This window comes from Falco cherrug, chromosome 2 (genome assembly GCF_023634085.1).
Source record: "Falco cherrug isolate bFalChe1 chromosome 2, bFalChe1.pri, whole genome shotgun sequence".
In the NCBI taxonomy this organism is placed as follows: domain Eukaryota; kingdom Metazoa; phylum Chordata; class Aves; order Falconiformes; family Falconidae; genus Falco; species Falco cherrug.
In genome coordinates, this window is record NC_073698.1 from 69368098 (window position 1) to 69489993 (window position 121896).

General features: G+C 42.3%; 4 protein-coding genes, 1 long non-coding RNA gene and 1 other non-coding gene across 9 annotated transcripts; 5 read left to right on the forward strand and 1 right to left on the reverse strand.

The window, feature by feature from the left end:
• Window positions 1-9627: 9627 nt before the first annotated feature.
• Window positions 9628-39028, forward strand: RFX8 (regulatory factor X8). Its single transcript, XM_055702735.1, has 15 exons — window positions 9628-9677; window positions 13580-13703; window positions 16435-16496; window positions 17972-18058; window positions 22738-22748; window positions 23607-23701; window positions 24702-24836; window positions 24915-24992; window positions 25510-25623; window positions 26281-26431; window positions 27840-27898; window positions 32189-32345; window positions 33915-34009; window positions 35168-35282; window positions 38746-39028. The coding sequence occupies exons 1-15, from the start codon at window positions 9628-9630 to the stop codon at window positions 39000-39002; spliced, it is 1590 nt and encodes a 529-aa protein (XP_055558710.1). The 3' UTR covers window positions 39003-39028.
• A 4686-nt stretch (window positions 39029-43714) lies between these two features.
• On the forward strand, window positions 43715-64597 carry CREG2 (cellular repressor of E1A stimulated genes 2). 3 transcript variants are annotated; one of them, XR_008731009.1, is made up of 5 exons: window positions 44470-45592; window positions 47797-47966; window positions 49797-49933; window positions 51875-51958; window positions 59104-59218. XR_008731009.1 is itself a non-coding variant. In XM_055702813.1 (4 exons), exons 1-4 carry the CDS (start codon window positions 45191-45193, stop codon window positions 61156-61158), a joined length of 846 nt encoding a protein of 281 aa, XP_055558788.1. In that variant the 5' UTR covers window positions 43715-45190; the 3' UTR covers window positions 61159-64597. The 3 variants fall into 3 exon arrangements, 2 of the variants coding, with proteins under 2 accessions (XP_055558788.1, XP_055558786.1); XM_055702813.1 differs by lacking the exons at window positions 49797-49933; window positions 51875-51958 and adding an exon at window positions 60999-64597 and having other exon boundaries at window positions 43715-45592; window positions 59104-59217; XM_055702811.1 differs by lacking the exon at window positions 59104-59218 and having other exon boundaries at window positions 51875-55518.
• A 2388-nt stretch (window positions 64598-66985) lies between these two features.
• Window positions 66986-89733, forward strand: RNF149 (ring finger protein 149). Its single transcript, XM_055701292.1, has 9 exons — window positions 66986-67596; window positions 73942-74192; window positions 77055-77123; window positions 79985-80067; window positions 80537-80633; window positions 81142-81171; window positions 83283-83478; window positions 83858-85945; window positions 89122-89733. Exons 1-8 carry the CDS (start codon window positions 67137-67139, stop codon window positions 83914-83916), a joined length of 1245 nt encoding a protein of 414 aa, XP_055557267.1. The 5' UTR covers window positions 66986-67136; the 3' UTR covers window positions 83917-85945; window positions 89122-89733.
• On the forward strand, window positions 86261-86376 carry LOC114017427 (small nucleolar RNA SNORD89). Its single transcript, XR_003562485.1, has one exon. It is a non-coding gene; the product is annotated as a small nucleolar RNA SNORD89 (small nucleolar RNA).
• Window positions 89734-92026: 2293 nt separating the features above from the next.
• On the reverse strand, window positions 92027-105493 carry CNOT11 (CCR4-NOT transcription complex subunit 11). The gene is made up of 7 exons (XM_055701291.1): window positions 104806-105493; window positions 103980-104144; window positions 99727-99879; window positions 98955-99157; window positions 98000-98202; window positions 94999-95095; window positions 92027-92373 (listed from the first exon to the last, which is right to left on the reverse strand). Exons 1-7 carry the CDS (start codon window positions 105476-105478, stop codon window positions 92176-92178), a joined length of 1692 nt encoding a protein of 563 aa, XP_055557266.1. The 5' UTR covers window positions 105479-105493; the 3' UTR covers window positions 92027-92175.
• Window positions 105494-105617: 124 nt separating this feature from the next.
• LOC114017426 (uncharacterized) lies at window positions 105618-121352 on the forward strand. 2 transcript variants are annotated; one of them, XR_008730761.1, is made up of 4 exons: window positions 105618-110608; window positions 116129-116240; window positions 117136-117358; window positions 118266-121352. It is a non-coding gene; the product is annotated as an uncharacterized LOC114017426 (long non-coding RNA). The 2 variants fall into 2 exon arrangements; XR_008730760.1 differs by lacking the exon at window positions 118266-121352 and having other exon boundaries at window positions 105619-110608; window positions 117136-117811.
• Window positions 121353-121896: the final 544 nt, after the last annotated feature.

Consider the following 121896-nt stretch of genomic DNA (forward strand, 5'->3'; position numbering starts at 1 on the left):
ACCACAAAACTTTGCCAGTGGCTCCTAGTGTGTTGTAATGCAATGTTTCAGTGTCTTGCCCACCGTTTATAGGAGTCACTCTGGAGAGCCCTTACTGGAGGTTCAGCAACCTGCAGGAAAGGAGGCTTCATCTTGACGTGCTTTTGTTGTTATGATGCTGCTTGTGTGCTAGGAACGGGTAACGAAGGAGGGCAGCTGAAGGAAGCCCCAAGATGGAATTGGAAAGAGGGGAGAAGAAAGTAATTTGAATGGCAAGGGGTGGTGGAGGGTTTCAGAGATGGGAGATTCCTTCAGAAAAAGTGGGGTGGATATCCCCCTTCACAGTGGCCTCCAATCAAAATGAAAATTTAAGAAGCCATGAGAGCAAGCCAAAGGTCAGAGAAGAAAAACGTGATTATTCACCCCTCTGGAGCAGCTAAGGCTCATCTTAAGGGACTTGGTGGTCTGTTAATCATTCAGCTACCAGAGCACACCACTCCTGGACAGCCTCTGCCTGCTCTTCCTCCCCATGGAGTGAGGAAGAAAACAAGGGGATGCTCATCCATCCCTCCAGGTCTTGTGCCAGTAGGGAGTCAGACTATAGCTGAAGGTCCTTCCCATGCGTTTCACATTAGCTTTGTGGAAAATAGTATCTGAGTTTTAGGTATGAAATGGATGTTGCCTAGGCAAGTAACACAGTTAGGTTGGCTCTACATATTATTTATGTATTTTTCACTTGGTCAAGCTACATCTCTACACAGACTGTGGCCATAACTGTGATGGTAACCTGCCATTAAGATGCAACCTCTAAAAAAAAGATGTTCTGTACCTTCTAGAATGTGTTAAGGAATGACTGTGCATAGATCAATACAATACTTACTGCAGCTTATGCAGAAGTCTTTTAACTACTTGAATCCTTAAACACACTAATGCATATAAATGGTGAGAGTGATAAAACAATTCCAGAGTAACTTCTACAAACAGTGCTTGAAATCTGTTTTGTAGCTAGAAATATGAAAATTAGAATAAGACAAGATGACAACTGCAGAAAAATAAAAAAGTATGCTATAAGATTATCTGAAGACATTCACATATATCACTTGACTGGGTTGGCAAATACACGTGCTGTTTTCCAAGAGTCACTTACTGTTAAAATTGTGTACCTTTCAAAGCAAAAGCTTTGTACATTCCCAACAATATGTAAGCATCTCTTTAAATTAAGAAAACAATTAAAGATTTGACCTAAAAATATTTTTGTCGTAGCCTCTAAGGCTTCAAATGATAGAAAATATTTCTAAGTTATTGTCGCAGAGTTGAAAGGGGAATAACCCATTGTCTTCTTGACTATTTTCAAGAGAGCAGTGAAAACACTTTATAAATATTTGAAAATTAAAAGATATCCTGAAATTGAACATTTGAGTTTTAAAAATGTAGCATAGTTTATGTATCTTAATTTGGAGGCTATGCTATCCGATAATAGGAAGCTCTGATGGATGATTAATTACCCAACTTACTGCGTAACATAAAAAAGAATTTACAGATAAATTATCATTTCACCAGGAAAGTTTCATAGCTGAGCTGAGGTTTTCCATTGGATTTCCTCATCTGTCAAAAGCATTTCAGAATTATGAGAGAGTTTTTATTTTACCATATTTGAATGCACTGAGATTGTGAGGCATGTATCCACAAGATACTGGTCCCTGTACCTTAAAAGGGAAAAAATCTTTACGTTGACCAGGTTTTCTTTTTTTATACAGGCCATTTGGAAAAAGAAGTTTCTTTTGTACAGCAAGTCAGGACTCCGCATTTAAGCTTTTTAAAGCTGACAAATATGAGGATAACAAAGAGGCATGACTTCTCTTGCACTGTATCATAATTTGTTATAATCAGTTCTAAAAGTTTCAAAACAAAAAAAATTGAATTCAGAACCAAATTATTTTGTATGGATTGATGTTTACAACATTTCTATATTCATTAAAAGGTAACTTATGACAAGTAATGAGAGAAATTATTTGGTCATAAGTGTAGTTGTGTAAAAACTCATTTTGGCAAAAGAGAAAAAAATTAACCAGTGGTACGTGTTTGCTGTTAATTATTTATCTCCACAGCTTTATTTCAGCAAACGTGATTCCATTATTTTTTTAAAAGAAAAAGGCTGCCGTTTGAGGAGACAGTAAGCTTTACTGCAGGTTTGAAACATGCTGCAAGGCTGAACCTCTGTCACTTGCAAGAGGAATACTGTAGACTGAGAAATTCTGAAGGGCCAGCTCACATTCCCAGAAAGACTTTATTAAGATTCGTGGGACATTCCATCCTCACATCCTACCTTTTTCCCATTTTCACATTTTCTGGAAGTTACTAAGCCTGGTCTGAACTCAAAAAAATCAGTAGAAAGTATATTTTCTTTTATAAAAATATTTTGGCAAATTGCAGAAACTTGTTAAATACTGTTTCTGTCAAGACAGAACGTCAAAGGAAAATGGATTTCAGCTACTACAGCTTAACAATTTTATATATTTTTTTAATTTTAAAAAGTTATAAAATTATTTTTAAAAAAATAATCCAAGGATATATTGAAAATATTAGAACAGATAACAAAGCACTGTGAACTGTCTATCGGAGGGCAGTAGGAGTGCATTTGAGAGAAAAGTATGTAAGGTACATTCTCTAAATGCCTCTTAAAATGAAGTTTTGTCTCTTATTTTTCCTATGGTTCTATCCTCCATGATGGAAGGATGGTCACTTTACCAGTGGCTGCAGTTGCAATGAGGCTGCCAGAGCAGAGTGACCATTCGTTACAGTTGCCTGGTTCCATGTTTTAGATTTTAGCATTCAGCGGTGATGCCATTCAAAAGTAAAGGGCAAAACCCATCCCCATACTCCGAAGTGCAGAGGCACCCTGCTCTCCAGGTGGAAACTTGCTTAGTAACTAAGCAACCACATCCTGCATGTCTAACTCACCTGTGCTGATTTACCAGAGGATTTTCTTTTGCAGATTTTACCTAGAATCACTTGTAGATCTGCAGTTCATGTCTGAAATGTGCTCGTTATAAAGTTGTAAATTAATTCAGGGAATAATTGTAGGTCTGCAGATCCTCTTATGTATGAATATTTTTAATTCAGACTGAAATTTTCAACTGGCAATGTGTCTTCTGCAATAAATCAAGTAATGTTAATTTATGCCCCATAAAGCTTTTGATCTATATTGATAGTTTTTTAAATTAACAAGTAAAGTGTGAATGTTAATTGTTCCACTGACTGTAATATTGCTGAGTTTTGTTTTGCTTTATCCACAAGGATCATAACTTTTAATTTGAACAAGTAATCAAAACAAAGTCAACAGAAAATTCTGAACTGCCTTTTGGTGACCCAACATTTAAATTAAATGCTTGCTTCCCATGAGTAAGCCACATGGGAATTCTCACAGACAAGTATTATGCTAGTAAAGCTTGCATGTTCATATATTCATAGAAAATAAATATGAAAGGATTACAGCCACAGCTAAATAGAAGTTCCCTTTTGAATGCAAATGAATACTTAGGGTATGTATTCACTCAGCCCTAGTCCTTGCTCTTGCAAACAGTACCAACCAGAGGGCCAGTGCCATGTTGCAAATAGCACACAGTCAAAATAAGAAGTTTGCAGTAGTGGAAATGTTTTATATAAGTCATCTGAGGAATGCTTAACAGTAAGGAATGTATTTGTGTCAGGAATGATGGACTGTTGTTCCAGATCATGATCACAAATCAGGACCATAAATCAAGGATGATGACTGGCCCGGAGACCCACCACAGCTGCTCATACTCCAACCCCCTCCAAGCTCCTTCATGTTGATGCAAAGCTATGGGGTCAGAGTATAAGCACACGAGCCCCTCAAATGGGGATTTCGCATCAAATGTTTCACAAAGGTTGATTTTGTAATTTATTCCAGCGGAAACAGAGAGGAAAAAATAATATAAAAGACCTCTTTTCATCCTAAATCACATCAATCTAATTTAATTTGCTAATCTGGGAAAAAGAGACACACTCTCATTCTACCAGAGCAGTTGTTCCCGAACTCTCTTCAGCCTCATGTTCGCTGCTTGCTTCAGATCCAACACAACCTGTGTGGGCCCACAATATCTGTATCTATTCTAGCTGCCTAAGAAAAATATACTATTTCTCTTTACAAAGTTTGCCTTGGCTATATATTTACACTGCTGCAGCTACAGCGATGCTACTGCTAGCAATGTAAATGAATGTTCAACTTAGTTGAACAAAAGCCAAACACAGACAAGTCACAAGTGCTTCAAATGCAATTGAGACCGTGCAGCAATCATGGACTAAACTAGGTTGCCAAGGATGTCTGGAGTTTGTCTAGTCCACCTCACTGCTCAAAGTGAGGTCCTGATGGATCTAAATAACTCAGATGGGTCCTGGGACTTTCAGGTTTTGTTAATCCAACAGTGGTTATGTGGTAATGCTTATTAAGTCTGTTAGAGTGTTTTTTCTCTCTCTCTTAAATGTATTGATAGTCTTAGATACAAGTATTAAAAGACAATATCATTTACGTAACTATATGCAAGGCATACATTATGCTATATTCTGCTACATTTTCTAGTCTGAAGAATAAAACAAGTTTTGTAAAAGAATAATAAGAATATAGGGCTTGCAACTATGACATCTGGAGAACAGTTATACAACCATATACAGTTTTAATCATATGACCTGACACTACATGCACACAATATTTCTTTGATGTGCCACTTTGGTCTAAGACACTCAAAAGGTGGGAAGATAAAACTACATCACTCATGTAATACATGCTTTACCTTCAAAGAACTATTGAGGCAGGATTTTTATTTGTTATAATAAAAGTCATTCTCAGAGGAGATTAACTGTTAACTGCATCATCATTTAATTATGTCAAACCTATTATGCTGAAGCTTTCAACAAACACTTTCAAGAAAATTATTGCTTAATCTAGCTATTTAAGTGAAACACTTTTACTTGTCATTTTTAATAAAAAAAAAAAAAAAGCAAGCACCTCTTTTCACAGTCAAGTCTGTATTTATTCTGGTGGAGGAGGGAGATGTTTTCTCTCTTTTCAAAACTTCTGTAGCTGGGCTTTACCTTGAGTGTATTTCAAAGCTGCTCTTAATGCCATTCCTTCCTTCAAAACTAACTGATTCAAAGGGTAAACATTCCTGATGCACAAACACAGTGAGGGTCGTTTGCATGCAGCCTGCAAATCAGGCACAGGAGCTAATGTCAGCTGCTGTTTGATCCACTGGACTCTGAGATAGATCAAGTTTTTCTGTATGACTCACCGCTTCTTTTATTGTAAAGAAAAAAAATATTTTCTGTTCAAATTACTGTAACAGGCAAAACCAGCATCACTATTTCAGAGTCTATAGCACAGCCATTAGTAATACATTGTCCTATTGAACAGAAAGTTAACACCAGTATACCTCCAAGATGTAGAAAACAAAACAAAAAGCACAAACAAGGAACGAATGGGGGGAAGCACAATAAAATACCACTTAGACTTGGAGGAGCAAACTCAGCATCTTCTGCCAAGCAGAAATGAAGCAGCTGCTTTCTCCTGCAAGCATTACCTCAGCCACTTCTGGACAGACAGGCTTTCATCCATATCTCCATCTTCGTGAGTCACTGTATAAATTGGTTGGCTGCCCTGAGCGTGTCTAAAAAGGGAGAAATATAAAGAGCAGGTGCCATCAGCACATGGTGGAAACCACAGTCCTCAGCTCCACAGTCACCTTCCTGGAACATACAGGGAGCACAAAGGGCGACAAGCAGAGCCCTGTGGGAAGTGTTCATCAGAGTCCCTCAGGACCAGAGGGACAAGCTGCTCAGATAGACCCTGCTACCATTTGTGGCAGGACCAAAAGCAGTCAAAGAACATGGGGACACCTGGAAATGCTGTCATGGTACCCTCATTCTTCATCCTAGTTAAAAGGAGATCAGTAGCCTACACTGCCCTGGGCAACATCTAGGATTAATGTTGTACCAACAGAGACTGAAGTGCTTTAGTTATTGTGTGGAAGAGATTTCTACCCTGTCTCCCATCTCCCAAACACTCCAAAACCAGGTGATTTGAGATCGTGTGAGGACTGGAACAACTATCAGTGATTGTCCCCCACCTCAAGTCACCAGACCCTATGCCTTTCTAATGGCTTCACGCCTTTCAAGAGATCTTAATCGTGTAATGATTGCATTGTTTGAATCAGTTCATTCTAGTCTCGACACATCCCAATTTACATAGTATTTTGTGTTCCCAGCTCTGTCATTTAATGTTTAATGCCTTAATTCAGCCATCAATCCCCACTCTGCAAAACGATTCAGTTAAGTACATATTTAAAGTTAAGCGCGTTCTCAAACATTTTGCTGAAATGAAGCAGTCCTGCACACAGCCTGACATGCTTTGCCAAACTGGGTTTTCATGCACAGAAGAGTTCATTTGCCATAGGCACTTAGGAGAGAAGCCTTCTTCTTCCTCATGTGTATTCATGTTGAAGTGTGTGGCTTGTGAAGGACACAGAGTTTTCTATAACATCAAAGCATTATATTCCAGGAGAAGGTGGTTGCAATCTTGTTTTGATGTTTGTGCTGCTCCAAATGCCATGACACAACCAGATACAATCTTCCGTATTTTCTGGATTCTGTCAAGTGATTTCTTGTAAACTGAAGTTTCAAAGATAGCTTTGACTCTGAAGATCTCTGTTCACAGTAAACTGGTCAGATTGAGGTAATGCCTGATCATTGACATTATTCAGATCTCAAAGGAAAAATAGGAGACCTTTGCACAGATGTAATTCCATCCCTGGTAGGTCAACAAGTAGAGATTTAAAAAAAAAACACCACCAAAACCCCCTAGCAAAATGTACTGATTAATTTCTCAAAGCAGGATATTTACCTTTGTCCACCAGGACTCCTACTCCAACACTGACCACATTCTTTTAACTTTTCATATTGAAAATCTGATAGCATGTTTCTCCGTGGCCTTGGTTTGGTGGGTGGTAGGGAGGGATTTGGGGTTTTGTTTTTACTTTTCAGCCTCTTTTACCCATTTCTTTCTGCATAAAAATGAACAAAATAAATACCATAAAGGCTTTCTCATCTCTAGGGGAACATACAATTTATTATAGTCACTGTAATTTTCATTGCTACTGGTATTGGTGGAAGCAGTAATGGATTCACTTGCTGTAATGACTGCTTTATACATACTTCACCTTAAATGCTTAAAAATCTTATTTTAAATATTTTAAGTATTTGAGAGATATTAGCGCTTTATTGTTCCTTTACAAGACAGCTGTCACCAGCAGTAACTCTTACATGGTCTTTTTACCTCACAGGGTATCCAAATCTCACAAGGTATTCAAATCTTGTCTTGAATATGGGGGTGGGCTGGGGTGGGTGGCTGAGGGGAGACAGTAATCTGAAGGGGCAATTTTGTGCTAAAGACACTCATTGCAACATTTTGGAGATGCCTGTTACCTCAAAATTTAATTTAAATTTGTCCTAGTTATGGGTGGAAGTCAAAGGAAAGGAGCTTCTTTAGCATGTCCTTCAACCAGTTCAACCGTACTCCTAATCTGAGGTCAAAATCTTGCTCAGTGAAAGTGCATGTTCATTAAATACTCTTCCATTTTACTCAAGGAGGATATCCATGACAGTAATAAAGAGCTCTGCAACTTTCAGCTTATGCAAGAATAAAGACTTACTACAGCTTGACCTAGTGTACCTCCACCCAGTCCTATCTGACAGGATTAAATTGAAGAAGCAGGTTTCAGGTTTTCAATCAAATTCTACTAGCAGCCTAGTATTTAAAATCAGAATCCCCTTTCCTCCCACTCCTACCCAAAGGTATTAGATTGATTTGAAATGTTAAAGAGGCATTTTTGGAAAAATTGGAAAAACCCTAGTCAAACAATAGTAGTGTCAAGATTTGAAGAGCACACGGATCCATCTGCCTTATTATTGTGATCTGGAAATTGGGCAAGAGAAATTCCATGACCTAAAAGCCATGGACAGTAACCGGACAGTTTCTTTGCGCAGCATTTTCTTCCTGTTGTCAAAACCTTTCTGAGTATTAGGTGTTGTTCAGAGACTTTCTGATCTGTGTGATTGATCTGTCACCACAGAAACAGTCCATTTATCATTTTTCAGTTTTAGATAAGTTGTAAATGTTGGGCTTTTTTTTTTTTTCCTTCTAAAGGCATCTTTGGGCCTAGGCTGCTTCACAAACTTTGTGGAGTCTCAGATAGTCCCAAAAAAGTTGGTTGTTGGTCATAACTTTTGAGAACCATGACCAGGACTCAGAAGCACATGCAAACATGTAAGCAAGCCAGTTGTTGGAAACTGGAGATGAGGCTTCTTCTTCCTCAGGCACATTCAGTGGAAGGCACTGCAGTGACTGCGATGTGGACGTGCATGCCTGGATCAGCAGTGAGCGTCCCAGGCAGCATCTACTGCAAAACCCACCTCAGAAGCTCTGTGAGTACTTACACGGCAAAATCACACAAGTCCTACGGTTGCTGCAGTATCACTGCTGCTGGTTCTTACAACAGCTAGTTTAAAACACCTTGAGAAAACTTCCACGCTACAGTATTTGCAAGAGGGTTTGCTGTGTCAGCTGAACGTCCCACAGAGAAGCTCAGTAGACTGTGGACATACAAAATCAAGCTCAAGAACTGTAACTACCGAGGGAAGCTTCCACAACAGCTTATTAAGTACAATTATTGATGATAGGTTATTAAGGCCAATTATTGATTGTACTGGTTACAATGTGTACTCTAACCTGTGTTTTGGGCAGACATTGTTTTCAAGGCTTTGGTTTGGGAGCCTGTGAGTGAATATAGTGTCTTCCCATGGGGTTCTTAACACAGCACGAGGCTTCACAGATTAAAAGTGACCTGTATTATACATGACGTCTGCGTGCACTGCTCCTCAAAAGTGAGCTATATTGAGGGACTAGAAAAGCAGCAACCTTCCACCACCATTTCCCCTTTCCTGTTCCCCTGGCACCCCACCTGCAGTATTGCTGTCTGCTGACACGGTTGGCTTTGGTCATCTTGTCCCGTCTGTGCCATAGGAGGGCTTTCAGCAGCTAATGACCATGAGGAAGCCACGGGAGTTCCTGAGCAGCTGAGCCCTGATGTAACCCAATGCCATCCACTAGGAAGCTTTTAGATGCTCCAGCCATATATAATTTATTTTCGCCAGTCATATGGCAGTAAAGCTCATTTTGCATAATGGATACTTGCAGTGGAAAAGTGCTTACAGGGTTTCAGTGGAGCAGACAGCCCTGTCATCCGCCTGAGAAATGAAGCAATTATGGGAGTTTACAGCATTCTTGTAGAAAACTCTGGAAATAGTGTTTCAAAGGCGTGCAAAACCCGCCGAGGCAGCACCGAAGCCGCCGCGCCGTGGCTCATTCACGCCTCGTTGCGGTACCCGTGCACCTGCAGGCTTACATTCGGCTCCTTTTCCCGCCCGTGCTCCCCAAGAACGCCCTGCGCGCCCCCGCCGCTCGGCTGCGCGCTCACGCGTGAGCGCGCAGGACCGGCGCCGCCGTGCGCCGCGCCCGTGCGGCGAGGAAGGGCCCCAGCGGCCGGTACCCAACGGGCCGGGCCGGCACCGGCCGCCATGGCGGAGGGAGGCCCCGACTGCCCCCCGTACCTCCCTGTCGTCCGCTGGTGCGTGCTGCCCTGTCCCCGCCGCCGGGACCGGTGGAGCGGGGCGGGCGGGGGGCGGCGCGGCTGGTGTCCCCCTGCGCGGGGGGGCCCCGCAGGTCCTGCCGTTGGGGCTCGCTGGGGGTGGGGGGGGGGCGGGAGCAGGAGCGCCACTTGTAGCACTTGTCGTCGTTCCGTAGGACGACGGTCTGTCTGGCTGTAACGGCCGCAGAGTAAACGGTGCCGTGAAAGCAGGGAAGCTTCCCGGGAGTCCGCCTCCTGCCGCGGGTCTTACTGGTGTGGAGCTGGTTTGGCGTGGGGGGCGCGGGGTTTCACCTCAGCCCCGCCACCCGTCGGGGCCCGGCCCCTGGGCTGCCGAGGCTGCGGGCAGCGGGCCAGCCTGACCCCGGCTGGACCACGGGTGGCTGGCCCGCTCCTACAGGCACCGCGGGCCACGCTGGCGTGCAGGGATGCCGAGTGGCCGGTGTCCTCCGTGGTGGTGTTTCCTCGAGGTGAGGGTAACGGTTCAGCTCCTCAGTGAGATACTTTCTGTGCTGGAGGAAGGTCGTCACCATCATCAGCACTGGTGAGGCCGTGTCCTGAATACTGCCTTCAGGTTTGGGCCCCTCACTGCAAGACAGACAGGGAGGTCCTGGAGCATGTCCAGAGACGGGCAATGGAGCTGGTGAAGGGTCTAGGGAGCAAGCCCTATCAGGAGGGGCTGAGAGAACCGGGGGTGTTTAGCCTGGAGCAAAGGAGGCTCAGGGGGACCTGCCTGAGAGGAGGCTGTGGGCAGGTGGGGGTCGGTCTCTTCTCCCAGGTAACAAGTGACAGGACAAGAGGAAACAGCCTCAGGTTGCTCCAGGGGAGGTTTAGATCGGATATTAGGAAAAATTTCTTCACTGAGAGGGTGGTCAAGTGTTGGAACAGGCTGCCCAGGGAGGTGGTGGAATCACCATCCCTGAAGGTGTTCAAAAAACATGTAGATGTGGTGCTTAGGGACATGGTTTAGTGGTGGACTTGGCAGTCCTGGGTTAACGGTTGGACTCCATGATCTTAAAGGTCTTTTCCAGCCTAAATGATTCTATGATTCCATGACCATTTTCCTGTGCTTTGGGAAGAGCATCATCTGCCATAGGACAGCCAAAGAGAAACTGGGGTTACTTTCCTTCTTTCCCCAGGCACAGATGAGTCCAGCTAGTAAACAGTGTGGAAGCTTTGTGTGAAACAGTAACAACGCATACAAGCGAACTTTCAACTTGACAAGAAGTGTCAATCTTTTTATTCCCCCTCTCAGCAATACCTGAGCAGCGGGAGGTAGATCTGTGCTTTTGCTGTGATAGAAATACCCACTACTCCCATTTTAAAAGGACTGAGAGAAGATGCTCATCCAAGGTCATCCAACAAGTTTGAGACAGTGCATAAAACTGAATCATAAACAACCCCTGAAACAATGAGCATCAGTTTTCTCATCACAACAACCTTCTGAATCACCTTTTCATGTTCTGAAAATGTTTAAATACTCAGCTTCATTTTACAGTTTGTGCATTGACAATAGCAAACCAGATTTTGACCCAGAAATGGTTTAACAGCAGACTTGCAAAGCTGCGTAATGGCCTGGCTGCCAAGGGTTCACATGTAACAAACAGGTGGCAACCCCCCACAATCTGGAGTCCACGTGAGGTCCTGGAGCCAACCAGATAACGAACCCCACAGAAAATGTGGATAGAAAGTAGTAAATGAAGGAGATCTTCATTTACATCTTCAAGGAGATTCCCCCCATGTGCTTTTTCTTTAAACTCCATCTTCCTCCCTTAGCACTCTTTCCTTTTGATTTTGTTGTCTTTATGAACAGTTTTGTTTTGATGCATGCCATAAACAAGTTTTGAGAACTTCAGGGCTAATAGGCAAGAAGATGAGCACTGTGCTCTTTTCTGTGTGGATTTTTTTTCCCTGATAGACAGTATTTTTTTATTATGTGTCAGTGCTAAGAATGTGTTTGATTTGTTATTTGAAAAAGGCTGGCAGTTTAACAGATGCTAAATTAACAAAATTAAATTCTCAAATATTTTGTCACTAAATAGTTAAATGATGAGGAAAAACTACTGGCAGAAACCAACTACTGAAGGATGAATTAATTTCTGCTGCGCTTCCAGTGATTCTTGTGGTGTTATATTAAGGATGAATTCGGACTTCAGTTTAATCTCCTCTGGGGCTTTGAGATGGTTGCTCTGGAGGAAACAAGCATTTCTGCCTGCTGTGATGCTCAGCTGAGTCAGGACTCTTATCTAGAATAAATTTCATTTACCTTTCAACCCCAAGATGGGAAATACCCCATCAGCAGAGCAGCTCCCCTACCGCTGGTGCAGGTTCCTGCTCACGTCTAGCCGTGAAGCCTTGGCTGTCGGGTGGTGGGGTCAGAGGTGGCCGGGATCTGGCAGGGAGCCCAGCACAGCTCAGCACTGGCGCTTGACTCTTGGGCTGGTGGCTAAGACGATGGGCTCGGAGGGGGTAAAAGCGAAGCATTCGGGGGCCTTTTGCTACGGAAAGGGAAAGCTGGGGGAGGCAGTCAGACTTCTTCCCTGGATAAGAGGGAGGAGGCATGAATAAAAGGTGAGGTAGACGTTGTCAGGCTGCACAGCGATCATCTTGCTCAGTCTGTCCTAGCAATCCATTTTGCTGAAGACCTTATCCATTACCTACTGCCAATACAGCTAATATAGAAAGATAAACACTGGGTTGCCTGAAATCAGGCTACTACAAAAAGAGAGGATGCTGATCTAAAATGCAACTTGCTTATCTCACCTGGTGATTATGAAGTGTGCTTTCCCAGCCAACTCGATTATCAGTAAAGACACAGTGAGTAACTGGCACTGTGCTGCACTAGCGTTCAGCTGATAAATTAATTAAATATGCATAAATAATTTGGTATAACAGAAGCAGAGTCAGAGTAAGAAAACACTGTCATACGATCAGTGTGTCATGCTTTGAAAATTAATCTCTCTGCTTCTTTGCTCCAGCTTTGCTCCTGTATTTGTACTGCAGGAGGCTGTTATCTTTTGACATCGAAACCATTCATGTTATCTCATAATTAAAGGTCTTTTTTGGGGGGGTGAAGGTAATACCTTAGGCTAATAAGTAGCTAAATTTATGTCTACCTCACTGTATTCACACAAGTAGTTGCATTTACTTGGCTACAGCCATTCTGATAAGTAGGATGAGTAAGGGATTTAGGCAAAGGATGAGTGTTTAAACAACTGAACCAGTTTCAATCCTGGCAGTTCTGTTACATAGTTACCATAAATTAAAACTGTTCTCTTATTAAACTTGTGCTAAAATCAGTGAAGTTATATGAAAACAGAATTTGGTCCTTCATAGTTTGTGCACCCTCTGTCCCAAAACAGCACATTATACATTTTAGATGGAAATATATATGATATATTATTTTATATATATTATTATCTTTGGTATAGTGGAAACCTTTCTAATTAGAAGATCAAAGTCACATCCTTTGATGCAACAACAGTTATCATATGAGAGATGCTAATACTGTCTGTATTGCTGTTAATGTGATACTGGTATTTGTAAGTTGTAATTTTTTAGTAAAAATGATGTTACCTAGTTTTAGCAGAGTCTCATATGACCTCTCTTACAGTTTGGAAGCAAGAAAAGTAGAACTTTAAAAGTTGAAAACAAACACAGAATGTGTGTGTGTGTATCTGTGTATATAAAAATGGTTCAGTTTATTTCCCTGCCCGCCACCCCCGAATACAGAGTAACATAAAATCAGTAGCTCTCTTTTTGATTCAATGCTCCTGTAAAATCAGAGTAACTATTACATGGTCACAGTAAATCTGATGAGCTATTAAAATCACAAGCTAACAATCCTTCCTTCTAATGCCAACGTTTGTGTTTTTGTTTTAAAGGGTAGCTGATAATTTCTGTGTGAGTGAAGGATGCACTGTTCCCCATCGGCTAGTATATGAATTATATCTGGAAAGCTGCAGTCCAGATTCCAAGTACCAAGTAAATTCAGCCACCTTTGGAAAGGTAGAGTAGAGAGGATGTATAACGTATGAAGCAGAGATACCTAAATAGAAACTATGATGATCAAATATACACATTGAATATTAAAAGAGATTAAATAACAGTGAAGAATGAATATGTAATGTATTATGCTTGTGTGTTTTCTAATCTATTTCTGGTAAGACCTCATGAAGTCACAGTTATACTAGAGAAAAGAGTATTGTCTCTGACGGAGTTTATTTTCAGGGAACTGGTGTATGTTACGCCAGCAAAGATTTCTTTTGCCAATGTATTTTAGCAAGCTTTACCAGGGTAAACAGCACAAACTTAATAGACTTGTCCTGAGGACCTCATTTTTCTGTTTTTGAAAGACCCCTTTGTTGTTACATAATTTTATACTTTCCTTTTTAAGTATACTTGGGGAGATTTTGCTCCAAACGCACCCTAAAAAAGTTGTTACAGAATCATCCAAGCAAAACAAATGCAGATGTAAAACCCAATCTCCTTTGAACAGTTCCACACTTCTGATACATGGAGGTTGATACAACCCACAGAGCAATTACCACTTAGAAATCCCAATTGCAACAAACACTCATAGATATTCAACTTTATTTAATAAATTAAGGAAGATAGAATGCCTAGTGATTATTTGTTGCACAAGACTTTTTGGTCAGGATTTCCTGGTTTTACTGCTATTGTCCTCCTATTACTGCCCATGGTAAGACCTACTATGCATTGTTTTAACACAAAACCAAAATAATTTCAGTAAAAGTTGTACCAGAAATCAATTTCATTTCTGTGGATAACCTCATTTTAGGAATCATTTATCTCAGTTCAGTTGCATCTAATTTTTTTACTAAGTTAAATCACTCTTACTTAAAATTGAGATTTGAGTAAGTGATCCAATGTGATTTATTACCATCGCTTAATGGATCACCACCCATCAACCGAGCCCATGGGTAGGGTTTGCTTGGCTCAATGTAGATGTCTGCCATGAAGCTAGTCACTTTAAAATCTTTTGGTAGCCAATGGACATAAATAAGTAGTTGCATATGATTCCTCTCACGCTAAATCAGTCATCTTAGGCAGCTCAGATAAAACGTGCCTCAGAAGTGCCTGTTTTTCTCCCTTGACTACAGAGTCTGCTGTGACTAGCTTAGACATCCCTACCTTGTAGCCACATAGGTAAGATTAATTCCATCCTGTCTGTACACTTCCAGGTGCTCCAGCATGACCAAGTTACCACCTGTAAGCTAAGCCTTCTTGTGGTTTAAATTAATGCATTTTACTTTTAAGTTGGGACATGCATAGATGAAGCATGGGTCTGGTCACGCAGAAGAGCTTAGCTGATGAGCCATAGCTGCTATAGGTTGGTGCTTGCAACTGTTTGCTCACAGCCTTAACCAACTCAGTGCACTGCTGTGCAAGTTAACCCATCCCAAGTGAGTGAGCTGGGGTGCAGCTCCCCAGCGGCTGGAAATTGTCTGTCCTTCTGCAACAGGAGGTGGGACCACACAGCAAGAGGCTGCAGAGGGCAGGACCTGCAGCAACCCTGCTTTAAACTAAAGGTGCACATGTAATCAGTTACCACAGCCTAGCTAATGGGCGGAGCTGTTAATAATTCATCAAGCTGTAGTAACCTGACTGCATTACATGCATGTAGGCTGTAAGGACTTTTGCAGTCGAGCCCTGTGTGAATCAAACTGTGGTGACTTAAGACACTACTAACCTCATCTGCCCTACCCAAATGCACCACTGTCTCTGTAGAAGAGGCAGCGGGCACAAGTATGTGTCTCAAGCCACAGACGCTCCAGTTTTATAGGCTGCCCTTTTAGGAAAATGATATTATGCTGAAATACCAGCTTGAGAAAGGGAACACTTGGGGTGGGTGCATGCAGAAATGTGCAAAGAACAGGACAGCTCCCACACCATTAAAACTGGAGGTGCATGTTGATGTGAGTTGGGGAAATTTGTCCTTCAGCAGGCCTTTGCACCAGCACAGTGCACTTTGCACAGTGTGCTGCTGCGTGTACACTCTCCTCGCTAAGGCTGAGCACTCGGTCCTCTGTTCCTGCTATATAGGAAATGTTAGCTCCAGCTGTCCTGAGTTAGTCTCTGTCTTCACAGGACAGCTCATGCAGAATAATCATAGTGAAGTGGATTATTTTCCTGACAGTATCTTATTACCCTGTAGGGTCTAAGCTTGACGGATGCTGCGTGACCTCAGTTCACACTTACCACTGCGGTGGTCAAAAGGTTGCTTTGCAGCTTGATGGTTCACGTCCTTTTGAAACAGATAAGCCAGGCCCTATCTTGCAAGTCCTCCTTGCAAGAGCGAGTGGGTAGGCAAAGTCCCTTGTGTGAGTAAGTCCTACTCAAATGAGTAAGGCTTGCAGGTTTGGCAGAGTAGTGGAGAATCACAGCATCTTCGAGTTCCCCTAGCTGATATACCCCCCCCGAGTGTGGGTGGTCTCCTGGTGTGTGCACTGTGTCTCCGTGCAAGGTAAAACAGACTAGCCTAAAAAATTTCCCACCTGAGGGAGGTAATCTCTTAAATTACTCAGCTTTTGATCCACAAAAGCTTGATTGAGTTCAGTTCAACTGTTACCATTTCAGAGGTGTGTTATGAACGGGGTATTAGCCTGCAAATGATGGAAAGAAGAAGTGATTAAGGAGAAAAAAATGCAACAGATATGTTTTTGCATTTTAGAATGAATTTGCCAAGTACCTCTAATTTTCCGTTTGTTTTTTTCAGCTTATTCGGTTAGTTTTCCCAGGCCTGAGGTCAAAAAGGCTGGGCCCAAGAGGGAGTACCAGGTATTGGTTTTGCATCCTTTGTTTAAAATTGTTTAAAAATGTTAGGTTTAACTGTTCCAATAACATTTTTAAATGGCTGAATTTTCAGCTCCAGCACTGTAATATAGCAGCTGAATTGTTGGCTGCAAGTCTGTTAATACCTCACAAGATCCAGAGTGATTCATGATGTCACCAAGTATATTAAAATAGAGTTAATTCATGAAAATCACCACATCAGAGCTGCTTTGACAGGGCATGAATTCCAGGTGAGACTGTTTTTTTAAAAATTAGCTCTCCAGTTTGCATTGGCTATTACAGCATGCCTTGCATGAGGCATCTGCCCGACATCACAACCTTACTCAGAGCTCTTGAGCCACTGGGTCAGGAAAGCCCAGCTCTGGGATGTACAGGGTTGGGAGCCGTGATTAATGTCTGTGTTGTGCTTTTCATCCTTGCACATATCCGTGGAGTGACCCAGCATGTCCTGGTGGTCAACGGAAGTGTTGTAAACAGTTTAAAACCATTTAAAATCAGACCACCTCAGGTCCTACTCCTGTGTGGCCTTTCATTTCCCTTCCCTCTCTTCTAGAGCACAGAGTTCAATGCTTTGTCATTGATTCCTATGTCCAAACTTACAGTCACATGCTGAACATCCAGACTGGAAAAAGGGATATTTTAAGGGCAGAGACTGCCACTACACAAATAATTTTACAAGCGTTTTGAGTAGCTGTCAAGTACTGGCTTTGGGAATGACATGCCCTTACTTGATCTGCGACTTTTCTCCACTAGTCTGGACTTGCTATCAGCTTGATCAAGCAAGATCCTTTATTTTGGGAGTGCCTCACCACAGACACTCCCAAGCTTCTCCTCATAGCTGGCAGGATTTGGGATGGTGTGTGATACCCCCCAGTCTCCATGCTCTCTCTTCCCATCAGCAGAAGGTTACCCACTGCTGGCTGCTGGTGGCCCAAAACCACAGCACTGCTCCCCTGGCTTCCCAGGGACCCAGCCTGGGAAGAGCCAGCTGGTAGGACCTCAGTAGCAGGGAAGGCAACTCCACTGCTCACCGAGGTCAGAATAAACCTTAGAGAAGGTCTGGAGTTTAGCTTGCCATGACCACTCACTGATGGGCCATCCAGTCCCTTCAACTTCTACGAGATACAGGGAACACTGTCAGCTAAGACTCTGGTCCCTGACTTTGCTGACTGCTAATCCATTGCACCCCATTTAGTGGCTTCAGTTTTTTCATTTACAAGAGGGTATTATTCCAGGGCAAAACCTGTTCAAAACAGTTTGTAAAGAGTTTGTACAATTATCTTCTGTTGGGGAAAATTAACTCTCAGCAGAATTTAAAAAACAAATGTAGCTTTATTTACTTGGTCTCTTCTTGTTTAAATGGAATGACCATCTGCTTTCAGAGGAGGAATATGAAATATTTGCTGACTTGTTGAAAATCATATGGTTGTCAGTTCATCATTTTTCTGTTTTTTGTCTAGGTATCATTATATTGGAATAACTATCAAGAAGAACTCTTCCTTTTATGCACGTTATTGCTGTCTTCTGTATGAAAATAATGACCACAGGTTCGTTTTTTAAAATGGTTCAGTTTTTAAAATGTTTTAATCATAAAATGTCACATGACAGTCTATATATTGTCTGTACGTCAAAGTCTGTAATTCATCTGTTGAACATTGACAACAGTATTATATTTTTATTATTATTATACACACTATAAAAGTGCTGTGCCATTAAGTGCTGTGCCCTTATTCAGAAGCTCCATTTTGAAAATATGCTCTGCCTAATCAGACTTCCTTGAGTTGGACATGTTAGCCTTGTAGATCTCAAGAGCAGCAGCTCATGCTAAAAGAACAGCTTAATATATTGAGACTCTAAATGGGAGCTCCAAAAACCCATTGAAATCGCTTCATGACATTGTAGCACCTTCCTTACTAAAACAGTAGGCTGAAGAAACATGTATTAAAGTATAAATGGCTGCACTCTTTTGAAGTCCTACATGCAATCATGTTATCTGGGGGTTTCTTACTACCTGAAACAATGAAGCATATTACTTTCAAAATACTGCCTTCACATTGGTTTAAAATTTCAGATTTTAAAATCACCTCTTGTAAGGGAACAATAAGAAAATTTATAAGAAGGGTATAGATTGATTGCAAAAATTAAAAGTCTAAAAATAACATGAATGCAAGATACTTTGGCAGACTAAAGTGTAGACGTGAGCATGGTCCAGTTGTGGGCAGGTGAGGAAGAGTTCTCACAGTTAAGCTCATGGTTGAGATAAACAAACCACAGGCTTGTGTTTCTCCACAGAAAAAAAGGAAGGGAAATGCTGCCATCCCTAACAGTTTTACACTCCTTTTAAATGCACAGGAGAAGAAAAATAGGTGCAGCCTATGCCTTGGACTTTGGGGACCAGGCTCATTTCCTCACTCTCATACAGACTTACACATTACTTTAATGTGTATGTGGATAAATTCTGTACCGTGGTTTCCATTCTTTAATATGGAGATACAACATTTTTCTCTAGCATGAATATTAGAGGGATACAAGTCAGCCTATTAAGCACCCAGATATTCTGGTGATGATGAAACAGTTCCAGCATTTGTGATATTTTATATTAGTTACTTAATTGAGTGCATGCTCTGCAAGAGCATGGAAAAATTATACCCATAGGTTTGTTGCCTTTCTCCACGGGTGTTAGAGTAATGTTACAGAAGTGCATAGTGTGACATCAGTAAAGAATGGGACACGGCAGAGGATCAGGTTCTGCAGATGATCAAGTGGCAGTTGGTTGTTGTGAGACCAAACAAATTATTCATAGGTAACTTGAGGCTTATTTCCCATGGGACCCTTATTGGAGTGGTATCCCTCACTACCCATCACCCAGTAAAACCAGAACAGGCCTAAAATTTGACATCTGTAATGAGGAAAGGTCTTGGCCTCTGTTCAAGGAACATTGCAAATCTCTGGCTGAGTCTCTGCTGGTCTTTCTTCTTCAGGGAAAGAAAGGTGGTTCCCCACAACGTCACTTGGAAACAGCAATCTTGTTGGGCACAGTTAGAGAGGTGCAAGTTCTGGTTGTGGAGGAGATGAGAGAGAGAACAGAAAAATTTGAATTGTTGCTCTTTTTCCTCCCAGTGTAGAAACATGAGGAAAAATTACAAAATGTAGGAGGAACCAAAGAAGCAATGTTGGCGCAGCCCAGGCCAGGTGGAGAAACAAGGACTTTAGCCACTGGTGGGAGCGTGAAGCACCGTGTATGCCAGCAGAGCTTTTGTCCTTGTCCCTCCTCATGGAAACGAGCCATGTTCTTTGATGGGCTGGGGAACATGCTATAGCCCATGAGTAATTGTAGGGGAGCCACTGCACTGGCTGCAGACCTCCCTCTCCTTCTCCACCAGCTGCCAGAGGTGCCTGCCTGGACACTTACTCCTAAAAAAAACTACTTATGATTTGGTCAAACAAAGGAAAATGAGGTGTATTCCAGGGAAAGGGCTGACATCAACCAGCCATTTAGTGATCTTTATATAGTCCCTTGGGATAACTTTTCAGATCTAAAAAATATATAAAAAGATGAGATCATGTTCAAACAAAGAACATCTTACTAGTTGCAATAGAAAAGTCTCTTAACTACAAAATTACCTTGTCTGATGCTTCCTTCATTTAAGATGGTTATAAGAAGTCACTAAGCTGTTGTGTGAAGCCAGACAGCTGAAATCAGAACAGCTTCCAGTCCAAATGCAGCCACACAGCCCTGTCCCAAGCCAACGTGCAGGCCTGCAACACCTGGGCAAGTGGGTGTCACAATTACTTCTTAGTGTCTGATAAAGGACAGCAGGAAAAGAAAGGAGGGAAAGCAGTAAAAAATCACAAAACACAGCCAGAGAAGCACAAGCAGCACAACTCCAAAACAAATAATTAGGTCACATAGCAAATAAGCAGTACCTTCAACCAAATAAGTCAGTTTATTTTCATCTGTATTGAGCTTTGTACATTCTTTGCAAATAAACAAGAACATGTATAGGAAATACCTGACCTTTACTGTCCTCTCAGTAGGGTTCAGTACGTTTTGAAATCAGAATTAATTTTTCATGATCCAATGAAGTTCATAAATCTTAACAATGGCAAAATCTAGACTTTTTTTTTTTCAATTAGGAAATGGAAATTTAGAAAAAGAGTAGTGAAAACTTGAAGACTTTTCTACCTGCAAGAACAAATTTTGTGGGTTTTTTTGTTCTTGCAGAGGTAATCATGTAATTGCAGCAGGGGTATTTGACCTATAACATCTCAATTTTTGAGAGTGTGTTGGTGTGGAAATTTCCAAATTATAGTGAAGAAGATTTTTAATACGCCATTTCAGTGCAGTCCAAATGCAGGTCCAGACCTTGCTAATGGGATATACTTCTCTGGCTCGTTGCCATTTCCTTCTGGCAGAGACAGGGGATGTCTGTTTGAGTGTGTTGTTGTGTCCTAAATAACTGTTGCTCCCTCCCATGCCTGAATAGAGTCCAACACATCAACGCTTTTTCTGTTGAACCTTCCTGAGGGGAAGGTAGAGCTGGAAGCCCACCTGAGAGACCAAGGCATCCACCCAGCCTGCAGGTCTGTGAAAAAAGGGACGGTTTCAAAACTATGGTCCACTCTTTCTATTTATGGAAAATAATATTTCTGGGCCATATTGAGATAGTTGTCAATGGACATGGTGCTGGTGGTGAGGAACTAGGCCTGTCAAGGATCTAGCAGGCTGGGAGCTGTGCTTGTTGACGTTATAGAAATGGCAGTGAGAAGGCATTTGCCTTCTCATAGGCTGCGTTGGAACGTGTTCACACAAGGAGCGATGAGGATGCTTTTACACAGCACCTGTAAGTTGGTTCGTTTAGAAATCTTGGATTTTTTGAAGACATGTGTACCACAGCTCTGATGATGATGTGATGAAAGAAGTGATAATAAACACAACTGTCATCAATGAGGTCTCTAAATGTATTACAGAGATTTAAAGGAGCATGTTATTTACCGATTTGTGTTACAATAGGGGGCCCTCTAGGAATGGGAGCTTTGAGGACAAGTTCTCCCTAAAATGGTACTTGCTGTGGCTCAGAGTACAGCAGTGTTAAAAAGACGCCAGTGAATTTTGTTTTCGTAAGAGTTACTTTAGGATTCTTATAATAGGGAAGGTTTGGGCTTCTGACTTTCCAGTGAAGCAAACCCATGATTTTTTAATAAAAAAACCCTGATATGAATCTACCAAATTAGCTTTTCTAATCTCATTGTAATCTGACAGTCAACAGCATGCACATTCACCACCCTCCCTCTTTTCATTTTTCCTTTGTCCTTCCCGGCCGCCTCCTCTGTTAGTCTTTTTGTCATCCCCACCATTGTATTTCCCATTTTAGCTCTAGTTCCCACCCCATAGCATCATCCAAACTCTGCAAGCGATACAGTGAAACTCCTTGTGATTCTGCTGTCACCCATTTTCCCCTTCTCCCACCCACCTTCTCTTTTGTGTGTCCTGTCTTTACCCAGGTACTTGTCTGCAGGGGAAGCCAGCAGCTCTGCCTGCCAGCCCAGTACCTCTGTGGGCACCGGGTGAGTCCAAACCCCCTTTGCTAACAGCAGCAGCACACAGACGTTGGTTTTCTGTAGGTATTTGCACTAAATCAGCACTGAGCTCCTGAGTGCCTGCTGGGGCGCGGGACCCACGCAGCACCCCTTCTTGTACCTCACCATCCCCGTGGGGGGGAGCAGGGAGCCAGCCTGCCGCGGGAGCCAGCCCACTGGAGGAGAGCGATGCTGATACGTGTTGCCATAGTAGCAGCAGCAGAAGATACAGCTGGCCGCCTTCGTGGGGAAAGCAGGAGCTGGAAAATATTAATTTTGTTTCACAGGCTTTAGAAATCTGCAGGAAGGACCATTTGAAAGAAAATGAATTTATAATTTATGTTACGAAACATCTCTACTCACACATTCTTCCCTTTGTCCAGCCACTAACTCTAAAATACCTGCGAGAAAGAGTCAATAGCATCACCAAATGTACCCAACATGAATGTTGTGCCCTGTCGTGGGCAGCCAGTTTGGTTATTTCGCTGGAGCATCGCCTTCATGGCAGAGTGGTGGCAGAGGGAAAGGTAATTTTTCAGGTGACAAGGTTCAGTCCTGTGGGCAGCAGAGAAACCAGAGGAGGCATTTTCAGCGGCTTGAGTTTCCAGGCAGACAAGCTGTTACATTTTGCCCTCTGTCCCTTCAGGATGTATGGTGGTACCCTGGTTTATAATACATCACAGCAGTGAAACCCTGCAGCCAGGATCTGATTAGATAGTCTGAGTGTTTGCACTCACCAGTAGAAGCACATTTTCTACAAATCCCCTGCCTGCCACCTTTCAAAACAGCCGAGTCCAAAAGGACCCTGGAGTTTGAAATGCCTTCACAGACAGTGAGCAGGTGTCAGCAGCAGATGGGGGCTTGACTGGAGGAATCCAGCTCTCACAGCATGTCCCTTTTACCAGCCACATTGCCTCTCCCTCCTGTAGGATTAGCCTCAGATACACAGGCAGGGAGAGAGGCAGGGGATGGTAAAGCAAGGAAGCAGCCTGTTGTGCCTGCACCCCTGGCTTCTCAGCCAAAAGCCAGTGGTCAAGCCTTTGCAGGTCCAGGGGAATTCTGACCACGGGGAACAGCACTGCAGGCTTGCAAAGTAAATGGGGGAAAGTCAGAAACAAAATGCCATCTAAACTGACAGAGGGTGCAAAAATGTAATTACTGTGAAATCAAAGCACAAGGATGATTATGCTTTCCTTATTTGCATGTTTATAATTATTAATATAATTCTAAACAAACTGCAACCACAAATACAAACCCACAATTTTTGTGCAAGAAGTTGGAAGGCATTGCACTGCTAAATGGCTGATACCTTGCCATCTTTATAATGAATGGTTCAGTTTTATCTTAAAATTAAGAAATTGGTCTTCAGACTTTTTAGAATATCACAGGGCTGCTGAATGACAGGAAAGAGAGCAGCATTTGTTTCCCAAACACAGTGCTCCAACCTAGTGCACTCTATGCAGTTTGAGCTAATTTTCTTACTAAATACAGAATAAATTGGTGAGCTTTTAAAAGGTTTTTTTCTCTGTCATATATTTTACCACAATGGAAATGCCTGCAGTTATGGAGATGCAGCTGGTCGCAAGAGCAACAGCAAAAAAACCCGAACGGTGAGTTTCAGATACTTTAGGCTTATAGCAAAATGTCTATCTGTGTGTTTAATTATAACTGCTAATATATGTTCTGATGAAACTCATTTAACCCAGCATATTCTTCAAAATAATCTTTGTCTGCATAATCTCACTAAATGCTTACTTCCCCCTCTCCTATTTCACCTGGTAGCTAAATATTTTTGTTGTCTTAACGTCAGCTCAAATATATTTATCTGTGCTGAGAGGGGAAATTGTGGCTGACAGCTCGTGTTTTGGATATTAGGGGAGCTAGTGGGGCACAGCCTTCCTTGTCTGAGGCCCACTGCAACAGACCCTCACATCTTTCCAATGTGCTCAGGGTTTATTGGCACGTTAGGTGTTTAAATACTAGGAAATGATTAAGAAAAAAAGAGCACAACCCCTGCTCATGGAAAAGGGAGATGTGAGGCTGACCTGTGGCAGCTCTCACACAAGCGTGCTGTCACAGAATGGCTTGACACTAGGGCTGCTGGAAGTCAGCCAGCAGAGCAAGAGCAACAAAGTTATGTGGACCAAAGTAAGGAAAAAAGGGGAGACTGGATGTCTGTCTTATTTTTACAGAGCACTCAGGCGCAGTCATGAGTGCTCTGAAGTGGATATAATGACAGCTGATGAGAAATGTGCTGTCAGCCTGACAGCAGAGCCAGCTATCTGCAGCCTTATTTAGGTTACAACTGTGACATGAGTGCTATAGAAAATATATGTGGAAGATATGTATAGCATTAAATATTCACTGGTTTTGAAAAGAAATTCATGTACTGTTTGGGATTTAAATATTTAGTCAGCCATGCTTGTTTCTTTCATCCACCCCTACTTTCTAAAAAAAAAAAAAAAGACAAGCAATCCTCTGAAGAAATACATCTTATTAAAAAATCATGTTATACAATTTCAAGGAAGTACTTAATACCTTTAACAGAACTGACAAGATAATTGTGATCTTTTTGTTGTTGTTGTTCAAAATAAATTATGATGCACTGAGAGCAAGAATTTGCACTGTTCTCCATCTGTCATTTATCTGAAGAGTAAACGGAAGAGATTTCAGTACCTGTGGGCTGAATTCAGCAGATCCTGTCTTAGGGAGCAAGACCTAGGGAAGACATACCCCTACGAAATGGTACGTTCAAGTATTCAGTCATGAAGCAAGTTAGCTCTTTGCCTGTGAGATCTTTTTGTACCTTCTCTTTGGTCACAGGTTGTACTGCTTGCCCATGAGTACTGCAGCCATTGCCAACATCTTTTACACATGGTGAGGAACAGCAAGTTCAACAAGGTATGCCTTTGCTTTAATAACATTCTGATGACAGCAAACGATAGTAAGGATAAAATTATTTCTGTTTAGCTTATTTACGTGATGGTTTGATCTAAGGTAGATGATCTTTTATAGAGAAAAGGCACATTCAGCCAAATCGTTTGGGAATTCTTCATTAACACATCATGCTCCAAGAATCTGAGTCTGTAGGCTTATCCTGAGTGCTCCTGGCACATCAACAGGTCTGAGCCCAGCACAAAACATGAGGCCATGGACATATATCTTTCACTGTATCCACATATCCATGGCACAATGCTTTGTTTCTTTCCTCTTTGTTATGCTGCCTTGCAAAGTTCAGCTTGCTGCCCCAGGATGCTTCCACTTGCGCTGGAGCCCAGTCAGGATGGGGCCAGGCAAAGAGTCCAGGTCCACAGTCATTCTTTCACTTCTGTGCTTATGTGTGTCATTTAACTGAATCATGCTTCACATTTCACAAGTGTCAAACCAGTGAAAATACATAAAGGACTTTGTGCGACAGGTGGAAGGCTGTATCATGTCATTCTGGAAGTCTCTGCGGCCTGAAATAATACCACTGATGTCCTTGCCAGATGTATGCCAGATGTTGAAAAGCTATGATAGGCAGCTATTCAAGGTACTGTAGACATGTTTGTTTGTTGCAATTATGTTATTATGTGTTTGTGTCTTTTCAGTAATGCTACCTGAGGAGAAAGGCCAGCTGTTTCTTTTGTGCTGTACAATGGGATTTTTGTTCATACCTCAAGTCTGTTCCTTGGTTTCTTCTGGAACAGCACAGTACAGATTTTGAAAGGAACCTTTCTTTTCTTCTTCCATCTTGCTGCTATATATACCTTTGAAAGTCTCTTAATATCAATGGAGTATACTGTCATAAATGTGGTCTGTGTTCTGGCATGAGGTTATGTGACTGAAATGTTGACTAATACCTCTTCTTCCAAATCACAGGAGTTATTTTTTCCTTTGAGATTACTACTGCATTTCTCAGTGACGTTCTACATAGAAATATGATGTTTTCTGATCAAAATAATTTGCTTCATATTTGCAGCAGGTGATTAATTAGTGTCTACTAATAAATTAATGAAACCATGTTTATTGTTAGGATCTTTTCCCTTTTGCTAATAAATGTAACTTAGCTATTGCTTCATTGGAAGGCAAAAAACCCCAGGCTTCTTTACATTTACATTTAAACTATCAATGTACGAGTTCTGTTTCATGCTGCTGTAAATATGTGTAGTACACCTGTCACGTGCAGCTCTACGAACTTGTATTCTAGGAAATGGAGAAGATCCTACTTGATGATTTCCTGGAGGAGGTGCCTATACAACACATGAGGTCAATCAGATTGTTCAGTAAAAATGTTAAACTTTGGCTGCTTAATGCTTTGGTAGATTTTCCATTACCACTCCAAACATCTAAATCTGAAGGTATGTTTGAGAAATAGATTTTCATAAAATAATGTTATCTTAAACTGCAGAGGAGATTGTGTTACAAGACTCACAGGGAAAGTATTGTAGAAACATTTTAAGCTGACGTAGCTTCAATCCTAGTGAGGACTAGAATTAGTTGGTATACAGTTAAAAATAAAGTCTCAGATAATGTGTGAGAACAAATTTAAGCCAAAATTATCCCAATTCATGGTAAATTAGAGTGTATTTGAATCTTTTTAAAGATCTGACTCTTGCCATAATCACTTTGGTTGTGTAGATGATTGAATAATATGCAGTCTGCCCTCTGAAATTTAGGTATTGTTCTGTCTTTTCACCTTGCAAGGGGGTTTGTGCAGATAAATTAATTAACAGCTATAGTGCAGTTCAATCTAAAGGGAAAAAAAAGCCATAGTCCCATAGGGAAACTATGACTGTCATTAGAGGAGGAATTGAAAAATCTTTACTCTACAAAGGTGTGTGTATATGTGTGTGTTTGTAAATATGTATATACATACATATAAATAGCTGAAGATTCTGACTAAAACAATGTTGTGCAGTTTCTCATTGAGTGAAGACCAGCTTCTCAGTGGCAAAGCAGGGCTCCTGTGTAGACAAAAGATTGTATTAGTATTCATATGCTCAAGGAAGACTTGCAGACAGTCTTAATTCCAGCATTTCTTACATGTGAATGCTTGACAGAGCAAACTTAGTAATGCGTTTTGAACATGTGTGTGCATGGAAGTACACGTAATTAATCAGCTGCGACCCTTTGTATATACATCCTGATCTTTCTGGTTTGTACAAACTTTAAAGAAGCAGAAATTTTCACTTGAAAACCATTCCCTGTCTACAGAAGTTTGTAAGTAGCTTTATAGTTGGTTTTCCTGTAACTAAGAGTCAGTTACTTTATATTTTATTCTTAAAAAGGATATTCTTTAACTGTGCTTGTCATAATTACAACACATGAACAGGAGAAAAAGAAACCAACTCCTATTAGCAGTACTGCAGAATTATAGATGCATAAAGGTTGAGATGTAAGCGCTCAAAAAAACCCCCAGGAGGTTCAGAAGTAACGTTGCACTCATTCACCTTAAACCATACACATAAAACAGTATTAGTCTTGATTAAGAAGTGCTTAATGTAAAAAAAGATTGGCAGTATTTTTCCTGTCTGTCATGGGTTAACAGATTTGCAGTGAAGGAAGAAGAGTGGTGGCCTGGGCAGCTTCTGACTGCGAGGGTCCCAGCCCAGCCCCTAATGCCAGCTCAGCACCCCCGCTGTGCCTGCTCTTAGCCTCCATAGCCCTCCTAGGGATCGACTTTATAACTTAAAAGATCTGGCTTAATTAATGTATTTTAGACTGTAAAATGTTAATGATATGAAACATCTGCCTCTTCTTTGACAGAAGTTACAGTGTTTATAAAAAGACTGAGGAGAAAGACAGACCTTTCTAACTTGGCCAAGGTATGTTCCAGAATCCGTGAAACAGAAAAGCTGGGCATCTCATTTGCTCAGGCAGTTTGGACTGTGTATGAGATGCTCCATTGTAGGACAAGAGCAGCAACACAGGTGTTCCTAGCTGCATACAGACCACGGTCCAAATCATGCCCACCCTCCTACCTATCTCCTCCCACACCCTAAGTATGCTGAAGGGGCCTCTTCCTCCCTCAGGATCCTGTGAGAGCCCCTGAGATATAGTCAGTGGTCCCCCATGGAGAGGAGAACACAGTAGCTGGAAGGGTCAGATGACAGTTTCCAGTATCTCCACCCAGCCACACCAAAGCCAGTCAGCACATGGCTGGAGTTATTCTAAAACTGGTTTTATGCACTGTCCCAGCCACTCTCTGACGAGTGCAGCAGCAGCCTGCACGAAGGGAAATCACAAATGTACTGGCTGCTGTGTACACTGAAGTGAGAGAACCTTTTGAATGGATCGCAGAGATCAGCCAGCAAAATCTTCTCCATCCTCTAGCCAAGCAGCGCTGGAAGGAGCGCCGCAGAGTGGCACCCTCTGAACTTTCCTCCTCAGGGTCATCACTCAGATTGGCTTTTTTCCTTGGGAAGAAAGAGACAAAAATCTCTCTAACAATTAATATCTCTGCCTGCTTTTTGCTCTACAGTATCATTCTTCTCAGCTATGGATGTACATCCAGGAGCTGAATTTTTAACCCTTTGAACACTGCAAAGTAAATTGTTTCATTCAGTGCTGCATTATTATGAGGGGCTGTACCTTCCCTGCAGCATTCTTTCCATTGGTGTGATCCATTTCCATTTGGATACTTCCAAAACCTTGGGCTTTGAGCTGGTCTGGGCCACAACAGAAGAGATAGATCATGAACACAGAAGAAAGCAAAAGAGAACAGATGGTATATTCTCTCCTCTCCTTCAAACAGCAAGTACAAGATTGTCCCAACATGCTGCCTGGCTTAAGTCACTGCACTCTGTCCCCACACCAAAGGGCAGGAAGGAATGGAAATGTGGCTTCTTGGACTGCACACAGGAGGGTCACATTCTTCCTTAATAAACATAGCTTTTCTTTATAGGAAAACTTTATTACCAGCAGCATGCAAAACATACACTTCAGTTTAAAGAAGTTTTTAAAAATAAAAATAATAGGTGCAAACATTGCACCAAACATGTATAGGTATGCTAACACAGGCAAACAGTTCAGTGAAGTGCTGAGCACTCACAGTTCTCATTTACTGCAGCAGCCCATGGAGATACTAAATAGTTGAAAAGCTCAGCTTCATGTGCTTCCAAACAGTGCTGGTTATGCATTGAAGAACGTGATCCAGCAAGACTGCAAGTGCCAATTCCATTTGCACGCTCAGACTTTACGTCACCCTTCTTGTGCTCAAGCCGTTATCTCAAGGGACTGGTTGTGGCTTTGTGATTCTTCCCTGCTTATTCCTAATGGGTGGAAAAGCTGCAGAGAGTCAACATTGAATTTACACCCACAAGATCTACAGCAAGAGAATTGCAGCCTAGTTGGAGGGCATTCTCTGGCAGCAGCCTCTGGCTGCACTACATCCCCGTTACTTGTTGTTTAACCAGCATGAAGGGAACCCAGCAGACCTGAGAATCGGGGTCAAATCTATACTTACAGCTGAGCACATCCTGGTTCTTGTTCATGTTAACAAGCTCTTGGCACTGTTCTCACAAGTAAATGATGTTTGTACCTTCTGTAGAGCCTCTTTAAAATACAAGGGAAGGGCAAAGGCGTTCCAGTGTACCTGAGGATTAACCCCACTGGCCATTTAAAAACAGTAGTTTCAATAAGTGAAATTATGTAAGTCTTCTAAACGAGCATCCCGATAGCCTTTCAGCAGTCGCACAGTCTCTGTTACGGCTTCCATTAGAGATCCTGCCAAAGCCGTGGATATTGGGCTCCAGTGAAACAGGGCAAGAAACAAATACCAGCCAAACGTTCTCCTGTAAATGCATCCCCCAGTCCAGCACACACCAGAAGGTGGTTAGCTGAGTACCACAGGTGTTTAAAAGTTTCAGCTTGTGAGAAACACACAGATGCTTCATGGGGAGGTGGACATCCCTCAGAAAGAACTGCTGAGGGTTTTAGTCAGTCAGACCTGATCCTAGACTTGTGTGGATTTGTATCCCATTTCACCTGGTGGCCCTCATCAGACGCTCATGCAAAGTGGGTATGAGCAGAACAAGTGATACCTCACTCCTCCATTGTACTCTCCTGGCTTCCAGCAATCTGAGATGAAGGTTATATCTACATCTTGGTGTTTAATAGTTTGATTTTGACATCCACAACATCTTGGGGTAGTGAGTTCCATGGTTGGATTATTTGTTACATGAAAAAATACTACTATAATCTTTAAGTAATATTTAAAAACCCTTCTTGATGTAATTCTCCCTGCAAGTCTCCATTACATCCTTCCTCAGTTACTTCTATCCAAAGCTGAATTTTATCTTATCTTCTCATATTTTGGAGTAATTTGATATTTCTAATCACCTTCTCAGTTTTCTGTGTCTAAAATGCACCTGGAATTTCAAATAGAGACTGATGGTCAAAGCAGGTGAGAGTGCTCCTAATGAGAAGTACTATGGAGGAGCTGTGCAGCTGCAGCCTCTGAAGGGTGTAATAACACCATCCCTTGTAGAGTACTTTGCAATAATTTAGCCACCTGGTGAGAAAATAGGAACAATTTTGGCAGGGTCATATTCAAAAGGAAAAAAAAGTTTCTTTCCTATCATGTGTAGATAAAGCAGGCTGACAGCTGCTACTACCTGGACATGCAGAAGTAATTAGAGCATAAAAAGGTGCAAATTCTCTGTGAGAAAGGAATGCGAATATGATGCTTGTTGTTTCCTGGGGCTGATTCCTGCCTCTGGTAAGCTGTATTTAAGTGTTGTCAGAGCTGACTCTCAGTCATTTAGAGAATTATATTTAGTATATTGAAGTGCAATGGCTAAGGGGAGCACTCTCGAATATTGGGGCATAGAGTCATGTGCTAGCAGTGTACTGAAGATACATCATTCCCAGCCCCTAGTCATTCCCAGCCTTTGGGTCATGTGTTGCAAGCAGCAGCTCTTCTTCTGACACTGGAAATTCCAAGTAGCATAAGAAAAAAGCAACATAAGAAAAAACATAAGAAAAAGAAAACATAAAGAAAAAAAAAGCAACATAAGAAAAAACATAAAGAAAACATTGTCTTCAACTTGGCTGAAGGGGATTACTGAGTGAGAATTAGAGTGCTTTTGGTATTTCAGTAAAGCTAGAAGAATGACGAAAAAGAAAAATGGCTAGATTGGAAATTATGTTTGCAAACAAATGGTCAGCTGCATTCACTGCTGCTCGTGGGGTCATGGTAAGCACCTGGTGAATGGGATTTGTTTGAATATCTATGCATCCTGAAGTTTTTCTGAATTTTACAAAACATATTTTTCCTTTGGAAGGCCCAGCTGGATGTGGACTATTCATATAAAAGCCCAAAATTCAACAAAGGCTTTAGGATCTCACTGATTTCAGTACAGAAGTGTGAGACTACATGCATGGCTTAGTGATTTTTTAAAAGAATCATGTTTATTTTCTAATTTCCTTCACTGTTCTCATAATTTCATCAAGAACCTGAAGAAATACTGTGTGATGTTAGCAATTAATTAAAAACAAATAAATAAATGAAGAGATGAGGATTAAATGTTAGGCTGAAAATTGTTTGCACTATCTGTGTGAGTAGTACTTTTTGGGACAAATATGAAGCCAGATTCATTCACAAATGACTCATAAGCAGATAAATGGGGATAAAATCCTGAGTAATATTATTTCAACTAATACGTTATTTTTACTTTCTCAAAGGTTTGGGCAACTTGAGAAAATTTGCCTTTGAATTTAATTGAAACATGTACTAAGGACAGGTAACATGGAGGGAAGGTCAGCCCTGATACCCCATTCCATGTTTTAGACCAAACACCGGTATTTGGCGTAACTGTAATAACTCTAACCAAAACCAAATGCCCAGGCAATTGCCCAGATACTTCAGGCATGTTAGCCTTGTCTGCTCCATCAGAGGCAACAACACAGTCATTGAAAAGAGTATCTCCCAGAACAAAGAAAAACCCCTTAAAGAGAACTTAAGATTAATTTCCTTTGATTCTGCACCACCCACCCCCACCCCCCCAGTTTGGAGACTGGTTATATAAAGTCTAGTATTGAATAAGGGAAGCTTTTTGCCTGACTTAAGGGCTTGAGAAAATTAAAGGCATTAACCATTTCCTTATTCTCTATAGACAATGAGAACAGTCTTGGAGAACAACAGCAAAGTCACTGTTCTGCGATCAGGCTTGCATGTTGTCATCGATCAGGGATTTCTGGATGTGCCTGGAATCCTCTTTCAAAACAAGCTTAGGAATCTGGAGGAGCTGCAGAACAACATAGAACTGAAATGTAATGGTTTTTTTGCTATATTTTGTCTTATCCACTTAAGCCCTTGCTTGCCATTGTTAAAGCTCCAGCATTTCCGCTTGTTTATTCATGGCATCGGCCCTAATGGGAATTACAGTCTTGCTGTAACCCGAAGTGCTGGAAAAGAGCCAAAAAATTGAGAATGGAGCATGTAACACTATCATTCTAACTTTAAAGGTTAAGAATGAAAGGCTTTCCGTTCTGACTCTTAAAGCTTTCTGCAGGAAAGGAGTTGGGTTCGTGTTACTAAATTATATATCTTCTAGAAGAAGGTTGACAAGCAGACATATTAATTTTTTATCATTTTCTTTGACAAAAAAAAAGAAGTTTCCAAGTGTTACATTTTTATATTTTCCTCTCTCATTAATCAAAGTACACAAAATCATTTCTTGTGGCCAGGTTTTAAAATATTGTACGCTGGACGAGGACTATTGGCTTTTCAGCTTTCGTGTCCTTTTGCTGTATTGTGACCTTTGGGATTGATGTTGTGCTGTAAACAATAAAATATACAGTTTGTATGCAGCCATGACATAATGCATTTGCCAGCTTAATGAAAAGGGATGGGAGCATAATGGCAAGTTAATTTTTAGATTAATGGGCTGCCATTTAAATTATTAGTAAGAGACGAGCAAGTTGGACTAGGCTGTGCACAGAACTGACGGAGGGAAACCTCAGGTTTTTGCTTCTGGCCTGCCACCAGCTTGCTCGCTGACAAGGGGTGTGCCACAGCCTTTCTGTGACTGCTTTTGGTAGGAATAATAATTTGCCTTCTTCACAGAACCATCAAGAGAACCATTTAAAAAATATTTATGTACATCTTAAAATCAAAACCACTGTGCAGAATGCTTTTATTACATCTGCTCATTATATTAATGAAGATCTCGCTCTTTCCAAGGTGGTATTATTGCATTTTTTGTTTTCGTTGTTTTTCCAAACTGTAATTTATAATAAGCAAGGTTTCACCAACCCTATCCATATGCCTTCTTGAAGGAAGATGTCTCAGTTACAAGGGTATAAATTCAGAGAGCTGCCATAGTGATGCACCTTTTGGTACTGGGTGATAGGTTCCAGTCTTCTGGGGGAACAGCTGCAATGATATGTGGCAATATCATCTATATTTCTGTTGGTCTACAGAATATTCTGCATTTTCTGTTATTGTTTTAAGACTCTTCTCTCCCTCTCAACAGATTTTAAAAAAAAGTGTTGGGTTTTTTTTTCTCAACCACATAAAATCTCAGATAAGTAAGTTGGTATTGCATATAACCAAATTTCAGCTTTCACATTGGAAGTGTTTATTCTTGCCACCTTTGCCACGATGACTAGGTCAGTGCAGATATGGTGGAAATGGACATAAACATGAATTCTGACTGACTTCAGAGTAGGGTACTATTCCTCACTAACGCAATGGTATGATTATATTAATCAAAATGCTAAGAACAGATGTCTGAATATATTTTAAGCTAAAGATAAAAGGAAAAAAAAAGCTAAAACTGTAGAAACAAAAAGCAAGCCAATCACTCTAAGTAATGATCTCCCTTCTATATTTCATAGGTTTGAAGGACTTGGTGTCTTTGCTGTCACGTTTCACAGATATTCAGCTTCTCCTGGAATGTGTGGCTTCAAATCTTCAAGCTTTTTTCACTGAGGTATAAAATCAATCATTTCAAAAGAGAAAGAGTGATCACATCATTTATCCTGCTATATGTTGACTGTCACTAGTTTGCAGAAGCTACTTTGTACACTAGCAACCTGACCAAAATGCAGATTTGCATAAATACAATTTATGCATGCTGCAGAAAAAGGGAGAATTAATTGGCACACAAAAATTCCATCTGTCCAAACCACTACAAGCAAATTTCTGCGCATGTATCCACTTGGGCAGTTTCAATATCTACTCTCATTTCATAGATACACTTTATAACAGTCCCCAGTAAATTAAAATTCGGAAGAAAAATGTTAGTAAAAATGAAGAGAAAACTTAATGTTTCCTGAAATAATTGATTCATGAAACTGTTGACTTTTAGCAGGTGGTAGGAGTGTGAGAATTTCTAGTAAATGTCTCTAGCTCTTGTGGAAGATTCAAGTATGATCATCCTTGGATATGTACCTTTCCAGAGGCTACCAGCTCTACCATCCCTGGTCCATCACTGTTACAGAATTAGTGATATCTTGATGGTACTGCTGCATTCAATTGGTTGCCAAACCAATTAACATGGGTCTAGGTGGTGGTTAAAGTTTGGGTTTGGTGTGGTTTTTTTCCCCTTTCTGAAGAAGCAGGGTAAACTGTACTTCTTTAGCTTGATTATTTCCTAATTTTTTTTTTAATTTAGAATAGTACTTCACAGTTCTGTGGTGCCTTCATCTCAGAGAACCCTCAGCTACTTCATGGGATGGTGTAGAGAAGATGGAGTGGGACTTTTCCTGGGGATTCACAGTTATAGAGCATAAGGCAATAGACACAAGTTGCAGCAAAAAAAATTTCCAATAAATAAAAAGAATAAAAAATACCATGGGAGTTGTTAAGCATAGAAAGAGGTTACCTGGAAAGGCTGTGGAACCTGCATCCTGAAGGTATTCAGAACTTGGCTGGGCAAGGCCTGAACTACAAAGCTGGCCATGCTTTGGACAAGAGGTGGGATTAGATGATGTCCAAATTCCCTCTCAGCCTAAGCTATTTTAGGATTCTAACAAAAAAACTCCTTGTTCCCTTTTGTATGCAGTTCGTACAGGGAAATAGTCTGCAACACAATAAGGAATTCTTTCAACAAACTTTATCGTAAAGCAGTTTTTTTCCTTATCTGCAGCCAAGCAGGAGTAAAGAGGAGTTTAGAGAAGCGGCATCAGCTTTTCAGTTGAGATGGAGCTTCCTGCTGAGTGGAGTAAGCAAGGCTATGACCCTCAACTGCTCAGGCAGTTTTGGTACGTAGGGTCTTTATACATGTATATACATATATTTATGTATATTAACTCTCGCCTGATGCCCCTATCTGACCTGAGACAGCTGAGGCAACAGATCTTTTTAACCGGCATAAATTCATGCTACAGTCCGTAGGGGCATCACTTCTCCCTAATCCCTTCCTTGCATCAGGCAGCACCACTCGCCTGGCGATGTGGTTAGACAGGTCAGGGAAATGAAACGAGTAGTTCGCGATGGGATGACTTCTCTGACCCAAACCCTGGGATGAGCAGAAGGGAGAGCAGGAGCGTGCCGGCGGCCCTGGCGGGAAGGGCAGGACTCCCTCTTTCGGCAGAAGCCATCATTTCTCCGTGGGGAAATGGGGAACGGCAGCCCCAAGGGTGAGCCGCTGCTCTCTCTCCCTAAAAGGCCTGCACACCCCCGCTGGGGCCACTGATAGCCCAAACCATAAAAATTCCAAATCTCTCAACTGATGGCTCCAAGTCCTTCAGGTCCTTCCTATGTAATGCAGCCCAAGCAGAGCCACCGCAATAACTGCTTGCCAAAAAGGCAGTTAGCTCTTCTGACAAACGGCTATACGCTCCTTTTCCTTAGGCCTTACACTGACATAAGGGCTTGCCTACCACCAGCAAGCCTGTTTAAGGTGTTACACTAACCGAAAACTAGACACTCCTTTAGCTGGGTTAGTTTTCTGCCCATTTTAGGGCTCCAAGCTGTCAAGCAGCAAATCCATCATGCACCAGAGCAAGGCAGGAGAAGCAAAGGGACTGTGCAGTCACATTCACTTGAACTGGCTTGAAGTGGTACAACCATGTCTTAAATCCGTTCAGTCTCTTCCATTTCTATATTGCATCAACCCTACCTGTCTTTCTCTTCATTTGTAAAACCTTTCAGAGGCTCGCTCTCTATTATTCATTGTGCAGAAATGCACCATCTCCTTTGAGCAACATCTGATCCCAAACTGTATGAACCGCTTTTTAGATTTTTCAAAGGAGCACCTTCATATTTTTTCCTCTTCTGTTGGATGGGGCTTCACACAGATAGCCAAAGAAAACCTCATTATCTTCTTCGAAATTCCCCTTCAAAACCATACTTTCATGTGCTTCCTACAAAGACATAACAAAGGGGTATGTTACGGTTGTCGCCTTTTGTATTCCTCCCCTATTACTGCCTGTGTTTGTGCAGGTATGTGCGCACCCCTTTTCTGCATCTACCCACTATCTTTTGCCTTGTATCTAGATCGCAAACTGTCTGCAGCAGGATCAGAGTTTTGTTCTGTGTCTGCAGGGAACATAGCACAGCAGGGTCCCTTGTCCATCAGCTGCTGCATTCCTGTAATAATAAAATAACCATTCCTTTCTCTCTCTCCAGAGGAGTTCTGCACCACACTCTTAAATGTTACATGTAATATTTTGGGCAATGAGGAAACTGGGAATGAATTCCAAGAACAGCACTGGAAGCATAATGTTTATTGAAATTCCCCATGGTGGTGAAATCCTCTTCCCTCTTTCCACAATAAGAATTGATTAATGAATTGCCTCCCTGTTCTGCAGTTGTCAGTGGTTGGGAACACAACACTGTTACCAACAACTAGCTTTCCTTAAACTAGTCACAAATTATATTTTCATCCCACTTATGACAGTCTTCCTACTATACTTCAGTAACACTAAGGCTGAATTTATTCTCACGTATAAGAGAGTTTTAAAATGTTTTTTAATCTTTTGCTGAGATGCTCCAATTAATTTGGTCATTATTCTCTTTTTTCTCAACACCCTTCGTTCTTTAAGATGTTGGATTATATGAGCTAACAATGTCCCTTCTCTCCCATCTTTCTGTTATGGTAAGATACTGAGTTTTAGTGGACAAGGCTGAAACAGTTATGTTAACAAGCCATCTGGTGTAAAAGTTCTGTACTACGGGTTATTGCTTTTCAGAAAAACCTTAAGTCTCAGCATTTCTTGCAGGAATGGTGGGCATCTTGCAAGTCAAAATATGTAGCATCCACACTGAAGAAACAGAATTACTTAGGGAAATGTGTGAGTGTCATGTTAATGCAGTGTGCCTCCCCCAAAAATAAATCACATACCAGTAACCAAAACCAAACTTACTTCTGTCTGGGGCTTTTACTTTGGAGCTTGGCACATCTGGCACACATAATATACTGGCATACTCACACCTCAGAATTTAGGATTGACTTTTACGCTTTTCCAGCCCAGCCTCCATGTGGTGATGCTCAAGTGTGATGGGAGGAACCATGCAGTTCCCTTCACTGTAAGGCAGCAAGGAACAAGTGCGCTACAGCAGTCAGGGCTAGTGAGACCTCTACAGCTCTTTCAGCTGTACCTCCTCTCCACCAAATGTGCCTCTGCCTATGTCCATCACCGAGCTTCATGTCAGCTGGTACACCTGCCCTTCCTTACGGGTCTGCCTTCTGAGGCATTCAGGGATGTATTGATGAGCCACACTGGCTGGACAGTGACCTGTACGTTCCTCTTTTGCAAGCAAGCTGCTTCAACCTACTCCCTTTTCAAAACTGTGTCCCTCTGTATTATTCCAAGGGACAACTAGAGTTTAGCTTTTGTGTCACGCTTACTCCTCTTGAATACAATGAAAACACTGGTGAGACTTAGAAACACGCACGGACTACTAGTGTCAGGTCTGTATAGCTGGAACTCCAAATATAAAAGTCCCTTTCCTTGTCCCATAGATAAACAAGTACTTCTACTTCCTTTGCTGGAATGTAGGACAAAAGGACAAAGAGCAGCTTCTCAGGCACGTATAACATCAAAAGAGGCAGTATTTTCCATTTTTAAAGCTCTGTAAACCTTGGTCAGTCATATAAATTGTGGTATCTCCTTGTTGATGTCCATATAAACATATCTATGAGATGCAGAGGTTATGAATCGCTTGATGAATCCCTGTGCAGGTTGACGGCATGGAAGAAGACCTACTTTTTACTGTAAGGGCTTTCAACCAAGGTATGATTCAAAAGTCAGTGGCCTCAGTCTCTCTTGGCTTTTAGCAGTTATGTCCCAAGCTGCAAGGTAGACCATTTAATGTCATAGGTACAAGACACCCAGACGACTGTAGGAGGGTTTGCTTGGGAAGAGATGGGATGATTTATCTGTCCAAGGGAAGAGTGAAAGTGACGTGGTTGTTGCATAAGCCTGGTAGTAGCAGTGAATGTGGGGGAAGAACCTGAACAGGAAAGCAAATGAACACCAGTACACTTTCCTCTCTAGTTAAAATAAGGGGGAAAGGCTTTTGCTTATGTTTAAAATCTGCAGTTGGTGCCTGTTTTGCTGTGATATTTTGAAGTACTTAATTTTGTCAGTACTATTTGATGACTGTTAGTCTGCTACTTTGCCTAGCCCATTACTATAATGAAGCCCTTCAAAAAAGTACATATGAAGATAAGTAAATGAAGAGATTGCTAAAATTATTTTTGTTTTTCTTTAAACCTAGGATCCTGGCATTTGCTTAGTATGCTACTCATGGATTTTGTGGCTCACGTTTTCCTGTCCTATCTAGAGAAGGGAGAAGAAGACCTCTGGGTCCCAGTGCAGAATGAATCAGCTGTTCTTTGTGTTTATGACCCCAGCCACCTTGGGGGCTATTTTTCAGAGCAGTGGCCTCAAGCCAGTGCTCCACAGGCAGCTCTCATAACTTCGATGGAGAACCAGAGTAACTCTGGAATAAGCAAAACTTTTCCAGATTTCTGAGTTGTTTGGTGTACACAGCCACAGGCAGTAAGGTGAAATAAACTTTAACTTTACAGAAAATTAGCCCCCCCCAAAAGTTATAAATTGGAAAAATCAGGAGGGATGGGGAGGGGTGTGGTTGGTTGGGGTTTTTTATGTGTGGAAAGTAGAACTAATGAAATCTAAGTTTGCATGGAGCTGTGTCCAACGTCACACAAACCTCAGGCCACAAAGCATCCTCCACATCCCATCCCCACCCCACAATCCCATCGAGGCATCATAAACCGCACCTCCCCATCTTTCCAGATCCCTGATTCTTTCCTTAGGTTTCCAGCAGACCTTTGGCATCCTTCAGATTCCCCAAGCATTGCCTAAGAAAGAGCAGCACTGCGCTGGTGGGTTGGGAGCAGCTGAGAAACAGGCTGCATGTTATTTATTGATCAGAAGAGAGAGCACATGGTGCAGTCTTTCCTTGCTGTTGGAAGCCCTGAGAGGCTCTGTTTCCTCCAGCTACCTGTTAATTTTATCAAAAGATGTAGAAGTATGAAATCCTTGAGACCTTTCTGCTCCACCAGACTTTCTTGCAGTCAGTCCACTGCTTCAAACTTACTAGCATAAGGGATAACATACAGGCAGAAAACAAGATAGACTCTAATATTCCTAGGATACAAGGCTAAAAAGAAGGACATACAGGAACATGGATCAAGCCTCTGTGCTTAATACAAGCGATGAATTTGACATACAGCTGCTTTCAGATTTTTCTTCCATGCGGTAACAGGACTTGTCTTAAATCTCAGAGAACATTGTGTTTTCCAGAAAACTGCCAGACACACGTTACTGGCACCAAGACTTCCAAAGAAAATTACATTTTTGGGGTGATCCTGCTGTAGTTACTTTACTCCCAAGATGTATTCAACTTCCATGAGCTAGGACCAAGACTGGAAATGGACTTCTTTAAAAACATCTTTATTAGTTATAAAGACCCTTGGTGGACCCTTGTTTTTTAAATAGAACATATACTAAAACTAGCTCAGCAGTGAAAATTGGAGGGGAGAAAGAAGGCACAAAGGGGACAAACCAAGAACAATTTATACTTGTAATAGGCATGTTTGACAGCATTTGTTATTTTTCAAATGTAATATAATGGCCCACCCTGCCATACCACCTTAATGTCAAAACCCAAACTGAGCTGGGTGCAGGCTATGAGCAAGGAATCTCTAAACCACCGATGGTCAGAAATTAGGAGGTAAACCCACAGAAATCTTACGCAGTACCTGCCCTGCTTCCTATGCTCTTTCACTAGGCTGCCCATATGGGCTTTTGTATGGCCCACACTGCCCACTGCAATGCTCTCCAGCAAGTGGCCGCAGACCAGGGTCTGCCACAGGTTGTGTCTCTGTCAGTGATGTGCCTATAAATATGCCTATCAATTTTGCTTGTTTTGTACATGATCTCAAGAGCAGAGAAAGGGTGATTAGAGTGAGGTGTGAGAGTAAGAGAGGAAAGGTGTAGAAATATGACAGCTTGAGAGAAGGTATGGAAGAGGGAAGGAGACAATGAAGGATTGGAAGAGTGCAGAAGGAGCTTAGAGATTAAAGACCCCACCAGCTGATGGATTCTACCAGTCCATGTGCAAGATGCTGATAAAGGTGAGATGAGAAAGAGATTCCAGTAACAGCCTGCTGATGCTGTGGTTCAAGTGTTTGCAGTTTGTGAGGGAGCTGAAAAACTTGACCCTGCAGCTCAAAAGGGTTTCAGGAGCTGTGACAGAGTCAGCGCGCACGTCTGCCTACTTGTGTCCTTCAGATGGGTGGCAGCTCTCACTTCAACCATTGCGGGCTCCTTCTTTTTGGTATCGATACTAATTCCACAGGTTGCTGAAAAGACAGCTGCCGGAAGCATCTCCATCACCCACCATTTTGTATCGCCATCTCTGTAGATCGTCTGAATAGGTTCCCATTGCGTAAGGATTTGTGTTCTGTGACTTTTGATCACCAAAACTCATCACCATCATGCTCCCAAGCAACCATCTGTCCCTGCTCCTGACTAATCCCCCTTCAGCTACAACCCGTCCTGCAGGGTATCTAAACCCTCGGCAGCCCTAGCAGCAGCCAGCAGCCACGCTGCTGTCTCCTGGACTGTGCTTCTGCTGCCTGACATACCGCTCTGTGCATCACGGGTGTATTTCATATTTTTCCTTTTAACTCCTTTAACTCGTGCAGCCTCTGCAGCTCTCCGTGACCCAGTGTCTTTCGTCAGTTCCCATCCTCCACTCTGTCCACTGCCAACACCACCAACGTCCTTATCTTTTTAACCTTGTCCCACAGGGTATTTCTATGCCTTCTCTACAGCCTGTCACACTTGGGAAAAAAATCTGTTCATCACACCTCCACCCTCATCTCATTGAAATTAGTACTAAAAGCTCAGTTTTGCTATGAAACCCTGGAAAAATGAGAGGGAGGACTGGTAACAGAAGTCAGAAAAGAATCTCCCAACCCTGCTCTGATATCAGCAGCATCAGTACATGTCTGTGGCTTAGCAGATCCCTTCGTGATCTTTTAGTTGTCACCTTCATTCTTCCTCTTCCTTCCCCATCTGTTTTTGGTCCTCCATTCCTAGTTCATGCTGAATATAAATTACATTCCTTGGCAGAGAGACCATGTTTTTCCATTTATTTTGAACAGCGCAGCACATTTCTGAATCTTTTTTTTAAATATATATATATAATTTGAAACATGAAAATAATTGTTAATAATCTCGAGAACAGAACACATTCCAAGTTGGTGACATCTCTGGAGGAAAACGTTATTTTTATATGAAAAAATGTAAAGGGCGGCGAGTGAGACAATACAAGATTTGAACATATTGGCTTAACGGGGAGTGTGGCAGATGAGACGCTATATAGCCAAATGCATGTAGTATGAACTAAGAACTGTTGAAACTGGTGGCAGTAATGAAGATCCTCCGAGTAAGCCATAACCTACAAAAGTGAGAGAGCATTGGCCCAGTCTTTATTCCTCATCACAGAGCTTGCAGTTGCTTTCTCTCAGCACGAATAGCATTTTTTCATCTAGAAAATCCCATTCCAGGCTCCCTCTCTTTGTTCACTTGTTACCAAATAAAAATCCTATTAAACTGCACACCTGCAGCGGGTTTATCTGCAGAGCACTGTGCTGTAGCTTTTAATCCAATTCCACACCTTCGGAACATACAATATACTGCAAATCAGGACGTGGAGAGACTGAGGTTATGCTGTTCATAGCTCTGTTGGCAGAGAGCAAATCAAACACTTTGATTTCTTAAAAAGGGAGAAAAAATAAGGACATGGTTAACTACTTCACTTAAAGGAACGGTAAGTGTTCATCTGAGTGGTCTGTATAATCCAGGATATGGAGATCAAGTGAAATCATTAACTAAAATGATCAAAAACTGAGAGCAAAATCTTGACCCTGCTTAAATTCAGTGGCAAAACTTCTGCTGACTTCAAGAAAGCCAGGATTTCAGCATGAAAAACCAGTCCCCATCAGGGGACAGACAGGCTGAGACTATTTGTTTTTAAAAAGAATAGAAGGGCTTATAGCAGATATATAAAGTATGCATAAAGGATGTGCCCTTGTAGCAGACCTTTGCCACCCTATGAGGAAACCCAACTTGTATCTCCTCTTGTTGGGTTAATTGATGTAAAATAAGGTTGGCTATCTGTAAAATACCTCTGGTTCAGCAGGAAAGAACAGAGGAGACTGTTATTCAGTGAAGGGAGGAACAGTTTTTACAGTTGTCACAAATTTTTTTACAAATTTACAGTTCTTACAGTCAAAGCATTTCCATGTTTCTTTTCTGATTTTCAGCTCATCCAGGTCATTTTGGAAGAGAGAATTACTGAAACTTTTACTAAGTTGGAAAAAGGTGGACAGACACTTTTTTTGCCTCTGATGAACAGCAAATTTTCAGAGAAAACTAGCCTGACTTGAAGATTCTTTATGCTAGACCATTCTTACTTTTTGATAAAACTTTAAGAAATACTGGTTTTGTTCTTAAATTTAAATTTAAGACCTTTTTCTGGAAATACTACCACATGCAAAACCGTGCTAGCAACGCAGTTATTTGAATTTGTCACGGGATTCAGTTGTTTGACTGTGTTTGAATAACACTTCAGAAGAGAAAGGTGAAGTATTTATGGTTCGGTTTTATCTATTTCTTCTGCTTTTTGTTGTCAGTAAAGCTGAAGGCCTACCTGAAGTCATCGTGGTAAATTTATCTGGAAGCTGCAGAAGATACGAACGACTCTGTGCCAACGCTCCTTTGTGTCCACTGTACGTAATTTAAAATGTGTATTTACTGCATATAGAACTTGTCACTAACTCCTATGTCTTGAGAAATTCCTGCTTTGTTTCCCATTTCTGCGGGACACAAAATTTCACATATAATTCTATTAACTGATATAAACCAGGTTGTATATAAAGTTACTGATTTGTTTATGTTAGAAACTAGGTTGTTTGAACTTGTTCTATAAGCAAAGAACAAGCACAGACTCTTCTAAAGAGAAACCCTGGAATGAATTTGCATGAAATAGTAAATACGGAGTATGAAATTTGTATCTTGTGTGCATCAGACTCTATGAGGAAACTCCCTGAAATGCCTGAAATGCCAGGGAAATTGGGGTTTAAAATCTTTTTGAAAAGCATGTCTGCAGGGAGCTGACTGGGCCTCATCATTAATTCAAGAAGGGAGAAGTGCTTCGTTATTTTAAGAAGGGACATTTCCTGAACTAGAGAAAAGCACTTGTCAGGAGCTTAGCAAGCTTTCACTCATTTTGGTTTTGGAAATCCTCATTTATTTTCCACTTGCATCTACGTTCTTCTGTCTCAGCTCAAGCACTGAAGTGGGAATCAATATTCAAAAGGGTGGTATTACAGCAGATGTAGACAAGGCAACGTGCTAAAGGAAACGGTAGTCACGTATTCAATTTTGCTGAGAAGATTAAGAGTTTGGTAGCAAAATTACATACTCTGGTGACGTATCTTCATAGTCAGAAAAATGTATTTGCGCCTTAAGGCCCATTATACCCATTATCACTATCCTTCAGGTTTTTGTGGTGAAGATAAAAAACGAGTCAGGGGGGTCTAGGAAAAAACATAAGCTAAAAACATTCAATATTTCCCAGCCCACTTCTATTTATAGAAGTTTATATTCTAGATTAGATATGCAGCATATTCTCATGCAGCAATTAAGGCGAAGCTGTTAACAGCAGACCGACCTCGCGGTCTGTCCCTCACAGCTATCGGAAAGGCAAGGTCAGTTAGATGTACCGCAGCGGCAAAGGCTCCTGTGAGATTCATCCCGCCCCGTCTCCCATCAAAACCTGTATTCCTTAAATAATTTGCACGAATGCAGTGGAAGTTTACAAGCATATAATTTTCAAGAATTGCACGTTTGCGCAGGCACACTGAAGGGGCGTAGCTGCCAAGGACGGAAAAGGCGCAGGATGCAAAAGCGCCTTTACTAATAGGGCCATTGATATTGACTCACATACACGTTCAGATCTTTGCCGAATTATAAAGCCTCGCCTGGGAAACGTGTCATTGCCCAGCAGCTCCGTGCACCTGCACGCCCAAGGGAATGCCACCAGCACCGCAGCCCATGACGCCCGCCCGCCTCCTGGGGCTCGGGGTCCTGCCCCGGTGCCCAGCAGAAGCTCTCCCCGCGGCGGGCGGGCTCGCTCCCTCCCGGCCTCTCCCTCTCCGTACGGGCGGAGATCCCGCCCCGCAGTGCCCGGCCGCTTTCCCTGCCCGGCGCCGCGGCAGCACACGCAGAGCGCAGCCCCCCGCCCGGCGGAGGGGACCCCGGCCAGGCCGGGCCCGCAGCCCCACACGTCGCCAGCAAACGACGGGCTGCCGCGGGGCGAACCCGCCGCGCTGCCGGGCTCTGCCCTGCCGTGGCCGGGAGCCCAGACGGGCCGAGTTCCGCCCTCCGCCCGCCCAGGCCGCGGGTGGCCGGCCCGCGGGTGTCCCCGGCCGGCGTGGGCGGCGGAGCCAGCGCTACGGTTCGCCCAGCCGCACGGGGCTGGGGAGGGGGCCCTGCCGCCCGGCCGAACGGGGGCGGGGGGCTGCCGCCGGGGTGTGGGACGGCCGGGGGCGGGCTGCGGGCGCGGCGGCCGCGGGAGGGTGCTGCCGGAGCGGCGCGGCGCGGCGCGGGCGCTGCCGCAGAAGATGTCGGCGGGGCGGTGGCTGCCGGCGTGGTGCTGGCTGCCGGCGCTGCTGTGGGGCGGCGCGGGGGGCTACGTGGTGGTCAGCTCGGTGTCCTGGCCGCTGCCCGACGGGGGGGCGGCGGCGGACGAGCTGCACAGCTCCTCCACCGAGGAGGCGCTCCCCGCGCTGCTGGAGGAGGCGGGCGGCCTCTGGAAGCAGAGCTACCCGGCCTCGGCTTACCGGGAGGACGCGGCCCTGGGCTCCGGGCCGGCGGCGCGGCGGCCGGAGCAGGGGGCCGCCCCCTCCAGGATGTTCTCCTACCGACGGGAGGGCGGCGGGGCGCCGGGCCGCGCCGGGACCGCCCGCTTCCTCGCCCGCTACAACACCTGGGGCTTCGTGGCGACGCGGGCGGCGCACGGAAAGGTACGGAGCGCCCGGCGCCACGGCCGCGCTCACGCGTTACCGGCGCACCGGCCCCGGCCCCCGCGGCCGCCCGGCGCTGCGGCCCGATCCGCCGCCAGCGCTGCCCGGCTCAGCAGCCAGCACGGGCGCGGAGAAAACAGCGCAAACTCTTTTTTTGGGAAGAGAAGCCGCGTTTGGAGTGCAGCCGGGGAGGCACGTTAGAAAAAATCCCAGCAGAGGGGCCCGGGAAAAGCCGAATTTTTGAAGCCGGAGCCACGGCGGCCGCGGCGGTGGTGGCCGGAGCAGCCTTGGCACCGGGCAGCCCCCCCGGCCCCCTCGGCCTCCCCCGGGCTGCCCCTGACAGCGGGGGGGGGCGGGGAGGGAGGAGGAGGAGGAGGCGACCTGCTGGGCTACCACATGTGCATGTGCCCGGCCCGCAGCCGTCCCGCTGCACCAGCTTGAAACGATTTGTCTGTCGGAAGCGTTAAGAGAAATGGCTGGGCTGGCCTGGAGAATTGGGGTCATTGGTTTGTTCTCCGCTTTAAAATATTTCCCTTTGTAAAACGAAAGGTTGGAAGGAGACACAGCATCGAATGCCATTCAGACAAAAGTAAAGAAAGAAGCACAAAACCCCCCAATCTTTAACTTTCTCTTGAAAGTATTCACGCAGTAACTAACTCACAATTTTTAAAAAAATAGACTAAGTCAGAAGCATGTTAATCGTCAGAAAGCTTGGCTGAGGTAGCGGCAGTTTACCTTACTGTGAAATACAAAGCAACAGGTTAAAAAAAGGTACCATTAAATAAATATATGTGCACACACAAAGGGCCTGTAATTCTACACCAGATTGTTGGAAATCCTGTTAAATCATATGCTCTTAACTCTTCTGCTTTATGCTCTCGCCAGAAACCCTTGGTGGAATTACAGCCATAATATAGTCTCCAGTTACGACACAGAAGAAAATCTGATTTGTAATAAAATTTGGAATAGATGGAGGGGTGCTGCTGCTCTGAGTGCTGAGTTGTGCTGCCTGTGGTTGCAGTTCTTTTTGAGAATCCGCTGTAATATTAACCATGCATGACAGACCGGGCATTTTAGGCAACAGAAACATGTCCTGCAATATTCCTGACAGATACTATTTTTTTTTTTTCATTGTAACTTAATAATACACAAGTATTAAAGTATTCCTTCTAAGGAATGCTAACAAGCACTATAAGCATTACAATTTTAGAGGCATATAAACATCAGAAAGCATGCAATCCAGGTCATAACATCATCCAGGGTTTTCTTATTAATCGTTCATACTAATTTGATTTTGCTGTAAAGGATTTAGCAGTTACATTGAACTAATGTAGTGACTGATGATTTTACTATTTAACATCTAATTGACCATGAGGAAAGAAATATCTGAAGACATCAAAAAATAGTAATTCATTAAGTATCTGTCATTGCGATTTATAATGGGATGAAAAGCATAGTAGGAATATAAATTACTATGGAGAATATTAATGTGTGTCACTACTGGGCAGGGACATTTTTGCACGTGTTGTATCCACTGTGTGTACACAGATCAGTATACAGGAGGGATCTTGGCTCCTCAGGGTGCCTCCTCTGACATGGGAGGAAGGTTTGCTCTGCTGGCTTGGTGGTTGAGACACCCTTGCCCCGTAGCTGAAGTTGCTGCCCAGGCAGCTAGGATGATGTCCTGTTTGACTTCAAACACAGCTCTGACTAAAATGCTTTCCTCTTGGCAAACTGATGCAATCACATTGCAAATCAAGGCTAAAAGGGGAGGCAAGTGTAAAAAGCAGGCTGAATCAAGGCTAAATTAGGCTTGTGGGTTTGAGAAAAGGTGTCAGCACTGTTTCAGAGTAAACATTTCTTGACGCTGATGGCATTGATTTTAATGCAGTTAAACATTTTTAATTTGGTAGTTCCTTTAAGCTCAGTGGAAGAGAAAATGTTCTCTAGTCATGGACATGGAAGTGCCATGGACAGGACTGGAAAGAAGAAGTAAAGGAAGGATCTGTTTTTGTAGAAGCATGATGGATCTAATTTAGAAGGAGGTCTGTCTCGCAATGACAACAGAAAGTGGGAGCACAAATTCCCAGTAGCAGAGGGGGCAACCCGTGCTGTCCTGTCTGCTAGAGCCCTTGAGGGAATCCCTGACGTTGTAAAGTGTCTGCGTGCAAAGATGTAACCAGTTGCTTCATTGGATTTTGCAGATCCAAGGTATGCCCTATGGGAACTGTTTACTTCTCAGCGATGGTCCTGTCAATAACAGCACTGGAATCCCCTTCTTTTACGTGACGCTGAAGGATAACACTGTGGCAGATCTCCTGAAGAATCCCATGGCTTCTCTGACCCTGCCAGAGACAGATGGAAATTTCTGCAGGTAATGGAGTTTTTATCTGCCTACTACCCTTGCCAGTGAGAACAGGGTCCTCAGAACAAAATGCTGAGTTCCCACCTTCAGTGTCCTTCAGTGCCCTTCAGTGCCAATTTTTGGCTGTCACCATCAGCCACACTGCCCCTCCTTAGGCTTATTTTGCAGTAGGTTGCCCCAGTAAAGCACTTCTTCAGAAAAGCAGAAGTGTCACTGAAGTACATTGTAGCATCAACAGCTGGAGTGGCTTTCAGCTTGCACATTGACGTACCTAAATTTAATCTCTTCTTGGAGGTGCCTGCATAAAATCTAGGTGTTCAAGATCCTATTATAGGCCATGGTGATCTAGTCAATAAAGTCCATAGAGTTTTGAGGGCTATTCAAGTCATGGTAAAGCAGACACCTTTGCTCTGGAGGGAGGCCCTGCTGATTGTCTTGACAGGGCTTTAAGCTCTCTGGGGTCTAAAAGGGGATCTCAGGCTCTCAGTTCACAATATACACGCGGGACCGTGCCGCTCAGTCTAATTTCCACCTCTTTAGAGGGTATGATCGAATACGGTATCACAAATTTTTGACACCTTGTATATCATAAACAGTCCGTGAATGATCCCCTGTATAAAGGAAGCTGGGTCTGAGATTTGCTGATCTACGGCCAGCCCCAGGTTCGTCTCTCTAGAGACAGCAGTGAGTTGACTTCTTCCAAATCATATGTACAGTGAATAACTCCAGATCACTGAAGCTTTATGTAAAATGTACGTATGTAAACTCAAAGATGTTTCAATTTTCCCCTCCATTCTGTCTCCTTGTAAAAGATGTATCTCTGCCATATGTTTGTTTACAGTTAAACATGTGGCAAACTTGGCTGGGTCAACCTTATGTGAAGTGTTATTTCCAAAGGCCTCTTTACGTGACGAGGTACATGACACCGAAACTGTGTCAGACAGGACTCCATTACCAAAGCAGATCTTAGCTGATATCCAAGGAGAGAGGGAGAAGAACTGGAAATTACAGGCTGCTTCAGAAAGAAATGGCACTGAAAGTTTTTAACCCAATTTAAGTTCCTCTTTGGGGGAGGAAAGGTTTATCTTAAGAACTGGGTCCCTGATTCCCTCAGCTGGGGATTGCCTCGGGTATCATCCCGCCTCTCAAGCCTGCTAGCTGTGAACAATGCTGGAAAAAGCAGCAAGTGGCAAATATAAGGCACATTACTGTTACACTCATCTGTATTTATCTCCAGAATATGCTGTTTTCTTAAGAGTTATATGGTGGGAAAATGAAATGGTTTTCATTTTCACGTTTTTCATGAAAGAAAGCAGTACAAGGGATTTCAGGCTGACATCCCATTCCCAAGGAATGGAAATCTTGGCTTCCTCTCACAATGTCTAACACTTAATAGGAACCTTTTATCGCAACTTTTGTTAAGGTAGTTCAGCTTTGAATGCTTGAGAAGGTCAACAGAGTGGTGAAGTTAACACCACAATGGTTCCGCTTGCTCCTTAGAATTCTATCATTAAATAATTTGTATTGATCATTTAATAAATAAATGTATCAGTTCTTTTGTAACAGGCTAATGGAGCTTATTCTTGCTTTCTAAACTTTTTCATTCCATCAAATAGTAAGCTGAATATCTAGACCAAGTACTTAAAAATTTATGTTGGCCTATGTCCTAGCACCTACCCAATGCCCTGTTTTCAGATGCTCAAGAATCAGAACATCTATTGATAACTGCTGGTATTGAGCAATTCTGAAAATTATGCACCTATTTAGGCACTTAAGTGTGGTCTTTCATCCCTGACTTTAAACAGCCACTCTTGAAAGTCTTTGCCTTTTATATTTTAGCAATGCCACTGCCCGATTTACCTGTTTGAAAAGTGCCAATTCACCAACAAAAGAGAAGCGCTGCATGATCTGTGGAAACATGAAATTCATATACATCACAACCCTTCGAGAATATTTATTCGCTGTCTTTCTATTAGGTAACTATTAATTTCCAAACCACTACCCTTTTGTTCCATGTGCCAGATATTTGCTGCTGTTTGCCTTGCAGCCAGGGCAACCTGGATTCTGCCACCCAACTCTCTAGTCCCCTCCGCAGCCTGAGACCACACTCTCTGGTAAGAAAAGCTCTCTGGGCACTGCTGAGGAGCTAAACCTGGATTTCCAAGACAGCTTGGGCTGAACTAATTACCAGTTGCCTTATCCCTACTCTCCCTCCTTAACATCGGTCATGTAGTGTGTGTGGGCCCCAGCCCCCCTTCTCATATCAATTCTGGGCTTTGCCCAACCCTGAGTTGAAACATAAAGCTGAAGAAAATGAACCCAGAGATGAGAATAAGGTTTTCTTCCAGTCCCTCTTCCTTTCTTGGCTGCTGCTGCTCCTGGGCATGTAATCCCATCCCCTTCTTTCAGCTGACCATATGGTGGGTCTATTTTAGCTCAGTAACCCAGCAGAAACCTCGTCTCTTTCTTTTTTTTTTTTTTTCCCTTTCTTTCCTGGATGAGATTTCTACTGGGTTAGTAACTTGAATCAGCACCCCAAGAGCCAGAGGAGTGCAAAGGAGAGGGGAAAGGAGAAGGTGGAGGAAAATAGGACATCCTCATTTTAGCATGAAACCACACTCTAAATATTGAGCTTACTACTGAACATACAGATTCAGAGTATGATCAGTGCTCCTTCCATTATTTATGCTGTTCTTACATTGAGTTTGTTTTTCATTATTTCTGGAGTTCTCATCTGGAACAGATGTTTGCTGGCATTAGTGCAAAGAACAAGCATACAAAGAATGAAGAACTGGGACATTTGTTGAGCTGCAGTTTGTGTTTTTGATGATAGCTGGGAAAATGTGAGCAAGCCTTGGGGCTGTCTCCAGCCAGGAAGCATGTGGGCACTGGGACTTCTAACTTTTTTCTTTCCCTTCCCCCTGTAACCAGGGTCAGAAATGAATTTACATTTTATATTAGCAACCTGTGAGTGATTTTTACATTTGAAACTGGCAAGATCTTAAACTGCAGCCCTGCATACCACCCTACTGCTACCCTACAGAAAGGGCTTCTGTGGGCACCACCACAGTGAAGAAAACAAGCAGCGTGTCTGGGCCCTGCTGTCAGTGCTTGGGGTGACCCATCCCCAGCACTGCCTGCAGTACTGGGTCCACCACTGGCAACACAGCCAGCTTGCTACCTCTGCCACTGGCAGCCCAGGCATCCCTTCGGGGTGTGCTCTACCTGCTGAGATAGCTAGGCTGTGCCGTGCAAACAGCACATAGCATCCTTAGTGCAGAGCTTTGTGTGGTGGCTCAGGTTTTGTATAGCAATTTTCTTCCTCTTCTTTGTATGACAGGCAAGACGTTTTACTCAGAGAGACCTCAGGTTCTGCTAGTATTAAAAAAGTATCTGTGAAGTTTTCTTCACAAAGGGAAGTGTCATTTATAGATGGTTTAAATACCAGAAGTTCTCTTGGTCAAGAGCATCATTAATTGTTTTGGCTTTAGAATAATGACACAAAATAGCTAAATGAATAATGTTCTACATGAGAAAGTTCATGTCCTCGTATGCCAGCAGTGTATTTGTAGTTTGTTTTCATGTGGGATTTTATTAGAATTTCATTATTAACCTACTCTGGGTTGCAAGAACTAAAATAAATGTGAAAGCTGGTCGATGCCTGTAGTCAATGCTCCTGCGAGTATTTGACACTCTCCTGAAAAATGCCTCTGACCTATTGCACGCAAAAGAAATCTCTGGCCTTTAGAAAGAAAATATAGCTGACATTTCAATAGTCTTCTTGTATCTAATGAGTTTCAAGTGACTTGTGTGCCTGTACATCAATTTGACATTAAATTTATTTTGTAGCGAATTTCATTTTTGTTTCAGAACAGACTCAATTTCCAAACTCTGATAATAAATATTTTCATTTTCAGGGATGTGAGGAACCGAGTGGCCTTTTTGATGCTCCAGCCTTAAAATTTAATCAGCTTAAGAGCAAAATGGAAAAGCCTAAACTAGTAAGAGAAACAACATTTAATAATGAAAGAAAGAGAGCCGCCATGCATCCAAATAGGCACTAATTGCACGACATGATAAAGTTGCAGCTACAGTCTGGATTCCTCATCTCTGACCTAGAGATTGCCATTTCCCTGAGGGAACCGGGCTGCACTTCTCTGAGAAGGCTCTCTGATGGCCAGGCTAGAGAAAGCATTTGTTAGCAACTACATTGCATCCTATCTGAAGGCTGATAAACGGATAATAGAGGCAAGAAAAATTAAATGGTTTAGGGCTATAAATAGACTAAGATGGTATGTCTGTGCCACAGATGAGCTGAAAAGATTGAGTCCCATTCTTACAGCTTTCAGAGGGAGCAAGACCCAGCTCGATGTTAAAGAATAAAGCAGCTATTGTTCTAAATGCATTTCCCAACACACAGGCTGCTCAGAGGATACCTCTTTCCAAGTAAGCTCCTAGGCCTGCCTCATTACAGCTGCAGTCTGGAAAACAGGCAATTAATTTTAAACTTGTGTCACCTCCTTGACATCGGGTTCAGCACATTCATAGGGACCAACTGCAGGTTTCTTAGAAAAGAGGTTTTCACACAAGGAAAAAAGAAAAGGAACGAGCTTTGGGAGCAGTCTGCCGTTGGTTTTCCTTTGCTCTTAGTTTGGAGGACCGTGTTGCAAATCCACACTGCAGGCTGCGAGTGATTTTGAGGGACTCAGATTCTTCTCCTGGTTTATGACCTGCATCAGGGGTGGCTCCATCCGAGCCATTTTACCCACCATGCTCATCTGCTGCTTGAGGTAGCAGATTGGCACAACTGGGCAGACATCTTCAGTGGATAAAAGCTGGCCCCAGAGGTTTCCTAAACTCTACATTGAAAAGGCTGACAGGAAGCGCTGAGCATCTCCAGTGCTTCTGGATACCACCAGGCCACAGGAGGAGGAGAGTAATTCGGTGGGTTAGGGTCCCTGCTGCGCGGTGGATCAGCAGCGTGCATAAACTGGCAACTTCATTCCTGAGCAATCTGGAGAGGAGATAAGCCTGCCATGGGTGGCAGCCTTTGAGATGTCAGTTGACCATCCAATATATAGCTACCCCTGGGTTTGCAGAGTCGCCGTATGAGGATGAATATAACAAAGAAATTTGGTACTGCACCTTCACACAAAGAGAAATGATGCATGCAGAAAACAAAGGCTGAATTCAGACATCCCTCAGTTTTTGAGATCCACCTCCTGGTTTTGTGGCACAGACCCATTTCTGGTTCTTGTATTTATGTTGGCCCTTTTTAGTCATATGCAAAGGGTTATGTCAGTAGCTGTTCCTGAAAAATCTGCATTTAAAAAAATCAGGAAGATACCAAATTGGAAAGTCAAATATGAAACCTACTATCATCATGACCCAGTGCACACAATATAGCTCTAAATTACTGGGTTTTTTCCTGTATTCATAAATGACCAACTTCCCCAAATCCCTTTCTAGTGAAGTAGTATGTGTTTCCTCTGACTCTGTTTACAGAAATAGTTGATGCTGTGATTCTTTTTTTTCCCCTGTGAATTGTCTGTGGTTAAACTGTGTAAAAGTTTCCTGTCTGAAACAGTTCAGCTAAAGAAATGAGTTGTTATTGTCAGGGAAGACAGACAAACAGACTGGCTTCACTTAACACACTCTAATTAAAATATTCTAAGGAAGGATTATCTTCTAGGACGAATCAAATTATTTAAACCATGAGAACAGGTGAACTATGAAAACAGGCTCTCTTAGATGCAGAATAGCCACTGTACCAATACTCTTCAGCTCCCAGGCCTGACTTCAGATTCAGAACAGAAGACTGCTCGTCCCAGAGCAAAAGCAAAGATGTCTTTTAACTGTCTTTGCTGGCTCTCAAACACAGCTGATAAAGAAAGTCTTGTCAAAATCAAAGCAGGGCAGGGCAGAACCGCCCAGTCGCGTCCAGCTGAAGACCAGCAACAGCTTTGCAGATTATGAAATTGCTTTCAGCAGAGATTTTGTTTGACGTTCATGCCACACAGATTAGCAGCACCAATACATTCTTTCTGCTTCAGAGACTCTGGTAGTTAGCGGTGAGCAAATGAAATGTATGAGGAAGATAACTTGCTTTTCAAAATTAATCACATTTATGAATCAAAATTATAAGCACTTTACAGTAATTCTCTGAGGACACAGCATTTCCTCTCTTCCTTTCTGTAGATTTTAGGGGACAAAAAATCCTATGATGTATTGTAGATACTAGAAAATAACTTTGAATATTAACCTCACGCGCACTTTGGGGCTAGGCAAAGAGGAGCCCACCGGCGCAGGGTGACAGGGTGCCTACCTTGCGCCCGTGGGAGGTGACAGGGATGAGCTGTTCCAGCAGCTAGTCCCCACCTCCTAATCGCCTGGCTTTGTAGGGCTGCTATAGGAGAGGTGAGGATGTGTGGAGACAGTCATTGCCCTTACGCCACATGTGAGCTGCATGCTTTGCAGTAGACAAAAATGTAGAAAACCTGATCTCTGAAGTTTTCTTCTTCGCTGTCTGGCTCTCCTTTTCTGCAATAGGAGAAAGAAAGTTCTTTCCCAACTTTTTTTCTATTCTGCTAAAGAAGTAGAGGGGTAAAAGCAGGGGAAGAGGAGGCTGGGGAAGAATTAAAAGAGATTCCTCTCCACAGACCCCTGTTCCTCGCCCAGTCCCTGGAGCATTACTGAACCCTCCTGCCTTCCTCCTACTGATTCCTTCTTGGGGACACCTGGCTTTCCTTGCCAGGTACCTCCCAAACTCCTATTCTGCCTTTACTGCTGACCTGTGCCGGATCTGTTTCACCTCACTAATGGCCTGCACAGGCTGAAAATGAACATAATACTGAAGGATACTTTTGGTCAGAAAGCAGGAGACAGAGCATCGTCAGTCAAAGCAGAGATCTCAGCTGTGAAAGGGAATCCTAACAAAGTCCCAGTATCATCACCTTGTGTGCCGATATAACTGCATCAGCCTGAACCATGGGTTCATCAGATCTGGATTTGGCTAGTTGTTGGATAGGAACCTTCTAATTAAGATCCAAGAGATGGCTAGTGTAGTAAACAATTTAATGAGTAGGTGGCACTCTTAACTCTGAACCACTCTTGAACCATGACCCAGAAAGCGCAGAAGTGGTAAGCAGTAAAATCATTTGGGACGTGTTCATCAGCAGCGTGCTTCATGGCGTTGCATCTCTGTTGGGAAACGTGTTTCACTGGGACACAGTTTTCTCCTTAAGCTCAGTAAAGCTGGCACCTTTGTAAGTGAATGAAGTTCACGCTGTCATCTCACTTGCTTGGAAAAGACAGCTGCCCGGTCTGGGTCAAACTCTGCGTACCTAGTTTGCTCACCATAAGCAGAGGAACAGAGACAATCAATTCTTCTCTCTTCACAAATCAGATGAATAATTAAGATGAGCTCTCGTTATGCACTGTGTTCTTATAAAATGCATAAACTGAGTCTTCTTCCATTTTAATCTGGCTTCCCTCAATTTCTGCAACAAGGTGTATGTATTTTAAATAAGCATAAAAAATAAATGTTCCCTATTGCTTGGTCTCCTTCCACAGTCCCCTGCTTTCTTTTCCCCTCAGTTCATACTTCATCATAGCCTTTGTGAAATCCTCTGCAGAGAGGCAGAGGACCTGATTCTGGGAACAACAAGCCTGAGAAGCCACCTCAGGTTTCCTCGACAGAGAGACAGTGTCACTGGCTTGCCATCTCTCCCCCTGGCTCTGCCTCCCCCTTGCCCCCAGTCAGTAGTGCACAAATATTACAGAAAGTTGCTCCTCCGCACCTACTTGGTTTTGTGCAAGCAAAGATAAAAAGCACCCAAGGACTGAGAGCTGAATATGTGTTTAGTTACACAGAAGCAAGAAGTGACTAGTGAATGTATTACTAGACCTCTACAGATGTGAGGGAGGAATATTTTAGTAAATATACCTATTTATCCTTGTTATCCCTTTATTATCTTATGTAAAAATATGAGAGATATCCCTGGCTCGCTCTTTTTACTCCTAGGAAGCAAAGCCTGCATTTACATTAGTTGCACTGGTAATGGCACTGAAAATTCAAGACCTGTTCACAATGGAGTTAGAAGTGATAGCTGCAAGTTTAGTGGGTTTTGATGGTTTAAAAAATACAACAGTAATCACACATCAGTAGGGAAGTACTATGCCAAAAATGATGCAGAAACAGATTTACCGCAGAATATGAAGGGCTCCTTTGATAAAGAAAATACTAATGCTAATGTAAGATTAGAATACAAGGTTCCTATTCTGAAACAGAAAACGTATGATAAGAGGCAGCACTCAAAGCAAAGCCAACCAAGTAGTAACACAGTGTACTGAACTCAAATGTATCATTGTCCTGTTCAGCTCTTCCAAAACTTCATCTAACATAATCTCTACAAAAAATTTGTTTGCCTCATTTCCCAGAAAAACAAACTGACCCTCCAGAACATTATTCCAATGTGCAAAATTCAGTTTGGGTAACTTTTACTGGGAAGACAATATTGTGTGCGTCAATCTGTAACACCCTGACTGGCAAGAACATAGAGAAAACTGCAAACTGAAGAAGGAGCCAGGGGAAAAACCAGAAATAAAACCATTCCAGATATGGATGTACAGACTGTGGGGTTTGTTGTCAGCCAAATATGTGGAGAGCAGTTTTTCCTGTAAATCAGGGTAGAGTCACATCTGACTCTAGTCCTATCAAGCAAAACCATCTTGGCAAAGGCAGGCGGGATTCACTGCTTAACCACAGCAACGTCAGATCTATTGCCTACTCAGAATCAACGAGTACACTTTTAGAATAAACATGTACTTGCACAAAAAGATCAAATAATTGTCATTTGAGAAGGTGCTAGACAAAAACCTCTCACTGTGCCTGATCATGCCCAAATCTATCACCTTGATCCACTCAGTGAAAATCCTTCAATAACAATCCTTTTCTAATTCCTTCTGAAAGTAACTAACATCTTACCTAGGACCTATACCCAGCAAAGGCACTTGCAAATACTCATGCTTTTCCTCGCTCTTCAGTTGTTTTACAACACTGTTAGCCTGCGGAGGAAGTAGTTTCATATAGACAGATATTAAAGTAATCTTCTGAACGGACATTTTGCTAGTGAGAAGTCCCTTCCCTTCTGTATTTTTAAGAATCGTCGAGTTAAATATCTAAACGTGCATAAAGGGTGTTGATGCAGTATTAAGCACAAAAGAACAATAGATCCGGAGATCACTTCAGATGGACTTAAAGACTCTGTTCGCCAGGGCCAACAGTTGCAAGAGCGTGAATCTGCACTGCCCTGGCTGCTGGACATGCAGGTCCTCGGCTGACACCCTTTGTACGTGGGATTCAGCTCCTCTGTCTATAGGATTCAGCTCTTCTATAGCTGTATACACTGTATTCACCTATATTTATTCATGTTTTGGTGGGTGAGCATGTTATTGGATCATGGATACTGAACCGGTGTCCCTGGGCATGGACTTGTGTTGTTTAGGGACAGGATGCTTTCTGGCCACTGTAAGCCAGCTGTGAAACCGCACCTTCAGCATGCAGTAGGAGTTAGCGTTGAGGATCTACAGCACGCCAAGGTGATCACATAGACGAGTTTGTACTCTGAATAATCACTGATAGAAATAACCCAATGCCAAGGTTGGGAATGCAGATTTTCAGGTACTCAGAACACCATTCATTTATTACTCCACGATAAAAAAAATGTACTAGAGAAAATTAGACCATTATATATTCATGTGAACAGAAAGTTTGACCTTGATCTTTGGCAGCTGCTCTTCCTCCCATGCAGAAAGTGTGGTAGAGGAAGAAGAGTATGAGTGGAGTTTGTCCAGAGGTCGTTACGCTGAACACCCACTTCAGACACCTGCTGCTCCAGACTGAACAGGATGCTGAAAAAACATCCCAGAGACGATGTGACTGTAAACAGCTCTTTGGAGCTTCGACTAACAGTGCCAAGTGCTTACTGGGTATAGATGAGTATCAACCAGCCCGCTATGCTTCCTTGCATATCTCTGTTCATGGCCCTATCTAGAAAAGCAGATACTTTATCCAGTGAGCTACACAGCCTTTCATAACCATCTGTGTGGAATCTGCAGGTGTTAAATTAGCTGCAGGAGGATGTCCATATGTTTCCTGCATGCAGTAGACACATACTGAGAATTATAACCAAAGAAAAAAAAAACCACCTAACAATGCATATTGCACACAGTTAAGGCTAAAGGGCTCAAGCCAGGATCTTTAAGTAAAATCGCACACAGATGAGATGTAATTTACTGTGATTTGCTGCTTCCAATTAAAACACGGACAAGAAATACGGTCTTAGTTTCCTAATGTAGGTTTTCAGGCTTATGTTCTTATGCAGGCAGGCAGTCCTCTGAGATGCTGAGCAGTCTCAAAGCACTGGCCATGGGACTTGGGGCTGCTCAGCACTTGCCAGGATCAGGCCTCTGTAGTCATTTCCTACAACGTTTTTTTACAACTAGTCAATTTACTTATGATTTATATCCTTATATTGTATATGCCAGAGTCAGCAATTGCCCCACAACTGCTAATGGGAGTTACATATTATTACTGAATAGAAAGAACCAAAAAGCAACAAGTAGCTTTCCTATCTCGGTCTGAAGGATGAAGAGAGTTGTTTTTCTAATAGGTATTACTTGTCTCTCTGATGTAAAGCAGTTGAAAAATGGGCAAAAATGAATGAGGACTGAGTTTCTAGGATAGGCACAAGGAAGAGACTTTATGTTTTACACACAAATACATGTACATGCACTTACTTTGTAGGCATAGGGACAGACTAACCATCTCACTAGTTTTTTTCAGAATCCTGAATTCTGGGAAAACAGCCATTTTCGCATTTTTTAGAATCTTAACATATATTAATCCAGTTCTTGAGCGCATAAATTAAGATCAAGCAAATACCTACAGCAGAGCTGTGTTTCAGGCAAGTATTCCTTCCAAGCCCCCCCGCCCCGCCGAAGGTTTCAGCTGGGCGTAGAAAAGACCTGCAAGGCTTGACAAAATATCACAGCTTTTTATATGTGAGCAGGAGTTCATATTTCTCAAAAAACCTTTAAAAAAGAAACCAAACTATTACACATAAGCATTTTTCTCTGTGCACAGAAAAAACGTAATTGATCCGGAGGATCCAAGGTGCGCCAGGCTGACTCTCATGGGACAGATGGTCACGGTGCCTCCGGAGGAAGCAGAATTTGCCAAGCAAGCAATGTTTTCCAGGTCTGTATGGAACAGGCACACAGTAGAGTGCAACCCGCAGGTCTGAGACAAATATACGTATGTGGCCCTTTGGTATGGAGAATCTGAGAAGTAACAAACATTATCTTTACTTTGGGGCCACAAAGTATGTTGGCTCCTGTGCAGCTTGGAACGACAGGGCGAGCTGTGCAACCTCCTTTTAACTCTTGAGTTAACAAAATACGGAAATGCAGTTAGTCACTGTTGGATTCCAGTAAGGCACGTGGTCTATAATCCAGGGATTATGAAAATATTTCACCTGGCTCCAAGGAGAGATTCCATAAATCCAGGGTGTATTTGTTACTTTTAATGATTCTTCCGCATCTTGGGACAGATTGTGTTCTCAGCTACAGCCCCCTACTCAGAGACAGAACAGAGAGCTCTGCTGCCTTTGGGCTTACACCTATTTGCAGGATGGGGCTTACGGGTTCTGTTGCCTCTCCTACCACGACAACTGCTACCAAAGCCATACTACTTACCAGACAGTCTCCTTTGAACAGATGCAAGCACAACCCCCACACAGACACACACTCCCAGGGTGTGCCCCCATGCCCTCCAGTGGCTCCGAACCCGAGCTGGGGCACCCACCTCCCACACAGGCTGCCAGGGTTGATCCTCAAGCACACCCTGCCTGGTCAGTCAAATACTGCTGGGAAACCGGGATAAGCTAGGATCCAAAACAGCCCTAAGGCAATATCCTTTCTGGCCTGCTGGAAGGGGTTAGGGTGGGACTCTGTCAGCGAGTGTCCCCTCAATGGCAAAAATGGGACCGTGGACAGACAGGGGCTATATTGGCGCACAAGCCTTTTTGATGCAGGCTGCAGAAACCAGATTTCCATGTGAGCCAGAGTCCACCAGCGCCTCGGCAGCAGATGCTCCACTGTCAGAGAGCAAAAGCCAGAATGACACAGTGAGGGCTGACGGGGCTCACCCCATACAATGCTGGCAGCAGCTGGAGCCACTTCCCAATGCCACAGTCATGGGTGCTCAAAGGAGCAACTCAGAAAATGGTGGGAAACCTTAGCTCAACCCAAAGGTTGCCAGACCATCTCTTTTGCAGGGTCCTTTGCACTGGGTCAACCCTGCCTGGACTCGCACTGCTTCCCCCCCTGCTCCTGTGAACACTGCGACTCGAGCGGTTGTAGCCGCTCCGTGCACTGCTGCCAAGCATCCCCAGCATCCTCTGCAGATGTACTCGCTGGGGCTTAGGGACCAAATGTCTGCACCCAGTATTGCTGGCAGGGAGGATCTCTTTGAGCTAGCTCTAAGGGCAGGCCCAAGAAATGAGACAGAGATACAGGACGAGAAGGCTCTAGCAGGCGACAGCTTGAAGAAGCTGTGCTGTGCCTGCTAGCCAGTTTTATTAGCTCTCTTGCCATATCACAGCAACTACTACCAAAGATGTAGTATTTTCAGAGCACTGTTGCCTTTGAACAGACAAAAGGACAACCCTGACACATGTTCAGAGATTCTCCTCTTAACTGTTTTTCACTTCCTTAGAGACTAAACAACATCTGCCTTCAGAGATGAGGTTCTGCAGTAAGGGAAGCTGATGTTCGCTGGCTGCCTTTGTTTGCAGTTCTCACCAGACTGGGGTGTGGAAGATCAAAAACCTCACTGCAAGGGAGGGCAAAAAGGTGAATGGTGGTGGTTCTCAGATCTCAGGTTTCACTCTGGCTGAGCAGACTAGGCTGAAGGAAAAAAGCAGACTGCATATGCTTTGGCACTTCTTTTAAATGTTTTTCTTTTCTTTGTCCTTCCAGGCACCCAGTGGTAAGAAAGTGGCCTCGTAGCTATGAGTGGTTCTTCATGAAAATGAACATTGAGCACATCTGGCTTCAAAGCTGGTATGGAGAAGTTTCTGCCATTGCAGTAGAAGAGTATTTAAAAGCTGTTCCAAGTAAAGGATTGAATGGACTTTGATATAGAGTTCTAAGTTTCCTTTCCAAACACTTTTAAAATTTCATGCTGGATGGTCAATTTACAGTGATTTCCTGCCCCCCACCCCCCCACCACCCCCCGGCTTCAAAATAGCCCTGTCTCATATGGAGCAGAGTGAAAATAAACCAACACAGACTTTCAAATTATAAAGGAGAAGTGGATACTAGCCCTACCCTGCAATGTACAAACTTGTCATTTCAAATAGGCATTGCATCATCTTAAATGGTGCTTAAAAATGCTTTGTATCTGTTTGTTTTGACTTTTGTTGCTGTGCACCCACAGGGAGACTACAGTAAGTGCTAAATATAATGTTCTGATTAACAGAAAAAGCAAATTGCCTACTCAGAACCCCCTATGCATTGTAGAGGTATTACTGCAGCTTGGTCTCCCTTGATTTGGAAGTACTCTAAGAGAAACTTAATAGCTGCAAATATAGGTATTTAAGTTTTAAAAAAATACTTTGCTAAAGCTGTCCTCATTTGGTAACTTATAATTTCTACATGTGCTTTTCTCAAATTAGGTAATTTGATATTTCACCTGGAAATTGAGTAGAAATTTTCTTTTTTAGTAGAAAAAATGCAAGCAGCTCAAACAACATGGCTCCAATATAACTTGTCTCTTGCTGGCACCAAGCTGGTTAAACATGTTAAGGGCCAAAACCAAATCAGCCCCACAAGGATTATCCTAATACAAGTATAAACATTCTCATAAGAATAATTAAGTAAGTGTTCTCAGCTAGCCTGTTGTTCTTATCAGACAGGAAAAGTACTTTTAATAGCCTGTAGTCCTGATTTTTTTTGCACCCCTTCTCCAGCCACCGCTTTATTTTTAACTCATTTGTGTAACTCATTTTTGTATACTATCACTAACTCATGTAGGGGTAGAGCCAGTCCCTTAACTCTGTTTCCACACCAAGTTTTAAAGGGCTTGTTGATGCATTTGTGTTTTAAAGAAGCCTAAATAAAGATAGTTAGACATTTCAGGCCATGAAAAACTGATCTTCCTAGTGTGGAAAGTGCAAACATTGTTGCAAACACATTATGAATAGGCATCACGTGATAATACCAAAAGAGTTCAAAGGTGTTTTTTTCACCTTCAGCCCTTTCTCTAGATGTCCTGGTAACCTTATTCTGCAGTTCTTACGGTTATTGCAGTAAGAAAGTTCCCATGGCTAACCAGCCAAGTCATTACACAGTTTGCAAATTAGACGGCTGTTCTCCCTGTTACATTAAGAAAGAGGTTTCTGTGCCTGTGGGGAAGGTCTTCCAGCATCCCTGGGAGAGCACCTGAGCTCTGGGTGGCAGCCTGCAGGACCCTCCCCAAGCGAGTGACCTGAGCTTGCACAGGTTAATCCCTGGGCAGAGCTCAGAGGCAGCTGCGTGAGCTATGACCAGCTGGAAACCAGTTAAGTGTAGCTGAGCTTATTTTGGTTCAGGCATGGAGAGAGGGAGCCACTCCCGGAGTGGAGCTGAGCATCGTGCTAGTTTAACTACCAGGGGCTGCTTAGCCCTTGGTCAAGTGCAAGGCTCTGACCATCACTGTTGTTCCTGATATTCTCTAAGAACTGAAGACAAATGCATGGGGAAGAACTTCGTTTAGACACTCACTAAGCATTTTTTTTTTTTTGTCTCATTGCCAGAGACTCTGCTAGCAGTGCAGATCTTTTGCAGAGGTAATTATGCAAAAGAAGGAAGTGTCCTGCCTGAATCTATTTCTTTTTTTTTTTTTCCTTGGCAGATGAGCACCATTTTCCCATTTGAGTTTGCCCCCGAATCTTGCACTGTGTAGTACTGAAGCAAAACGGTCTGTCCTGTACAGATTTATAGAATGCCATCAAGTGAAATCCTCCTTGATTAATATAATTTTGCCATGGAGATCTTTGTCCACTATGAATTTGATACTTTGGCCATTATCATTAATGGGGCTTTTAAATCTGAGTTCAACAGGCAGAGTATTAGACCCTGTAGGGGAATCTCGACAGGTCTAACATTTCTGTGCAACTTTAATTACATGTTTCATTATCCCACTTCACTACTTTTCCCAGAGAAACCTGAACTGCCTATTATCTCTCCCCCACACCCCCCCCGAGCAAATTCAGTGTACAAGCTTAATGTTTAAACAAGCTGAAGAAGAGAGGAAGAATTTTAGAAATGCCGCTGTTACTATACTTTCAATTTCATTTATATCTTTAGACAGCCTGGTAACAGTGACATGGTCCTATGTCCTACCTGTTAACTTATTAACACTCTTGCCTTTAAGTGGTAAGGGATTTTATCAGCAATGTTCAGTAGAGCTTTAAACTGTTTAAGAAGCTATTGTGCACTAAGAAGGGTTTTGAATTTACAATACCTTACTTGCTATAGGCCGTCTATCTGCACACCTAGATTAATTGGCGTAGCTTCTGTATTGTAAATTGACACATTCATCAAGAAGCTTTTCTATACAGACTGGCTGTGAGGCTCTTGACAGAAACTCAAAACATGAAATGTAAAGTGACAAAATGGGCTTCAGGAAGAAATGCCTTCTTAAATTACCTGTTCTCCTTTCATGCTTCCTTCTCCCAAGGAATAGCTACCGTAAAAGCCCTTGAAGGTCTGTAGAAATTAATCAAAGATATGACCTGCAGGTTTTGAATGGAATTTTCTGGACCAGAAAAAGGGGAGGAGATGATATTTTGCTTAATTGGGCTTTACATTATTATATACTAGTTCCAATGTTTCTTTAAACTGGCAAATGTCTCAAGTGATTGGTCATCATGCGGTAAGTGATGTTTCTTGAAGCTTTTAACCCAAAAAGTGTTGAGATGCCATGGTAAAATCATAGTTCTTCAGATTGTAAAGCGTCTGATCTTCCTTCAGTTCACGTGAATAGCAAAAATCCTGTTTATTTGTTGTGCTTTAATTATTAGATCAAATAAGCATATTTATTAAAAGTCTTGATAAGCCCTTATGAGTTTATTAAGCATTTCAACTACCTGATGTGTAGTTCATTTCCACGTGTTCTATATTTTCATTATTTCTGTAGCTTCCCCCAAAAAGCTTGTTGTGCAACATGTATTATTTAAAACTTTAACTGTGGTTTTGCAATATTTAAGAGATGCATTTAGTCATGTTTGTATACTTGCTGAAAAAAGGAAGAGAAAGTTCTAAGCTTGGGTTCTCACTTCTTTTTGCTAATTTGTGCAAACCTAATGCATGTACAGCATTTAAGCACAGCTAGTTTGAACTGCTGTTCTTATTTAACCAAAGAATGCTCTGTTTCTGATGAACTTTTCATCAGTTCAGTGGACAAAATGCAACCTGTCTCGTTTCTGGATGTGTATTGCAATTTGCAATGTATTTTGATTTCTAAAGACAATGAACGTTGTTAACAAAATGCCTACTGAGAAGAAATGCAAATAAACCAAATTTCAGCGTGGAAACTGCAGTTAGAGTATTTTTGAATCTGTAGTACAGCATTAGCCAGAGTAACTGATCTTTTGCTGACAGCCATTATAATTTCTATCTGATCTGAACATCCATGCTTTTTTTTTTCTTCTTTTTTTCTTTTTTCCAGTATTCCTGAACCAAGTTAATTTATCTCAAAATATTTCTGGGAATTGAGACTCACGTCTGCCTTGGTACGGCCTCAGTTTTCTCTGGGGAGAAAAGTCTAGCCAAGCACCTTTTATCTTTCCTTCGTCTTCTCATTACTGTCAGCTTTGCTTTCACCATGGCAGATAAATGTCAGTCTTAACAATGCTTGCTCTTTTCTGCACATGGGCATTGAGCACTCACCTCTCAGGTGTGCATTAATGGTGTTTCGTAAGTTTCCTTGGTGCAATTTCTCCCTTTTCTAACCTTGCTCTTACAAGTTCTTGTTACAGCTTGTTCTCTGCTGTCCACTTTCCTCTGGCACATCTTCTTAAGCCAAGGCTGACAATTTTTTTCATCTTCTTTCCCGCACCATCTCCTTTCAACAAAATTCAAGCTCTCCCACTAAAAGCCCCGCTTTGTATCCAATAAAGGTTATAGGAAACAGCCTGTGTTTCCTATTTATGCCTTATAGTTTTTGTCTTGCCACTGGTTAGACTGTATTTGCTGTGAGGACTGTGACAAGTTTCCTACCTTGAACAAATCACAGTCAGCATCAGTTTCCTATTTCCAGTGATTCCATATTCTTAAAAGAACATTTCCTGCAGCTGTTCTTTTCCTTTGTACCAACTCTCTTTACTTTTATCCCATTTCCAGAGTGATATCTGTTCTTGATTACACTAAGTGTCTTTCACTTTTTTACCAAGATTCTCGCTTGAACAACATTTTTGGACTCACTAAAGTACTATCACTTTTTTTGATCACCTTTTGCCAAACACTTAATTTGTGCTCCTTCTGAATCGTCTGTCACTAGCCATCCTTCAACACAGCTCACCCTTTACCTGCCTCTACTCTGCCACCACCACCACCTCCACTCACCCTCTCCCATCTAACATGCTCCTGCTCCTGTGTTGCCTTATCCTCTTTTTCCTAAGTTTTTCTTCATTACCTCTAGTTTTCCCATGTTCTTCCCTCAACTTCCAATTCCTTCTCTACAGCCCCTTCCACATTACTTTGTCTGCCCAGTCTTGACCACCCTCTTGATTTTGCTACTTTAATCTTGTTCTTACAATGCTCAGTGCCTTTGGAGAGAGTCCTAACGCTGCCAAGCATTTTGGGAGAACGCTAGAGAGTTACTTTAAAGAATACTTTGGGTTTGAAGGTACTTATTTCTTTATTTAAACGCCAACTCTGGAACAGAAATGGGAACACAATGGCCTTGGTGCCGATATAGAGCTGGGCAGTTCATCGAGCTTGTGGCTTTTGTCTGATGACCCCTTCCATACAAATTAATCCAGGCTCTACTAGACCCCATCTGCATCAGCAGCCACAACAGATCATCATGAGGAAGGACATTACCAAGGTTTGGCAATGTTGCTTGACAACATGTGACAACATGTGTGGTCACACCACTGACGACTTCTGAAGGAGACCATTCAAAAAAGACTGGTAGCTGGTGAAAACAGGCGATCCATTTCGGACGCTGGGAAAAGGTACAGATGCCTTGTATGAAAAAACAGGTAAGGCTAAACTTCTTTAAGTAGTATATAGCAAATATTTCTACGCCATGGAAAACGAATCCATAAAATGGTCATATTTGTTTAATGCCGCTGTATGTCGATACATTTTTCTCCAGTTTTTTTTTAGTTTTTTTAACATGGTACTGCCTCTTACTATTTTTCGTCCTTCTGAAATGCTCTCCCCTCGGTGCGACCGCACAGGCACCTGCTGTGCCCGGCAGCGAGCGGCGCTGTCCCTGTCCCCCTGCGTGGCCGCACAGGGCTCCATCCCCGGCTGGCTTCTGCCACCCCACGTCCCGGCCGCCCTGCCCGGCGCTCCCACCGCCACCCCGCAGCGGGACACGCTTTACCCGTGAGGGCCGCGCCCCGCGGGTGCCGCTGGCCCAGCTGACGGGCCGGGCCTAGAACCGCCACCCACGGCGGGGGCTGGGAGCCCAGCAGCGTCCCAGGGCCCGCCGCGCGAGGAGGCCGGTGGACCGAGGGCTGCGGCGGGAACCAGCCGCGCAGGAGCCGCTCCGTATCCACCCCGACGGACAGCGACTCGCCGCCCTCCGCCCTCAGGCTGTGCCCCCGCCCCCCGCCCCGGCCGCTGGCCCCGCCCCGGCTCCCGGCATCCCCCGGGGGGCGGGACACCGCCGCGGGGGGGCGGGGCCGCGCATGCGCAGCCGCGCGGGCGGGGCGGGGCGGCCCGGCCTCCGCCTCGCCATTAGCCGTGGCGGCGGGCGGGCTCCGCCCGGGGCGGGCACGGGGGTTACCTGCGCCGCGCGGGGTGGCCGCGGGTAGCGCGAGGCGCGGCGGGCGGCGGTGCGGCTCTGCTCCCGCTCCTCCTGGTCGCGGCGGGCCGCGTCGCGGCGGCGGCGGCCGGGCCATGGTGCGGCGCGCCCGGCTGGCGCTGGTGGCGGCGGCGCTGGTGGCGCTGGGGGCGCCGTTGGGCCAGGGCGCGCGGGCCCTGGAGTGGTACACGGCGTGGGTGAGCACGGTGTACGTGGAGCCGCTGAGCAACCGCACGGTGCAGGGCAGCACGGAGAGCGGCCGCTACGGGGACAGCTCGCCCAAGGAGAGCGCCCAGGGCCTGGTGGGCATCCCCCGCGGCGCCTCGCCCCGGCACATGGAGGGCTGCGCGGCCGACACCGACTACGACGTGCCGCTGCTGCCCGGCGGCCGCGGGTCCGCGGAGGGCGACCCGCCGCCCTGGATCGCCCTGGTGGCCCGCGGCGGCTGCACCTTCAAGGACAAGGTCACCAACGCGGCGCGGAAGCGGGCGGCCGCCGTGGTCATCTACAACGAGGCCCGCTTCGGCAACAGCACCGTCTCCATGTCCCACCTGGGTGAGCGGGGCCGGGCTGGGCGCTCCCGGCGGGGCCGGGGGGGGGGGCGGCTGTGGCGGGCGCCGGGCCGCTCGGTGGTGCGGGAACGCGGCTCTGCGCGGTGAGGCACGGGGGAAGGCAGAAATCCCCGTAAAAACGATGCAGAGAGCCCGGGTTTTGCTTCCTCTTCCTTTAAACCGCGCTGCGAGGTGCTGGGACCGGCCTCTGTCTGCCCGGTTCACGCCCTGGCGCCGGGGAGGAGATGCGCGAAGCCACCGAAGCGGGCAGCCGGGTGCCGGGCTGCCGGGGGGAGGGCACGGGGGGCGCCGGGGACACGGCTGCGTGCAGCGCTGCCTCTTTGCTTTGCACCCCCTGCCAGAAGGGCTCCGGCGGTGCAGGTAGGCCGCCGTCCGCAGGCTGTGCGGAGACGTGCCAGGTACCGTGGTGATGCCTTCTGGCGCCTCTGAAGGCAGAGCTGTGGCGGCTGGAAGATAGCTTTTGGTACAGGCTTCGTTGTAACAGCTTCGTCGTCCTCTCCTCCCGCGGGTCTGCAAAGGCTGGGAGAGAGGTTTGAGTATCAGGTAATTCTTAAATGCTTGTAAATGTGGTAGGAAAACCGAAGCCTGGAGAAGGATGTTGGCTTGGCTTGTCCAAGCGTGCAGGTGATCTGTAGCCTGCGGAAGAGATCTCTGATTTTTGCTGAGATAAGAACCCAGATGTTCTGCTGCTGCAGTGTCTGATTGGGCTACGACAGGAGTGTCTTGCTGGATTTTTATGAGCGTGACAACATCAAATGCTTGAATCAAAGGGGAGGGAAAAACCTTGAAACTGCTATAAAATCCCTTTGCGTTTGTAGACTTCCGAGGAACTGGAAGATCTTCAGAGGCAGCTACAAAGACAAAACAAACCAAGTATAAAAAAAATAAAAATGCTTCAGATGTGTGCTTTGCATGGTCCTGTAACAGTGAGTTTGTTAATGTCCAGGCTGTCGTTCTTGGTTGTGAGGAAGGGGATGACCAGGAATTTGGGTGAAGTAGAACTGAAAAAACCAAACTTACTTTCTTTAATATAGTGAGCTGAAAAATCTCGGTTAGAGACCTGTTACTTCATAGCGTGTATGATATATTGGGTAGAAACCAATGTATCTCTATTCTTGGAATACCAAGTGGCCACCAGTTTGCGGGTTGGAAGTGGGATTACCATTCCTCTTAGCCTCGTGCTTGCTTGGGTAGGTCAGCCTGGCCTGTCTCTTGTGTTCTTAATCCACTGTGAAAGTGGAGGTGGGATGCTAGGGAAGATGTAATGTTGATCTCATGTGGCAGTTCAGGTACTCTGGTTAATAATTCTTTCCTCTTCACCTTCTGTCAGTTTTTTTCCTGTCACTCTGTATTGGCCAGTCAGTAAAAAAATTATCTTCCTGCCTATGGGAATTTTCCCACATTCCTCTGTATGCCCTGGTAGCCCCTCAAATGTTATTTGCTCTTTTGTGGAATCTCTTCCTCCTCTTCTCATCTTGCTTATTTTGACAATACTTTACGTGTCTCTTGTCTCTCTTCTGTTACCTCTGTGCGGCAGAAGACCTCTTGGGCATATACTCAGGTTTGGACTTGCTGTTGTAGTTAAGATCTGTAAATGGTATAAAGAGAAGCGCTCCCTGATTGCTGGTTGTCTTTGTTTTGTTTTCTCTTAAGTAGGCAGAATGCTGCTGATAAAGCTCTACCTGTGTAAATAGTGTGATTTAGTATTGTGTATATATACAAGAATATACTTACTGACTTAACAGATGCAGCTTGGACCTCAGGATGTTTTCGATGGGGCAGGAATACAATATATGGCAATGTAATCACTAACTCAGCTGGAATCAAAAGTCTTTGTCTCATGGTTGAAACTTGCATCAAACATGTGAATGTTTAAATTTTTCAGTGCATTTTGGGAACATAGGGAAGAATTACTGTTAGTGTTTTAAATCCTGGATTTTTGTGGAGGCGGAGGAGAAGTCTATGGAGAATGGGCAAGAAAGAACATGGAAGGTAAAGCTGTATTTCACAAGATCCAAGTTTGCCATTCCAGTAAAGGGATCTGCGAACTGATACATGAGGAAACAAACCCTACTTCTGAGAGGAGTGCTAAGAATAAATACTCTGGGAAATCTGCAGTGCTGTAACTAAGGAGTGGAGTTACATGCCTAAGGAACATCCACTTAATGGACTTGCAATTAATGGCACTGAAAGTTATGTGAGGTGTAACATGGTTATGGCTGATAGAGGCGCAGTCTGAATTACGTGAGGGTGGTAAATAGATAACCTTTTGATCTCAAAGTTTAGTCTTCTCGTTCTTCTGAAAAACCTGGCCTTTGAACTTTCTGGTGGGTGATGTGTGTGCTGGTGGTGGTGGTGGGATAGTTTGGTGTTCATAGACACGTTCCAACTTGAGTAAAAAGAGATTCTTGATCAGGCAGAGAAGTGTTTACTCTAGCTGGTGTCAAAGCATTTGATAAAGGACAAATGTTCCAAATAGTCTGCAGTTTAGTTATTGTTCGTGAGTACTTTATGAGCTTTGTGAGTGCAGTGAGTAGGATTTTTAATTAAAGTTTTGGGACAGGAGAGTTGAGAGTTTGAATATGTAGCCTTACAGTCATGTCCCTCCTTCCAAAAGAAGGTTTTTCAAATATGACTACTGATGTGTCATGTTTTTCAGGCCTTTGCCTTCTGCTTGAATTATGTTGTTCAAAATGCTGGATGACTTGCCTCCTTGAGAGAGGTGATGGTGAAACATCTTCTTCACGTGTGGCTGAGGAGGTTTTTTCCAGTGGAAGATACTCATTTTACCCAAATGACCCAAGGAGTTGTACTTCAGTTATTGAATCTGAATAATATAAACTCAGACTTAAGTTTTACAGGAATACAGACTTTGCAGCCAGTCTTAACTCTGTTTATTTTTGGTGGTGGTGGTGAGGCTTCAAATTCCTTTCCAAAACCAGAGTAAGTATTGTATGTAAATATTAGCTGGGAGTGGGTGGGAGAGGAGTCTGGAGAGGCAGGGTGTGGAGTACTGTGGAGAGCAGGCTGAAAGTTAGAGGCTTGGTGCTGGTTTGAACATTTGTGGGGGGCAGGGGTATACTGCAGTGGAAAGAAAAAAGGTCTGGTTCTGTATTTTTCCTGTTATACTTCATGCTGGGCATCCAGTCATCTTGGAATCTCCTCTCAAGCTAGGGTTTGGTGGTCCTGATCAGAGTGTAAGCGCGATACCTTGAAGGCTACGAAATAAAATATGATTGTGCTTGACACGCAGAGGGAAGGGAGAAAGGAGGGCTGACTACAATAGTTTGATAGGTCTCAAGTGGAGCTTTGGTGTGTGGCTTGTCAATTTAAGGGAAGCTTGGGACTTGAGTGTATGACTTTGGCTACATAAAGAAAATGATCTTTGATTTGGTGTAGCTTTGCCAAAATACACCCAACTGGTTCTGCTCCTCATTGTCCTGTTTTTTTATGCAGGTATATTGAACAAAACAGATGCAAACGACTGTGTACTCACAATACTGTAAGCTCTTGCCAGCTCCAAAGCAGCAGTTAGGGTTATCTTGGCTTGTAATTCAGCTCTGCTACACTCCTTTCAGCACTACTCGGGATTCTCAGATGGTGCATAACTTCTGTATTACTGATGCTTTCTACTGAAAGCTTCTGGATCTGTACCACTGAAAGGATGGATCTGAAATCAGTGGCTTGCTTAACTCAAGGAGCGACTGTATGCTGTTGAGCTGCTATGTTGTTCAGAGGAAGCAGGAGTAACTTTAATGGCAGGCTCATCACCAAGTCTTTAAAACCGTTAAAATGCTTTTAACAGGCATTTATTTAAAAATGTATGGCATACTTGTGTTAATTCTAAAACTGGAAGGTGTCACAGTGTCTAGCAGCCGTTGCACAAAAGTAGCCTGACTTCCATTTCAAGGAAATCACCGGCTGATAGTTGGACATGCTAGCGACAAAACAGAGAAGGGCATTACTGTTAGTTGTGGGGGTTTTGATACTTTTTTTGATAGGAATCACACAGAGCATTAGATAGCAGGATTAAACTGACTCAAGATTGCGGGATTGAGGAAGAAACCTTTATTGATTGAAAAATCCAGGTTGCCTCTAATCTTGAAGCCTTCTTTTCTTCCTCAAGCTTGAATGAAACCACAAATCTTCTCAGGACTCCTGTACTGTTTACTAGCCATCCTTAGGCAACCTTCTGTTGTTTGTAACTCTTACAGTTGATTAAGGACGTAGGACCCAAACTCCTGATTTAGTTATGCAGATAACAATTCTCAGCAATATGAGATAAACTTCTGCTTTCATACATTCCTTTCTTGTGAACTCCCTGTGGGGTTGTGCAGGATCAGAAAGCAAGGAGTGTTTCATGTACTTTTTTCTGTGAGATTCATGTGTGTCTCTGGTAATGCTTTCATGCTGGTTCAGAGAGGAGAATAACATTATCCAATTCTTAGTATGCTTGGACTTGTGTTGTGTGAATCGGCACATTGTTGGTGAGTAGAATTAATTAGTGGAGCCTTGTTTCTTGTGGATTTGTCCTGTTTGTCTTCAGCATTTTTTTTTGTATCTCCTCATGCACCCACCAGGCAAGCCAACACGAGCTGGGTGGGTGCCTGAGGGGAGACAAAGGTTGGGCCTTTCCCCAGTAGCGCCTTTTTCCTTGTCTTCCTGCACCATCCTCAAAAGTTCCAGAAGTGTAGCTCTATTTGGAAAACCTGCTCTTTTGCTGGGTCTAGATCTGGCAGATGGGTATGTTTCTTACAGTAGGTGACCAGAAGTGGGATGGCTGCGTAAGGTGAAGCTGAAAAAAGGTAACTGACATTGAGGTAGGAGCGTTATTCAGCTAGTAACTGGAACCTCTAGTGTTTTATCCACAGCAGACCATCTGTACATCATGGAGGGAAGAGCTGTGAAACCTCTGGGAATTCCCCTTGGCGTGGTAGCAGAGTGGCCAGGTCAACGAGGTCATGGCCAGAACTGGCTCAGCTAAAGGAGTTTCTTTAAAATATTTCAGGCAAATTAACTCTGCCTTAGTAGGCAGAGAGGTGGATGAGTCTGGAATGCTGCTTTGAGTTTTGAAAATTGCCACCTGATGTAACATTGTAAATTAGGCTACCATTTCCTTTAACATAGCTTCTCAGTAGTGGACCTAGCACAACCAGGAGGGAAGAAGGCTTAAATTTACAGTGAGAGGTCTTGTTTCAGTTGAGTAATCTTGTAAATCTAAAAAGGTAGCTGTGGCATTACAGCTTTAGCTTTCCAGCTAGGAAAACCTCTCTCTTCTTTCTTCTTCCTCTACTTTCTCTGTCAGATTACTTTCACTTTTTCTGCAAGGTAGGCGTGCAAAGCAAGCTGTAAAGCTATAGTGTATAACAGTGTTGGTATGCACAAAGTACAAACTATTCCAATAAAAATAGCATAGACCAGTAAAAAGGGGACATTTGTAACAAATATGTTTGTTTGTAATTTACTTTGTAATGGATGTGTTAGATGTTTCTGAGGCAATACTGGAGATGCTTCCCGACAAAACGGAGTAAAACTCTAGTCACAGAGGATCTTTGGTTTCTGCCAAAAGTATCTTGACAGTATCATACTGGTTTTGGTGGCAGTATAGTGCTTAAAGCTTTTTGTAATTAGGTACTTTTTCATATGAATTGAGTGCTTTCAAGTCCTACAGAATAGAAAAATGCTTTGGTTCCGGGCTCCCCGAAAGAGTCCCAGAGTATTTCTAACAAGTTCTTGTTGTGAAGTCACATTACATTTTGAATATTTAGTATTGAAGAATCTTTTAAGTATTTCAATGTTTAATGTAATTTAATTTTAAATATCTGAATATCTTTTCTCTTTTTGTCCACACATCCAGTGTAACTGTGCTACAGATTCAGATTGAAATTCAAACTTAATAGAATGTGTCTCTCTTCATGGTATTCACATACTGTCTCCATCTGCAGCTAAAATTCCCACACTGACGAATAAAAGACCAGCTGTTCCTGATTTGCATGTCAGAACTTCAGCAACTTCAAGATGAGATGTGTATAACTTGTCTGGTTTTTGCATGGTGTCCACATCCCACCTCACTGTGTAGAATGAGTATAGGGCCTTGAAACAGTAAAGATGCATCTGTTGGAGTTTCTTGCATTTGAGATGTTCCTAAAGTAAATAAAGGGTTCTTTACTAATAGACTTAACATAAAAAGTCTGCTATGCCTGAAAAAAACTCAGTGGGTTTCCTGTAACTTTTCTCACTGATCTTAAGAGGTCCAAACTAGCATCCAGCCAGAATGCCTAGTTTTTACTGTGATGACTGACTTTTTTTTTTTTTTCCCCTCCAACAGGAACAGGAAATACAGTGGTGATAATGGTTGGCTATCCAAAAGGAATAGAGATATTGGAGCCTGTACGAAGAGGGATCCCAGTAAAAATGACTATTGTTGTTGGCACACGACATGTGCAGGAATATATTAGTGGTCAGTCAGTTGTGTTTGTGGCCATCGCCTTCATCACCATGATGATTATATCACTTGCTTGGCTCATATTTTACTATATACAACGTTTCCTGTATACAGGATCACAGTTTGGAAACCAGGTAATAAGAGATGACGATGCTTTAGAGTATTTATGATCTTCTCGTGTCAAATCAGTTGCCTAACTTTTCTTGTCTATTGAAGCATTCTTGAAAATCTGTGCTTTCTGGCTACTTTACTCTCTGTGAATGCTATTCAGTAATGGTTAGTGAGGCTAGTAAGCAGTGTGCTAATTGGCATCGCAGGTTTGGCTAGTTATAATTATTAGATATGCATATGAAGTCATGGGAAGTATATTTAGCCATTTGTCAACAACTGAGTAAAGGCAGCTTCTTGTAGGACTTGTCACCTAACTTAACTTCCTTCCTTTTGACACTAAAAATTAGTTTCATTCTTAAGTAATTTTCATCCTGAAAGTACTAATTTCCCTAACTAGGTTTTTGTAAATTGTAAGAGACCATGGTAAATTTGTTTCTTAAGGCCCAGAAGTAGTTAGAATTTTTGGTTCTAAACCTTTATGAAAACTACTTGTAATCCTGCCACTTCACTGTAGAGTACTGAATAGCAGCAACCTAGAAAGGGCATGCGTGGTGAGATTCAGCTCTCTTGGACTACCCAAAGTGCTGAGAGTGGTGGGAGTACTGGGAAGACTAGGAAGCAATAACTTTGCTCCTTATTTACCCTTTCCATATTCCCGTTATTTGATAGGTTAAAAGAAGTCAGCTTTACTTCTTTCCCTGTGGAAAGTACTTCATCCTAGAGTAATTTCGGTTGTAAAGGGACCTCTGGAGGCTATCTGGTTGAAACCCCCACATTCAAGGGAGTAACTTACCTGGAGCTGAGGACCTAGTCCCCCTGAGTTTTGAAAATATCTTAGCATGGAACTTCCCTGTGCTTGTCAACTCTTGCACATGGGTTAGGTTCCTTCCATGGTAATCAGCAAGCTCTGCCATAGTTCTCCACTAAGTGAAAAAGAAAGTTGCACGTATTTTTCTTGGCAAGCATTTCTCTTTTTAATCCTTGGTTCAGAAAAACAAAAAATTGTTTCAAATGGCTGCTTATCACGTGGACTTCCCCTGCCTTCTGCTTGAACGTGTAGATCCTAGCTTTGAGGGAGGAGTGAAGGGAATTTTTGTTTGCCTTCAGGAGTCTGAGGTCTGATTGGGACTTACAGGACTCTTCTAGGAAAATAATTAACTTCTTTTTTCAGTGACTGAGGATAACATGTGGGACTTCTGTATTGGTTAAATTTGCGGTTTCCTTTCAATGTTGTTTCCCTGGAGTTTTTTCTACTAAGCTGTAAGCTTTGAACTTTGATTCTGAGAATACTTTCAAGAAAACAAAATTTTTGAGAAGGATTTATTGAAAAAGGAGTGCGTTTTTTGTTGTAACAGTTGCTTGGTGAAGAAAGCTGCTGCTTCTTGTTGGGTTTATGATAGTACATGGTATGGGAAGTTCACAGGCTTTATGAATAGTTGTAACAGCATTTTTTTTTATGGTGAATGTAATGTTTACCAGAAATACGTACTGCAGACTCTTAATAGATTTTGCCATTGGGCTTGTCATACAAGTGCTTTTCAATTCAATGAAATTGTCTAGTGCTAGAAGGTTATGCCACTTTCTCAGTTATCCCTCTTTTAAAATGGCCATTGAAAACAAAAATTTGTGAAGATCTTTGTCAAGATTTTTCTTCAGGAATCTTAAAATAATTTTGGAAACAAAAAGCTACTTTTCTGACCCAAATCTTACTTTGCTTGGCTTATTGACTCCAGTATAATTAAAACTTGGAGTTAACTATGTCATGCTTTAAAGCAAGCTGCTGTGTAGCTGCTAAGTTAAGGTGAATATGGGTTTCTTAAGATTTATTCTAACATCAGTATAGCAGTAAAACTTTTTAAGATCTCCTTGCTACTGATGATGAAACAGGACTGTGCAGAAAACCCTGAGCTGATACAGAAGGTGGAACAGACTGCTGCTGCTGGTTCTCTGTCCATTCCTGCGAGAACCTTCAGACTAATTCTTTTTAACACTACAAAAAATAAAAATTCCAATTTTCAATACTGTAAGTTTGTGGAATGATATGTCGTAATGATCACCACAGAGGAAAGTTGCCACTTTGGGTTTTTTGTTCCTTTGTGGTATTTCATCAGTGGGGGCTTCTGCTAGACAGGTCAACATCTGTTAATTGGGAGCGTTCAGTTTCTTAGTCTCTAGCAAGTAGCTAGTACTTTGTCTTCAAATACAGTACCGCTTTATTTCCTTGCTTCCCTTCTGAGCATAAGTAGGGCTGTTACTGTACAGAAGTCCAGTATGGTGTCGCATGTTTGTTAAGCCTTTCTTGTCTTCTCCTTTGCATAATGTATCCTTTCAGTGCAGAGCTTTGTATGTGTGAGGCAGCGTTTAACTGAGGGGAAGTATTAATAGCTACAAGCAGCCTTTTGACCTGGTGGCCAGCTGTAGGCTGCCCGGCAGGATTCCACCTTCTCTCAAGCTGGTGCAAAACTCACGGTGTGCTTGCTCACAGGCTTGCCTAACTAGAAGCTCTGGTTTTACGGCTGTTGTTTCAGCTCTGATTGCCTCTAAAGCCTACATTATTTCCAATTGTCCTGTGTGGGAAGGCCCTTAATACAGGCAGTCATGATACAAGGCTATGTATGTCAACTTGATCTGCATAGTTCTTGGCTTGTTGAGTTCATTCTAAGAGCAGTACACTTGTAGATATTTGCTGCTGCGCCCCTAGAATGCAAAACTTGCAGTTCTTCAACATCTGCTGGTTGGAAGTATTTTGTGAAAATATTAATCGGAGATCAATGTTTTTTTATATGCATTCAGAAGACTTAGTAATCCACATGGAAAATACTGAAAAGCTTTAAAACATAACTCTGAAAACAAACTTGTATACTAATACTTAATCTTTATTCAAGGGACATAGGAAAGAAACCAAGAAAGCAATCAGCCAGCTTCAGCTGCATACTGTGAAACGTGGAGAAAAGGTAATTCAGTGGCTTTGGCTATTGCTGTGTGATTTAAAAACTGTTGTAATGGCTTCATAGAATTTAAACTAAAATCCTCACAACATAATTTCAGTGTGACAATTTTAGGCTTATTTTAGGGCCTTTGCTTAGAAGGCAGAATTTGAAATTTAAGAGTCAAATTTGAACTACTTATGAAATGTAAGGCTGTTTTGTTGCAAATAGTATCTGGTTATACAGAATGTCACAGGAGACCACAGGGCTGATACTGCAAAGATGAGGAAATGTAATACATCTTTTCAGCACTTGAAAACATCAACAAGTGGATTGCAAAATACTTCCTAGGACCTATTGATTGCACAGTTCTTACAGCTGCTGTAATGTTTTGTTTTCTTAAAAGAACATCCATCTTTTTATTGATCAGAAGGCCTTAGAAATCCAAAAAGCTTTGAAAAATGAAACACTTGTTTCATCTTTTAACATACAATACATTAAGGAGCTGTAGAGACTTGAAGCATAAATTTTTTAGAAGTACTTTTCTATGTATTGAAAGAGAGCTGTTCTAAAAATTAAACAGCTTTCAAAAGGTTAGCTTTGACAGCATATGGCTTAAACTCATAGCTGTATTCTAGTAACTGAAGTAGGAAAAGCCAAGGTTTTGAAAGAAAATATTGTCTTAGTTTCAGGCAGCTCTAATCCTAGATGCTAAATTAGCTTCTGACTAGACTTCTGCTACTACATGGGCATTTTTTTTCCCCAGCCCTTGTTGTCTTTGATTAGTTTTTACTTAAGGACTGATTTGCTCAGAGATGGAAAAAAAAGGATTAGGGGTTTTTAATCCATGAGTAAAATTGAAGTGAGAAAGGACATTTATGTGTAAGAACATTAAAAGATGTAGTTCAACAGAAGCTGTTCAGCTTGGGTTACATGCTACAGAGAATGTGTCTTTCATTTAGTAAATCAGTTTTGAAACTTAACAAAACCTAAAACCATCTTTGAACTTGTATTTTTTCCTCTTATACATTCAGCATGTTTAAAGTAGCATTTTACAAGTATTTGTAACTTTCTGATGGAATTTAGAATATAATTAAAAATAATCTATTTCAAGCTGTGAACAGAGGGATATTCATGCTTCTCTGGTCATACAATGTTGCGATCAGAGATCAAGATGGAATTGAACCAAAACTTGGGTAAAGCAGTATCAAAGCATAACATCAGCATAGGAAGAAATGGATGTAAAATGGCCATGATAAAACCTATGGTGAGAACCACAAGGAAAATATTAACTGCTTTTAACTTGATGTTCAGTAGACCTCTAAAAAGGATTTGTACCGTGAGATTTTTGCGGTGTACCAGATAGTTCCTTCCCATTGATATACTATTGACTAAAATAAATAAAATGGGGGGAATGTAAGTTTTTACACGCAGTATGCTGGTTGTAACTATGAATGCTTCTTAAGTGACATAGAATGAGATAAGGTTAAAAACTGTCTGTTAAAATAAAAGTTTTCTGCTTGGTAAATCATGTCTGCTAATTTGATTTGAATCAGCCTACTATCAGGAAGTTTATGTAATTTACTGATGCAGAGGTACTTTCATGAATTAATACAAACCTATCTGGAAAACAGTCCTATCTACTCTGTAAATGTACATAGTTCCTTACCTTTAAATATTTCTTTTCAGGCATTTAAAAGAGTATGTTTCTTTTATTGTGACACAGTACAGTCTTTCATTATCACTTCACTTGGGGTTAAGGTATTTAACTAAAAACAGGTCAATATTTTAAAAGTGTATTTGCTATCATGTAGGTCTTTCCTGAGAGGCTTATGGGATTACTGTAAAATGGACACTCATTTGAGTATGTGCTACATATGGTGTGCTTGGATTTTGCCTCTTGTACAGAATAAAACAAATATTTGTTGTAGAATAAGTACTTGTCTTAGCTTTGCTTCTGTAAAAAAATCTTGATTTGATTTACTTGGGAATTTAAGGTATTAATTATGCATGCAAAGGAGGGAGGTACTTGCCTGGAACTTGAAAGTTTGCTTGCATTAGTAATTCATTTGAGTGAATTTTTTTAATTAAAAAAATTTAATGAAATTGAACTGCTTCAGTAATCAGTAAACAAAAAACTTATTTCTTATTTTATAGGGGATGAAAGGGATGAAATAGGCCCACTGTCGGTTCTTCTAATACTCATGTTTTATACAACCTAATTTACATTGAGTTATTTTTCTTGAATCTGGAGATATCCATCACTTTGCACTGCAGCTATAAGTATTGCTTCAAGAAGACAGTAAGACCTGTTAGGAAAGATACATAAACCTTAGAAGGGAACATACTGAGGTGGGGAAATACAGTCAAAATGCAGTCTCTCTGGTGTGAGCTTGGACAGAAGTTTTAAACCATCCCAAGTTGCATGCTTCAGTTCTCTTGGCTACCAAGGGATATCTGCTAGGATGTGGCAGAAAAAAGTGAAAACTGGGGAAGAAGGGATTTGCGGTATTCAACCCCAAGAATGAATTCTAAGCACTTGCAAGTCTTTGGGACCATCAGTTAAGAATTCATTGTTTTCATCTGTGCTGACCCCTTAAAATTTCTTCACTTTGTAGTTATTTTGAACTGAAATTTTACTGTGCTCCCATGAGCAAAGCCAATGTTTGAGACTTAAATTACTTAAGGTACCATGTATAGCTATTCAAATTGGAAAATCCAGGTTTGGCTGCTTTAGTATTTGGTATCACTTGATCAGATCACCTCTTGTTGGAATATCGAGAGGTATTTTTATTTGCTAAACCATTTTATACATATTAGTTATTACACAAAGCTTGTTCTGTAATGAAATATGCATGTAATGCATTTCAATGTGTTGACATATTTAGGGTTTAGATGTTGATGTGGAAAACTGTGCTGTGTGCATTGAGAACTACAAACTGAAAGACACTGTCCGAATTCTGCCATGCAAGTAAGTTGCCGTAATTATTCATTCCTCTTTAGCATGTTTTCCCTAAGAAATAGGTGATGAGCTTTCTGGGAATTCTTCTGAAGCTCTGGTAGCAGAGTTGAAGCTGTGCCATTTGTTTGCCCTGTTACGTGTTGAAGGGCATTGGGAGACCATGGAGCGGTTTGGATCTATGTAGGAAAAAGGAGCAATTGGGAGAAGTGTAGGATTGAAGTAGAGCTTTAAGTTAGAACTGTACACTGTTGAACTGGTAACTCTGTGGTGTTTGTGTGGTTAGTAACATCTCTTGTTTCAGAAAGCTAATGTGAAAGATGCTGTTTCCAGAACTGTCTGTCCTGTTAAGTTAAGCAGTACCTAATTGTCAGGGCTATAATGGAATGGGTTTATTTTTTAATGTGGTAACTTGCACGTTGTTTGAAGGAATAGTGTGTGGCTTTCATGGTAAGTTCTAAAGGGCGTTTCTTTTCTTTAGGCACATCTTCCATAGAACATGCATTGACCCTTGGCTTTTGGACCACCGAACTTGTCCAATGTGTAAACTAGACGTTATCAAAGCTTTGGGATACTGGGTATGTTGCACACTTACTTAATCTTCAAGGTAGAAGTACAGTGCAGGAGGAAAGACTTCATGTTGTTCACAATGAGAACAGTTGTTGCTTGACGAGGCTGAAGAAGCTGGGCAAAGATGAAAGAGTAATTGGGTGAGAACCAGAAAAACTAAGGGAATTTTACAGCTAAGAACTTAAACAGTGTATTGGGCAGCTTATGAATCCTCTGTGTACTCTTCTGTGATAAACCAAATTTTTTTCTGTCTCCAGCTGATGATAGGAAAGAAGTTGAAGCAGAGGTGAGGCAATTTGCCTTAATACAATAGATCTAGAGCATGTATTTGATCTTGTTGAGAACTGCGATTCAAAGGAAAAAAAGACAGTTTTTTTCTATTTTGAGTGCTTGTGTACTACCACATATGCCATGTTTTATCACTGTAAATGAGCCAGTACTTAGAACCTTCCTAAAGACATTCACCAGAAATTGGTTAAGTAGAGAAAATGATGTGCTCTCATTTCTTTCTGACAGCACCAGAAAAGAGAGATGAAGACACATGCGGTAGGTTACTTGGTCACTGTTGATAAATAGTCTTGAGTTCAACTAAAATGGCGTAGGCATGAATGTACCTCTTTTCTCTTCTACCAATCTTTGGAGATCTTCAGAAAACAGGGGTGTTCCTTGGTTTCAGGGACCTTCCTTTCATAGACTAGGTCTGCATTTTGACTAGTTTTTCTCCTGTTTTGTTGCAGAGACTTAGCAGGTCTGTGGAGGAGTTCTATGAATTTTTTTTTTTTTTTTGGTCAGAGGTGACAATACTCTTGCTATGCAATATATGTACCAGATTGTGGGTTTCTGTGTAAGTCACTTTACCCAAGAGTTGCAACCTTTTTGTCATGTGAAATAGCTATTAGTACTTAAATATTATGTTAGCAGCCTATTTTTTGTACACTCTTAATTGTTGGAGGTGATGTAACTTGTCATGTGCAGAAGGAATATAGCCTTTTGTATACAGGCTGAAATACTAGAAGAACTAGAACCTTTATTCCTGAATTCATGCTGTTGCAGAGAATACTGATACCAGGCCTAACCAGGAGGCATAATACCTCCTCTGCATGTTTGAAAGCATGTTGAATGGGATTGCATTAAATACAGAAGCTCAGTTCTGATTTTTAATGGAATGGGAGAAATGTGTCCTGTTCGTGCATCAGTCCCTAATAATGTGGGAAGTCGTTCAGGGTTTTTTAGCCTAATTTTCAGCCTGATCCAGGTTTCTCTGTCTAGTTTGTAGAGTGTGTGACTTTTTCACTGATGGGAGGAAAAAAGTGTGAAGAGCAAGGCAGCTTCTTACAGCGCTGTGCTTGCTGAATGACATAACTGCAGACAAGAATGAGCAGCCTTACTATAGAAATATACTAAACCTTCTGCAAAGAGGCTGAAGGCTCAGTTTGCTTTTATGGAGAAAAAAGACTTTAAATGCTTCAAAATTTTTAAAGGCTCAAAGTAGAAAGGAAGCACTAAGTCTTACTACCTAGTTTTTGTTTTGTAAATAGTGGACTTCAGTGGTCTAGTTCTGCATTACGCTATTCCTTGCAAGAAAAAGAACTGCAGTTCAGCATGTCTGACTAAGTAGAGCATTGCTGTATCTTGTAGTTTCACTGCTTATTTTAACTACCCAAGCTGTGGAATCCAAAATCATGAATGCTCCCTTCCCACACATGTAGAGATTAGTATCACATGCCTTCACTTGTGTGCAATTGTAGCAGTTCTATAGCTTATTAAAATTCAGTTTCTTTCAAAATAATAGGTTGCTTTGGTGCTAAAGAAAGCAAGCCTAGAATTTCTTAAGTCTTAAGACGGGTCTTTGCTAACTGTTTGAAGAGAGGAAAAATACTTGTTATGAAGCCCACAGAGTAGCTACTTGTACTGCAGTGTAATTGTTTATGTATAAATAATGTCAGTCCATCAGTGGCAATGGTTTAGTGAAGGTGGTCTGTTTAATTGTAAGAACAGAGTTGTGCATGTAGGACTTTGAATTAACTTTCAGAATGGATCAGAAATGGTTCATGCTATACAATGGGTGAAATAAATCCCTTTGCCTGTGCTGCAGATGTTTGTTCCTGCAAAGTGTCAAGCCGGCACGTTTGCATTTTTGGAACAGACAGAAAGTTAGGCTGGAGGTAGAGGAGGAGGGAAGTTTGTTGTGATGTCATATGTTTGCTCACTCTGGTTAAAAAAAAAAAAAAAAGTCTAACTTTGCCCAACTACTGTCATGAAAAACAGAGGCTTCCACAAACTCATGAAGGATCAGTAAGTTTCCTCAGTGAAGCCTTTGTATGTGCTGAGCCTGCTCCTAGCCAGACTGCAGCAATACTGTTGCTACGGTGTTGAAATACTCCATCCAGAAGGCTGGCTGTGCTGACTCCTCCTGTTGCTGCTCTTAGCTTTGGGGTGCATTTGAAAAAGTGGCTTTTCTTTTGCTTGGCTTTGTTTCTTTGCAGACAATAGCACTGGAAGTGGACACTGCTCAACAGTGTACCCATGAGTGCGTAGATAATAGGCAAAAAACTGGTATCTTTTCCAATAAGGTGAGGTTACAAAGTGGTAACATGGAGGAATGGTGATGCCTAATGGTAGACAAAAGTGTCAGTTAAATATTTTTCATTTTGAAGGGGGACCCTGAAGATGTACTTGAAGTTGCAATACCTGAATCGATAAGTGGCAGTGTTTCAGTCGGAAGTCTGAGTATTGCTTTACAAGATGATGACAGAAATGAAGTAAGCGAATTGTCGGCTTCCTCCACTAATGAGTCTGTATTACAGTGTACCAGTTTAAAAGAGGATGCAGGTGAAACAACAGCATTACTTGGTAAGTAGCAATTAACTTTATCACTTGACATTCCATAATGCCATTCGTTGCATTAGAAGAAGCCATTCTCTGATGGATGTTAGTAGTGTTAGTATCGCAGTGGGGACCAGACTGAGTGGAGCTGGTTACAGATGTTCAAAATACAATCACCTAGGTTTTTTTGGGAGAATTCTGTTGAGCTGGAGAAAACTGGTCTTGAGCAGGGGTGGGGGGAAGATGTAAACAGTGTCTTAGGAGGATTATTTACCCAGAGAATCCTAAGAACCATAGGTATATATGAACATGAAATTTGTTGCTGGAGTTTGGATTAATGTAATAGATAAAATGTATTAAAATGGTAAATCAATGATCAATTTTTCTTTTAATTTCTGACTTCTAGATGTGGATGTCAGTAATAACCGGCATGGAGATCATCTATCTAATGGAAATTCCCACTGAACTGCTTAATGGAAGATACCTTGAATAGACTGTTGAAGAACTATTATTTTTTATTTAATTAGTATGGACTTTTGTCTAGTTAATGGAAAAAATAACAATGTAAATTATTTTACCTTTCAAACTTTTCTAGCTGGTGTTCCAAAAGGGCTAATAACTAAGAATTTTGTACACAGGAGGATTTTATAAAATCTCCTCTGGATGTCTCATCCTAAAAAAAGATGCAATAACCCTTTTTCTGTAAGCATTGTTACAATGTCATTGTGTTCCAGAGGGCTTTAACAAAGATGAAGACTAGGCAGTGAAAACAATGTAGAATGTCTTAACAGATATTTTGGATGCACTATTTAGATTCGGTATGTACACATGGAGAACACTTACAAGACTACAACTATTAAAATGTTCTGTTGTAATTGGAGATGGATAGGCTTAGAAAAGACATAATGTAATCTTGAAGGAATCAAATAACTTCACGGATATGTTGCATATCCTTTTTTTTTTTGTGATGAAAAAATTGCTAGTTGCAACTTTCCTTAGATGTAACAAATACTAATTTGATCTTGTAATGTGTTCTGCTCGGAGTGGATGCTGGGAGAAAAGGAGACTTTCTCCATCTTGCTAGCTTTTTATACTGAATTTGGCAGTAGTAGGTTGTGCTAGGTGGTCTTAACGTGCTGAGCATGTAGACTTATTTAGGTATATGCACACTGGTTACCTCTTTCAATCTTAAACTCAGTAGAACAGAGGTAAAGGGCTAATTATGGCTAAAATATATTTATTAGTCTTATTTATAAGAATTTACTTCCTCCTTATTCCTGTTCCCGTCCTGTCCCACTTCATTATGTACAAATTGAAACTGTTTCTTAGGCTCTACAAAGTTTGGGGTTTTTTGGGGGGGGTGTTCTTTTTTTTTTTCTTTTTTCCCTTTGCATGGAGATGCTGGAATTCTTCTCTTGGATATTCCACATTAAGAGTTTTGACTAGGTTTGCCAATGGCTTTTCCTTTCTTTTAGATTAGCAGTATTGTGCCTTATAGTAAAACACTTAAGAAACCTGAAGCATCTGAGAGTAAATATAAACCCTGGCATCTCCCATTATGACCTCTTACTCAAATATTTATATACTGTAAGTGGTATAAGGAATTGCTAAGCTGTTTCGTAAAGAAATACACATATTTAAAACACTACTTGTTAAGAGTGTTAAGTGAATGGTTTAGGATTTTAGCATTGTCATGTTATAAATAGTATACATTCCTCAATTTTCTTCTGTAAAGCTGTTACTACAGGTTGCTTAAAACAGTGTCTTTTACTAGACATTTGTTTTAGGGTGTGTTTTGTTTTTAATATGTATATTTGGAATGTTTTTAAGAAAATATGCAATTGTTTTTCTAACTTATATTGAGCTTCAGTAGAAGCAATAACTTTTTTAATTTTAGAATGAATGTTCCAGAAATGACAGAGGTTTCAGCTGGGGAAATATAATCTGAACTTCTACTTCACGGAGCAGATGTTTCACTCTAAATTTCCTTTAAAAAAATCCTATTAATGCCTACTTTAAAGAAATAAATCTGCCTCTTCCCTGTAGGAGTGTAACTTATAGGTTTACTGGAAAAATTGTCAGGTTGTAGTTCTGATGTCACCAGCAGGTGCAAGTTTTTGTGATGCCTTTATCTTTCAAGAAGCACATGAGAATGGAATACGACTGACCAGCCATCTCCAAAACTGAACAAGTTAAAAAAAAAATAAACAACCCACAACTAAACCAGACCATGTATAGGGACATTTATGTCTCCAAAAGAAGCTTGTCAACATTTCTAGAACTGCCTTTTTAACTATCTCTTCACTATTAAAAACTAAGTCTTCTCCCTCTTCCTTAACACAAAACTGAACATTGATGTAGTAAATGTTGAGAGGGTTTAAACTCTAGCTCAAGGAGGAACCAAAAGGAGTTGCCAAGAGAAGTCTTGTCAGCCAGTGGATTGTGTCTTGCTGATACCTGCAGCACAATATTCATGCTGGAGAGGAGAAATGTGGTAAGTACTTCAGCTTTTACCTAACAGCTATAGAACCAAAAGCTTTTTTTAAGAATCAAAGCTGAGATCTGGCAGAAAGCCATACGACTGCTAAAGGACCTGCAAACTGAAAAGCACGCTTATGGTATCTGAAGTGTACTGACTTAAAACAATGTCAGAGCATGAAGATTCCTGGGTTATGTTTCTAATGCTGGTACTATACCTGTTTCATCTCAGCCTTTTACAAAAGTAGTAACTTGTAAGTAGGTGTTTCAGTCGAATATGGTTCACACATAGTTAATCTGTGCAGTTAGGTCTGGTAAGGCCAGCTGTGCTGCTGAGGAATGATGACAATAAAAGGCCGAATTGCAGTGCCTCCAGCAAGCAGTTTGCTCTCCTTGGAAGCACAATGACAAAAATCTTCCGAAGCGAATCATTAGTCTGACCTCAGTCAAAAAGCTGATGTGTATTAACAAAAAGAGTGGTAAGATAAAAAGTACAGGGCAGGGAAGAAACAATCTAGAGAGCTTAAAACAGTAGCAGGAGAGGATTAGAAATGTGGAGCATACGACCTACTGTTACAGCTCAGCTAATATATAACTTTGAGTAAACAGATGTAGGCAGCTATAGGTAAATAGAGGTTCCCAGTCTTTGTTGATCTGGAACTACTATGTTGGATCAAACTGGTGTTTCTAGCACTTTACCTACCAAAAGCTGCTGTGAAGGTCAGAACTCACGAGTCTTGCCCTGCCCTGCCCCTCCCGAACCCTTTTGCAGGATAGGTGCCTTGTGACTCCCTTCCCTACCTTTGGAGAACCTTTAATCTGATTCTTGCACTTAGGCTACCTGCGAGCCGATGCTGTATGTCTTGTGGGTTCCTTCTGCACCCCCACCCCCCGGCCTTGATCTCTTTTTCTCTTCCTGGCTGCATGTTTTTCATAAAACATGCAGGAACTTGTCCGAGACCTGTGTCCCTTTGTCAAGATCTTGCTCGAATCGGGCAGAGGATTTCTTACTAGAGGCATCCGTGTGGTGTGATGGTGTGTGAAGCTGAAGCACAGCGCCCAGGTGAAGTGGACAGCCCCCCAACGTGATGTTGAGGAAGTCAGCTGGGAAGAATCCCTAACAGGACTAAGGGATGTTATTGTTGTAGGATAAGTTTTGTTCGTATGGTGTTCGTCAGCACGGCTTCATTAGTTTTGCTGTTATCGTCAGGGAGAAAATTTCTGAAGCTGCAGTGATTTTTAAAAAGGAGCTATGAACATGTCAAAATGGTGTTTAAAGTGAAAACTGCAGGCCCCGCTTTGTTCAGAATTTTTCGTTTATTAATAATAGTCTACAAATGTCAAACTAGAAAACAATGTTACAGTAACTGTTTAAACTAGCTTCAGCCTTCAGACTTGATAGCAAGCAAAAATGAACCATAGACATTTCAGATCTAAATGCATGTTAATAGTGAGTTAATTATCTGCAGTACCAAAGTCACTAGAAAATTTTTATTTTCTTTTACTAATGACCCCTAGACTTGCTGCTGCTTTGACTCTAAACAATACTTGGAGGAGATTCTTTGCAAGTACTAGGGAAGTTAGATTAGATAGCAGTAACTCCTTCCCCCCTGAGTATGTGAATATAGTCCAGTAACCTGTTGCCAGTAATTAGTGCTAGATTCTGGAGGTATGCCAGAGGAGTCGTAGGATAATTTAACTACAGTGAGAATGCTTTTAATCCATGCTGACTTAATAAATTGGGCATCAGTATATTCTGCCAAAGCTGGGCTGTTACACTTTGGGAATTCTGATCCTGTGCCAGGGTGTAACTGGCACGGAGAGACACCATTGCAACAACTTTGTCAAACACACAAAAACTTTTTTTAATCACTTACAGATTCAGGAATGGTTGTCCAGGTTTTCTGCCTGGCCTGCTAAGCTTTCTCCAAGACGAGCTAGTAGTAGTTGCGCAGAGAAGGAGCCCAGCAAGTGTGTGGCAATGGTTACCCCACTTCCCATGCCTTGTGGTTCAGCGGATGCCTGAGCAAGAGGCAGTATCTGTGTGTGCAGGGTTTTGATAAGCTCGATCGGAAGCAAAAGGTGTTGGTTTTACATTATACCAGCAACAAATAGGACCCAAAGGTTGGGCTGAATATTTAGCTGCCCCATAAAAGCAGACTTCTGTCTAGATACACAACTACTGTTAGCAGTACCAACTGTACTTTGAAGCATACACCAGTAGGTTAGGAACGGCATTCTGAATTTGTGTAACACTATTTCAGTTGTTAGTGTAATAAAAATATGGGTTACCAGCACTGGGTATGTTGATGTGTAAAACTGCGAACTGTTGCTCAACAGAGTCTTTAGCATCCCGAATCAAGCCAGTAATGATGATATTGTGGTGAAGGTTAGGTGGGTGTTTGGGGGTGTGTGTGTGTGTGTTTGCTTTTTGGGTGGGGTTTTTGGTTTGTTGGTTGGGTTTTTGGAGTGGAGAGGTTGCATGTGTAGTTTTCATTGGTTTGATTTTCAGCACTTGGCATTGAATTCAGTGTTTCTGTGCTGGACAAAGATACTGAGATCAGTAAGAACATACTGACCCTGCAGCTTTAGAGGTGGAACTGAAATGCACTAGAGGAGTCAGTGTCTCATTGGGTTAACCTGAAGGGAGTGGAGTTCTTGATGTTGGCTGCTGGGTGAATCAAATTGTGTTGGCAGCTTGACAAGACTGTTTTCTTCTGTGTGTCTCCTTTCAGCCACCAGGCTGGGAGACACTTTGCACAATGGCTTGGACAGATTTAATGGCTTGCTGTTGCAAGAAGAAATAGTGGTCCTTTCTAGTTTTCCTTTTCTCCTCTAGTTTACTTGCTCCTGTCTCACATTCAGATTAAGAGTATGTGATTCATCTTAAGAGGCAGAACACTAGATTCATCAAAGCTGTACTTTGACAAGCTAGGAAACTGAATATCCTTACTGAGTTTTAGAGCTGGGCTAAGAGGATGAGGAGTTGGGGTGGAGGAGGGAAGAGCAAGACTCCCCTTGGGTAAGTTGAAGAGATGCAGTTTATAATGGGGCCATGGTGAATTACAGTTCCTGAAATGGAAGGTAGCAGCAGCATTTATTTTTTTTCTAAACAGAATGGCTGTAAAAATTTGTAACATGTCTTCTGTCCTTGCAACTGATCTTTACTAGGTGTGTTCTTTTCTCTCCTAGGTGATGTGAAGATTTGGGAATTGGAATTGTAGATTAAACATGCACAAATCAAGCTGAAGGCTTTTGGTTTTGTTCAATACAAGTCCTGATCTCTCTCCTCTGATATCCTGCTGTATTGCAAAACTTGATTTGAGAAAGTTTTAAAAGTAGAATGTCTCTATAATTGCATGTGTTTGTGTGAAGAATGCGTTGCCTGGAAACTGTCTGTTATACTTCCATTGGACCTGAAGCTGCTTTTCACCATCTGAAACATGGTAATAATACTGCATTTTTAAAAGGAGCATATTCTTCTTAATTCAGAAGAGTGAAATAATTTGAGTTTTCATCATTTTGTGAGTCTGAAGCTTAAGTCCAAAACTTTGAGGCCAGTTACTTCTACTATAAACATTTGGACTTGCTAGTCTGTCAACAGGTATTCACAATTGACTATCTTTCATGGTAACCTTGTAATAACTTGGTTGCATTGTTTGGATTAAGCACTGGGCTATGTCTCTTCCATTGTGTATGTACAACTGTAAGAATGTCAAGTTATGCATTGTTGTAACTTAATGGCTAAAAGCTCAAGCTCTGTAATAAATTATACAGACCTTTAAAAAAAGCACTGTAAAAGAAGCTTGAGGGTTTTGTTTTCTTTGCTGTGCTTAAAGAGCTCCAGGCCACTCAGCGCTAGCCCAGCACAAAACAAACTTAACTTCATGCTGGCTAGCTGAAGAGGCACATCTTTTCAACATGTGGCATTTTTTCTATGTAACCACTACCTGGCTCTGGGGGTTTAACCCTGGGTGGCTACTAGATACCCCCCCAGCTGCTCTCACTTCCCGTGTCCTTATTGAAGAGGGGGGGAGATAGAAAAACTCATGGGTCAAGATAAGAAACAGTTACCAGCGCAGGCAAACCAGACTTGACTAGTTTATTGCCATTTAATAACAGAAGAGTGCAAAACAAAGATGAAACTAAAACTACCCTCCTTCCTAGGCTCAGCTTTTACTCCTCTCTTCTGCTTCTCCCTTACCTGTGAGTGGTGGCAGGGGGAGGGGGAAGGAAGGTTGGGGTCAGTCTGTAACAATACATCTCTGCTGTTCCCTCCTTGACCTTTCCCCTGCTCTGTTGTGGGCTTCCCTCCTTCCTCCAAATCCTACTCTAATGTGGATACTTTCCAGGGGGTACAGACTGCTTGAGGGCATCACAGAGGTGCCCCCAGCCTGGCTGAGGGTATCGGCTCTGCCAGCTTGTACAGGCTGGCGCTGGCCGTGCACAGCACTGGTCCTGCCTTAGAATGGCCACCCTGCAGCCCCCCCAGTACCACAACCTTGCCACGTCAACCCAACACAAATCTGGGAAGGCATAGCTCACCTTCCCTTCAGACAATTCAGAAGCATATAGCAAGTTCAGTAACAAGTCTGAAAGTTTTCATCAATTCAGAGCCCTGTGCAATTAAGTACCTATGATAAAACCATAAAACTGTTCCTTGATAATTTTTATAGTTATTGGGAATTTGTGTATGTCAGTGTGCAGTGGCAAAATAGCTAGGCTTTTGCTGTAGTATAGTAGCAACTTTTTTTTTTTTTGGCAAGGCTTAAGTTCTTTTAAAGTAACCTACTGGTTCAGTTTTCTGATGGAGCTTATTACTTTGTTATAAGCTGTGGTAGTAAATTCAAAAAAAAAGCCTAAAACCTATATAAAATGGGGTTTTAACCATGTTTTTGAAGAGGGGTGCTAGTACATAGAAGATAGTTCAATTTGAACTTCCAACATTAATAGATGTAAAGCATTAAGGTACAAGTTCAGAGCACAAGCTATGTCAGCTGCTGCTAACTGACTTTAGCAAACATCTTGGATTTTAGAAGGAATGTCTAGAATTGGAACAGACCTTAAATAAATGCTAATTTAGTTAGCCTAATACATCTTGACTCTAGGAAGCTATACAAGTCTAACCCCTAATGAACAGAGATGCTTCTCACAGGACTTCTTACCAAAAGATTATGCTGCATAAAATGACAGATCAATGGGATTTTCAATCCAAGCAATTTAGCAACTTAAATTACCTGGAAAGAGAAAACCAAAAGGCAGTCAAGACTGACCTTGCATTATTGATCTTGTACTTCATAAAAGTTTGAGAAGCAGATGCAGATTTAAAACAGATTTCATTTATCAAGCAGCATTAAATTAGAACTAGCCAGCTTTTCAAGTTATTTTCCTTTTCAGTCTCAGGGCTTAAACAGCAGCTATTCTACCATCAGCTTAAAGTAATACTTCAGCTGATTCCTTCCCCAGTTTTCCCAATACCTGGCATCTAGCACCCAAATGGTACTGTGACTACATGCTTTAGAAGGAAGAGGCTACAGTAATTTTGGTAGCCACAGAGCAACTGCTTATGCAAGTTCTGAAGTGAGAAGCAGCTTGTAACTTTGATTTTTATGGAAAAGAGGGGGCCATCTTTCCTCAGTGAAACATTCTTACAAGCATGAAATAGGTGTGGTTTTTCAGCTAGGGATGGTATGAGGCCAGTGTTCTGGAAAGATTCAGTGATCTCCGAGTACCACTCTCAGCCTACAGCACCCAAAACTTAATTTCTGCCATGTAAAGATAAACCTTTAGCTTTTTCTAGACACCAAGACACACTTTCCCTTACTCACTGAAACCAGCACGCATCGTTAGGAAGTTATATCCAGCTTCTAGGTCTTGACATGAAAGAAAGGAAAAACGGGAACTGAAGTGACTTACCTTGATACAAACTGACTTTAGTTACTCCCAAACTATTCCAGACACAAGGCAAGTATCATTCACAATCTCTCTGGAATTAGAGCCTGTAGTTCAGGATATGCATGACATACAGAGAGTTTAACCCACAGTCAACAATAGCACACATATAAGGCCTAACACATTCCACAAACCAAAGCATGTATACCAGAAAAAGCATTATTTATTGTTTAAATGCATAAAATGCTATTTATAATGTATTACATAATCCAGTGATTTCAGTTTAAAATATACAATTAATTGGCATAGAAAACTGGCAGGTTTGGGAGTTTTTTTGCCAGTGACGCAGTGGTTTTATTTTGATGTTTTTGTCTCTGATGGATTTTCCCCAGTGTCTAGTGTCTTCAGCAATCTGAAAAGGCCAGCTGCTTCTCGTATCCGACTGAACTCAATACAGAATGCTTGCACTTCTATAAACAAGTCCTGTACATTAATAATTTTGTTTCTGATTAAAGACTGAAGAAAGACACAAACAAGACGTACCAGACGGTTCTGAAATTGAAAAGAAAGGTTTCATAATCCAGATAAATGTTTGCAACCAAGTCAGTTGAAGGACTGTTGGCACTCAGCAGTACAACCGAGGCATTTCAGGAGCAATTCAGTTTCAGCAGTAATCTTGTTCCCAAGCTTCATGCATGCTGCCTCAACTCTTCCATCTCCCATACTACTGTATTTAAGAAATGGACACCTCTGATTTATAGTACTTCTATAGCTTCTAGATACAGGAGCTTTGTCAAGATTAATCCCACGCACAAATGAAGCGCCAGATCTACCTCTGCACTGTACTTAAATTTATCTATTGTGTAATCTCTGCATAAAAGAAGGGATCATAGCTTAAGATGGTATCACTAGGGTCCTGCTTAGTCTTATTTTCTACAATAACACAATAATAATAAAAAACCCCCAAGCTTCACATCTCAAAATTCCCCAGTCACCACATGATTAAGGCAATCCAGATGGGAAGTGACAGCAACAGAATTGATCTCAAACTTGCTTTGTGGGAAGTGCTTTGTTGCTGAATTAGAACATGACCCTCCTGCTCTATCTTGGAAGGAAAGACAGTACCAGGGAGATCTAACCCAAGAACATGCCTGAGAGTTCCTGGCACATTTCCTGCCTGATCCAGTGACGAGATGGGATCTCTGAGGTGTTCCTCCTTCCTAAGGGCTGCTTAGGTAACACCTCGGAGGGCAGACTGGTGAGTTGGGAAGCAGAGACCTAGGAACTGGAACCCACACAGATCCAGCCACTAACTCTGCTTTATACAGAGTACATTCTTCCTCAAGGACAAAAGGAGATCTTTAATAATAAAGTGGTCTCATACTTCCACATTGTGAGAAAGAGTTGAACCCAAAACTTTCCTAAAGGCTACTATATACACAACTGATGTTTATCAGATGGAACTGAGGGGACTTGATAGATGATGTGTCCAAATCAATTTAGGTTATTTGACAATGAAAATAAGATATCAACTATTTTTAGAGGAACTGAGCTTACTACTGCAAAATTTTCTACCTACACCACGAGGATTTAGAAACTGAACAAGTTACTTCCTTCACTGCAGTCAAAAGGCATGAACTGTTTTCTCTGCACACATATTAGTTACAAGAGTAACTTTAATAACTGAGGAACACGAAAATCAGAACAAAAGTACAAATGCAACATACTGGCTGACTCCCAGTCTCTGAGGACCATGCCTCCTTCACTTCCAAAAGGAATGTTTTTGTACCATACTTTTCAAACAAAACATCTTATGTCTCAGTTGCTGTGAGGCCTCTTATGGAGTATTAACAAATGTTAGATCTCACAAACTTTGCATGCTGCTTGGTGATCAGTATGTGTTCCTCAACCCTCTGTTCTTTTTTGTCCACTGCGTGCCTGAAGCACAGCTGCTACATGCTCTCAGCAGCCCCTTTGAACACAAGTGTCCCATTCTGTGGGCATATTCTCAGCTGCAGCCTAGATCTCCTGCTATTTTCCTATTCTGCTACCAAGTATAATAGGCACAGCCATTTAGCAGGTCACAGAACAAGCCACCCATGTGTATCTGGCAGAGTCCCAAAGCAGAAAAGCAACAGCAGCCATCAAAAGATAACAAATGGTTAGTCATCATCTGGAAGGGTACTGAGAATAAGAGAGGGGGTTTTGCTGCTATCTAAACCCACGCTGCACCCATATCTTGTGTACTGCACACAATTTTCATCTCTGCAGCTTAAGGATATAGTAGAGCTAGAGAATGCACTAGAGAAGGACACCAAAAAAGCTTAAGGGAAAGGAACAGCTGCCTTGTTGCACGAGACTAAAGATGTTGCACTCCTTCAGTATTAGGAGGAAGCAGCTGAGGCAGGACTTGGTCAAGATTCACAAAGCCTTGGGTAAACTGAACATGGAATGGTTTTTCACCAATGACACATCCAAGAAAACGAGTTCTGCTGGGCACTTGGTAAAACCAACAGATGAGTTTAGGATAGAAGGAAGTAACTACCTTGCACAGCATGTAGGCAACCTTGCTGCCAAAGGTGTGAAAACCTCCCCAGGGGGTAGAGATCCTTGAAATCGCTACAACTAGCGTGCTGGGGCTGAGGAAGTACGACGGGCTTGGGAAGCAGAGACTATGGTGTTAGGAAGACAGAAAACAAGCTTTTTAGGTCTTTGAGGAAATCTGCAAGCTGTTGTAGGTCATGGCTGAAGGGCAAGACTTCCACGTGAGTTTTGTTAATCACCTCAAATGTCTGTAAGTGGTGGGCACACTTGCACAGAAAAGAAACTTGAAGCTTTAAGCAGAAGGTAAACAACTAATACTGTGGGTGAAGAAAAGCTACACTGACTGACAGATAAACTTTTTTTGTAAGTAAGGACCCGAGCCACATAAAACTGCAGTTTGGCCAGGGATAAGTGTATTATATCTACAGAAAAGTAGGGAACAGTATAAAGAAACATCTGTTAAACATTATAAAGAACTGCATAGTGTGTTAGCAAAAAAAAAAAAAGTGCCTTTGAAAAAAGAAGCAGTAAGACAGAATAACTTAATGCTATCAACCTTACAAAATCTCAGCACATATTACAAAAAGCAATATATGGGACCCTTTCTCCTAACCAGTTTACTGAAGTACTCACCTGCATATATTTGTCTTTAATCTGTTCACACGTGGAAATACAATTGGAGATATAAAGATGAATAAATTCAGGTGGGAGATCAACTGCAGTAGTAAGCCTGTTCAAATTAAAAATATCCAGTGCTTTATGAAGCCATAAATCTAGTGATTCCATTGCAGAACAGATGAGTTAGACCTGTGGTACTACTTTATTCCCAGTCATGTCATACAAAACTGCTTTCTGACAGCTTCTACAGACTTAGTTCTAATTTAAATTTCTTCATTAAAAGTCCAAACCCTTTTTTTTTTTTCAGTTCTGACAGTACAGAAGCTGAGCTAGATTGGTTTCTAGTATATTTAACACACCTACAAACATTTGCTATACATTTCACTTACCAAGTGAGTCAATGACATTAGTTTCCAATTTAAGATGAAGCCCCCAAGCTATCCAAGTACTAAGATTCTTCTGCAATAAGCACTGTAATACAATTTTGTACTCATATTTGAATTTCAGGTACGGAATCTAGATGCTGAACTCTTTCCTTAAGTATACAGCCAGGATAACTCCTTTGTTACAGAAAAAAAAAAATCAGTTTCCTTAGCTCCTTCAAATCCAAATTTTAGTCCTAGGGACTGAAACAATATGAATATCTACAGATCAAATAGAAGAGACCCTTACTAGATGAAAATCTTAGAGATTAATGATGCACGATAGTCTCTGAAGGTTCTTACTACAGAAGAATTTGAGAATTAGTGTATTTTTAAGGGTTAACAGTAAAGCATACCTATTTGTGGTTTAACAATACTAACTACAGAAGTATTTGAGCTGCCGCGGTTTATTTGAACAAGCAATAGGGTTCTATTAAGAAAACAACACACAATAAATGTAGAACTGCCATAAAGATAGGACAGAATTTGACCAAAATAACTAATCAGTCCCATCTCAGGTAGTGAAAGGGAGACAACAGGGAAAACAGTGCCTGTTTTAGACATTTCAGTTTCAAGCTTTTGTCCCACTTCACTTAAAAATCAGTGTCTCCCTGTTTGTGCTGACAGTCGTTTTGCAGCTTGAGAAAAGTCATTCCTATGGGAGTTACACTATGGGAGAACCAGCATGCCTGACTGGTGGTGCAGCTATCCTGGACAAGAGGAAAGGCCCTTTCCTTATCACTGTTTCTCCATGTTGTGATCATTAGCCCAAACTTCAGGGCAGTCTGCACCCGTGGGAGGGTTTTATTTCAGAAATGTTTCTTTCCTCAAATGGTATTTAAGGTGCAATTCAACTCTGCTGCAAACAAACTGCTGGACAAGCCTCATTTGGTAGTTCACATTCAGTAATTGCCAAGAAATGGAAGAAAGTAAGTGGGAGGAGGTACTTCTGTAGTTTGTGAGGATTAGCTGTCTGAGTTTTCCCATTCAAGGGGCTAGCATTCTGTTAAGAAAATGGGTTGTACCTATATGCAGAAGTGATTCCCAATGAAGACATGTCATGAACGTAAAGCAGGATAGCTATTTAACAATACCACCTTTTGTTCACTTAAGCCACATCAAGCATATAAATTGTGTTTAAGCAGAGCAGCAGTGTGGCATTAACTTTTTGTGGAGGATTCTCACAATAACTGCCCTTTGTCCCACCATGGTCTTCTACCTTCCACACAAGCATACCTCAAGAAGGATCAAAATTGACATTTCCAGATGTCCTAATAAAACACAACTGCTACCTCAGTTGAAAGAGAAGACAGAAGCTAGAGATAAGGCTAATTTTTAGATATGAGAAATGAATGTTGAATGTGAATTCTTCATCAGGAACAACAGGATTATGACCTGTTAGAGGGCGTGACAGTCACTACAGTGACACAACCATACACATTCAGTAACTGGTCATTTTGCAAGTCAGTAACTAAACTTGCAGCTTCCTGGGACATAGAACATGTACTTACTAGTGAAACTTGTGTATTAACCAGGACCCAGGTATCTGAATAAAAGTTTAGACATATTACGAATTGCAGTGACAGACTCCCTTAAAATGATAACCATTTTAAATACGGTTTTGACATTAACGTATCAAACAGTTTGATAAAGGGATTTTGTAGTAATTATCAGCTCCAGTTACTACAACACAATACGTATTTTCCCCATTCTTTTCAAAGGGGTAACCCTTGGCTAATGCTAAATAGCAGCACACTACTTTCTTTGAATAAGCCCCTCCATTCTTGAAGCAGGGACTGAAAAATTAAGTAGCATAGCACCTATCCAAGAAGTGTGCTTTTTACAATACCTAAAATGGTCAAACATGGTATGTTACAAACAATATAAAATTATATTAATGTTAATATATACTATATATAATGTTAATTAAAACAGAAAATTTCATAAAATTATACATATTCAATACAAAATGTAACATATATGCCTCCACCATCACATCTTCCTGCTGGGAAATTGTGGGGTTTTTCCTATTCCTACTGCTAATAGGAAGCTGTTAACATTACAGTAATATTTTAAAGTGGCAATGCTGTAAAAAGGGACGTCAAAATTGGCAGCATTCTCTGAACCTAGCACTGACGATGCTAGAGAGGTTCAATTCTTTATTACCAACCCTTCATCTGGACTAAAATAGGAGGTTTTTCTTTTAACTACAGACACCACCAATAAGGAACTACATAAAAAGCAAGTAAAGCCTTTATGAAAGAAACAGAATTAGACAGTCCAGTAGTCATAGAAAGCAACAAATCCACAGCACTCTCTTTCTCTGCAGGATTAATCAAGCACATTAAGTCTTATTATTAAGAGAATACTAAAAAAAAGAACACACCGCAAACAGCATAGAGAAATTGAGAAGGGAATGATAGTCTAATACTCTTCCTTCACTGTAATCTGACTAGTCATTTCTTCAATTCCTGTTACTTTTGGTAGTCTTTGGAATGCACTCAGATACAGCCGTGGCCAGCCTCATATTCACTTAGTAACTGTTCAGTTATTTCACATACTTAAGGAAACCTTAGATTTGAGATAGTACTCACCGATTTACAACTTCCATTGAATGTAAGGACATGTCCATGTTGACCAAGACAGAAAAATACTCTGTTATCTGACTAGACTGCATCAGTTTCAACAACATTTCTATGGCTACTAAAGGGTTGTTTTCGACCAGGTCTGGCAATTTGGCAGGAGTGAGACCAATATGGTAAACAAGCTTGGGGTCCTTTTCCAGTTCTCCAAGGAGCTGTAAAGAAAAACAAACAAACCAACCAACCCTCAGGGTTTTTTTCCTTAACTATTTACATTACTGCTTGAAGAAACCACTATAATACATCTAAGCTACAGGAGAATGATAACCCTTTAGACTTAGGCATTTCTACTGAAAGACACTGGAGGTATACTTTAAAATTTCTAGTTAAAGGCAACTGTGCCCATAAAACCTTTTATAAGGCACTTAGTAGTTCTTTCATCAGTGGGTGGCAAGGAAGGGAGGAAAAAACACACACGAAGTTTCAGCCTTCTTTAGTTTCCTGTCCAGCAGAAAGAAACTCCGTTTTGAGTTCACTGTTGTCAGAAAAAGTTATGCAAAAAAAGGATATTTTATAGCGCTAGCATAATGATTATCAAAAAAGCCCACTGAAATCAGGAATAATACTATCAGATTGAGGAAAAAAAAAAGATTCAGTGTTGGCATTTCTGAAATAATCATTTATCAAAAGCTTCCACAAACAACTTTACTATAAGAAGATTTTTCCAGGCAGAAAAATATTGGTGCCACTTATTGATGAACTGTACCTATGTCCAGCCAATGCTATGAAGTTTAAAGATTTCTTCTTATTCATACCAACCCAAGTCAAAACTCTTGGGTTTTTACAATTTAAAGTCCTTGCAGTTTCCTGAATCCAAACACAGATCAATTAAAGTGATCAGTTTCCTAAAATACATGAGTTAGCTTATTAGAAAATCATTTTAGACAGAAAAGTGCACGATACTTACCTGTGTTTGCTGTGGGGAAGTCAAGGGACTTTTAAAAGCTTTTGCCATGATTCTTTTTATCTCAACTCCAGTGCTGTTCTTAACACACATTGACTTATCCCACTGAATGGTGTGATCTGGCTCTATTGGATTTAACCATGCCAATTCATCCTCACATATATGGAGCGGAGGCGGCGGTCGAATAAACTCTGGTCGAAAGTGACCTAAAATGGCAACAACGTGAAATGTTTTTTAAGCTTCAGGTATTGAGTTTTATATCAGTACAAAAAGAAGAACCCCAACCCCCCCATTTCTGGATGTTATGATAGCTTAAAGAACAGCATTATGATCTTATTTTCCCTCCTAGAAAAACATTTATTTCTGATTTTTATTGACACTGTTATATCAGCCCATTTTTCCTCTTGATTCAGATTGCTAAGTTACCGATTCTATGGTCTTTTTTCCTTCCACAGTAAGTCTTCCTTGGAAGGCATTAACAGTCAATGCAGATCTTAGTTTAGAGGATTAAGATCCAAGGGGCATCAGGCCCAGTGTTTTAACCAACAGATGACATGGTTAAGAGCTTGAAGATAGGCTCCAGATTTTTAAGTCTGGAAACGTGAACACTACGGAGTCTGATCTGGAGACACCCTGACACAGTCTTGTACCATTTCATTCATCTTCACTCCCATTTCATACCTTGAAAATACTTCCAAATTACATTACATCTGGAGAAGTATAACAACATAGCATGTCATGAACTAGAAAAACTAAGATGTGAAAATGCACATACTTTCTATAGGAGGTTTTGGTCCACTCACTAAGGCTTCCGTGATCTGGGAGGCAACGGAGCTGTCAAAACCGGAGTTTGAAGAATCTGGGTCAGGGTCGCTGAGAATGCTGGGGAAGCTGGCCTTGCTCTGTGTTGGCAACTCAGACTGACGCTCTGAAAGAAAGCCAGTCCATAATATTAAAGCATAAAATTGAAACAGAGATGCCTGGAATACTAAACGTAGTGAGAAACAAGCAGCTTTAGAGAAGAACTAGCTTAAAATAAACCAGGTAACATCAACATGAAATTTAGTGTCAGGCAGCTAGTACTCAGAGTGCCAGCTGACAGGCAAGGGACAGAGATATGCAGCAAGGATAAAGAAAAAAAGAGAAATTAGTCTGAAACAATCTTGGCTTTAGAAAATGTAAGCAATGTAATCTGCATTAAAAGCACATTAGTAGGTTCACATGGTACTCCTGAAGGAGTTCACATGCTGTACCTAGTTTTGCAATCAGACCAAGGAAGTAAAAGTTTGACGCAGATAGATTTACAGACTCTGCAACAATAATGGTCATACTAGACCTGAAGTCAGCTATTCAAAAGTTATGCAACACATTTCAGTGGCACAGCATAAGCTACTTTTGCATTTGCTGTCAAGCGACAGTAAGCGCTTGTCTGGAAAAAAAAAAGTGTAATTGTTATGCGCTTCTACATTAAACAAATCTGGGAGGAGCTGAAAGTGTCCCTTCAAAGGCCAAATTAACAGAACACAAATTACATAAAAATAATATTAAGGTTTGTATACACAGATGAAGACTTGGAGAAACTGGCCAAAAATACTGTGGGGCTCAATACTTGCATTGTCATATTTTTAGGTGGTGTTCTGTCACGATCTATCACTCTTCAGCATCAAGACTCAACGGCTGATCTATATTGTCTGTACTATTTTGAGAGATCTTGTTGGCATCACACAAGGAATCCCTGGAAAAACTTCCACATGAAACTAAACGCCACTCCTTTTCCTGACTAATTAAGTGTAGTGCTGTCAGATTTAGTGTACTGTCTCTATCACTTCTAAGCAAAGCATGCTTGTTCCTTTTTGGGCAGTCGTGTCGACCCTTCCCAGCTTTCCATGCATATCAACTATTTCATATGCCTCCAACCAAATCCATGAGACACAAACTGAGTGACAAAAAGATCATTAAAACAAAGGACTGTGGATTGCTAGTTTATTTTTTGGCTTTCTGTCCTACTTTACCCAATTATTTCAGATCATGCAAACATTTGCAGATATGCTCACTGAAGCACCACAGCAGGGTATGTTTACCTGTTAAAAGCAACAACCAGCATACTTCAAAAGTGTTTTTTTAAAATAACTAATAAGTCAAAGTCCAAATGAGCCGGTTTATAAAACACACCTTCTTCTTTATAAACTTTTTCAAACTCCATCTTGTAAGTACTTTAATTTAGCCAATTTAGCCACTGAACAGAAGGGTCAATTTAACAAATGAAGTTTGGCGGGTGTGGGGGTGAGGAAGATATTGGCAGTCTTTTTTCGTCCTTCTAATCTATAGTCTAGAACTTAAATCCATCAGTTGGTAAAAGTAAGTTACTGATACGTTTGTATCCTCATAATCTCAAATGATTAATGATGTTTAATTAGAAATATAAAAGCTTAAGACTCAGTCCTTCAATTCACTGACTTCAGAAGCCTGCATGAGCCCTTATACACACTGAAGCTCAAAAGCTCACCCTTGCTGCTTCAAGAATTAGGGTTGAATCAACAGTTTCAAGTAAGCAGAAGGCAGAGTTAGAATATGGTGATTTAACAGGAAAGAATATAGCATCTTGAACTAAGACATTGAAATTAAAAAAAATAAAATCTGCAAATGATCACTTAGGCTCCCTTATGGAGCTATTGTTTTTCTTTTTACAGGTAAAAGGAAGCTTTCTTTGTTTTCTGAAGGAAACCTCTACAGCACATTACAAACTTAACTCTTAATACAGGTCAATTACTCTTAGATCAAATAAGGGTTAGCAGACAAACAGGAGCACTTTGCTGGAAGACTCATCCCTGCAACTAGGAGAATATGACATTTTTGGTACACTAACATGCCAGATCAACAAAACTAAGTTACTGGGAGGGACTGAGGCTTGAAAATACTTTCTGTAGACCAAAGGGAGAAAAGAACAAAGCAATTTTTAATACCCATTCCAACATTCTGTTTTTCTTTGGGGTTGGTGGAGTGGGGGTGGGATGTGGGAGCAGGTAGCAGCTAAAACCAAAAAAGAAAACCACAACTAGAAAAACCACCATACAGCTGCAAGCAAATTGTCACCATGAGCTCAAGATCAGGAGATAAGCCAAAGTGGTTTTTTCCCCCTCCTTTTGGGGGGGGAAGAAAAAACGATTGGGATAGGTACACTGAGAAAAACTTCATGCATTCTAAACTCTTTAAGTTTATTTTGGAGGTATATTCTAAAGCAAGTAAAAATAAACCTGCTCTAAATAGCCATGAATTTTTCTCAGGGACCAAAATTGTGAACAGCCAAGAAGCCTTACAGCTATTATATTCTGTGAAATGTGGGGGGAAAGGGTGTAAACACAACAGTGCAAACATTGTATCTACGCGCCATCATCCTGCACCAGCTTCATCCTGCATATTGAATCAGCAGGAGAAATATACTCAAGACTTGTATAAAACTCACAGACCTTCCAAAACACAACAGACAGTCAAGAAACATCACACTAGTAAAACAAGCAAAAGATTTATCTTCTAAGGAAGCAAATAGAAAGCAGACATATTCTAGGGAACTACAGCAAGTCAGAGAAAGATAGCACAAAGCTTTTTCAATTGCAGTTTCGTTACATAACTCCTACAACTGCTCATATGCAATCAATCATGCATGTTTACTGTATTATGTAAATAATGATACAAGCACATTTTACAGGACTTAATTTTGCAAAGCACCATTAATGACTTTGCACCATACTTTAAGCCATCAATGCCTTTATCTCAAAAAAGGACAAACTAAAATGCATGGCCTAGAGTACCCATCCATACAATCACAGTTTGGACCTTCTCTATGTGTTTCATTTTTAATGAGAACAAACTGTTCAGAAGGCAGACACAGTACCAAGGGGAAAACAAGTGAAAAAAAAAAAATGAAAGAACTCCAGACTTTTTAAAGCATCACATGTGACTTATGCTAAAAATCTCAAGTTACCTGAAGTTTCACAAAATCTGAATTCACTAAAGTATTCTAGAAAATACAGGCAGGATGAACAGAAAGAGCTGTAAGGGTTTGTCTTGCCTGTGAGGGATGTTAAGGTATTCAATTTGCATTTTCAGAAGATTCCACAGTTTGGAAATAGTAGCTAAGGAGGACACCAGAGGACATTTGTACACTGTGAGCAAAGACCAGTATACCACAGCATAACAAGTCAATGTCAAATTCTGCAGAAAAAAAAATGATACCAAGATAAAACTGCAGGACAGAGAAAGCCTAGTTAGTGCCTGACCTCAGAGCAATAAACTGCATTGTACAGAAACAGAAGTTGGATGGTCAGTTTTCAAGCAAGTGGGTCCATTTGCATATACCTAGGAAAAAAACCCACTATTTATTAGTGTTCAAACCAGCTCCTTGTTCCCAAAAATATTTTCTATTTCAGATTAGTTCCAGACGTGACTCATCAGTCAACATGATCAGAACAATCATGTTCCTGCTCCTTCTCTCCTGTCAAAGGATAAGCACCACATTGTTTTTCTTTTCAGTCTAGTAAAAGTGGACCACCTTCCCACTCTTCAGCTAACACTGCAAGATCTGACTGTCTATTACAATTTATTTTTAGTTCTATAAAATAATTTGCCAGGTACGGTTGAAATACCGGTATGTGACAGCTATGCTTGTTCTCTCATACTAGAAATACTGCAGAGTGAAAAGGGATAAAAATACACCAAAAAAAAAAATCAGCCAAAAAAACCTCCCACAAAGCCTTAGATGAAAGTCTTCCTATACTTGCAAAATGTTCTCATGTTTCAGGCAGTGACATATATGCTTAAAAAGCTGTTTGTTAAGTAGGATAAAACAGTTAAGATGTAATCTCTACTTGAAGTTTCTCAATGTGCCTGAACACAGGCCTGAAGACCCTAAAGGACAGTTCAACCTTTTCCATCTTCAGGTTAGGCAAGAGTGCTTCTCAGGTAACTTACAGCCACATTACAATTAGCATTTTTATTCATAACTGAACCACAGATCCCAATCTTCCTTACCTGCTAATGCCAGCTGAAGCCCACTTATATCCACTGACTGGGCCATGTTCCCCACATCCATTGAAGCAATCTGCCGAGGAGTCTTCTTGAACAGTTCTCTCGGGGGGGCCAACATCAGCTGAGAAAGGAAGAATTTTTCTGGAGGCGTTATGGGAGGCAAGAAGCCTGCAGAGACACAATGAAGGACAATCCCCAATTTTTAAGGCAAGAGCATTAATAGTTTCCATATGCTTCAGGCAGAACGAGCAAAACTAGAACGCAAGCTAACACGTTATTTATGGCAAGACGGCACAGCCGAAGAGCCTCTGTGAGTATGTGCAATACTGTTACCTAGTCAGCTCCTGAAGTGATGTGAAATGCAGCGTTACACTGACGGGTACCGTGCATCCCGACACACAGCATCTGAGGCCAAGTCAGTCCCTGCGATTGCTTTACACGCTCTCCATGTAGACAACTAGTGAGCTATTAAATACAAGCAGACGCTGCAATTCACACTATAAAAGTAATTTCTGGAGACCGATTTACCCGCGGCTGCCACGCTTGTATTTACCGAAGTGGGAAAAAAGCGTTTCGGGCATTGCAGCGGTTTTCTTTCACAGCTTTAGAGCTGTCGGACAGCCTCCTACAACCCCGGGTGGCCGCGGCGGCTTCCCCCCCCGGCCCCGCCAAGCGGCCCGCCTGACGCCTAGAGCCTTCCCCGGAACCCCCACCGCCTCCTCCAACGCGGGAAGCGGCGCGGCCGGCGGAGAGCCGAGCACCGGCGCCGAGCGGTGCCGGGGGAGGGGGGGGCTCCGCCGGGGGTCGGGGAGGCTCCCCCGGGGCGCACCTGAGAGCGGCGTGCGCTCCGCCTCGTCGCCGCCGCGCTCGGGCGCGGGGTTGAGGAGGTGGGCGAAGACGGCGGCGAAGGGGTTGGCGGCGAGGGGCTCGGTGCGGTACATCTCCCAGAGGAGGTAGAGGGCGGTGAGGCGCTGCGCGGGGCTGGGCAGCAGGTCGGGCTGCTGCAGCAGCAGGACGAGGACGGAGCCCAGGCGGAAGTGCTCGGCCTTGCCGAAGTAGTGGTGGAAGGCGCTGGAGAGGCCCTCGAAGGTGCTGCCGCCCGCCTCCTCCGACACGATGCTCAGCAGGCTCGACAGCTCCTTCGGCGACAGGCTCATCCTGCCGCCCGCCGGCCCGCCGGCCGCCGCGCCGCCCGCCTCGCCCGCCTCCGCTCCCACCTGCGTGCCGGGCGCCGGGCTCCCCCCGCCCCCGGGCATCCGCCCCCACCCGCTCCGGCCCGGCCCGGCCCCGCCGCTCCCCGCTGCCGTAACACCACACGCGCGCTGTCGCGCCGGCCTCGCTTTACGGCGCAGGCCGTAAGGCGACGGGGCCGACGGGACGTTCCGGCTCGGCGCCGGGAAGCCGGGGAGGCGCGCACGCGATTGGCCGTGCGGCGGCACGCGCCCGCGGGGCCCGCCTCGCGGAACGGGATTGGTCCGCGCCGACCGGCGGGGGCGGGGCATGGGCTGTCGCCGCGCGCTGCCGGGGGGCCGGCTGGGCTGGGGCGCGGCGGCCGTTGAGGCCGGCAGGGGGAGCGCGGCGGCGGGGCCCGGGCAGGGGGCGGCGGGGGGGGGCTTCGGCTCAGGCGCGGCCGCGCGGTCTGGGGCCCGGTGGCCTCCGGCCAGAAGCGGGGGGGCGGGGCCGGCGCTGCGTGGGGAGCGGGAAACGCGGGTTTGCCTCACGGAGGGAGCGGGCGGGCTGCGGCGGAGCCCCGGCCCCAGGTGCCGCCGCCTCTCCCTGCCCAGGTGCGGGTGACCCGGGTTACTTCACCGCCCGTTCGGTGAACGACGGAACGGCCACACGTGTGACCGCATCTCGCCGTGCGGCCGTCCCTCGCCTTCTGAAGGCGGGGAAGCCCCGCCCGGCCACCGTCCCCTGGCACCGCCCCGGGCGGGAGCGGAGGCGCGTTCCACGGGGCCGTGCCCCCGGGAGAGCGAGGGGAGCGCGGGGCGGGCGGGCGGCGCTCCCCGGCCCTGCCTCGGGTGCCGAAGGGGCTGGGGGTGGGTACCCGCTCCGGCTGCCCTCCCCTGGGCGTCCCGGGGGGCGTCGTGCGTCTGTGCCTCGCGTCATCCGCTTCGGCTGAGACCTGCCGGCGTAGGGGTGTGGGGCAGGGGGGAAGGCCATCCCCGTTAACGATTGTTTCACCTGCTGATCCTGTGGGATTGCGCCTGGAGGCACGGCAACTCACAGACCTCGGGCACAGCTTGAAGTGCTGAGGGCATGGCCGGGAGGGAGAGCTTTCTGTGGTGTGTGCCGGGAGAAGAAGGGCTTGGCAAGGCCGGAGAGCAGACGCTGCTGCTGCTGTCTGATTCTTCCAGTAATAGTGCTCCCCTCAAGCCACCCAGCCCAGAGGACCTTGGCTTTCTAGTTAGCCATACCGGTGTAAAAGATGCAGTTCGGTTTCTGAAATAACATGAATTGAAGGCTGGTGTTCTGCACGTAGACCAAGTAATAGAGGTGTTTCTTAACTGACATTATTGATGGGAAAGAAACCAAGATCTGAGAGGTGTAAAGGCTTCATGTACATACACAGATGTTAAAAAAGTGATGACTTTGGGAGAAAAATAGGGTCTGGAGCCGTGTAAGACATGATCTGAAAGCTTTGTTGATAGAGCAGCTACCCACCAGCTGACTAGATTGCAGTGAGGTCTGCTTGTGAGGTACGCAGCTAAAATGGTAAAGCTGATGGAAGAGGATGCCAGTGAGCTTCCTGCCATGGCCAACATATTCCAAGGAGTCCTTGGAAGTTTGGGCCTATTTAGAATTTACTAACGACTGCAGCAAGGACTTTAATTGTAGGATTTAGGAAGAAGATCAAAGTTTGGACTGCAGATTGCTGGGGAAGTGATCTGTGTAGGTGTGCGGTAGGGCTAGCTGGAGAACTTGGGAAAGCATACACATGAACAAGAGCTTTTCACCCTTACTTGTGATGCGCAGGGAAAAGTTGAATATCTTCAGGCAAATAATGTGCAAGCTCAGTAGTTTAGAGAGGAAGACTCTATGGGAGAAGGAGGTTCCCCATAACGCATGGATTTCCGTATAAATAGGTAGAAAGATGAACTTTGGCAGCTGACTCAAATATTTAGTCTATGAGAAAACATTTCAGTTTACAGAGGAGCTGAGGGCGTACAGAACAGGCCATCTTTGTCTTCCTCTCTGTATTGCTGACTTGCAGAGAAATTGTAGTTGTCCGTTCCTGTCAGAGGAAGAGGTTTGATTCTGTGGGGCTGACAAACCATTGCAATAGATCGGGAAGCTGAAACTATGTCAGTTGTCTGCAGAGTGGCGAAGGGCCAGTGGCTGTTTCTGGGTCTCTCTTAAGCCTGCTAGAGAGACTAGGAGATACGATTTGATACGAGGGTATAAAGACTGAAGGGAGTAACAGTTCATTAAAGTGAAACTTACTTTTTCCTGATAGGAGCAACGGAAAGAAACTCGTGTGAGTAGCTGTGGCTATAAGCATCCATAACTGTACACAAAGCCGTAGGATGATGTTCATCTAGCACAGCATCTTGTCCATGACTGCTAGAAGAAGCATCTAGCAGGAAAGGCACAGAGTGATGCTTTCCTGTGTGGACCCTTGGCTTCTGGCCATCTGCTGTTTAGGTACTTCCTGAGTCAAAGGTTGAATGCTCATCAATATGATTCCCAGCCCCAAGGAAATTTTTTACCTTGAGCTCTTCTTAAGTGCTTTATGAAACCATTGTTATTTTTGGCATGCATAAAACCCAGTGACAATGAGTTCTGCAGTGTAAGAACCGTGCTGTGCAGACCAGTACTGCCTTCTCCACTCTGTTCATTGCTCATCGTTCTCTGCGTCTGCTATCATGTCTCACCTCGGTTGTTCCTAAAGATAGGTCCCTTTCTCTGGCATCCTCATTCTGCTGTCCTTGCTGCCCTTCTTTCTTTCCTACTTGTGCCGTATCCTTTTTGAGAAGGGGGGACCAAACTTGCATCCAGTGTTCAAGCTGCAAGTGTCCCATAGTTTTACGCACCTTTACAGTATGAGTCCTGTTTACTTCTTTCTTTTTCATGTTTGCTCTTTTGAGCCACGAACCTGACACTGCAAAAGAACTGCCCCCCGTGACTTCCCCAGTGAGAACAGACAGGTAGCACCCACCACTACAAAAAGGGAGGATTCCTTCCCTTTCTACCCCGCCCTCACTGCAATATTTTACTTTGCATTTATGAAATATGTGATATTGCTTCTATTTAATTTAGTCATGCAATATTATGAAAATTCTTTGCAGCACCTTCCTGCCAGTTTTGGTTTCTACAGTCCTGAATGATCTTTTTTCTCACCAGGAAACTTAGCATGTACCTCAAAGAGTGCACCATCCTTCCTTTTACACATGCACAGGGGGGTTACTCCTCAGTCTCATCTTTGTGCGCACAAGTTCTGGTCATTGCTGTGGCTTTGTGCAATTTTCTCAGTACAGAAATTGGAGTTGGTGGTTTGTAGTTTGTTGGATTACCTCCACAGCCTTTTTAAAGATTGGTATCAAAGTTACCACCCTTATTTCTTTGGTACTGAGACCATTTTGATGAGCAGGTTGCACATCACAGTTCATAGTTTAGCCTCTTCATCCTTCAGCTGGTACAAATCTCTGATCCTGGTGATGAATAGTGACTCATTTTATGCATTTCATGTTACATCTCTTACTAGCACTCACCATGAGACAGTTCTTTTCACTTGTACCCCATCAGTAAAGGTTCTTGTCTGGGAAGGTCTCCAAGATCCCATGGACAGATGCAAAGAATTAATTTAGCTTTTCTCGTAATCCTTCCTTGAGAATTTTGTATGTTGTGATCATCTGTTGACCTCAGACTGACCAGCAGATTTTCTGTTTCTAGTGTGCTCGCAAAAGTTGTATTTGCTCATTTTTGGTATGAAGTTTATGGTTAGAAATGATCATACCTCAAACTGTGCCTTAAATTGAGGGACAGTTTGCTGGGTGCTAATATGCAGTCAAATAGACCTGTGATGCTTCTGTCCAGGTGGTGGTTTTGGTACACCCTGCTCCTAATAAAAAGCTCTGCTGAAGATAGAGCAAAAAGAAGAAACATGTTTAGAAAGAGAAAGCTGCCTCTTCTTTTCCTATAAGTTTCAGAAATGTAAACCACTCTTGGATAATGTACTTACTAGAATAACGAATGTAGAATTGCAGAAATGGACTTAAGAGCAGTAAGTTTCCCCAATGACTGAGATAGCAAAAAAATTGTGTGACTCATACGTGGCTAATGCAGCCATCTGAAATTATTTTATCCAGATTAAAAGGTTTCTGGTCAGAGCAGGAAGCTAACAGTTTAGAAGATAGAATACTTTGTAAGAAGTGGGATGGGCACAAGAATCGGTTGACAAAGGGAATTTTGAATGATTATAAAACAGATTGCTGTTTCAGGGTAGCAAAAATGTTAATCTAAGAAAAAGATGGGGGTAAAATACTCCTGGGGCAGGAAGTGTAGTAAGCGTGCTGCAAAAGAGTGTTTCTGTAACTGCATGGAGTGCTGTATTCTGTGGGCATGTCTTGGATGTGCTTGGGCTCAAAACCTGCGTAATGAAGAAGCAAGAGTATGTAATACTAGCACAGACTCAAATAAAATGAGTTCTCAGCCAGATTTGATTTCTGAAATAGGTCACATTACGCTCAGGGAGGAAGGTTGGGGCCCCAGCTACCTACCTCGGTGGGTCTGGGGGAGTTGGATTCCGCAGGAGATACTTCACTGCGGCACAGTCTCGCAGTGTAAAGGGAAGAGTTCTGTTTTCTGCCTTTGCAAAACAGCTCCTCTGGGAGCAGGCTGGACATATTCCATTTCTTTTAGATGGCTTGTAGAATAGCTATTAAACGGTCAATAAAAGCATAAAATATACCCGTCATTCTTTATGTTTGGGTTTGAGTAAGAACCTCAGTAAAAATCATGCTTTGAGTTCCTAAAGACGGATTAAAGGGATTTGGGCTATACTTAAATTACTGACGCTCAGTCTCCTTGTCAGACTGTCCTGTTGGCTCGTAAATGCTAATACAGATGCAGAGATTCCAGACTAAAAGGGACACAATCTAGTTTGGCAGGTAACCCTTTACAAATACAAATAAACCATTGCAAATTGTTTGGCCATTAGTATGCAATTGTTTTAGTATTTGAATGAACACCAGACTTTGATAAATTGTTACTGGAAAATTAGATCCATGACCAAAGAAACGCATTCAGTTTGATTTGATTTGATTTCCTGAGCTAAGGGAAAGGCCATATAATTTAACTGTAGTTGGTTTTCCTTCTTTCCTTATTAAAATTGATTATGTTATTGTTTGCTGTTGTATTTTAGATGACAGCCAAGGAACACAAACTGCATTGTGGGCACTAGGAAAAAAATACTAATGAAGGATCAATAGAAAAGGACAGCATTTGGAAGGAGAAAGAAAAAGTGGCAAAGAAGATGTATTAAATTGACTTGTTCTGCAGCAAGTATTTGCGTTTCTTCTAACAAAGAGACTGGATCCTTAGGAGACAACTCCCACCATCATATCTTATCCCATGTTTCATTTGGGAAGAACGCAGTGGGAAGGATTTAAATCACACCTTAAAGTCAAAGGGTAAATTAAAGCGTTTCCAGATTGTTCTGTTTATTCTCGTGAGAATTCTCTCTTGTACGCTAATTCCTTTCCATAATAATTTCAGTGACCCATCCCATCTACAGTGTATTTTAAATAACAACACAGGGAGAGGAAGGAGTAGGTGCACTTTGTAGGCATCTCTTCATGTGTTTCTTTCTAGTGACCACTGCATGTTTTTCTTCCTAGTTTATCTCTTTAATTCAAAACACAAGATAGGACCACCGGTTTAAAGATTTTGTTATTCCTGAAGTAGTCAACAACACTGGCATGCCAACAATGCCTAGAAGCCTTCCTGAGTAACTATGAGAATGTATCTCTACTTGTAAGTCAGACCTCAAAGGTGCCAAGGGTTCTTGGATAATTGGATACTAGCTTGAAGAGCGCTGAAGAGACACCAAAAATACCATTGCATGAATGACTTTGTAAGTGCTGAACACTGGGTGGCTTAGAAATAAACGTTTGTTGCTGAATTCTCTAACTACTGTAAATTTTAGCAATACCTCTGCATTTTAAGCCAGTTTTCAAATGGCACATGCTCACACATGTAAATTAATATTAGTCCACTCAGTTTCTTGAGCATTAGGCACTTCCAGAAGAGATGGTGCTTTGGCCCCAGTTAAAATCAATGGTGAAACTCCAGCAAGGTCACATTGACACATGAAAGCAGCATAAAAGTACAGCTATTTGCATACATCTGTTTGTGTAGGCCCTTCCGTGATAACTCAGAAACATTTTTTTCCTCAAAAAATGGTTTGAAGCAAAATGATATTTTCATTTCTCCTTTTTTCTTACTGTTTAATCAGACAGGGATTTTTAAAAATCAATCTGTAATTCTAAAATAGCTGAGCGTGTGTTTTGTGTGAAAACATTGAGTATATGCATTGCTTGGGAATTCTTCACTGTGAACTTTAATTTGAGCATTCAGCATTTATAATTTGAGCTATGCAACTGCATATCTGACTCAAATGGGACTATTTCTGTTCCCTGGCTCGATGACTTGACTTATGCTTTGTGTTTCTGTTTTCATCCAAAATCAATTTCAGCTGGATCTTTACCTATGCAGATACAATTGCAGGAGGAAGGACTTTATGCTTTAAGATACAAATTTGAAATCCACCTTCTGAAAGAGTATTCAATAATTCAGAGCTGATTAGAGTTCTTGTCCAGGAAGTGGGAGATGCAAGTTCTCTTTCTTCCTCTGCCTGCTGGGTTTTATACTCCAGCCCAGGCTATGGCTCTTAGGAGCAGAGAGGAGTATTCATCTCCTCAAGCTGAAGTTACTTGTCTTAGTTTACAGGGACTGAAGATTCACTGCAAGGGAAAGGGAGCAAAAGCAGGGTCTGATGGTTTTAGTGAGAGTGTTCTTAGTGAGATGCAGGATGGTGGTCTGTGTTCTAGTCCTGCTCTGGGAAGAACGCAAACGTGCTCAATGGCAATCAGGTATAAAAGCGTAAAAATACTTGTGTGCAGGGACTGAAAATCTGTTGTCCCTCTTGCCCATTTAAACTCCCAGCCACTGGGAGAGTCACTTCTTCCCATTCTTTCATATTAGAAAGAAAATTCCAGAAATTCAGTAAGGAAGCTCTCTTTCTCTCATATGTATATAATTGTATGTATACATACTTATTCATGTATAAAATACACACATATTTAAATATTAATCCCAAAGTTTCTCATTAGAAACATATTTCAGACAGGGAAGAAGTAGGTTGTAGTATCTGATGAAGTGACACTTTTCCACATGACATTTGACCAGAAAGGTGCTTGGAAAAGCTGGTTTATAAATGTGCTTTTAGGACCTAATACAATCCTTCCGTGCCAGAAGGCAAAATGTCAGTAGTATTTTTAGGGTCATCACTGAGCATTGTGCTACAGTGATATATATAGACCAGGCAAAGAGAGAATCTCAAACTGCAAAGACCCATTTATAAAAGTATCTTTAAAAAATTTTGATGATTTTGTTTTCCTCCAGCAGTGGTGCAGCTCCACTCATTTTATCTGTATCCTGAGTTCTGTCTCATTTGTTTTCTCATGTTCCCATATGTTTCAAACACCAGGTGAGCTCTTTGCCGGGCTTTCTTTCCCAGTGCCTACAAAGTTTCTCTTGTGCCTGACTCTTTATTGCCTTCTAAGTATGCTGGATATCTTCAAAGTGTCTTGTTATTCATCCCATCTCCTGTTTTATGCTGAAAGCTTTTAAATACATTTTAATGATGCATAACAGCAGTATAATGAGCCTAATAGCATGCTATTGATTTTCATTTGAAACACTGACATTTGAACATTTCAATAGCCTTTTAACAGCGTGTATATTTAATGTGATTCAAAGACAAGGCAAATGCAACACAATATCTCCCTACTAAAAAAATCCACAATCTCTATCTATCGAATGTCTCCCCACCTCGCCCACAATCTGTTTCTTGCAATCAGCCATATTAGAAGTACATAGTTTTCAGTGTCTTACAACAAGCAAGCCATCATCCTTGGTACAAGGAAATAAAAGGGAAAAACACAAAATCACTGCATCCAGACACAGCTTTGGTTGTCTGCTCTGGTCACGATGAAGATATTAATGTTCCACATCTAGTCAGAGAATGCAACACATTAGCTCCATAGCGAAGTAAACTGCCCCAGGATGCCCTCTAGATAGGAGATAGCTGAGTTATGGAACACTCTTAACTCAGGCTAGAGTGGGTGGACTAAGAAAAACAAAAAGAAAAATTATATCAGCAAACACATACATAAATGTAAGATATGATAGAAGGTCCCTTTTGATGAATAACTCAGCAGTTACATCCTGCAGAGAGTTTTGTTTTCAGAAGAGGTTTCTGCAAAGTCAATAAGCAAGGTGTGAAGCAGCCAAACAGTGCCCTGACTAGCCTGCATGTGTGGGTATTTGGGCATAAAACTAACAAACAGCAGCGTTGCCAGGCTGCACCAGCCATATATTTTCCTTGTGTTATAAGAAAGCCTTATTTTTCTAGTGCTGTGACATGTTTTTTTCAGGGAGTGTTTATAACAAATGAATACAAGTCAAGTTTACATTGAGTATTAACCTTAGCCTTCTGGCTTTTCACAGCATCACTCATATTCTTTACATATCAATTATTTGTACAGCAACATAAATGTCTATGGCGCTATCAAGATATTAGGAAACACAGTTTCTGCCCTATGAGTTGATCGAACATAAGGTAATACAGAGAGAGAAGAGCAAAGGGCCACGGAAACAAGGAAAGCACATGCTTTTTAAAGGTCTTTAATTTGCTTGCTTTCTCAATGTGCAGCTGTTGGTTTGTAACCACATCAACCAAGAGCATCACCTGACAAGTCATGACTCAGACTTTATTGCAGTTCAGTATAATTAGACAGAGGTTTTGCTGTTGAGCTTAAAAAAAATAAAAAAATCAGCTGCTTTGATTACCATTTTGTTCCAATGTTTTTCCCATCTCTGTGCTTTTCTTTCAAGATCATGATGCAAGTGAGATCAGGAGCAAAACTTCTGAGAATATGTAAGTGATTTTGAAGTCTAAGATGCTTTTTGAATTAGTAGTAGTTCTCAGTGTGCAAGTTAAGCTGAAATTAAGCTACATAATTCTCAGAGGTTACCTAAGGAATTCAAAACTATTTAACAAATGAGATACCTAAGACAGGCATGGGCACGTTTTGTGATTAATATGTAAGAAAAGTTCTATTTCTGCCCATACCAGAGACACTGACTTCTAACTACTGACAGTGATGATCCAGAAGACCATCTTCATTTGGCTGATAAGTTTAGAAATGAGAAAAATAGTCAATCTTGAATAGATGGCAGTAGGAATGAGTAACCCTGCTGAAAGCAGCAGAGCGGAGCATGGGTTTTAAACCAGTCTGAGAAGAAATCTCAAATGTATACAATTGAAGACAGAAGAAATGGCTGTTACATTTTTAAGATAGGCCACATGAATGGTCTCCTGGAGGTACCTACTTCTCTTGCCTGGTGGTGGAGGATTGTAGAATCCCTCATGAGCTCGGATGTCTCATTTTTGACCTCTAAGTTAGGACAGATCAATCTCATCCCCTGGAGAAGCAAGATCAAGCTTGAAGCCGAGTTGAGGCTAGCTCCTGGTAAGAGCCCCAGTCATACCTGCAGGCAAGATAGATGTTCCTTTTCTTGTCTTGCAGTGGTGTGTTGCATCCCTGTTTTGCCGACTGTGCTGGTCTTTCATATTTTAAACATAAATTCTTCAGGACAAGGACTGCCTCTAGTGACAGTCCTCAGTACAGCGTTTGCTGGGACTGCAAAGCATCCCTGTAATGGAAATTGTAGCATGTCTCAGGAAGAAGGGGCTTCCGTGCATAGGCCATTGAAGCAAAAACTGAAAGACAGTGCAAAAGCAAAAGAGATGGACAACACAGCCGCTCCTGTTTCTGCCAGCCCACTATGAGGGAAGTCCGCTGCGGCTCCTGCTGTACGAAGCATTCTCTTTTTTTGATGTTCTGTCAGCATTCGTGTCATGCAACAATCAGAATTTTCTAGAGGATGTGGAACTACTTTGCTCCCTGTCTGTTAAGTATGCCTATAAAAGCCCAAGCCCACAATGCTGCCAGTTCAACAAGACCGAAAGGTAGTAAGTTCAAGTCCTGTAAACAAGAAACATTTTACATACAGCATGCATACCAAGAACTTACTGCCACAGACTATTGTGGAGGCCAAGGTTGTGAGGAAGCATATGAAATTTTCAAAGATAACAAAATATTGAGAGTTAATGCAGGAAAGGAGAAATTTAGAAGGTGTGTAAGTGCTTCTTCAGCTTACACAATTTATTGGTGATGGATGAGACCTTTTTGGATAGTATTTCCTCTGAAGTAACTAGTCTCGGTCAATGTCAGCCAGGAATCTGATCAGAGAAAATAAATCTGATCATAGATTATCTGATTACAAATATGTAAATCTGATCATAGAGACCATAAATCTGATCAAATACAGCAATTTCCTTGTCACTCATTCACACCTGAGAGAGTGTGCTGACTTCAGAGTGCGTGAAGGGTTTGGTCTAAAGTGCATCATCCATCACTGGTGCAGGAAAAGTGCATTTGTCCTGTGGCGGTGTGAAAAATTGCCCAACGAGCAGCTGGTTTGCAGGCCAGTGATGGATACACATGGGTGACGTGGCGTTGGTGTACAAGACCCTGCATGCGTTGCTGTGCTGTCATCTGCCTGAAAGGATCCTGACACTGGAATTCATGTACCTCCTGCTCTTCCTTTTATTTCTTAGCTCAAAATCCAGTGCAAACTTCCTCCCTCATCCTATTTATAAGTATACATAGAAACAAATGTTTTGTAAAGATGTGAGGCATTCTGCTTTATTCCCAGGGGCAAATAAAGCCTTTTATTTTTAGCCGGGTTTCCTAAGGAAATGAGACTGATGCAATCACATTGTCTATTTGTCTGTCTATCAAATCAGCCCCCTTCCCCCCCTTCCCTGCCCCCATCAACTTCTCACCTTTAATCTTTTCCAGCCAGATCTGACAGAAAGGCAAAATTCTTTCAAAAGTGTGACGTACCTCTAAGTTTTATGAAAATCAGTGGCTGGGCCAGAGGAGAGATCTTATCCGTTTCATCACTGGAGAAGTAAGTAGTGGTGGAATTCAGTGGTAGGCAGCAACATGCTGGCAAAGTCATCTTGTGCGTAGCTGTAACACTGCCGTGATGTGTGATAGCTCCTGAAGGTGGAAGAACAAGAGGGACCAGGGTGACAGTCCAGAGGTGCTTCTGGAGGGGCTCTCGTGGGTGCTTGGCAGTGTTTCAGGTGTGGGGGAGAGACATGGCACAGGGGAAGGGAAGGAGCAGGGTTGTTGGACGTGTGGGAGGCAGGGGTCAGAGCATGCTTGGGGTTTTTCTTTATATCCCAAAGGGACTGAATATTAAGCTTATGATCTGGGAAGCTTCTCAGTGGTGGCTCAAGGAACACAGTGGAAAAGAATTGCAAAGCCAATGCTAGAGAAGTGGTCATCACTGTCTCTGCCATTACTTGACAAGTGTTTCCCAGGTAATTCCTGTCATGGAAAATAATACACACTGGAGGAACGGGGACAGGTTCACACCTAACCAGTCAGTTGATAGCCCCATCGCAAGCGCATGTGCTGCCTCAAATGAAGAGTGCAGATTTGTCCATATATTAAGTTGTGGGCAGACTCTGGGTTTTTCCAGTGTCACTGTTGGGAGACTTTCACCTACCAAATGTAGCAAGTATATTCAGACCAAGGCAGAAGCCCAGCCTGTCCCCTGGTTGCTTGACCACCTGCCTGTTCCACTGTAAGATATGGTCCTGAGCAGTGTATGTGTGTTTCTGTGTTGGAGGGAAGTGCGGAGCATAATTATTTATTCACTGTACCTGTGTCTGCAGTGATGTCTGGAAAATAGCCCAGAAACCTGGGAAATAGTCTGAAGATAAAGCTAAGATTATAAACGTTGTGTACATGAGCTCATACGTCCATTGTGACATATATATTCTCTTATATTTCAGCATCACAGCATTGTCCCCAGTGACCTGTATTTTATGTCTAAGTGGCAACAGAAGTGCGTAAACACCTTGGAGATAAGTAGCATGATGACACATTATGGGAGAAGGGCACACAAGTTAAAGGAAAAGCAGTTTTGGTTTTCAGACAGCTTCTCCAACTTAATCTGACATCTGCTAATGCCTTCCTCACATCCATATCGTGATGATTATTTAAATGGAGAAATTGGTAAGATCATTTAAGAAACTAAGCTTCCTGTAGTTCCTCCCTATTCGCTAACATGCTGGTCAGCAGATAATGTTTAAACATCTCCTTAGCAAAGAGATAAGGTTTCTTGTCACACTCTGGGAAGCAGCTTCTTCTGTTAGGGAATTCCAACAAGTCAGTACCTTAAAAATTTATTTAAACCCGTGTTGGTGACATGCCTTTTCTTCAATTGTCCTACCCTTCCTCACTAAACCCAGGTTACATGTTTCCCGAATTCTTTCAAGCTTAAATCTGAAGCATCTGAGTGTCTGGAAACTACTGTCTTGCAAGGGATTCGGAACGGGCTAATGGGTAGAGATGAGAAGAAAGAGATACCCTGTTGTGATGATCAATGTAAATAAGAAAATTCTCTCCTCCCCTCCTCCATTAACAAAAAAAGAATACAGTTTTCTTCTTAGATAAGATAATAAGGCAGGAATCTGTTGCAGGGGGAGGGTGAGTGGGTGGAAATAAAGGTTCCCTGTTTTGCAAGTGCTTAGAGATATTGGACAGAGATCCAAAGTTTTTTTAAAATGTGGTTGGCCTTGGAGTGCATGGGAAAGGAAGAAAAGTCAAGAAGTACCTACAGCATGAAAGTCTTCCTCTCACTTGCACAAAGTGGAATGCACACAAGTGTACAAGCATGCCACGTGCAGTACAGAGACATGAGGCCCTGTGGCATCCCTGATTTCTTTTGATGTCACAAAAGACTGGCATCCTTAACTGACACCCTCACAGAAACTATGAAGGTGCAGAGTGCTGTGTTAACGCAAATGGCACGGAGCGCACTGGCATCCAAACAAGTTTGAAGGCTGAGCCATTTTGCCTTCAGCAACTGAAACCATTCTGCAAGTATTTAATACATAATTAGGCTTTCTTTTCCCATCAGGTGAACTGACTTCAGCATATAACTTTGCATGCCAGGACAGAAGATGATGAAGTGGGTCAAATAATGTAATAATGGGCAGAAACATTCTACTTGTAAGCATATTGTTGGAAACAATGAATCCCTTCTCCAAAGAGGAAACCCTAGCTTTCCTTAGGATCCTTTTTTTCATGTACTATGCATCCCATGCTTGTGTCCACAAATGTTTCTCTGTGATCAGCCACCATCTGCAGATCTATGTCCCTGACTGCCAATCATTCCTGCATTTCTTGCAGAGATCACACCAAGGACAGATGCATGCAGTCAGAGTAGCTGGAAAAGTGCACTCTCCCTTAGCCAGCTACTATTTCACATGTATTAGCTACCAGAGCCTGTGGTTTGGCATCAGCAGCCACAGCACAAACTTCTTACTATCACAGCATTAGAAGTTGTCTAATGAAAATGGTTACCTAAGCCTGCAACAGCTATCTCCTGGTTAGTAGTGATGGCCCATTCATGCACTGCCCCCCCTCCCTGGTTTATTATAGCACTTGTGGGTCAGAGGAAGCTCTTCACAGGGCTCCCTGAAGATGGCTTTCCCTACAGAGCTGCTGTTCATCACCCTTACTCTAGATCTTGATTCAATTTCACAACCCTGTGGCACCAGAGACCTCAGCTGGTGTGGTCCGAGGCAGACAACAGCTGTCTTCATTCTGCTACGTGAGCAGCACCATTTCTTAGACAGGAACTATCACCGTCAAGTAAGGGTTAAGAAAAAGCACTGCTGAAATGCCCTTCATGGCCAGAGCCTTCTGTGTGCATCCTTCTGAAATAACATCACAGTCCAAAACAGCAACAGCTCATTCGCTAGTGCAGGATCCATGCCTGGGCAGCAGCTGGAGAGGACACACGGGAGAAAATGCTGAATCAGAAGTATTTTATTTTTGGTTGTTTAATAATGGAGTAGGAATGTCTGTGAGCCAGAGTTGAGGGAAGACAGACACGTTGTTCTGCAGCACGCAGTGGAACGGTTCCTTAGGTAGTTCACACAGGTGATGCTTTGAAGTCCTAGCCACCCTCCCAAAACTCCTCGCGTGGACTTGCATATAGAACTGTGAATCAAATGTGTGCTTTCGGGCAAGTTTGGTTTGTCTGGGCATCCACACCCACGTGTGTAAGCCAGGGTAAATCCTACAGCGAGAAGCAGGCAGAGGTGTAACTTGCCAGAGCTGCAAATGTGTGGCAGAACTGAAAGCACCAGTTTTCCCAAGTCCTAGGGCTGCCCCTCAGCCAAAAAAGGGCAAAGCAGTCACACAACTAGCTTGGTTTCAGTTCCTCTGTTACCTCACTGCTTTCTCCATACAGGTATTCAAAGTGCCTGTACGGATGTACGTGTTCCTGTATTTTTGTAGATATGCTCTTTTTCTTTAGAAGATGGCATGTCCCAGCAAGCTCCTCCGTTTACAACACCCTTCCCCTGGCCAGAAGGAGTTACTGCAGCTTCCACAGGCCCTGCCGGGGCAGAGTAAACTTTGTCACGTTGGCACAAGGTAGATGGGCTGAGAGCTACTATAGGATAGTTTGACAGCATGCAAATGCTTTGGAAAATGCTTTTTTGTTAAGGTCCTGAGTCTTGTTGCTGGAGAACATAAGCACTTCTGAAACAAGCCACTGTGTCCTTCAGAAGGCTTAATCTGTACCATGAATGGAGCGACTCACAGACACGTACTGCTGTGAGCAGAACCTTGGAAAAAGGAGCACAGAGAAATGTCAGTGCTGTGCTTAGATAAATGGTTTCAACAAGAAGAAGTGAGTTTGCTCCCTGTGTTATTTACGATCCGAGCATTCAGAGCATTTCAAAAGTCTACTTGATCAAAAAGCAAGAAACCAACTCTGCGTTTACACAGTCTTATACCAAGCTCCCCGTTCCCAGTAACTCTTAAACCTGTGGCTAATTTCAGTAGAGAAAGAGAGAGAGGCAGAGGCCTGGAAGAGAAGGAGCTGTACAAACTCCATCAGCTGGAAGCTTGGCGGAGGAGAAGAGGTCTACCATGGAGTCTTCCCCCATTTTTGCTCTTCAGACTCTCAAGTCTAACCAATTTTCATGCTCTCACTTCTTGGCCAATCTGCAGCTGTGTCAGACCAGCTGGTCCCAGCACGGGAGGCCTTGGGAGGGCATCCAGGAGCATGCTGGAAGGAGGGGAGACAGGAGGCATTGCAGGAAGAGGGCATTGAAGGTGTAAAGGCAACGTGGGGATCTGGAGAGGGGGCACAGGGAGGCTATTACAGTAAGGGAAGACAGAGAGGAAAGCAGAGGCTGTTACAGGTTTTTCTGGTTCTGCTGCCCACAAAATCCTCTTCTTTGACAAGTGAAAGGAATGTGAAAATGCAAGACAATGGGAATTAATAAATAATCAGTAATACTCAGTGCTTTTCAATTCTAAGCATTTTATAAACATTAATGAACCCTCGTGAACTGTTGGAGAGGTATTTAAGTCATATCCCATTTTCATAGATAAGGAGATGAAAGTTCTGGCTTAAGTCCAAAGTTTTCAAAAGCAGAAACTACTTTTATGAGTTCTCCTTGACACTCAGCACCAGAACTCCAAAGGGATTGATTTCACAGTTGCCATCGTCAACTATATGCTGATTACTTCTGCAAAGCTAGGTCTGAACCTGCACACTCAAAAGCTTCTGAAAATTCAGGCTCTGTTGGCTTGTTGCATTTTCCCAAAATATACAGGGAGAGACTAATCTATGAGAGAACTAAATACGTAAAAACATTTTAATTTCTTACTGTTGCGCCATGACAAGAATGGAAAAAGACTCTGTGGACTTCAGACACTTACAAAAAGAGCAAAGTAAAACAAAGATTAAAAGAAAAGACTTCCAAGTAAACCTATTCATCTGTGAAAACGGGAAGGGAAGCAGAGCATGTTTGCAAATCTTTCTACATCTCCCATAAAGACTAGGCAGATGGTTTGGTGCATTTCTCTGTGTGATGAATATTTTATTCCTGAAAGGAATAGAAAATATGGACATGTATGTAGTCACCGGCTTTGCTGAAGTAAGAGCAAAACAATGCAGGACTTCATTAGAAACCATGTGAGTTGGTAGACCAGAAAATAAATTCTAAAAAAATTTGTTTATAGCAATATAATAAAAAAAAGAAGATAAAAAAAGTTATAGCTATTTTCTTTGCAATTATGCATTCCCAGTTTTTATTGTTCTGTGGTCATGTTTGTTTCAAAGACTAACACCTTGTTTGCCTACCTGCAAAAACATGGGTCGGTGGGTGAAAAAGCCTCCAAATTCTGTTGAAACAGTGGGTGTCACATTTAGATTAGCCAGCAGCCAAAGCAGGAGGAAATCACAGAGCTTTCATCCAGGATATAGCAGTCAGGTAGAAGCAGAAGTGCAGTACTGATCAAAGAGAACAGGTTCAAAACAGGTTCAAAGCCAGTCCTAGGCATGTGCAGCACGGTTCCAACTTGGTGATATCAGCAAGGTGCCAAGTACAATCTCAGCATAACCTTGGGTGTCATATCAGATCAGTGGAAAGAGGTAAGAATAACAACGGAAGTATTCTTTTGGGTTCTCCCGTGCACAAATATGAGTAAAAAATTGCCAGAAAAAAATATCTTAAAGGGTATCT

Coding starts and splice junctions, on each gene's coding strand:
- CREG2 (XM_055702813.1), top strand. CDS start 45,191: ATGTCGGCGGGGCGGTGGCTGCCGGCGTGGTGCTGGCTGCCGGCGCTG. Junction 45,593..47,796: donor CGCGGGCGGCGCACGGAAAG/GTACGGAGCGCC, acceptor TGGATTTTGCAG/ATCCAAGGTATGCCCTATGG. Junction 47,967..59,103: donor ACAGATGGAAATTTCTGCAG/GTAATGGAGTTT, acceptor CTCTGTGCACAG/AAAAAACGTAATTGATCCGG.
- CNOT11 (XM_055701291.1), bottom strand. CDS start 105,478: ATGCCCCGCCCCCGCCGGTCGGCGCGGACCAATCCCGTTCCGCGAGGC. Junction 104,145..104,805: donor GGAGCGCACGCCGCTCTCAG/GTGCGCCCCGGG, acceptor GTGTCTCTGCAG/GCTTCTTGCCTCCCATAACG. Junction 95,096..97,999: donor TCAATGGAAGTTGTAAATCG/GTGAGTACTATC, acceptor TAATTTGAACAG/GCTTACTACTGCAGTTGATC.
- RFX8 (XM_055702735.1), top strand. CDS start 9,628: ATGGCGGAGGGAGGCCCCGACTGCCCCCCGTACCTCCCTGTCGTCCGC. Junction 24,837..24,914: donor AGACATACCCCTACGAAATG/GTACGTTCAAGT, acceptor CTTTGGTCACAG/GTTGTACTGCTTGCCCATGA. Junction 35,283..38,745: donor CAACTGCTCAGGCAGTTTTG/GTACGTAGGGTC, acceptor CTTTAAACCTAG/GATCCTGGCATTTGCTTAGT.
- RNF149 (XM_055701292.1), top strand. CDS start 67,137: ATGGTGCGGCGCGCCCGGCTGGCGCTGGTGGCGGCGGCGCTGGTGGCG. Junction 77,124..79,984: donor CTGTGAAACGTGGAGAAAAG/GTAATTCAGTGG, acceptor TGACATATTTAG/GGTTTAGATGTTGATGTGGA. Junction 80,068..80,536: donor GTCCGAATTCTGCCATGCAA/GTAAGTTGCCGT, acceptor TCTTTTCTTTAG/GCACATCTTCCATAGAACAT.